The sequence below is a fragment of the Pseudopipra pipra genome, chromosome 7 (assembly GCF_036250125.1).
Source record: "Pseudopipra pipra isolate bDixPip1 chromosome 7, bDixPip1.hap1, whole genome shotgun sequence".
In the NCBI taxonomy this organism is placed as follows: Eukaryota; Metazoa; Chordata; class Aves; order Passeriformes; family Pipridae; genus Pseudopipra; species Pseudopipra pipra.
The window spans coordinates 25,231,442-25,375,303 of NC_087555.1; the positions used below are offsets into that span (position 1 = coordinate 25,231,442).

The window sequence follows — 143,862 nt, forward strand, 5'->3', positions numbered from 1 at the left end:
ATGGATTTAAACTGGTTTCTGAATTAAGGTTTTGTCATTAAAAAAAAAAAAAGCCATTGTCATAATAAGCAAGAAATGCAGAGGCACTGTCTCATGAAGTCTCACACAAAGGTGTTGACAGGTTCTCTGCCCACAGTTTCTAAAGGCTCTGGGAAAGAAAATTGTTTTTATTTTAAGTTCTGAATGAACAGAAATAGTACTGAAGCAGAAATGGAAACAATAAATGACATTTAAGTTGGAAAATCTGGCCTAGCTCTCTCAAGTTATCACCTTCGACATTTTTCTGTGGCTTTAGTTTGCAGTAGTGAGTGCTACACTACTCTCTATGTGTATAAACTTGAGACAACAATCTTCATCTGGCAAAGTAATGGCTGTGTGAAATTGTCCTGGAACACAAGTAGGTTTAGATGCCATCTTTCAATTAAAATAGAATCATAGAATCAGCTGGGTTGGAAGGGACTTCCGAGATCATCAAGTCCAACTCTTGATCCACTACCGCTGTGGTTGGTAGACCATGGCACTAAGTGCCACATCTAGTCTTATCTTAAAAACCTCCAGGGATGAAGAATCCACCACTTCCCTGGGCAGCCCATTCCAATGGCTGATTACCCTCTCTGTAAAGAAATTCTTTCTAATATCCAACCTGGCACAGCTTAAGACCACACCCTCTTGTCTTGCTGATAGTTGCCTGGGAGAAGAGACCAACCCCCACCTGGCTACAACCTCCTTTTAGGGAGTTGTAGAGAGTGAGGAGGTCTCCCCTGAGCCTCCTCTTCTCCAAGCTGAACAACCCCAGCTCCCTCAGCCTCTCCTCATAGCACTTGTGCTCGAGTCCCTTCACCAGCCTTGCTGCTCTTCTCTGGACCTGCTCCAGGACCTCAATATCCTTCCTGAACTGACGGGCCCAGAACTGGACACAGCACTCCAGGTGTGGCCTCACCAGCACTGAGTCCAGGGGAAGAATCACTTCCCTGGACCTGTTGGCCACACTGTTCCTGATACAGGCCAGGATGCCATTGGCTGCTTTGTCCACCTGGGCACACTGCTGGCTCATGCTCATCTTCCTGTCAATCCAAACTCCCAGGTCCCTCTCTGCCTGGCTGAATAGGTAAAAGAGGTATAGTCTCCATCTTAAACAAAGACGAGGTTGTTAAATATCTAAATTTTCTGCAGAGCACTGGATTGGTCGGTGCTGTACTGGGTGCTGTGTGCACACTGTGTGCTAAGCTCTCACAAAGAACTAAGGTGAGTGTGCAGAAAAAGCCAAGGAAAGAATTTCTTCTCCACTTGTCCAAGCCCTGGTGTGTGGTACCAACGGAAGCTTTGGGGCCGAGTATTAGGATATGAATAACAGTGCTGAGGTGGCTTCCTCTATTCCAGGAAGCAGAACTTTGTCCTGTCGTGTAAAGGAATAGAGTTTCACAAAAGGTATTTGCCCAGTAGATCTATCAAAGCACAACCAAAGCCCTGCTGGGATGAAAGCAGTGGCAGTATAACTGAGTCCAGGCTCACTGAAAGGGGACAAGGGCAGGCCAGGAGCAACAACTCTGAAAAGCAGTTGAGACACAGCTGAAGAGTCATATCATACAGACTAAGGTAGCAGGAATTCAGGGGAAGTTATGCATATAAAGCCCTCTGTGCAGTCATGGTTGGTTTTCTGACAAATGCCCCATCACTGCAGTGTATTCTGCAGTGGAGACACACAAAACACCTCCCTCCACTGTCACCACTACTCCTCAACTGGAACAGCCATCATGTGTGGCCATGCTGAGTCCAAATTCTTGTGCAAATCCAAAAATATGTAAAAGAGCTTCCACCACAGCACAAAGTTAGGTACAAATATAACTAAGTAGTCATCATAAGGTTCCTGTGAGACAAGCTAGCAAATTGATTATTCTAGTTTTCCAAGAGACAGGGCTGAGGTGAAGGCACTTACCAGGCACCCATAATAAGTTGGTGCATACACAGCAGTGTGCCCAGGTGGCCAAAAAGGCAAACAGCATCCTGGCCAGTGGCATCAGAAATAGTGCGGCCAGCAGGACTAGGGAAGTGATCGTCCCCCTGTACCTGGCACTGGTGAGGCCATGCCCCAAATTCTGTGTTCAGTTTTGGGTCCCTCACTACAAGAAAGGCATCTGGAATGTGTCCAGAGAAGGGCAACAAGGCTGGTGAAGAGCACAAGTGTGGCACAAGTCCTATGAGGAGCAACTGAGGGAGCTGGGGTTGTTTAGTTTGGAGAAAAAGAGAGGTAGGGGAGACCTTATCACTCTACCTGAGAAGAGTTTGTAACCAGGTGAGGGTTGGTCTCTTCTCCCAGGTAGAATGAGAGGAAGTGGCCTCAAGTTGAGCCATAGGAGCTTTCGATTGGATATTGGGAAAATATATTTCTTCATTGAAATGGTGGTCAGGCAATGGAAGAGGCTGCCTAGGGAAATGGTGGAATCGCTATACCTGGAAGTGTTTGAAACGTGTGTGGATGTGGCATTTGGGGATATGGTTTAGTGGTGAACACGGTGGTGCTAGGTTAACGGTTGAACTCAATTATCCTAAGGGTCTTTTCCAACCCTAATAATTCTATGATTAAAGGATGGAATCTTCTGAAACTTCAGCTTGCCTTTTAAAATCAGGGCTTCGATTAATTTCCAGATACCCTTCCCTTTCTCTTTAAATACAAATGTTGATTGCTGCAGGATGAAATGGACAGCAAACTCCTACGGTCACGTAAGATGAATCACTTGCAATGCTTCCCAGACTTTCCCACCCTGCCTGCCCCCTGCGAGACAGGCGGCGGTGGGGACCCGGAGGGGGCAGGCAGGGTGGGCGAAATCTGACCAAAATCTGCCCCCATCCCTTCTCCCTTTACGGCAGCACTATCCCTTTAAAAGGCGGCCGGGCAGGGAGGACGGGCAGGCGGGAGGTGGCGGTGACGGTTGGGCCATCGCCTGCCCGCCGGGTTTTCCCCCCCTTCCTGGCGGTCCGTCGTTCGCAGCCGCCCGTTAAAAAGAGAAGGCAAAATGGCCGAGCTGGGCAGCAAGGGGGTCACGGCCGGGAAAATCGCCAGCAACGTCCAGAAGAAGCTGACCCGGGCGCAGGAGAAGGTTGGGAATAAGGGGGGCATCCCCGGGATGCGGGGTTGGGGGGATGCGGGTACCGGGTATGACACCCCTCCCCGAAGCAGGGATGCGTCTCGCAGTGGGTGCTGGCGGGGGACTGGCAGCTGCTTTCCCTGCCTGCGGAATTAGGGCCCCTTTGCATCCCGAGAATGGAGAATATCCCTATTGCGAGCGGTAAGGGTTTACCGTCCGCCTGCAGAAACATGGCATCGGATTCAGCCGGGAGCGGGGAGGGAGGACGGAGCGCCGCACGCTTGTGTTGGATCTGTAGATGCTTATTGTTTCAGCAAGGAGGAGACCTTCTTTTTATGGTATTTAGGTTGTGCTTTATGCAGCATTTTCACGAGCAGTTCTGTATTATACCATAGCACTAAATGCGTAACCTCAAAAGATGGTGAGGAAAAGGAGGTGGACACTGCTGCTTATCTTCTAACAGCAAAGCATAATAGTCGCTACTTAATGTGCTGACCTTGAGGTCCTGATTTTGGAATGGCGGTAAAGCCAAAGCCATACAGCTTTTAAAGATTGTGCCGATGTCTGTTGAGAGAGGGGAGATTTTTGAATCCCAAGGGCCCTTTCGCTGCTCTCCACCCAGCCCTGTGCCAGCAAAAGGTGCCAGGAATATGCAATGGATACTTTTCGTGTTCATTTCTCTGGCATGCTGCATCTGATGCCAGATGTCTGCTCTCTGTAGGGATTATCGGGCATTTTACGCAGGGACATTGATCAGCTGCTTCTATCGCAGGCACGCTCGTCTTGTTTTTCAGTGGTTTGCTGTGAGATGACATTGACTGAATAAGGACTGGTGCATCTTTGAGGGAGGGAGGGAGAACAAATCTGCCCACTGCTGCTCTTGTTCCCCGGGGAGTTATCTTTAGCAGCTAGATTAAATCTAGGAGGTTTGGGATTAGATGCAGTGCTGGCCTGAGCCTTGTACCAGTCTCTGACACTTCAAAAACGCTGCTGGGTCAGAATGGCAGTCCAAACCAGTTGGGCCTAATGTAGCACATGCTGTATCCACTAGTTTTAGCTCACTTACCAAGACTAGGAGCATTATTTGAACTTGCCTGACTGCTTGGAAAACACCCCAAGTGACTAGCAGATCCCGTATGGAACTGCAGCACCAAGTTCCTGGCTTCACTCTGTACATAAGAGTCATCGTGGCCACATCTGTGGTTTTTTTCACCTTACTGTGGTTCCAGAGGGGACAGAACAGGGACTCTGTCTCCTGATACCTGGTCCTGAACTCATTGCAGATGCTAACTTCATTCTGTGTTAGCCACCAGATGGCAACCATATTTGTAATTAATATTAAGGTAGGTGGTAAAGGCTGAGCTCCTTGGCCTTCTGATGAAGTTATTGTACTTACTGGTGCAGCTTGGAGCCAAGTGTGGCCTGCCGAGCCCTTCCCTTCTTATCTGAAGGGACACAGGTCCTTTTCCTAGGGATAATTTTCCACAAATTTCTCTTAACTGGCAATCTAGCATACTTCCTCACTTTCCTCACTAACGCCCTGGTGGTGACTGGAGCTGTGAGAATGAGGACAACAGTAATAATCGAGTGTTTAGCTGTGTATGGCAAATGATTTCCAGGATCTGAAAATGGTTTCTTATCTCTTTACACAGAAGAAAGCACAGCTTATTTTCCCTTAAGGAGAAAAGGAAAAACCCATAACACTTGCTTAATAAGCTAACACAAATTCTAGGCCCTTCAGCTGTTGTTATCCTAATGCAAACAGAACAACTTTGCTCTCTGGGCTCTCAGAAAAGAAAAAGATGGTATTGCTTGCTTCATCTTCTGACTTGCCCCCTCATACTGCTACAGTATCATCTGTAACAATTCTTCCTTAGTGAAGTGTTGGAATTTTACACATGTCTCTGAGGGACAGACTTTGACTGAGGCAAATACATAAATGTTAACTTTCAGGTGGTGAGGAAGGATACAGCTGAATATGATGTGACATGGAATTTATCAGTGGTTATGACACCGTACTGGTATTACTCTTGTGGTATTTAGTTATTAACTGTGGTACTGTGTTTAGCAGGAAGGGTAAACCAAGTGTCAAGGGATAAGGACCAGGTGTTAAATAATAAGAAAGAAGGTAAGCAGAAGTGTGCAGAGGTAGATCTGGGTACACAACTTAAAAATGTATTAATTTTTTGGGAAGGGATGCTGACTGGGTTGAACTTTTCCTTTTTGAGACTTAAACAAGCTGACATTGTTCCTTTTACATATCTTATTTTTATTTGAATCTAGGATAAAAGTTCTTCCCTTTCGAATGATATCTCCCTCTCAACTTGAGCCCTGAGGCTTTGACCTCAGCAGTTTCCTTCATGGTGAATTTAAGCCTAGTGTTAAGCAAAGAATGATGTCTTTTTGTTCAATGCAGAATTCATGCTGAAACACTGTACAGATCCTTTTTTCCCTTCTGAGATGGCTATTATGTAAACTATGTAAGATATTCCTTCAGAAGTGCTGTTTGTTTTGAGCCTTTCAGCAAAACTATTGGCTATTTTTGGAAGACACTTTAGCAATTCCACAGGAAATAATGGGGCAGATTGGTTGACTGTGCTGTTTGCAAGTGGTTTGGGCATTTAACCTTTGTCTCTACTCAGAGGTAGTCTCAAGTACAATACTGGGCAATAATTTGTCCATTAGCCAGTGAAATGTATCAAATAAGTTGATGCCACTGTCCCCAGAGGAACCCACCTGCAGAAAGGAGTCACTTAACCATTGCTAACTCCTATATCACCTTTAGCAACTAATTAGGGTAAATTAGGATATTTAGGCTGGAAGTCATCTTCTATTCTATTAGCTGAAGGATTTTCTGAGATGTTGAGCTCTGGACCTTCTGTAATTCTAAACTTCTTAAAATGGAGTAAAATTTTAATGCCTCCACTGTCACGGTGTCTTAGAGGGAGCCTTGTGTTTGCAAGCTATTTTAAACTTTGCTAGTGAGGCTTATTCTTTATGTCTGTGATCCATCATCGTGGTTAAAGTTTGTGTTTCTGCTTTGTGACCAATTTCTATCTTACACTTTTCAAATTTTTAAAAATCTCCCTGATTTCCACATTTCTCATTTTCCTCTGTGAATGTCCCATTTCTGGATGTGTTAGTCTGCACATGCTTTGGACAAATTCAAACAGAATTTTGGTGACTTCACGCAATCCTAGTGTGAGGGTAACTCCTCTGCGGGGTTCCAGGAGGACCTCGGAGAGCAAATGAATTGGGGTTTAGTAACTTGGCTGGTGGTGAGGGTCCTACTCACAGGATCAAGTTCTTTCCTTCAGCACGTAAGGCAGAGATTCAGACTGGAAAGATGGTGTTGGCTGTATGTAAAGTTGACATTGGAAAGAAAGTTGTGTGGGTTTTTTTTAATTTGTGTTTTGTTTTGTTTTTGTTTTGTTTTGGGAGGTTTTTTGATTGTTTGTTTGGTTTTTTGTTTTGGTGGCTTTTTGTTTGTTTGGTTGGGTTTTTTTGCCTTAGAGGTTTTTTGTGTGGAAAGGAGTATAAAGGGATGAACTTATTTTTATTTAGATTGAGCATGGGAAATTCCTATCTTATAGTAGTGGTGGTCTCTCACTTTTTGTTATATAGCTGGGCAAAATGAGGAGTCTGTGTTCTGTGGCATGAATAGACTGTCATATTTTGTCATGGTTTTACTCTGATGTACCAAAAAGGCCCCCTTTTCTTCTCTCCATCCCTAACCAAAGGAGAAGGCTTTGTTTTCCAGGACCTGGCAAAGTTTAGTTTGGACATCCAAACTCCCTTGTGTTAGGGTATCACATTTAGGTTGTAGACTCTACCACTGAATTGCTGTGTTGCCATGAGATGTCACTTCTGCTTTCTGTTCTTGGTTTACTTTATCCTACTGATATTTACCCACATCTGTGTTTCAAGCTCTCCTGGTTAAACCATCTGCCTGAGCAAAGTTCTGCTCTCCTTTGGGCTGCACAGTCCAAGGAGGCTGTGCTGTGCAGTCCTAGTCTCACGGATTGTGGTTTGGGTGGAATGGGGTTTGCAGAAGGCATGATTTGCATTTTGAGTTTGCCCTGATAAGACTTTTTTTCTCCTTCCAAGACAAGTTCCAATAGGTGGAGAATGGCAGGAGAGAATACCTGGAATGAAATCTCAGCCCTGTGGAAGGAGGTGGGAGTCTATACCAATGAGAAACACCCAAGAACCTTAAACCAGATTTAAATACAGCTGTCTTCAGGATTCAGCTATCAGAGGCTGCCTGATCTGTAGAAACTGCAGATAGGGAGAGAGGATTTTATATAAAAATGGTAGATGCAGAAAGCTCTATTATTGAGAAATATCATATCTACCTACTTGGGAGAAGTTCCTTACTGGTTTTCCTTCAGGATCCTTCCATCTCTTCAAAGGTTCTATGTTTTTTGTTTGTCTTTGCCACCAAACCATTCTACCCTATGCAATCGGACTTGCTGTGGCAGTGAAGTACAAATAGCCTGAAGAGCTACAAGAATTGTTCTCTTACTGATCTGGCATGAAACTTTTTGTGTTTTTCCTGAGGTACTCCCCAGATGACAAGAAAAGGGCTTTTTACTTTATTTCTCTTAGCTTGCTTTCTCAAGAATGCAGGGCTTAGGTGGTGGGTGGAGTCTTAAAGGTACTTTGTGCCTAAGGGTTGCTGGAAAATGGGCACTGGATAGAGGAGGGAGATCTGAACTAATGCCCCTAATGTACAGATGATTCCAGTATGAGCTCAGACTGTATTACTGGTATCAGATAATCTGCATGGGGCAGGGAGGAGGTGAAATAGGAAACCAGGCTCCACATGTTTCCTTGCCCATGGAATGGTTTGATTGGCAGGGTGCTTACAGTGCCCTGCTGAAGGTGCCCCTCTGTCTGGCTGTTGTTAACAAATTTCTTTTAAGAAGCAGAATTTCATGGATGGATGAATTTTCTGTTTGGAAAAGGCCCAGCCTTATTCCTCATCACTTTATGTTCCCTGTAAGTTCCAGTCTTGCGGCCAATCCTCTTCAATGCAGTTCCTGTGAGATCAGGTTTATAAAGTGGGATCTGGAAGATCTCAGTGAGGCTCTAGGCTGTGTAGAGTTAGTGTTACAGACCTCATCTCTCAGGGGGTGACATCAAACTTGTCTGGCCTCTCCATCCTGCATGTTGACTGTTAGGCAAGGTTTGTTTCTAGGCAGAAATATTTTCTTTTTTTCCCCCCAACATCAGGGTTGCTCTTGGTGTGTGACTTGCAGATGACATGGCTGGCCAAGCCATTGAGGAAAGCTGAGCGCAGCCAGAGATGTTCAGCATCTAGCTGGACTGGGGTCTTTGGGAATAATGCAGATTTTACTTTATTCATGGTTCTTTGGACAGAGAGACAAGACTCTGTTGCTTGGCATCAAATCTGTAATAAAGCTCTGGCTCTAGAAACTTCTGGAGTGACAAGAAGGTATCTTAGGTTAACAGGTATTAAAGTGGCTATTTTTTCCGCTGTCGTGATGGTGACCAGACACCTGAGCTGCCCACTCTGTGAGTTCTGCAACTTTGCAAGGATCATCTTACAGTCCTGGCTGTCTACCTGTACCTAGAGGGATCAGTCTGTCTTCCCAGAAATTCTGTACTGACAACTTAACATGACCATGCCCAAGCAGAACAGAGAGATCTGTCATCTTGAACTGGCCACAGCTCAGGTCCCTAAGTGGGCTGGCCAGCTCAGAGTGTGCAGACCAGCTGCTTCTCATGTGGGATAGGACTGTATTAACGTTGACTGTGGATTCTCTACCCCAGAGCAATGAGATGGGAACAAATATTAAAATATGGATAAAGCATACTTGGTACACTCTCTGAGGTAGAATAGTGCATCCAGGTCCGTTCTGACATCAGGCTGTGTTTTAGCCTTCTCTTGAGGGCCTGTATATTTGATTTTTTCCAATACCTGCAATATTAAATGCACGAGTGCCAGCAAACCTGTACTATTCTGGCATTCATACTACTGAGCTAAAAGGGAACATCTCTCACGGGAAAGGGTTGAGAGAGAGAGTGAAGTAATTTCCGTTGTCTTACTAGTTAAAGTCAATTTTAAATGTGGTATTAGTTGACTACTTAATACTGTCTGAATGGGAGTGAGGAACTTCTGCAGATATGCCTGAACTATTGGCAGTGGTGCAAGGGATGAATAAATCTTGTCAGGTGTCTCTTCAGCAGGGGCATCCAAATGACTGATGGACCTCAGACAGTTCAGGTTTCCCTTGGAACATGTTTGTCTTTGCTAGCCTCTGAAGCTGTTTGATCTTCACAAAGCTGGCAAGTACTGCAGGGTAGGTTCTGCCCCACATTCCCGGAGAAAAATTGAAAATGTATTTATTAGCAGCAAATAGGATTGATGAGTATTTTTTGTGTTTTGGCTTACATTGTCATTATGCCAACTTGCTTGCATAGTTTTGTTTCTTAGCTGCTACTCAGAAAATACCTCTCTTTTAGATTTGTAGTTCTGTGGTCTGAAGGAACAGCCCTGGCACTTGGGAATAGAAACTCTTCAACCTGCTTAAGTTTTACAGTTGTTTTATTAATTTTTTCCCTTTGTCTCTCCTTTTTTTCTGAGTTTCTCCTTTATTATGTTGAGAGCTTGCATTGAGGAAGGATTTGCCAGAGCAGGGAGTTATATTTTGTGGAAAACTGGAAACCCAGAACTTCTGACATTCACAGACCTAGACAGAGGTCTCACAGAATCACTGTGAAGCAGTTTATGAAATGAGGAATAGATACTGTGTTTGCTCAGACCTCTGCAAATACAGATGTATAACATAGATTTTTCAACTACTTAGGCTGTGCTGGAGCAAACTTTACTCAGACCTGTGGCTGGCAGGTTAAAGTTTTTGCAAGTTGATGTTTCCAGAGAAGTGCAGTTAGGAGAGTCATGAGTCAGGAAAGCCAGACAGTGTCGCCTTTCTTTTTGTCCCTTTCTTTACAAGAAAGGAGAAGTCTGGGTGGCAGTGTGTTCTTAATATAGGCTGCCAGGAAGGATGGAGAGTGCAAACTTTACCAATAAGGAGGAAAGAAGTGCTTAACAACAACTAATCCCTCTGTGAAAACCATGGGCTGCATTTAATCTCTTGATGATACGCAGAAATCGAATTCTGAAGTACTGGCCTCTCTGCAAGGAATTGACGTGCAAATTCAGAAAGCTGGTAACCTGTTCTGAAATGATTTATTTTTTTGGTAACTCTTCACTGATCATATTTGGTTTGCTTATTTTAAGTATGTTTAGAACTTTTTGTTAAACTTGCTTTAAGAGCCACACCAGTTTCTCAGTTGTTTTCAAAGTTAGCTCTTTAGGAGAGAGATTAGAGGTTGATACAGCTGAAGTACAAACATTTTTCACTGGGCAATTGCTAATACTCTGCTTTGAAACTGTATTAGAGGGAGCTGAAGGCTTGTTTGCCATCAGGGATGGAAAGGGAACTTCAATGGTACAGAAACTACACTGTTTGAAAACACAGCTAGAAGTGTTTACGCTTTTTTTTTTTTTCCTTTGTACTACTTGGCTTGATTGCACATTTTATCAGGCCAGAAACAATAGTCTGTGACTTAACCAACTCAGAGCTGAGTTTGATAGTATTTGTGGAGTGAAGTAGCAATTCTATCTTATTGGATTTATTTGGAATGGTGCCAGTGACTGATAAACTTGCTGAATAAGGTATAAAGACTGGCATTTGAAGAAAATGTAGATCTTTGCATCTTTTTCACTTAACAGATATGCCAGTTCTGTAATTCTCTAGTACCCCTGTAGGTAAAGTTAACTATTCCTGAATGTTATAACTTTTAAAGTCTTTTGATCCTACCAGCTCCATGAGTCTGAGCGTGGAAGGACCAGTCCTATTTCCATTCCTATTTCTTCAGTACTTATGGGGGGAAAATGGGCAATACCTTGAGAGGAAAAAACAGTATATTTAAAAAAAAAATTGGGGAATTCCTTTCCTGGAATTTGAATGTTCAGCTCATTAATTTTGAATTTTCTGTATTCCAGAAGACTTAAAAGGATTTTCAGATATTTTTGCAGAAGTTTGATAAGGATTGCTTTATAGGTAAAGGTGGAGGGCTATTTTTGAACAGTAAAATTTTTATGAAAATAAGCTGAAGAAATTGGAAAAATAGATTGTCTTTGTTTGGAGAGGAAAAACAGCTGTATGTACAGGGCTGGGAGGGGAGGGTTTGAAGTCTGACTGTGGTGGGAGTCGGAGACAGTTGGGGTGACGTGACCAGTTGATCACAGAGCCCTGCAGTGATATGCTGCACTCAGTTGCTCATGGTCTGGGACTTGTCTGTGAATGGGTATTGGAGTCAGTTATCAGAACTAGAATTCTTTTGCCAAGCTGCAGGCTTTTGCTCTCCTTATTCCCTGACCCTTGGTGACCATAATAATTCAGAGAGGAAGTGTGTGTTATCAGGGCTGGATGCCCTCTTGATGAGACAGTGGGTATGGTAGGTTAAAAAAGCTGTTGCTGTGCTGGATGAAGGTGATTGACTTGGTGGTGGGGTGTTCTTAGCTGGAATGTCTTCTAACCTGGCAGTCCCAAGTCTCCATTTGAGGCCTTAATTTTTGAGGATGCTCTTTGGGGAGCACTTTGCGGTGATTTTCCTCTCCAAAAACAGCATGGCCCAGATTCTTAGCAAGAGCTTTGGCAAAGAAGCTGATGGACTTAACACCCATTCACAGCAGGAGAACGCAGTGTATCAAGTGCAGTTCTCCAATTTGCTGTTACCCATCCTTCAGCTCTGCTGAAGTAAAAGCAGCCCTCTTGGGTGGAAAGGAAAAAGACCTGTTCAAAAGCCCCTTGGGAAGAACCAAGAACTGATCATCTATGTTAATCCATATGTTTCCACTTTGATGGGACAAACCATACTCTCTAACCCAACCTGTGGGCTGTGGAGTGCACTGTTCCTAAATCTCTCTCCCAGGTCTGATCCCTTGCAGCTATTGCCCTCCAGCTCAGGGAGTCTCAATGTCTGCTCCAATGGTCTGTGTCTTCCCTTCACCCCATCGTGCATGTTACGTGTTCCGTATCTGTCCTGCATTTGAGAAACTCCCATCCTTGTTCAGCAAGGTGGTTGTGAACCCATACAGGAGCTTTCCTAGCCTCTAAAGGCTCTGCATCCAGCCTGTCTCTTCTGGAATGCCTCTTCTAGCATTGCTTTGCCTTATAAGAGCTCCTCTGCCCCTCTCCCCCCTAGCACACACCTGCTCCTTTATCTCTTTCTCCAGCTCACACATGGCCTCAAATGCCTTTTATGTTTTTTCCTGGTTTGGTTGTTCCATTTCTCATTAGGGCCTGCATAAAAATAAAAATACTTCTTGCAAAAGTATCAGCATATAAAATGAGTGTTGCAGAGGAGGAGGCAGAGGAATTGAGAAGGGGGATCTGTGCAAACAGCACTATTTATACTATCTATTCCTCTTGCTAGTGTTACTGTTGGCTATAGATAGAGTTTAATTAAGCTGTGTTAAATGCCTACCCAAGTAATAGACATTGATGTTGCTGAAATCCTGTTGCCTGGAATGTCACACTGATGCCAAATGATTTAAGTGATGCCATTTGGCTTTATTAACTACAGAGCTATGATGTAGCTACTATGTAGCTCCACAGTTGTGCCTGCATTTTTTGATCTCTTATTTGGTATCTTCTTAAAGCTGGGCAGACAGAAGGTAGGGTGGAAATTTACCTGCTTTCTTGGAGACTGACATTTCCTCCTTCTTTATTTACAGAATATTGATAGATACATATTCTCTCCAGTTTCTGGTTGGCTGAATAGTGGGAACTCAAGAATTCAGTGGTTTTAGCTGTCTGCTTTGAATAAGAGCAAACTAAGTAGAAAAAAATTGCACGTAAAGTTATGAATTAGGCATACAACTGCATATGGCTTGGTTGCACTAGCACATCTAACAGCTGTCAGTTCAGTGGTCTGTCTCTTGGGCATTTATGTGGTAGAGTGGTAGACATGTGCAGCCTGTGAACCCCAGACTTGACAAACCAAGGCTGAATGGTCAGGATGACCCTAATACTGGTGAAGCTGAGAGTTTTCAGCACCTCTGGAACTGGGCCATCTGCTTAAGGTGTCAAGGTTGAAGCATTAGAAGTCTGAAGCCAGTTTAAGCTCTTAAGATTCTTAATCTCACACACTTCTCAAGGTAGGTGCCTGTTTCTGGTGCTGAGTTTGTTCTGGTGGAAGAAGTCACCACTTCTGAATGGTTATCTCGCTGCCTTGTCTTCTACTCTGCACACCTGCTGCTGAAACACTTTGTGTGAGTCTCCATCCACTTGCCTGCAGAGAAAATCTTGTCTTTGCCAGACTAAAGTTTGAACCGACCCAGTTACTCCTGCTGGGCCAGCAGTTTCACGTCACTCTTAAACCACATCACCACGGATATGTGTCATCTCCAGCTGCAACTTTTCTCTTCCTTTCCTTATGCTGCTGCCCTATTAATATCCCTCTATTTGTGCTATTTTTATTTCAGGTTTTTTTATATTCTTTTTATATTCTGATTTTTATATTCTTTGCATAGGTACATTTGATAGTGGGTTCTGGATGGGGGACTAGAGTGGCAGCAAAAAGTACGGAGACAGGGGAGAGACTAGCAATCCAGGTTGCTCAAGAGAGGATCTGCCCTGAGGTAAGGGTGAAGTGGAAATAAGCCCAAACTATGGCTGAATCGATGACCATGGGGCAGTGGGGTGATGCCTCTGCTGGGGCACTGGCCTCTGTCCCAGCTCTGCTTGATGAGTCCTACACCTTGCGTCCGACTTCTTAATTTTACATTCTCTTTCCTTTATATTCTGACTCTCTGAAACCCCTGACTGAAGAATATGAAACAGAAGAGGAAAAAATTGAAAGTGAAGTTTAAATTACATTTACCAGGATTTGCTTGGGTGATGAAAAAGCAGGACATTTTCATGTTCTTAAAGATAAATGGGAGGATGAATAGTAAAGGGTGGAAGTGGGAGATATCTCTGCTTTCTTTTTAACTGTTAAAATCTATCAAGCAAAGGAAAAGATAAATAAATAAACGCCAGTATTTTTTCCTAATAAGCTGTTATATAGCAAGGCAAGCTCATGTATTTTTAGTAAGGGGGGGGGGAAAGTCCACTTAATAACACAGTAAGTTAGACCTGAAGGAAGATGATGTATCAGTCAGATGTTTGGGGATGGGTGAGGAGGTGGGAACATATATGTATTTAAGGAAGAAAAAAGCAGGAAATAATTCTCGTTTCAGTTTCTTTTATAGTGTTGGTTATAGCGGAGAACCAACCCTTGAATTAAGGCTAGAGTACAAGCTTAGTGCTTGGACTGTACCTACAGGGCTGGCATTATGCAAAATGACCTAAAGAAATCAGAGAGAGAGGGGGAGATAGGAGTAACATAACAAGATAAATCAACTAATGTAGCAGGAGCCTTTAAAAAGAACCTGTTTTTGAAGGTGGTTGGATGGCCTAGGGGTAGGCAGACACTGAGCTGCATTACAAGTGTGTGAGCGTCCAAGCATCGTGTCAGTGAGAAGGGGAATTGCTTTTCTCTGCTGTCTGTCACAGCACCACTCCTGCTGTATCATCACTTAATTTAGACTTGAGTGATGATAAAAGCTAAACTGCAAAAACTGTGGGTGGAGAGGGAGGGAGAAACAACCTAAAATGTTGAAGATAGTCAAGGGACTAAAATCTTTATGTAAAAAAATCCTGGAATGGCAGGATTTGGGGCAGTGCTGGATGCGCACCAGGGGCCCCAGCCACTCCACAGTCTGGAGACAAGTGCCTTCTGTGGGAGAGCAGATGTTTGGTTTGAGCCTCTGGTTTTGTAGGTAAGGGAACCTTTCATCTTAACTGATTGGCCATCTGCAAAAGCCGTGAGAGATAATGCTTGCAAAACATCCGGAGAACCGGGGATTTATTTGTGTCTTTTTGTAAACATACCTTGAGGAAAATAGTTCTTGCATCCTGGAGATGTACTCTGTGTTTTCCCAAACTGCCAGTATGGCTGTTTTTTTGTGAAAAGCAATACTTTTAAAGGCTGATATTAGAAATATAGAAGGTACATTAATTTTCTCTTGCAATACAGATTTTTCAGCTAGATCTTTGCTCCTACTCAGATTTCAGTTTATACCAAACAACTGATATTTGCCTATTTCCATGGCTGGCTTTTTGTTGCAGTGCTGTTGGGCCAGTCTCCTACTTCTACTGGCTTTTTTGTTGTTGTGAGAGCAGTTTCAAAGAGGTCTGTGCTACGTCAGTAATTTCTGAAAGTCACTTGAGGGATTTTTATCTAAGAAGCCACATCCTTAATGTTAATGTCCTGTCTCAAGGGTAAAGCTCTCCCATCACCTCCATTTTGTTTTGTTTTGGTTTTAATCTAAGTGGCAGCAAAACTCAGTTGTTACCATAAAATGAAAAAAACTTAGTCTCTACCCTTGACTGCCAGAGTCCTGACTGAATTCCCTGAATCTCAGAGCTCCTTGGGCTGGCAGGGATGGGTGACAAACCTGTCCCCCCTTCCAGCTCGTTCATGCACATGGTGAGCTGACTGTGACTTATTGTGTAAAGGGGAGTAAGGGCTGAGGCTACTGCTGCACATATTAATGAAATCTAACTGGCTGTTCTCCTGGGACAAAAAAGAAAGCAAAATGATGTTACACTCTTTACCACCTTAATTTCAAGGTGTTTTACAGGTGCTAACAACAGCTTTCCTTTTCTGCTGGTTCATGGTGCACCAGTTTGGCTTCTCCTGCATTGGGTGCCAAAGCCTCCTTTTCACTTCCTGCTCCAAGGTCAGTGCTACCAGGGAGTTGGAAAAGCAGTCTGTTGTGATGGTGAAGAGTCTGAGTGGCTTTTCCTTCAGTATCTCAATGACTTGACAACTGCAGTACAGTATGAATGCCAATGACCTGGACAAGTTACTGAGAAAGGAAGGGAAAATAATGCTGCCAGCTCTTAAGGTGATTTTCTTTCACATAGGGAGAAATGATTCATCCAAAGTCACTCTTAACTTAGATGAGAAGATGTCCAGGGTGATTGGGGAAGGGGAGGGAACACTTTGATTTAGGACTGCAGTAAGTTGCTGCCTAGCCAGGTATTCTTGGTATGCCAGGAAACTCAGCAAAAGGGCCTTTTCTGCAGTGCTCATGTCCTGTTCTGGGGAGCCCTCTCCATGACTGGATTATTTGGAGGCTCTGGAGCATAATGTTCCAATTACATTACCTGCAGGGTCACTGTGCCCTCTAACGCAACCTGCAGCCAGAGAGTGGATTTGCCCTGTCATAGTTATGTGCTTAAAGAGCATTATTGTGATTATCCAGGAGGGTGGATTAAAGGGAATTGATGGATACTTGGAGGAAGGGAGAGGTGCTCAGGAGGTGAATTTGAGCTGGCAGACTTGTTGTGGAGAGCAGTGCAGTCTGCTTGTGAAAAAGTCAACCTAAGAAACAGTTCTGCGGAACTGTCCTTCCTTGAAGAGCTTGAGGAGGCAGATAGTGAGGTGCTTGTGTGGGAAGCTGGGTTATTAAAACTGTCACTAATGAGTTGTGATGATGCTTGAGGTACTCAGGAAAGTATTCTGGAATAAAATATGGAAAAAATAAAAGATTGTTCTGTCCCTCCAGATTTTGGCATCTAAATTGGAATTGCTCTAACACCTCTGTGTTTTCTAGCTCCAGCCCTCTCCTGTGGTGTAAGGGGAAAAGAATCCTACATGTTGGGACTCTAGGATCTCATATGGGAGGCAACTGGATGTTGCACAGCAGTCGGATGTCTGACATCCATGAGTGGGCAGGGTTGGTGAGGAGCTGCCCCTCTTGGTGGTAGACAGAGTGGCAGAAGGGAGTAAAGGAGTGACCTGGCCATCAGAAACCATTTGATATTCTGTGGCTGAGAGCAGCAGTGTGCTGGGAGTTGCACAGGCTGCTTGAGGAAGGAAATGGAAATGGTCTCCTGGTCACAAGAGAAGATCTGATCGTGTAAAAGGAACAGATGTGTTTTAGGGAGCTGAACGGAGACAGGATCCAACTGCATGTAGGGGTAATGAAGAATTGGAAGGAATGAGGGCTGGAGTGGGGCTTCCAGAGGAGGAAATGAAACTTTCTATAGGGGAAGTGACGCTAGGGCCAGCTCTCCTCTAAAAAAGTGCTACTTTAGAAGGATAGGAAAGAAGGAGGTGGCCAAAGAAATCCCTAAAGCATGATGGTCTGCCTTGTCTTTCTGGAGCAGGTGTTTGTGGGGACCGAGTCGTGCCCTTGAACAGGTTCTTAAGGCTATTGCTGGCCTTGGCAGGGGCTGAATGTGCAGTGTTCACAGCGTCTGTCCTCACAGCCCTGCAGACACAGATACTGTGTGTCCCTGGTCAGCGAAGTAAGGGTTACACAAGTTGGTTTCCTGGGTGAGTTAAAGTTTCACCATCGTGAATGGGACTGTGAATGAAAACCAGGATGGGACAGTGGAGTGGCAGTGATTCCTTGGAAATAAAGCCCCTCTTGAGGGCCTGCAGTACCTGCCTGCCAACCTCCAGTGATGGGCAGCGGGAAGCAGAGGGACAGCTGACAGCTCTGCTGAGGGAGGAACGCTGCAGCACATTCTTCAAGCCCAGGGATGGCATGGGTCCAAAGCCAGTCATGCTGTAGATATGGAAGGGTATCAAAAGCATTGATGGATATTTTTAGCCAGAATGAGTAGGGGAAGGGGTTGAAGGAACCAGAAAACAATTAGCTATTCTTGCATCTTAAGTCTCCTGAAGCTGAGGAACCAGGTGTCATCTTTAAGGGTTGTCTCATTCTTTGTTTTGTGGAGTGGAGAACAGAAAGTAAAGCTCATTGACTCATTTTTTTTCCTTATCAGATAAAACAAATACTTGTTTTTGGAGGTGAGTTTGTCATGTTTGGAATCTGCTGCCTTCAGCTGTTCCTCCTTGAGCTGTTAGTGGATCTGTGGCACTAAGACAGTCTTTATAATGTACACATCAGCTCCCTTGCACATGGAAAATCAAAAGACTTGGCTGATGTCCTTTTTTTTTTAAAAAAAAAATGCTTGGAGTTGGGGAGAAAGCTGGTTCAAGCAGAGTGCATTGTTCAGTTGCTCTGTTAGTGTAGGGTTGCTTATCAGAGCTGGGCAGTGAGTATTTATCCAAGTCCTTCCTGTTTCTTTCTTGACCTGCCCTCCCCCATCCCCAAGATCTTTTCTGTGGTAAATTTACTGGGAAAGATGCAGAAAGGGGAAAGCTGGGGTCTGAAAGATGTGCAGACTCTTGTGCCATGCTTAAGCACTCACCTGTAAGGAGTCTCTGGATGATGAAGATTAAAAAATGGAGAAGAGGGTGTGTCAAGAGAACAAATTCTTCCTTCATTTCTTCCTTCTGCTGCTGCCACCTTCCTTAGTTTTCTGACTATAATAACCTTCTGATGATATTTTTATTCATAGAATATTGTCCCCAGTAATAATGGTAGCTCTTCTACTCTAACCCATGTGCATGTACCAACCTGGATAGATTATTAATGTGTTACCCCGAAGCTGTGGCCAGGATAAGCAGGATTGTTAACAAGTGGTTGGAAACTTGATGAAAATGTATGAAAACAGAATCTATTTTCATGGTGACAGGCTGAGAGATGAAAATTCATGTATAGTTCTTTCTTCTGCCTTTGCTGTCTGGCTCTACAGCTTCCTTACTACAATCCAATGATCTGCTTTCTGTTTGTTGCTGTCATTCTTTCTGGTGTTCCTTCTAGGTGTCAGTCACGCTTGGATTGATTTTTTCCAGTTTTGTAAAGAAAAAAAAAGGGTGCAAGTTGGGATATTCTCTGCTAAAAGTCAGCTGTGACTGCTCTGGGAGAGTCTTGCAGGGGGGACAATAGGAGGAGATGATGATGTGGGCTCAGTCAGTCAGTTCCTCTGTCCTTGTGCTTTGTCCTTTAGGCATGCTGCACTGATGCAACTCATTTCTTTGGGCTTCAGAATTAGTTCTAGCCAGTAACACGTGGGCGGCAGGGAAAAAAAAGAGGGTTAGGGTAACTGTTGTTTATTTACCTGTGTTAGTATATCTTGGGACTAATATCTATGCATCCTGGATGCATAGATAGTCCTGTCTCGCTCAAGCAGTAAATCTCGCTTTGACCATCTGGGAATGTTTTGGGTTTTTTTTGGTGTGGCTGAGATTCAGCCTATGCAAAGCTGACTCAAGGTTGCAAAAGTTTTTCATCTTGCCTTCACCATTACCCAGTGCTTGAAACCTGGAAGGTTGAGAGCCAGGAACATAATGTCTCTGTCTCCTTCAACTACTGCTACCAGCTACCAGCTGGGCTTGCCTACCTGCCAGAAATCTTATCTTGCATATGTATGCTGCTAACACAATGGTCCCAACAATGGTAAGGAATAATGTTCAGGAGTTGTGAAATCATACACTTGATTTTTTTTTATCATGCCTCCTCTATGTGAGAATACTAGCCCCATTCGACAGAAAGGAAAGGTAAAGATATGGAAAGGCATCATGATTTGTACAAAATTTAACAGTGCATCTGTGAGAGGCAATTTTTCAGTGGAGCTTTTCCTGTTTTGAAAGGAAGTGTGACAGTTTCTCCATTCCTTCTGTAATAAAGGTTGATGTTTAGTATTGACCTACGTATAATTTAGGATTGCTTTGTACCACTGTTGCAGACTCCTTGTACAGCCATGGGCAAGTTGTTCTCTAGAGGTCTCATTCTGACATCTTCAAATAATGAGGAGGAAGTGGTTCTGTGTTTGGGTGAAAAAAATCTTTGGGTACATGCATATGTGTGTGAAGCCTTTGCACACAGCCTGCTCTCCTCCTGACAGTGCTGTTGTACTGTGGGTAAGACTGCCCTGCTGTCTGTAGCAGAAATGTATTAGGCTTGTGTTGTCTGTGGTAGTGAAGATTGGCAGAAACAGAGACTGCCTGCTTTCAGCAAGCATCTTTGGTTTATTTATGTCCCTGCTCTGAAGTCAGAGATGAGAAAGAAAGTGTTTTGTGCTTGCAGTGCATGGGGCAGTACCAGTGCTGTCGTGTGATGCACTTGTTTCTTTTGATACTGAGGAAGGTTCTGTGTTTGTTTCAGAGGAAGATGTCCAAGAATTTCATGCTCATCCGCAGGTGCATGTTGAAAAATAGCTGCAGCTGGATACTGTTCCTTCACAAGAAACTGGTTATCTACTGGTGATGGGCTCTGATTCTGCATGTATTTCTGTCCTATCAGCTGCAAAGCTCCTAATGTCTAGATAGCATCAGCTGTGCATCCTTAAAGTTCCTACTTCAAATCACATCTTCCTTTCAATCCCACATGGTAATCCCCAGCCATCACTGTACTTGGCAGAAAGCCAAGTACTTAAGGCCTGGATACCCTCCTCAGCTACCAAGAAGGGCTTTCCCCAGTGAGATCCAGGGGAAGCCCTAGAAGCTTGGTCATGTGGATGTGCCTGCAGCTCCTTTTTGTTGTCAGAAAAGGACGACTTTGTTGCTTTGACTGTGTTTTTCTGCTCTTGGAAAACCTGAAACTATCACATCAGACAACTCACTTTTCAGATTTTTCTGTCCTCTAATTATAGACCTGAAACACAGGCAACCCTTCCTCTTCCAAGCTAAGACTTCTTTCTCAGGATTTGTGGTATTGCACAGTAATGTCTATTTAGTTGTTGTTCTAGATCCTTCTTTCTCTTTTTTCCTTTCTCTTCCCATCATCTTTAACCTTTGCCTGTGGCAGCTGTGCAACCAGAATCCAGATAGAGCTGCCTCTTTGATCCTAGACTGCATTTAATAATAGGGCTGTGGTTGTTACTGGGGAAATAACATATCAAAGTGTGTTGGCTCTTTTCTCATACAAAAGTTTAATTAATGATTTAGGCAATATACAATAGTACCTATGCTCTGAAATAGTTGTATGTAATTAAGGATCCTGGATACTCAGGGGTGCGTTTCCTTCTCAATAATACCTGTTACTCTTGGTACTTACTACACCTAAATGAACAGCATGTAGTAGATATGACAAGTTCATGTTACCTGTGAAACCTTGATTCTGAGTTTTGCCTTCCCAGTTTTCTTGTTTCTTGTGAGCGTTTGATGAGTTCTGGTGCACAATCCAACTAGTTTTGGCTGCCCCAGAGTTGGATGTTGTTTCTGTGGTACAGCTAGATGGAAACTGGACACACAGAAGTGCTTTGGAGCTTTGCCATTACAGATTTATTTCCATAATATTGGGTCATACTCTATGTCAATTAGAACAGGAAATTCACACTTTTTTTTTCTTACGGCTTGAATCTTGGTGAGGACTTGAAGCATTATGGAAAGTGTGTGTATAAACTGAGGTTTGGAAATGATTCTTGGTGAGCAAAGCCAAAGTTTTCGGTAAATATAAACTAGCTCCTAAAACACTTTGAATTTGAATAGGTTTGTCTGAAAATGTAGCTGACTTATCTTCATCTTCCTTGTATAATTAAGAGTTAAAAAAAATTTGAAATGCCGAGATCAGAATTCACCAGCTTATCTTTAGAAAGAAAAAGGCTTGGCAGTGATTGTCCTTCTTTAGGAATGGGTGGGAAATTTTTAGTTCTGTTGAAATACAAGTTTGGCAAGACAGGTTGATTAAGTTGTCTACAGAAGATGGATTCCAGTGCCTGAAGGTACTTAGGATGGTACACTTCTTAAGAGCCAGGTCCCTTTGGTATGCAGCCCCCCTCAGTGCAAGTCAGAGGTGCACAGAAGGTTGGAACAGCCCAGCTTATTCTTTCCTGCCCCATCCTGTTTCCTAGCGCTGCTGGAATCGATCCCTGTTGATTCTGGCACAGCCTGTGCCGAAGGCCACCAGGGGACAAAGGCTCCTTTTGTTGGGAGCTGCAGCCCTGAGCATGGACGTGCTTCGAAGCACTTGCCTCTTCCTGGTGCATCACGCAGGGATTTCACTGCCTCCTGGGATGCACGGGTGTTGGCTTGGGGTCACCACACTGGCTAGAGGGTGTTTCCTATTGTCATATTCTGGGAGAGGGAGAAGGGAAAAGGTGTGAGTGAAATGGTGGTTGAGGTTTGCACAAGAGGAAGCTAAATATAGGGTGAATGTGACCCTTTATGGCCAGGTGCAGATAACAAACAGTGAATAGACAGGGACAAACAGACTTTGTTCCCTGTTCTTTTCTGTCTTCACTCTTAAAGATACTTTATGCAACTAATCTCAGTTGCATGTTTGTTTGTTTTGGGTTTTTGTTTTGTTTTGTTTCCTTAAAACCTGTCTTTGTTCAGGCAATTCTAACATTTAATACTTTTGAAGCTCTGCAGGCTGCACATCACTGAAACTAAAGTGTTGCTGGGGAGAGGTGTTGAAGGAGCAGGTTGAGACTGGGGGCATGAGCTGGGGAACACCCACCTGGTACAAGAAGTTCTCCTTTCTCAGGTTTTTTGTTTCTGTCCGTGGGAGCACTCCAGTTCCTGTCCAGGCTTGGCTGTGGTGACAGAGCTGTTTTAAAGAGAGAGAAGTGAAACCTGTGGCAGGATAGGATCCAACAGGGAGATTTTACTCTGTCCCCATGGCTGGTGGGGAAGAGAGGCCTTTGAGCACCTCTCTTGCCAATGAGAACTCAAAAACTCATGTTTAATATTTGAAACACTGTATCCCCTGCCCAGCAGGTATCTGCAGCATGATCCAGTGTGGTGGGGAGTGGAGCAGCTGCTGCAACAACTAATGACAGCAGCCTCAATGCCTACCTCCTTCTTGCAGGTGATAGTAGAAGTATTTGGGTGTTGGCACTTGCCTCATGGAAATGAAGGCACAGAGGAGTGTGCACATGCCACATGCTACCAGTGTGGGTAGCAGCAGCCATGGAACACTTGCTAGTTGCTGTCATGATTCATTTTTTTATTAAAATCATGCCGAACCAAAATTAGTACGTGGGAGCTGCCCAGGAGGCTGATGTGACTGTACTAGAAAGACATCTGTGTGGGTTAGCACGTGGTGTGTGACGCCTGCAGTACTGAGGAAGGAGGTTCATGGCTGGATTAGGAGGTACTGGATGTATAACATGGGATGTGCCATGTTTGGGCAGCTGTACTGGCAGGCCTGGCATGGCTCTGTGTTAAAGATCAAGAAAGGGATGTTACTAAATTCCCCTTACTTCTATCTGGGAATTGCAGAAAACAGAGAAACCTTTATAATGTATTTGGAAAGAACTCTCATCACTATGGTTCTCTTGTTTTGTACTCCACTCACTTCAGGTTTAAGTCTTTATTCATAACTGGAGTAGACTGTGTTGTGTTAGTCTAATGAAGTGCTTTTTTGTCAGACACACTGGATACTGGCTCCTGTTAGAGGGTCTAGACCTGGCAGACTGTGAGTTGTGTCTAAGGTAAAGGGGGTTTTTCCAACCCCTTAGCTGAGTGGTACATGAATGTGTCAGTGGGATTGAAGGAGGTTCCCTTAGAACCATGATGAGGAATGTACCTCAGGAAAAAAAGTCTTATCCATGTTCTAGATGAACTAGAGCAGGGCTTCAAGCCTTTTCTTGAGTCATGCGGCCTTAATTTTCTTTTCCAGGGGGTTTGGCCTTCTCTGTAAATGCCAAATATACAGCTTGCTTTCCGTGATTGTTCTTCATTGGCCTTGAAGTCTGCAGACCACATGCTGACAATCACGCGACATTCTTTTATGTTTATTACCAGATCTGTAATTTCAACCCTGTATCTTCTGGCCTTGCTGTGTGTTTAATTCCCTGTGCTGTTTACAGTTTGTGATTCTAAGCAAACAGTAATGCACAGGCAGGCCCCTATAGTCCTTCCACATGTGCTTGGATTGTCCTCAGCTTGCTTCACTGAGCAGAGTTTTCAATTTTCCCCTTTTGAAAGGTAGTTTTAATGCAAAAGCTGAAGGCTGAGTGTATGGCACTGATTCTGTCTCTTTGCCCCCCTACTCCAAGCATGGATCTTCAGATCACTCTCTGCGCACAAAACTTTTCTTCCAGTTCACGTAGGTTGGCTTGTAGATACAAGTTCTCCTGCCTTCACCTGCTCCTCTTCCCACTCTGGAAGCAGTAGCTTACTTTGCTTTAGTTAATGTTACAGGCTTCAAACGTTACCAGGCTGCAGCAGCACTTGATGGCTTCTGTGGCACATATGGTGTCTGGTTACTCATTGTGAAGGGATCCTCAGGCAGCCTTTCTTTCCACTGCTGATTCCACTGCCATTTTTCCCCCCAAGATACTTCTCCCCTTCTTTCCCCTAAATTTTTCCCTAAAATTTCAGTTAAAAAGGAATGAGAGAACACTGGAAGTGTCAGGTTTGCTTGTCCTCTTGCTGGCAGGAGGTTTTTGAATGTAGAGCTGGACATGGCTGAAGCTCTTGGCAGCAATATCACTGGAGAATAGCCTGATCCCTGGACAAAGGTGCCTCAGGGACCAGGGTAAAGGCAGGCATGGAACAGGATGTGAAAGTGGCACATGTCAGCCCTAAGAATGATGAATAGGAGAACAGCTTTGCTCTTGGCCTCCTTCTCAAACTCTGCCATTTGGTATGGCCTCTTTTGTCCAGGCATAAAGCTCATGGTGCTGTGTGTCACTCAAGTGAGCTTGATTTTTTTTTTTTTTTTTTTTTTGTGTGACACATTTCTATGTACAGGTTAATTATGGAGGGTCTGTATCCTCATGGAAAAAAGTACTTTTTGGAGTCTGCAAATGGAAAAAAGTTGAACCAAAATTTAGCGTGACTGTTGTGGAGTGAGCTCAGACCTTTATTTTGTTCCTAACATGATGATCTGCATCTGGAATCCTCTTGGCCCAGTCCTGCACTGATGTAGCAGATTTGTTTGTGGCAGTGGTCTAAAAACTCAGTGGGATTTTTCTCTCCATTCTGAAGAAGTTAGATGAATGCTGGCAGTGTACCTTTCACATGTCCTTTGTATTCTTGGAGGTACTTATTCTAATAAAACCTGATGACCCCCACCGATGCCATGCTGAACTACTAGAAGCAGAATATGTTGGTGAGAGCTTAACATTGTGCCCATCCAAACATGGGCAAAACAAAATTACCTGCTCAGATCTGGTTGCCTAAGTGGTGAGATGGCTTTGCACCAAATGCCTCCCTTGTCTCTGCTCAGAAGGATGCTTTTTGGTTATTGCCAAACTGCCACATGGTGAGGTTGCTTGGCTGATGCCTGTGTGTTCCTGGCTGTCTCTGTTCGTCTTACCTCCTGACTGACAGTTGCTTTCAGGGGTAATCAGAGAAGGAGTAACTTCTACAGCAACTCCCATGTGTCAACTGTGGCTGCTTTCTGATGCTTCCTACAGTGCCAGATCATCTGTTGTGGTTTCTGCCTTATTTCATGTATTCAATTAGTGCCCTTCCTGTTCCCCTTAAGCATAGATCTGGACTCTGCTCTGCAGGGTTCATTCTCTGGGAATTTAGTTTTCTGAATAGATGAACAAACCCTTCAATCAGTCTAGTCATTGAAATCTTACTTTCCTTCTTTTGCTGGTTCTGCTTCTTCCCTGACTTAATCAGCACCAGGAAGAGAAGCAGGATGGGGAACTACCAGGATAAGGGGGACTGTGTCAGAACAAACGTCAGTTTCAAGTTACCAGTGGAGCAAATCCACTGCAAGGTGCTGGGCAAGTGGAAAAGACCTCTGCTGTATTTCATGTTTGGGATAAAGAATGGCAAAATGACTTGCACATAATTATCTGGAATAAAAATGCTTTAAATGTTAACCTTATAGTAAAGATTCAAACATGGTATACCCTGTTCCAGAGACAGAAGCTTTTCAAAAAGCTGTTTGGGAGACTGATCATTGCACACAAAGTTGTACATGACTGTCTGGAGACAGTTAACGTTTAAATGAGGGAGGTTTTAGAATACATAACTTGCCCTGTTAGTTGTAACAAGGCATTTAAATGCATCCTGTGGGATAGAAGCACAAAAGCTTATCTGGTCCTTTCTTGTTATTTGGCTTTCATGTTAAATTTTGTGCAGCAGAGTGAGTTGGATGGAGTGCTGGCATTTAAGTGTTCCTACACTGGCAAATCTGCCTTGGAGGGCCAGCCTTACTGGTTAGTGGACATGGTTCTAATGCATCAAGTATGAGATAGAAAGTATATTAAGCTAGGTTTGGTCTTGTCCCCATGTACACAGCCAGGTCTTCGTGTTTTCCCTGCAGTGCCATCATATCTTGCAGCAGCATGCATAGCCAGCTGTGGACAGAAAAGGAATCTGGCCGCATTCCTTTTAGGGCTAACTTGCTGCAAGGCTGGGGCATCAGTGTCCATATTGCTTCAGAGCAAATCCAGGACTAGAGATGTATTAGGAGGTTCTTTGGTCCAACTTCTTAAGTAGATTATGTACTTGAATCCTTCCTAGTCATCCAGTGTAGTGCAAGGTGTCTATTGCATGTCAACTCTTGGTACTGCAAAGGGAATCTAGAAAAAGTTTGTGAAATACTATAAAGATGTCCTGATGGAGTTTGTGCAGAGCATGTTAAGTGATAGAGGGGATTTCACAAAGCTATGCAGATGGTGGTGACATAACCAAGGGTGGACAACAGTGAATACACATGAGATCTGCTGAACAGCAGTGATGTGGTTAAAGAGTCTTGCTGTGATCCAGAGACCGAGAGTTGTAACTGGACTTGCTGCCTTCTGGTAACCCTTTGCAAATAAACTCTTGGAAAAGAGGAGATAAAAGTAACTAGATGCAGTTCTGGCCTTCCTTTTGTGACTGCTGCTAGCTATAGAATAAGTGGTTTTTAGCCACAGAAGGTCAGCAAGGCCTTCAGGCTCCAGACAGACATTATGATTTTAATGTTACTATAACAAGATCAGCACCAAATGACTCACAGAACGAGTCAGGTGGTCTTTAATCTTCTGTATCTGGGTTGATATGAAGACATTTTCATTATCGTGACAAATGATGTGGCTGAAAACTGACAAAATAAGGTCTTCACTGAGAAGTGTTTTCTGTAGAAACTCTCAACTTTAATAAAACAAAATATTGAAAGAGTGTGTTGTTGTTGTTTTGCTTGGGGTTTTTTTTGTTTGTTTGTTTTTGGGTTTTTTTTCAAAAAGCTGAAAACATCCACAGAGAATCCATGAGAAGGATTTTGTCGAACTTTTTGGTGGGAGAGGAAGCGATGCTTTCTCCTTAGGTCTGTGGTGAACCCAGAGATAGTCCTGAACTTCCTGACCAAGGTGACAATGAACATCACAGCTCAAGCTACAGGTTATCTGAAATTTTCTTCTGGAGTGCAAGTTCCTTTCTGATTCCTGGGCTGCTTTCACTTGTGTACTTACAGATTGCAAGCTGCTAATGATTGCTCCAGCATGAAGACTTAGTGTTCACAGCATTAATAAATAGGTGAATCTTCATAATATATAAACTATGCTAAATAAACTTTGTGTAACAACCCAGATATTCCCCTTTCTCTTAACTGCTCCTGGGATCGTGGCTGGCCTTTATGCCACAAGACCAAAGGGCGCAACAGAGTTTGCCCACATGTAGGAGTGAACTAGGATTCAGAATAGAATACCTTTCTTTTGTCTCCATTTTAAGCTTCCTGTAAACAACACAATTGACACAGCCAAAGGAATAATATCAGAGACACCCTACAAATATCAGTTTATATGGTATCTTGAAATTGTTCTGGAGTTTTCTTTATGTTGAAGTAAAGCTAATCCCATTTTTTTTTAAATGAGAAACATTAACCTATGTAAATACCAGGTGGCTTTAGCTTATCTGTACTGAGATGAGATGGGAAGGGGCATTGTATTTTAAAAGTGGGGATCTGAGGCTGATAATGAAAATACGACTGGAGTTAATAATTTCTGGCAAGGTAACTTATCCTTCTTGTAACTTTACACTTCTCCCCTCTTGCTTATTATCTGAGTGCAATAAGTTTATGGTTCTGCATTGTAACAGCTCAAGAGGTTTAAAAAGGACTTTGATTTACACAACTTTTGTAGGAGGGAGCAGACACGCCCAGACTCTGATCCCTGAATTTCCAAGAGGCCCCTTGAGGCCCTTTTGAAAGTATGCCTAGGGCAAAGTCAGCTGTGCAGGAAAGGTGAGAACTGTATGCTTGACTCTTCCTGCAGGAGCTGAGACCACTTAGAACGGTGGCACTGCTTCTGTGCACCAGTTGTATAATAAAGGAGTGTGAGGATGGTGAACAGAAGATCACAGAGCAAGAGGGAAGCTGGGACAGAGTAGCAGGGTGGTATCACTTGAGCACGTGGATGTCTTCGCAACCCTTATGATTCTGACTGATATTAGTATCCTTTTAATGATGACAGAAAAGGATTGAAGAAATGATGACGATATCTGTAGACATGCAGATGCTTTCTAGTGGATACTGGATAAACAGGAAGATGACAAGTAATGTGGTGGGCAAGGGGTGCTCAGGTGCTGGTGACTGTAATTCCAGTGACATACATGCCTAGGGACCAGGGTGTGTGATATAACTCCCCTCCTTTAGGTACTGCCCAGCTTTGCTCCATGAAGAAAGCCACAAATCATGTCTTCTTTCTGGTTATTCTGCTTTTTCTATAGGGACTGTCTCTGCTCCGCTTTAAAAGGTGCATATTGGAAATTTAGGGCCTGTAGTGTATAACACAACATCCCCTTCTTTACACCCTTTCATATCTGAGGTGCAAAGCGAAGTGAGTGGGCGGGGTTTTGTCCACAAGCACTGCCACAAAGCTGGAATTATTCAAGCAAAAGCAATGGGATTTACTCCCAGATCACTGAGTATCCACCTGTTTCCCAAATAATCTTACGTTCTCAGTGAGTCCTTTTGAGGGATGAGACTGCAGGTACAAGGCTGCCTGTACATCACCTGAGGGATGATGCAGGTGAGCTGAGCCTGTGCTCAGCTCAGTCCATTTGTGTGTGCTGTTCTGCAAACCAGAGGCAGGTGCATTGATTCATATATAAAATGTTCTTGTTTTCTATGAATGATGCAGATCCACTTGCAATTTCAAGCCTTTCCAAGCAAGGCTGTAATATCAAGTGGTGGCATGTGGAACTGGGCCTGCAGGTTGCTGACAGTTCCCGTGGTTATTAATGGCCACAGCAAGGGCTTGCAGATTCTGGGAATAGACTCTGTGTTTGCTTTAGGGGAGACAGCTGGCAATGGTGTTTGATACAGCAATATGTCTCAGCCTGACTTTTGATTGACAGTAACACAAACTTGTTCTCCTCCCAGCCATGGCTTAAACCTGGTGACATTTACAGCAGAGCTAACTTCTCCAGTCTAAGTTTAGATGGTGATTTGGTGTTTGTCTGCATGTGTGTGCTTAATAAGATAAAAAAACAGGAGAGGCCTTCTGCAAATAAAAATGGAACAGAAATTTTAAACCATGGCTGAACGTGAAAGAGGAAGGCGTTAAACCTTCATGGATTTTCATGGACTAGTTGCTCTAGAGCCTTGTTTGAGATACCAGAGTGCTGAAGGGTTATTACCTACTTTGGCACTTTGGATTTGCTCTCATGAAAGGTGTGGTAGTTTTTAATAACTATGGGGCTGTCAGTTTGACTTTGTATTTTTGGTTTTTTTGGGCAAGCTGAACTTAGTGTTGGCTGGTAGCCTTAGTCCCACCTGTGCACAGCTAATGACATGTTTTGTGGGTGTATGTCTATGAGCCATCTGGGAATAACATGTGGTCTTAGCTGACTGTTGATTTCATTTCTTGCTGTGCATCCCTGTTACTCTTTCAGAAGCTTCTCCTGTTAATGAATCCCTTGCAAGGGAAAAATCCTTCCCCCTCCCACAGTAGAATAGACCAAGAGAGCAGAGCCAGCAATGCGCTTCTCCGCCTTGCCTGGGGGATGAGAACTATCAGGGAAGCCTGTTCCATGTGATCCTCAAGCAAGTGGTGCTGAAGCATAGTAAGAGTCAGAGAGGAGCAGATCCTTGTCCAGTGATAGCTGAGCCAGAGGTGTCCTAAGCTTGTGCATAACTTTACACTGTTAAAAGGTGCTTGAGTGAGAGCACCTTTTGACCAATATCGCATAGAAGGCTATTTCAGATGAATGACCCAAAGGAGAATGGTTTTGTCTCCCATTACAGACCTTTGGTAAGCCTTCATTCTTTCAGGAACATAGCTTTCTCCTGATGCTGTCTTCTCCCAGGCCTGGTCTGGCAGCAGGTCATATAACCCAAATAAAAATAGTTTCTTCTTTGACTTGGCCCTGAGGGCTGGATGCTCTGTATCCTCCACTAGAGGCATGAAGGACTTGCACCAATGTTCCCCTGGCATTATGGTGAAAAATGTACAGTGAAAGCTGGAACTCAGCCGTTGGCAAACATCGTGAACAACTTACTGGCCACATGTTTCTGGAGAGTTTGCCTCTGACTGCAGACAGTGCAGACAGAGGTACTTTAGGCAGAAAGGTCTGGTGTCAAGTAGTGTCCAGAGAGGCCACCTGAGTAAACCAGGTGAACTGAGAACAACACCAGCATTTAGAAAAGTGATTTCAGCTGTCCTTCATAGGGCAGGAAAGCTCCTGTGTTTGGCTCCTTTTTAATCTAAAATGAAGGTCCAAATGTGCAGTTAGAGTAGAGGGACTTGATTCCATCAACCCCTTCAGAACTGCTCCATTGTGTCAGCAGTCCACATGTCTTTGTATCTACCTTACCTTGCTTCTGAGTTCCCTGTCAGATATGATTGGCTACCTATGATGGATGGGAAAAAATTTGCAGGAAAGGGTTTTTTTACCATCCCTTTTCCTCTCTGTTTCCACTTCCCTCACTCCCTGCTCTTCAAGTTTACAAAACTACACTTATGTAAGCAGTGCTAGCAGTGTTACCCACTGTCACCTGGTATTTGTCGAGTGAGCTGCATCTTTTGTCTGTAGAAGACTTTGAGATTTTCGGTTAAGTATGCTTTGCAACCCTTCTGTCCTTTCCTAAGCTGAACACATGGTCCAGACTCATTCTTTTTAGTGTGATAATGCATTAGTACTGCAGCAGTTCCAAAGGGTAAAACCCCAGGGTCGGGATCCCACTCTAATCAAATCTGGAAGAAGAGAGGCCTTTTGCCTGAGGTCATATACAGTGAGCAATGATGCAAAGCAGACCAGGCTTGCAGCTGTACTGGTGCTGTAATCAGAAATCCTGGTTGCCTGGATTTGGGATTTTCTGAGGCATAGTGTACCAGATGTGGGTGAGAGAGAGGAGTCTGTCCATCAGCAGTCCTGTGAATGGAAGGTGCAGAGTTCTACTGATTGATGAATCTTATTATTTCAGTAGCTACATATGGCATAGTACCAAAATCCCTAGACATTCCATATGACATCTATAAAGGTATGAGTGGTAGATTGGCACTGCCTTTCTTGGAGGAAAATAGAACTGGAAACACTTTTTCTTTCCACACTTCATCAGATTAAAGAGATGTTTTGAGCCATTTCTACCTGCCTAATGCTCTCCATGAAATACTTTGCAGCAGTTTTAAATTATAATTTTTGTATTGTTTTACGGACCTTTTTTAATGGTGATGAATGTATGGTGCACAGCAGGCATAAAAACAGTTGGAAGGTCTTTTAACAGACCCTCTCCAATCGATTTATAGTGATAAAGTTTCCTCAGAGTACCTTTTTCTTCTGCTATGGGAGTGGCAGCTCATGTCCACTTGTTCGTAATATATTCAGCATCTGTCGACACCCTTCCAGTGTGGAGCTGAGCATAGAGCCATCTTGTCCAAGGCTGGTAACTGAGCTCTGAGACTGCTGTCAAAAATAAAAGCTGCTGAGGTTGAATCAGATCTGGATATCTGAGAACTGGAAACCGTGTGAAGGACAGAAGTGACTGAGTTGCTAACTAAGAGCACTTCATGCTTTGCAGTGTACCCTCTTTAAGGATTTAGCAAACAATGCTGCTGCTTTAACAGATGAAGGAGCATTCTCTCTTTAAAACAAACAGGAAAAAAACCCCAAAGCACCCTGAGGTGTCTCTCCCACTCTGGCTTCATATGCCAAACTCACAGATACAGACACTCAGCAATCCCTACAATCCCTGTATGCTCAGCAATCCCTATGTTGTCTGGTGCACTGTGAGACAGGCTAGTGTACTTCAGTACAGCACCCTTTGCAGCCCTGTAGTAATGTCAGCTGAGCTGGGCTCTCTCAGCTGCCCTTTGCATCTTCTTCCACATAAGAAAAAGTCACTTGAGAAGTCTGCACAGCACTGTGTCGAGGACATAGTTGTGATCCTCTGGGAAGAGGGGGCAGCTGAACTTCTCGTGTCGTTGCCTACTGTGGGAACACAGTACGTGACTGGTAACGTGGGGATAGCATCCACTTTCACACTGCTGGTAAATCCATGCCTGATATAGGCAGGACAGTGAAGTGTGGAAGGGCCCTGTTCTCCACAATGGTGCAATCAAGCAATGTGTTGTTTGTACTGTACCTGATATAGCTGTGTTTGGTGTCCTTGTGCCTTTCACCTTGATTTGTGCTTTTGGGAGAAGACAGCAAGCATTCTGGATTTGACCTTTGCAGAGATGAAAACATTTGCTGCCAGGCCAACCATGTGGTGCTGGCTTAGTTTTTTCATGGTATCTTCCCTCTAAAGATCTCCAAGGTCCATCTTGCTGGTAGCTGATAGAGCAAACCTGCTTCATGGGGATGTGTTCACAGTAGTTGTTGTTGGAAGGAGGGGGCTTGTAACTGGCAACCTGTTCTTAGACTGAATAAGATCTTGGGACTGGTCGTATGACTTAAAAAAAAAAAAACCTGCTGATTTTTTCAGAAATGTGTTTTCATTATTGACCACTGGGAGGATATTTTTGTAGGGTCTTGTGTAAAAGAAGGCTTCTACACTGCCAGTTTTACAAGTCCTTACAAGCATATTTTGGACTTTTCCTAGGAGAGGTAATAAAAAATACTGTTATCGTCTGGTCACACTTCAATGTGTGTTACACTTCTAACTGTAGTATGAAGGAAGGAATGAAGTCTTTTTGTGGAGAGTATTTGTTCAGGGACAAAGCTATCTTCCATAGCTGTCATCTTCGGATTTTGGGAAGAATAGCTTTGGAAGGACCTTACAAGTTCCGTCCCCTGTGTGGAGTGGGATCAGTCTGGCTTAAATTACACTTGTGGTTCATGTCTTAGTCTTTCATTAGCAAAGGATCTTCATGCAATCTCTCCTAATTATTTAAATTCTTCACTGTTAGCATATTTTTGGGGGATATGAACAGAAAATTATATTTTTAGTTATTTGGGGGGTTCTTCCCTAGTGAAGCTGGGTTTTATGATATGGCTAAGCATGCAAACTCACTTTAGTTGAGAAACCTGGGAAAATCAAACTCAGTGTGTCTTGAGCTGAGTACTCAAGATGGTCATCTCATCTCGTCTCTTTTTTCCTCTCCCTCCCATTTGACAGCTGGAGATGCCAGAGATAAATTTGGTGACTCTGTGACATGCTGAACAAACACTCCTCTTTACAGCTGGATGGATGTGACATTGGACACGACTTTTCCAGGTCATTCAGGAAGTCTAACAAAATGCTGTATTGAATCCTCATTTCCCAACTCTTAGTTAAGTAACGGAGGCAATGTCCTGTCTCTGTGGGATCTATTGAACCTTGTTAGCAAGTAAGAAGCAAACAAGAACTACTCTGTCTGCATCAAGTATGACATTGCCCTTTCCCATCTTTCAGTGATCTGAGGGTCTTGGTGCTTGCTCAGCCACGGGAATAATTTCCTCAATTTAAAATGAAGCGTTAATATGTTTGGAGTTACTTCCTCTCCACCCCCATCTTCCTTTGTCCAATTGTTTCAAAGAAAGACTTAATTGTGTTAAGCTTGCATGAGGAAAGCCAGGCTGTCCCCAAAACCAGCCTAGAGTCAAGCGTGGAGGGCAGGAGGACGTGCCCCCTCCCTGGGAGGGTCGGAGGGGGAGCAGACTCTCACTGCTGCTCTTGCTTTTCTCCACAAATCTAAATGCAGAAACGAGATTACTCCATGAGCACAAATCTACTTCATTGGGCAAGTCACATTTCATCTGGGCACAGAAGAAATGAGGCTTAAAAAAGCTTATGAAACTTCCTTTGTTTGTACCTTATTAAGTTACGTGGCTTTGTGCTTTCCATCTGACTTGAGCACTATTTTCTTCTCCTCCTCTTCCGAGTATGTCTTCCATGCAATAATAGGCAGCAGCCTGAGATCAAAGATTTATTTGTTCTGTTTCTAGTTGACCCATTGGCACTTGCCAATTTATTGCAATTCAAAATTAGTCACAGTAGTTACTGGCTCTGTGCCCAATTGGCACTTGGAGATTATCCACAGGAGTTGGCAGATACAGCAAAAGTCAGAGGTGTTGCTGATGAGGGGTGGAGAGGTCAGGAGATGGAGTGATTTATGGGCACTGGGCCCATATCAGTAAGATGTGACTGCAGTCTATCTCTGATACAGTAGGGAGTAAGGTGTGGACCTGCAGTCCTGAAGTTCTCTGGCTGTGGGCTTAATGACTCCCCTATCATGAGGGCTGGACCACCCTAAATTCAGATGTTTCAGAGGCAGATTTAGCTTTGTTTGGGATCCACAAAATAAATACTTTTTTTTTTTTTTGTCTTCCTACACATCACTTGCATTCTCTAAACTGGTCTTTGCTCTGGGTGATCCATATGCCATGAAAAGTAGAGGTTTATTAGGTTATTAGTTCACATAATGAGTCTACATGGAGCCTGTTGAAAATATTTGGATTTTCAGGACTTTTTTTGTGTTGTGGCATTGATATTTCAGGAGGGAGTGAGGAAAGGTGCTGACTGAGAACTGTGGATTTATTAAGCAGCTGGTATATATTTCCTTATTAGAAAGCATAAATATGAAACTGTTACAGTTGCTTTTTTGAGCAAAGCAGAGCTGCATTTTAGTCTGATGCTTCTTGATGATGCACTGCCAGCAAGCGTTTGTCCTTAATGGTGATTGTTGCTCTATATCAGACACTTTGGTGGTCACAGGGCTGATCTCCAGATCTCCATTGTCCTCGTGCCCAGTGCTCAAAGCAAAGCACTGGAGGCCCTATGCTAATCATTGTGGGGGTTTGTCTTTCGGGAATGTTTCCTCCTGTAGACAGCCAGATAAGATGCTTCCTTTTGAGTCCTACAAAGCTGTGGTATTTAGGTAGTGCTCAAGCATCCTATGAATCTAATGGTCTTACCTCTGAAGAGAACCTGCAACTTGGTTGCAAACTTTTTGCAAATTCCAAAGCAACTTTTCCATTTTTCTGGGAAGAGCTGCTGTTTTTAAAGGCTATGTCATGCCTTTACTTCTCTGACCATTGCTAGAAAAATGCCACGTCTCTGGTATGAGGATTTCCATATTTCCCTTTCTCTTCTTCTCTGTTACTTCTCAAAGTATAGCAATCCAAGCTTACTGAAAGTAGTTCTGCCCACAACAACAGATTACAAAGACATCAGTGATATGAGAGGAAAGTGATAATTTCCTTATCTTTTAATAGCATCTTGCCTTCTAGGATCTTTAGCTGCTTTTGAAAAAAGCTTCAGTCAAACTCTGACTATCCTTGTTGATTTTATTCAAATGTGGGGAAAACTGAGTCTCCATGGTGGAATTTGGCTCTGGAGATGCTGCAGTAGCTGGCCTGTGCCTATTGGTCTTAGTTTATGAGAAATGCAGAGCATCTGCAGGTCTAGCTATAATTGTTAGAAGAGACCTGATTTCTGAGCAACACTGGAAATGATGTCTGATGCCTGAGGTCAAAAACACTGGCTGGGGAGACAGCCCCATCCTGTCATAGTGGAAACCATAGTGAAGCAAGACTGAAACATACAGCTAGAGCCCCCCTCTGAAATCCATTCCACAAGGTTTTTTGTGGGATTCATACAAAGTGTTCCCTCCTTGGGGAGGCTTGCACCATCTTGAAATGGTCCCTATCCTTATTCAGGGCCAGGACTTCTCAGGTCAAGGGCAGACCAAGGAGCCCAGCCATGGTTGCTGCTTAATCTTTTAAATGCCAGATCCATGCTGGCCGCCCGGTGTGGTTTGCCTCCAGACAGCAGCTGACAGATCACACCATCTCTGATCTGCCCTGAGATTTGGGAGCTGCAGTGGACTCCTGTCTCCTACCCTGGTAAATCTGCTCCATTAATAGCTATCAAAGAGCCTGAAGTTTCCATGCGAACTTTATCTGGCTTTGCAGTGAGCTGGAGGATTAAAAACTGTCGCAGGGGAGAGGAGGGAGCAGCCGTGGCTCACCCGGAATAGCCTGACCTATGACGGCACGTACCAGCCTGGGGAGGGGAGTTGTCCTGTGAGCTCACGGGTTATTAGCAGTGAGCACAGACATGTCTGCAATCAGCAGCACACCCAGGGCCATCTGCTCCATCCCTGGCTAGTTCAGTGAGTCCAGAGGGATTTGTTAGTTTGACTTGCCAGGACAGCTCTCTGATGGGAGAGCTGGGAGTAGGCTTGGGGGGATGCAGCACTGTGGCGCCATCATTTTATGCTGCTCAGATGACTTAGGGTTTGGCCTCTGGGCTGTTTGTGTGGGGCAGATCTAGTTTTGAGAGAGAGCATTATGAGAAGATAACCCCTGCCCTGCTGCAGCCTAGGGCTGTTGTGTCTCTGCTGTGTCATAGCAGGTAAAGGGATCAGGGGGCTGTATGGCTGGGACTCGCCTATAGGGCCAGGAGGTATAGGGTACAAGACTTCATCTACCAGATGGGGAATAGTGTAGGAAGCAAGAACAGTTTGGTTTTTTGTGTAGCCAGGGATTCACTTCTCACAGCCTCTCTGTTGTAACCGGTTTTGTTTTTCTTGACTTGTTCCTCTGCTGACATCACCGAATCCTCTCTTTTACCCTCCCCTTGTCAGTGTGGAATCATGCAGGGTTTCTTCTTGCCTACTCTCTCCTCATTCAAAGCTGCTCCTCGCTGAGCATCACTTTGTAGCAGGAGCTTTTTCCTTAGAGATAGGCTGTGAGTTAGAGCCCTTTCCAGTGCCCATCGTTTTGCAGGAATTGTGCAGAGCACCTCAGCACAGTGGAACAAGATCTTCCCAGCTGGTCAGATAACCCCAGATTCAGTGTGCATGTCCCCCCCGGGGGCAATGGAATTGCAGATTAACTCATTGGACACGTGGGAAGCTGCAATGAATAGTCTTTGAGTGCTGCTCTGTGTTTTACACCAGGAAGCTCTGAGACTGTTCTAAACCTTTGACCCTAGTGGCATACTCCAGATTCCTCCCAGTTAAATGGTCTCCTTTCCTCCTCTACAGGCCTGAAAGCATCACATCTCCTGATTAGCCAGGCAGATGCATTGCCCCATAAAAACCTCCTTTATATGCCCAGTAATTCTATTGATCTGCACATTGGGCACATCATTCTGCTTTGGAGTTTACAGCTTGCCTACTGTATTGTTATTGGTGGTGGGTGCTATTGGTATGCTGGCTCTTTGGATATCTAGAAAGTCACCCAGCAGGTGGGAAATCCCTGCTCCATACATCTGGTAGCCTGGGGGAGTAGAGCTGAACACAGGGCTTTTAAGCAACATTCTTTCTGGAAGAAGTTCCTCATACCACCTGATGGGAAAGACGGCCTCCTTCTCTCCTGCTGGCATGGGAGAGAAATGTGTAGCCTCAGCAGAAGTGTTGCTGTGGGACGTGCTCCCCTTTGCTGGATTGGATGAACACAGGAGACACCAGTGTCTGATGTACAGGACTCTGCCAGTTCAATCAACGTCGCTTCTTTCCTCTCCAGCAAACTCTTATGTGCCAAGGCTTTGAGAGGAATAAAGGAATATTTATGGTGTCTATGTCCTGCTGCATAGACAGGTTTACCAAGCACATTAGGTGCTTGTAGCTGCAGTGTTTGTTGCTGTCACTTAAGCTATGGAAAGTTGTGCTTATAATTCTGGAGGTTTTTAATTCAGCTCTTGGTCACAAAGAGGGCAATCTTCTTCTATCTGTCCTTTCCCCTACTTTTGCTGACACCAGAATACCTCAGCAATTCTTGGAGGCGCCAAGAAGCTGTTGAACAGAGAGAGAATGAAAAACAGTGATTCTCTCCTAAACATTTAATCCCATCCTAAATACAGGGATTTAGGAGGTGGGTGCTGAATGACTGCAATGATTTATCATGTCTAGCACTGAAGTCATTTATTGTGGAATGGGAATATTTGTTCTTATATGGAGGAGAGGGGAACTGAGATTAGCCAGGTAGATGTAACAGATGTCCTCCACCTCAACAGTATAAAAAGATGAGAGTGGGTCATTGGCACTTGGACTAGATGATTGTTGTAGGTCCCTTCAAACAGAAAATATTCTATTCTACATCCTGTTGCATAGTCCTTTTCAATTCTGCTTTGGGGACCAATCATGAAAGTCTGATCTCTGCCCTGCAGGGGAAAAATTCTCTTTATGTTTTCTGCGAAGATCCACAGGTAGCAAAGGCAGATGGAGGAAGCTGGTTTGAGTTGCTGTCATGTTACCTGGCAATTCCTCAGAGTGGCTCTTCTGGGGGCACTTAATAGTGGCCTACCTGTAGACCTGATGTCAGTGACAGGCATTTGCTTTTTTGATCTTAATCCCCTTCTTCCCAAAAGAAGCTGAACATGATGGCTGGGGTCTGTGAGTAAAGGACTGCTACTGGTGTGCTCAGCAGAGAAAGAGACTGCAGCTTTCCAGTGCTTTCTGTCTCTATGGCAGTCATGCCCTTTCCAGCAGGGCTATTTTGAGGTGCTCCCTCAGTACCCTTTCCCCCAAAACCTCCTGTGACTGAGGACTAGGTGGGCTTTTCTCTGGTTTTACTGGCCCTGCGAGACAAGGTGCCTTTTTTTTTTTGTTTGTTTGGTTTGGTTTGGTTGTTTTTTTTGCATGGTCATGTTTTATTTTTGATTAACAAAGGTGATGTAATTGATCTTAACCAGTTATAGTTTACATTCAGTATCCTTGCAGCTGGAGTTGCTTGGGGCATGACAAAGAGCTGCTGCCCTCTTCCACAGCTGGGGTTTGCCGAGCCTTTTTGCGATGGACCTACCTGCCTGCTCAGAATATGAAGTGCTTTTTTGTTCAAAGCTTGGGAGCGATCCACTTAACCCCCTGGAGAGGGGATTAAGAGAGAAGGGTGATAAGGGAAGGAGTCCGATAAGGATTTTTTTCAGGCTGTGGGGAGCTGTGCTTAGCAGGGAGGTGGTGAAAGGAGCAATACTGGCTGCTGACACTCTGATGTGACGCTTAAACTGAGTGTCACATAGATTCATGGTGTAAGGTCCCAGTTGCTCTCAGCAGCCAGCTCCTGTCAAGCATGTGCCTAGTGAGAAAGGTGGAAAGAAGTTGGGACTTCCACTGCTCTAGCCACCTTCTCTCTCTGAGGAGATCTCTATGCAGTTTTCTGTGTTTGAGGGCACTCCAGTTGTTCTGGGAGCAAAACCCCTCCCTGTCTGGACCAGAGACTAATGTTAAATCAGGATAAGTGTAACCGCACAAGACAAGGCATTTTAGGGATGTGGTTGGTTTATTGCTGGATCAGGAGATAAACAACTGGATTGCAGTTGTCTTGTCTGCAAAAAGCATTAGACCAGTGAAGCACAAGCCTCAGTCACGCTCTTCAGTACATACAGCAGAGTATAAGCGGTTTGAGTTCTTCCTCACTCATCTGTAAATCTGTTTTCAAACTATGACAATGTGGAAAAATGTTCCAGAAATTCTGAGTGCAACAATAAGGGGGACTTTTTAACTTTCCTTCTGTCAGCCTCAGGAGCAAAAACCTGCAATTGTTTCTTTGTCTCTGCTTTGCTGTGTCTGAGTTTGAAGTTCCATATCTTCTCTCTTCCTACAGGTCCTTCAGAAGCTTGGTAAAGCAGATGAAACAAAAGATGAGCAGTTTGAACAGTGTGTGCAGAACTTCAACAAACAGCTGGTAAGATAATTGGTGATATGTAATTGCACCCTGGGTTTCAGTATTAGCTTCCAGTCATCTGCTGCAATATGCAATTCAAGCCCATTAAATTAAATGATGACATAAGCCTACTGAAGTGACCCACAACTCATAGCTGTTCACTTATGAGAAATTACACAGTGACTTCCAGTGGAGTCAGTGAGAGTGTAAGCTGAAAAATAATACTTGTTCTAGACTCAAGTTTAGAAAAGAAATAGCTGAACCAGAACGCTTCCTTCAGTTAGCAATTGCTCTGTAATGTAATTTTTCCTGCTTGGTTGGAAGCAGAGATATAAGAGCAACACTGTGTCTCTGAAAGATGGATGGGATGGGAAACAGATTAGAAATAAAAAATTAAATGGAACAAGGCAGTTTCAGTTTCCTAAGTGAAGAGCAGAAGAGGCAAAGAAAGCCAATGGTGAAAAGGGAACATCCTTTCATGGCTAAGACCTAAATCTGACTTCCTCCCCATACTTGCACAATCACTGTGTCAGGCCTGAGTCATTAATCTTCCACGTGTCTGCCTCATCCCTATATTTTAGTGCACAGAAATATTTTAACAGTGTAGCAATTTCCCCCCACCCTCCTACTTCAACAGCAGTAGGTTTCTATCTTCAACTGGGTGTGTTTTGTTTTCGTTTTTATTAATTTTTTTTATCTAGAGCCTTCAGCCACCCAGAGGAGAGGAAAACACCAGTTACCTCGGGGGTTTGCACCCTGGTCCTTGCTGTTAGGGGAAGTATTGCTTCTGTTTCATGGCAGGAAATGTGTGCCACACCATAGCTCAGGTAGTGCTGAAAAAAATCTTTTATCTTCTTTGTGCCCTGACACATTTAGTACCTTTTTCTGGAGCTGTTAGTGGCAGCTGCATTGTGTCTGTTAAGACTCAACAGATGTGGTTATGTGTCACAAAACCAGCTGAGATTTGCCACAGCTGAATATAATGAAAATCCTTCAGTCTGACTTAACTTATGTCTAACCAGAGCTGACTGCAGATTCCTGGAGACTAATGCTCATTCTCTTGGCAGCAATAGTAGCTGTTGCTCCAGAAGTTCACGCAACATGTCTATAGCATGTCCAGCAATGATGTTCTGTTGTACACAGTGGAATACATTTTGGCTTCTTTCTGACAACATGAGATTACCAGATGTGACTTTTTCTTGTATCATTTTTAAGTATCAGCAATAAGGAAATAGCCTTTTTAAAGGAGAAGTACTAAACCCCTCAAATCTAAACTTTAAGATGTGACTGTCTGGGATGGTTTTTCAATTTCCAAAGCCATGAGTTCCAGTGGTGCACTAAGAAGCCTGTTAAAGAAGCATTCTCTTGTACCCCTTACATCTGAATTTCTTTTCCCATCTTGCAGGGGCAGACCATGAACTCAATTCCCCAAATAATTTATCAAAAAAGCTGAAGGCAATGCTCTTCATTTGCTGCTTGGGATCTGTTCATTTTGCTTTGGCCCTCAGCTTCCTTATTACTAAAATAAATGCAAACTATACCTTTTTTTACGGGGCAATCCATAAATGTGAGTTAGCTTTTAGGATTGTTAGGATATGCAGGGCTGAGGAGTTGTTATCATGCTAAGCAGATAGCTTAGCTAGGGAAAAAAATTCAGCTAAGTGTGCATAGATACATACCTGTTTTTATTTTTATTTGTATAAGAGGTCTGTGTAGTATAGTTATCCATGAGATTTCTATGGCCTTTCATTAAAAAGTCTGCTCCAGTGTGAAATGTAAGTCTGGAGGAAAGCCAATCTTTTGCTGCACGCTGGTGACAGAACATCTCTGCTCTCCTGTGGAATTGGCTGGGGTGTGACCAGGCAGTGGCCTTGTTCACTGGTTGATTAGAGGCTCCTCTGGCTCTAATGACTGTATTGAGCCGCTTTGACACATGTTCCTTGTGTGGTCTGTCAATGAATGGAGCACAGGTCTAAAAATCACTTATGCATTTTCAACCAAGGCGTCTTGTGTTCTCTTAAATAGTAGTTGAGTGGACGTAAGGGAGAGCATTGCACTTGCCTGCTCTCTGTCCATCAGGTTCATATAAGGGTACCACTGTGAGGTTTCTGAATGGTAGGAGCTTTTTAGCTCAGACAGATGGATTGGCTTTGTGCTAAATGAGCTGGACATAACCATGCAGCTGCAGGGCTTGCCTGCATCTCTTGAAGGCTTGACAAGAAGCAGAACAGCCTCTCATATTACTCCCTCATGGTGATTATCTTTGGCAATTAACCATGCCAGAAGTCCATCTGAAGGCTCCCCCCTCCTTCCCTTTCCCAGTGTCACCTGTGTTCAGGCATCAGCACAAGGATCTGTCCTGGATATTATTCTCACAGATCTGGGAGCAAAAGGCGTATTGTAAAGGTGCTACACAGCCCCTGCCTGAGGCGTGCCAGGCTTTGGCTTCTTTTGCCCTGCATTGAAATATTCACTGGAGACACAGAAAGTGCGAGGCTGGTGGCAGCCCTTACACCTGGCACTGTGGTGTGTTTCTGCATGATGGAGCAGCTGTGTTTTGATACCCTTCATGAACTGTCACTGGAGGCCTTTCCCAGCCTTAGTGATTCTATAGTTTATGCAGAATTGTGGCAATACTTGACAGCTCACTATAGGCTACTTGAAGAAAGCAGGTGCTGCATACATGGAGAAAAAGCAGTGGTCTTAAAGTTTCCCCGAAGTTTTGTGGGAAAGCATTAATGCTTAAATTAATAAAAATAAGCCTTTGTAGAGAGGAAGTTACTTTACTGGTGGACAAGAAATAAATCAATGGAAATGCCAAAGAGGGAACTGGACAGGAACCACAGGTGCCCAGGGGCGCTGGGAAAAACTCTGAATATGGGTTTCTCTTCAGAAATCATTCTGCTTGCAGATCTCGTGGGCTGTAAAGTCTGTTCACTCTCAACTGGTAGGCTTAGTACTTTTAAGAGGCTTATGTAACCCCACAGCCACAGAGATCAGCTGTAAGTCTGACTTTAAACATCAGCAAGAGGTGACTGAGAAAGACCACCACAGTTATAGAATGCAACATCACACACTGGCTGACTGTACACTGTGGCAAGACAAATGGTGTTGAGGATGCCTGGAGAACACAGAAGGCTAGTTGTGCATTGCTGCAATTGCATGTTCCAGTTTTCAGGTCTTGACTTGTAGATTTTTCAGATGATCTATCTAAAAATCTTGATTTGACATTTAAATGTGATACTGGTTTTCCAGTATCCACAGGATACTTCTGTCCCCGTGGCTTTGGCACTGAGTATTGAGACTGAAAGAGTTCGGAGTTTGGCTTGTGTCATTTGCTGTGGCAAATGACTTGTGGCAGGACTTGGGCAAGTATGGACACAATTTTAGAGGTGGCTTCTGTTTTCAGATGCTGTAGTTTTGAATGTTACAGCTCTAGACATTGCAGTGCCTGAGTGTGTAGTGGGCAAGTTCTGCAGAGGATCTTCCCTGCTGATTAGTTTCTGATAACCTCCAAGTTGCGTGCTCAAATTTAGTCATTCTAAAAAATGATACAGCTACAGGATGATAATGTATCCATTGGAGGGACTTTGCATATTTTCTTCTGTGCCACTTTTTCTTATGTTCTGACATATCTTGCCAGTTCCAGTCTATGATTTCCAGCATGAACCAATTCTAGACAGATGGCACTGCTTTCCTCAAGACTTTCCTGCTTCCTGCATTGGGAACAAGCAAACACATGTTACAGCTTGATTAAACTGCTGCTGTTGAGCTTGGCCTCCTTGATGTCCCTCTGTGTGTGTGCTCTTCGATTACTCTGGCATCTCTTTCTGATTGCATTATTAGGAAAGTCTTGATGTGCCCAGGTTTCCACATTCACCTTAAGTCAGCAAACAGCTCAACATTTATTTGCTCTGTGTTTTAAGAACTTCTAGGACTTTTGCAGCAAATGTGATCATAATTCCTCTCCTCTTGTACTCCGTTTGTGTTGGTTCCCACTGCTTCTCCAGACTAGGAGACTTTAGTTTGTAAAACTGGCCAGCTCTTTCTCATCCCTCATTTCCTTTGTTGATGGCAGTAAACCATCCAATGAACTCGTCCAGAACTTTCGAGGCATGGAAAACAAATTGGGCCATGCTGTTGGAAGCAGATGGATTTCCCCACAAAGCTGTGCTATCACTGCCACTTTAACAGCTGGGCAGATTTAGCCTCTGCTTGGAAAGTGCAGCTGCACTGAGAGCACAAAGGATAACAGCATAAGCTCAGTTGAGACAAGAGGTGCCTGAGTGGTGGGGAGGGCTGATGGGAAACATCTGCTCTTGGAGACAGTAGCTCTTAGGCAGCTGTTGGAGATGTCCTGTGAGCTTCCCATCTCTGGACTTGTCTTCAGCTGTCAAAATTCATTATGCTGGGGGCCCTTCCAATGGGACATGAACTGGGAAAGAGGAGGAAAAGACTGCAGGCTGTGAGGTGAGGTGGTCGCTTTTCTGCATTCTTGTTTTTACAGATAATTTGGGGGGATGGTGAAGATCCAGTGAGATCCCACAGGTTAAGAGAAACCCTTTTATAACAGAGATCTATGTCTCTCAAACTCTTTTCTGTACTTCTTGCATAGTCCATAGGTTGCCTGCACAGGTGTCCTCAATGTTTACTCCTTCCCTTGCTGACATGCTCTGTGGTGGTATTAGTCAACTTCTCAAGCCTTGCTTTTGTCTTAATTTCTGTCTATAATGTTACTGTCTGGGTTTGGGAGTACTTCTTTGCCCCACTGTTGATGACATATGGCAAGGTAGAGGGGAGGTGAGCCTGACTATGCTTGTCCTAGTGCAGGACAGCAGTTGTATAAGGACTTCATGTATGTGTGCGTGCCTGAATCAACTTGATGTAAAAGTCTCTGTGACCCTTTCTAATCTGAGTTCTTGTGCTACACTCAGCTGTGTCATCTGAAGGCTCAAACTGGTAAAATTCAGCCTAGCTTCTGGTTTTAATTCTTTGTTTTCTAGTGAGTGAGATCTGCTGCTGGCAGGCCACTTCCACAGTAAAGCTAAAGATGATTAACTGTATTTGCAAGTCCTGCTGCACAGAACAATTCAGACACGATGTTTGGGTTGGTCACACGTCCCTTGTAACCACTTTGCACACAGGGGTTTTGTTTTTCAGTGTGGCAGGAAAAAGTAGTGAGCTAAACTGCTTCAAAACCAGTACAGATTAAATCAATTGCATCTGCCTTCTGTATCCTACAGACTCCCTTCAGTTCCATTTGTTGCATGGGCCCACTAGCCCTTGGCACATAAACTAGTTGTTGCCCTCAGAACACTTTCTAGTTCTCTGTATGAAACCAAGACACTAAAGCTGGATCTGCTGGGAAGAGTAAATCACAGATTTGCCCACATGAGGTTACTCAGTACATTGTTGTATTGTTGGCCAAACATGCCTGCAGGTCTCTGGTTGTGGGCTTGCCAAGTCAGAGGACTGTGTGGTCTTCCTGTTAACATTTGTGTTTCATGTGGTCATGGGACTGGGGTATAGCCCATCTGCAAGATCAGTTTTCTTTAGTTAGAAATCCTTGACTCCTCTTTCTTATGCTGTCTTTATATGAGAGAATAACTGATGATCTTCCCCTTATGTTCACAGTCCGAAGGCACAAGGCTGCAGAAGGACCTCCGAACTTACTTGGCCTCCGTGAAAGGTAAGGTCTGCATAAGCAGAGGATTGTTTCCCCTCTAGTGCTTACCTACACAGTGAGGTTTCTGCAGCCACCCCCTTCCTGGTGTTCCTCAGGTGTGAGTTGTAGGAAAGGTCAGCCTTGTCTGGTGATGGATTTTTCTGAATCCTTCAGGACCAGCTAGGATGGAATGGGGTTGTGCCAAACTTGGTGCTGTCTTAGTAGATAGACTTTATTATGTTCTGCTGGGGGAGGACGAGCACAAAGGGTTTGATGCAACTGCATCCTTCATTCCTTTCTCCCTCTGGTTACCTTCTATGTCTGTGTTATCAAGGGTCAGACATTTAGTAAGTCTCTTGTGTCTCCATTCCTTAGGGTGAGGGTTAAACTGTGAGGAATGTATACTTTTCTTCTTTTTCTGAACAGTTCCCTCTTCTTTCCTAGCTATGCACGAGGCCTCCAAGAAGCTGACAGAGTGTTTGCAGGAAGTTTATGAGCCAGATTGGCCTGGAAGAGATGACACAAATAAAATAGCAGAGGTAAGACTTGTACAGGATATGGGGATGTCCAAACTTGCTCTGTCAGTAGAGATGAGTTTTGAAAGCCATGTCTGTGCACCATATTTCTTCAGGCATGTGATTTTGCAGAAGAACTGGAGACAAACTCAGCATTGGGAAGAAAGGAAGGCTGAAAGAATATGGCCTGTATTTTTGTCTGTGTAGGACACTGTCCCCAGATGCTTTTATGCTACACAGAGTGGTATGCTTATGCCCAAAAGCTGTTTGTTCTGCTAAAAGTGGCTAAACAGGGACAGAGGATGATAAAAGAGTCAATAGGGTTAACTGGATGTATTGCTTATGCTCTATGCAAGAGAAAGAAGAAGATAAATCTGTGGCCAAAGCATGGTGTAGCCATTGTGTAGCTGCAACAACCACTCAGTCATGGCAGTACCACCAGCTGCCTTATTTCAGTTGCTTCCTTGTTTGGTTGAGCCATGTGTCACCCCAACCTGCTGTTCTTCTCATCCCTTGGTGAGGTGATGCTCATCCAACTTGCCCAGGTGTGTTTTGTGGAGCTTAGGGCACAACCTGACATTTGACAGCTTGGATCCCCCTTGGCATGTGCATGTGGTGGGTCCAGCTGGAGGCAGGCACCCTCTGCTATTTTACTCAGCTGTTCTGCTGAGCAGCAGCTGTGGCAGTTCAGCTCTGTGGACCCATTTGCCATGAAGCTGCAGGATTGGGCTTATTTGCAGCTGTCTGTGGCATCAGAGCAGTGGTGAAGGAATAGACAAGAGAGCAGGAGAAGGATTCTTTCCTTCACCTTCTTTTCCCTGCAGAAGGTCTCACCTGAAATAACATCTGCATCTTGCCCAGGAAATAATGACTTCAAAGCAGATAAATCAAACAAAACCTGAACATTTCCAGGTCAATTCTTACATTAGCATGGAAACTTTGCATTAGGAAGTACTCTTGCAGTAAATAATGGAGTTGCATTTCAGCTGGTTTGGTTTCACATTCTCTGTTGGCCTTGTTTCTTCCTGAGCTGCTGTGGTGCCTCCTGGAAGACTGACCCTTCAGAAAATTTGAGCCAGAGAGGTCAAAGGGAGCAGGAGTCCTGAGAACTCAGTGTAGTTACTCTTTGAGTCTGCAGGAATATTTCCAACCCTCCACCTCCCTCTTTAATGCCTTGTTTATATTCCTCTTGTGAAAAGACAGGTGAGAGAGAAGTGTTATTCCTGCCAAATAAAAACCATAAAGTGGTAGTTTTTCCTGAATGTTTTCGCCAAACCCCATTGTTCAAGTGAAAAAACAGGAGAGAGGGGTCATTTTCACCTAATTCAAAGTGTTGATAGCAAATTACTGTGCCTGAGATCAGGTCAAGGGTAAAATGTGCGCAGTTCAGGCTACAAGTCTTGGCTGTGACCTCTGTTGGGCTGTGGATGCAGGTGGTGTGAGGGCTGAAGACTGCTAGAATAGCTTTCTGTTATTGTTCATGATCCTCCAGAAAGCTGTTTTGTAATGAAAAGCAGAAAATGGTGCCTTGAGGTGTCAGGTGTCCCATTTTTGTGGCTGCAGGGAGAAGGAGGTACAGCCAGTCTGACATTCATCTTCCCTTCCATTGTAAGGACTTGATCTAACATTGCAGGAGGAAAGACAGGTCTTCAAAGGCACTTTGTTCCTGGAGAGGTCACCTGAATTAGCAACATCAGGCTTTGTACATTTCTGCCAAGATCTCTGTTTTCAACTAACTTCTTTGTTCCTTAGTTTTTCAAAGAAATTGCTATTTCTTAAGAGCTCTGGGGAACTGAGATGGTTGACTGTAGCATTCACAGAGAAAAAACAGAAATGTGGAGCCTTGTGTTCTTAATAGTTAGCTCATTACTTTTGTTTTTCAGAACAATGATCTCCTATGGACAGATTTCCATCAGAAGCTGGTGGATCAAGCACTTCTGACCATGGATACGTACCTTGGCCAATTTCCAGATATTAAAGTAAGAGTCTTTTTAAATCTTTTCATCTAGAGATTAACAGCAGATAAAACCTCAAAAGATCAATTTCTTGCATCCCCGTCTTCTTTAGGAAGGATGTGTGTGCTATGCTGCTCCAAGGTTTTCTTTGAGAGCAGCCAAGATGCTTGCAGCTCTGGATTATGTGAAAATGTTTTGTTCTACTTTTGGGCTTAAAATGAGAGTGAAGAATCCAGGGGAAAGATGCTGAAGAGAAAACATAAGTGTGAAACAGGAGGATCCATCAAATTCCTTATTGCATCAGAATGCAGGGGGGCAGTGTCAGCAATAGCTCAGAAATTCTCAATCTCTCTTTTTAGTCCTTTTGTCTTTTAACTTCCTTGTAAGCACAAAAACATTGAGGAAGAAGTTGGTGGCAAATGTACTTTACAAGTAGAGACTGGTGTGGAAGGCAGATTTCTGTGAGTCCTTGAAGTCCTGCTGTGTGTATAAACAGCTTTTTTCAGGGAAAGGGGAATGCTGGATATCTTTTTGGGAGAGATCGTATCCAAGGACCTGGGTTTGAATGAAGTCCTGTGACCTTCCCTTCCCCCACAGTTCTCTCCTCTCCATTCGTTTTCAGGATTGTGCAGGAAATGTCTTCGCCATATGGAAGCACTAGTAATGATATCACCATATGGAAGTATCAGCTTGGATACTTTCCAGTGAAAACAACCCTTTCTCCACCACATGTCTCCTAAAACTTTTGTCAATATTTGTTGCTTCAGGAGGATCGTGCTGTATCAAAGGGGGGCAGGTCACAGGCTTGTAAAATGAGCCCTGAACAGCAGTGTCCTTGTCTCCTGGGACTCCTTGTTTTTGCTTCATTTTTCCAGCCTCTTCTGACCCTGGAAGTCTGAAGTGGGGAAGGGCGAAGAGGCTTGCTGCTGCTTTCCACCCACTGCAGGCTGTAGAGCTGATCACTCCATGTAGGGTGATGCCATGTGCCTCAGTTAGCACTGCAGAGCCTTGTGCGCTGCTTCCTAAGCAGGAGGGTTTATTTGGGGCTTGCTGTAGGCTCAGACTTTGGCACTGTTTTGGTCCAAATCACATTTTACCAGCCTCATTGGCTGTGCACTGGGTCACCTCATAGTGTCATGTTTCCCATGTTGAGTATCTTCATCATTTCTTAAATCTGATGGGGTCCTGCTGAGCTTTTACAGGGGGATTTTAAGAGGAGCACAAGACTTTGGACCATCCAAATTCCACCAAAACTCAAGGTGTTAGGTACTGAATTCCCATGGATACTTTATGACTTCTGAATGGGCCACAAAAGTATTTATTACTAATATTCTTTCTCAGTCTTCAGATGATGCTCTAGAAGAGGAAAAATTTATATTGTTGCCTAAAAGCAACTTTATGCACAATTTGAGTAATGTTTTAGAGAGAGCACTACTTACCTCTGCTTCCCTTCCTGAAACGAGTGAGAACTTGGTTTTATGTTGGTTCTTACAATAAAATATGGATATATTTCACAAGAGTTGGCTACTTCTTTCAAATGGACTTCCAGTGGTATGGATTTAAAAAAGTCAGTATGTTTTTATTGGTCATTCACCTGGATGCATCATGTTCCTTACTCCAGAGCACTGAGAAGTGTTGAGATCAAGTATATTTTCTTCAACTGGTAGAAACTCCTAGAAATGCAGTTGTTGAAGGTTTCTACGCTTGTACAGATGTGTAGTTTGGCTTCACAGAAGGAATTAGAGTTCTTGAGGTTGGCAGAAACAAACACCCAGTCTTATGTAGTTTACACAATATTTGAGTTGCTTTTTGTTGTTGTGGTAATAGTTTTCTGGTTTTTGTTTTCCACAAAATAAAATTTTCTGTTTTTCCTGGAATTCTGACATTATTGTGATAACAAAAGATGATTTTTGGAGAGAAGATGATTTTATTTTAGTTATGTGAAGGCCTGTTTTCTATTATTTCAAAATATGTGATGAGTTAGATCATGCATGTGTTATTTTTTGTTAAATGCTAACTTATTCTGAATTCGTCTTCACTTGAGGGGTTGGAAAAATTCCCTTGAATTTTTTGGACTTGCAAAGGGATGCACAGCAGCAATGTGAAAACATAGTATTCCTTTAGCAAGGGATTTTGTATGTTAAAGAGAATAATTTGTCCAATGTTGGTTGTTCACCCCTGAACAAAGCCTATCTATTTTCTCTAACTTGGCAAAAGGGAATACAAAAAGTACTTTATCCTTTTTTTGCAGGTCACTGTCTGTACCTCTTAGAGTAGGATTCTTGCATAATCTTTAATATTTCTGAGTGAGTTTTTCGTTGATTTTGCAGAATGTGCAATAAGAATATAAGTCTCTGCAGTGAGCCCAGGGAAGATAAACTGTCACCCAAGTTCTGAATAGCTGTGGAGTTGGCAATTTTCTGTCTTGCACTGAAACTGGTGTCCTACTAGGTTTAAAATGAAATCAGTAAAGGAGGGTGTGGTTTGGCTTTGTTTTTCTTTCTCCTTTTTTCTTTCTTTTTTTTTTTTTTTTAAGGAGGCTCAAATTAAGATGGATTTGTTGCAAAGTAGTAAACTCTGTTGGAGTTCAGCTATTACATGCATTTAGTGGTGGGTACCTTCAGTTGTCCTAGAGCCATACAAGGAATTCCTGTAGCCTTCCAGGACTGGGCTAAATCACTATTACTGCCATCACAGGCAATGGTGTGGACAGTGGTTACTCCAGGAGGGCTCACACACACTGTATTTGTACTTTGCAGCATTTACATGTGCTCTACTGGAAACATGAGGGTGGGTGTTAGAAGATCAGAAGCTGCAAAAACAGGGAGGAGTGACCTTGTTTGAGAGATGGGTGACATTGAATCAAACTGCCTGGTGGGGTAGCAGAAAAACTTGGAAGTGGCTGTTTGTTTTGTCAGAGGTGGGGAAAACTCCAGCTATCTCTACCAATCTGACCTGGGGCAAAAATCATACCTCAAATCCCCGATTGGGCCGTGTGTTTTATCTGGTGCGTTCACAAGATACATTAACTGGCATCTCAGAGATTGTCATTCTGCTGGAGCCCCCTGCAATAAATACCCTGTCTCCTGGCTGGCAACATGATGTCTGGGAGATGTCTTATAGTGCCCTCAGCTGTGGGGTGGCTCAGCTTCTTCGTGATTCCTCTCGGATTTAGCTGAACATTTAGAAATCAGTTTGGGTGTGTGTGTGGCTGAGATCCTGCAGATCTGCTGTGACTCACACAGAGCTACACTAGCGTTTGCTGGAAGTTCATAGGAGCATGTGTGGGAGACGTGCGAACTGGTCCCAGCTGGTCTGGCAGAGAGATCAGCCCTGAGTGCAGTTTTGCAGCTTATCTGCGGGAGCCTGGGGAGATGAAACCCTACCTCCCTGCCAAGCGCATAGAGAGGGGGATTCTGCTTTTGCGAGTAAATCCAAAAGCTGATTCCTCATTCTGCACTTTCTATGTCCCTGGGTGATGTGGTTAATTAGAAGCCTCCTGGCTCTTTGCCATGCCTTTTCACTCTGTTCTCCAGCCTGTCTCTAGACTGCGGATCACAGACGCTTGTCCAGACTCTCTGAGCTGCTGGGGGTTAGGGTCAGGCTGGGAAGACCTGTGCTCCAACCCAGATAGTCTGGGGTGTTTGCAGATAGTGTGGGAGGCAAGGGTCTGAGGGGATGGATAATTCCTGAAACAGGGCAGCCCAGTGGACCAGAGCCTTAAAATAGTGCATCTCTGCTGGAGGAGAGAGCCTGAGGCACCTCAGATGATGAAGGGTAAAGGCAGAGGTCTGCCTTTCTATCCTGGATTTGCAACCATGGATTTGTCAGGACTCCATTCCTGAGTCTGAGTCTGGTACACAGTCTCACAACAAACCCTTGTGTTTGTTACAGCTTTGGTGTGTCTTGCCTATTGGTTATACAGTGCTGCAGGTTTTCCCTCACATTGCCCTTGCTCAGTAGTGACTGACAGCAGACCACTGCCCGTGGCTGCAGTCACTTCTGTCTGCAACTCCTGTCACAAGGTCCAAAGGGCTGTCCTAGGCATATCCTGAGCATATGGATGAATGCTTTTGCTGTGCTCCCAATGAAAATGCCTTCTTTTGTTGAACTTATACTTGTAAGCTTCCACACAAACTAGTGAACTGGTTAGAGACTGGCTGCAGCCCCCAGGAAGCCCTGAAAATGATGAAGCAGTGGGGCTTAGGAAACAATGGAGCTACAGTTCTGAAAACATTAATGTCAGCCAGAGGTGGGGCCTGTTGGTTGGATCCCTTTCCCTTCCCTGGCTTTGTCTGCTTGTCTCCTGAGGAGCTCCCTCTAGAGTGGTGGTTGTCACAGGTGGCTCCCATGGCCACTTCTCTGGGCAGCCTGTATGGAGGATCCAGTAAGTGTCTTTGTGTGGGCAGAGCATGGGGTGCTCTGAAAATTGGGTGAAGAGGAGGGTTGTTTTCCTGAGAGGTTTTGCAATTTTGGCTGCTGGAGAAGATTGGCATGACTCTTTTCTCCTTCTTTTTTAGTCTCGTATAGCAAAGCGAGGAAGGAAGCTTGTGGATTATGACAGTGCCAGACACCACTTTGAAGCCCTGCAAACTGCAAAGAAGAAGGATGAAACCAAAATCGCAAAGGTAAAGCAAACAGGAGGATATGCAGCCATCATTTTGCGTTTGCTTACTGAGCAGCTTTTAAGTGCACCTGTACCTCTTCACTGTGTTTTCATGGAATCAATTACATTGGAAAGGACCTTTAAGATCACTGCGGTGTTGTGAACTGGTGAGGTTTTGCTAGGTATTTCCTTCTCATTTGTTCAGTTCTCCTAGAAGACAGGATAGCCTCTGCTGGGTTGGTTCAGACCCACCATCATCAGTCTGCATCTCTTGGTGGCTAAATGCATGTGCTTACTCCCATGCTACAGGACCAGTAACCTCTGGCTCAGAAGCCTATGCATCTCTTGGGGAAGCAAAACCTTGCAATGCCCCTGAAAAATTTTCCAGTTTGCCTGCTTCTTGGGACTCTCTCCCCATCTTAGAGTAGTGTTTGAGTGTTGCTTGAGGTGGATTGTGTTTGTGAAGTCCTCTGATATCCTAGGACAGAGACCCTTAGGAGTGTGAATTTCAAGTTTGTTGATGGAAGTGCACTCTATGCACAGTTGTTGAATGTGTTATGTTGTCTGTTGGTCACAATTACTGGATAATAAATATGGCTGTCACATTTCTTTCATGCCTGTGAATAGCTTGATCCAGGGTTTACTGCAGAGCATGCCCAACACTCGAGTGAAGGATTTTATTTTTAATGAAATTTAAAAGTTTACTTTTTTTTTTAATGAAGCTGAAAAAAAATCGTAGTGCTAACTTTGTTCTAGAGTAGGTACATGGTTTGAATACTACCCAGAAAATGAGCTGTGGATTACTCCTGTACCCCAAGTTATTTGAATCCATGTGCTTCACTCCACAGGACAGTTTTTGACACAACAGAATAGTCCAGTGCTGGGGAGACATCTTTAATTCTCTTCAGTGTGGGCCATGGCACATTGGGACTCTTCAGGGTAGAAGCAGTGCAGGAAAGATTTGTATCTTTTACAGGCTAACAAGAGTTGTCATCCTTTGCTTAGAGTTATTTCTGGTAGGGGGAATATGGGCTTACGTGAGAGATGCTGGTGTTTTTCCTACATGGAAGAAATTAAGATGCATCTCTCCCCTGAGTGAAAGATGTGCATCTAATGGCCACAGTACTTTTATTGTTAAGATGCAGTTCTTCAGTCATCTACACACCCAGTGCATGCACTGTGATTAACTTTGACAGACAAAAGGGGAGAGAGGTTGATGGCCCAGGTGTCTTTGTATCATTTTTGTGGCAAAGCAAGTCTTCGTTCTGTATGCAAGGCATGAGACCCAGCTGGTTGTGCCTTCAGTTCAAAGCACTAATTCACTGCGTTTGTGAGTAAGACCAGAATTTCCATGGGGTGTGTTATTTTTATTGGTGCATGCCTGTGAGATCTTTGCTGCAGTGGAAATGGTTTTTGTAGGAATTGATCCACTCAGGTTGGTACCTGGTGCTCTGCACTAGAGGCTGGCTGCCTTCATCATTGCTGCACTTGCTGTTGCCCCCAAAGCTCACCTAAGTTGACATAAAAAGTATGAAAAAAAGTGCAGTTTGAAGAGTGAAGTTCTTGAGATTCAGGAGTTGGTGCTCTGTTCCTGATTCATCCTGTGCAAGAGTCTCTTAGTACTTGATTGGACTCTTCTTGTGAGCCAAAGTGTGCACTGGATCAGATCAGATCTCTGTGCTTTAGGCCATAAGCTCATGCACAGGATAATATGTGACACGTTGCACTGTCCTGATCCTGCAAAGATGGGAGCACTAACTCCCAGAGAGTTATGTATGTATGGTCTTCCCAAGTGAGCAGTTTTCACAGTCCAGCCTGTGGTCTGACATTTGCAGTCGTGCAGCTCTGTCGGGCTGTGGGCAACAGCCAGGGCTCAGCATGCACTTGGCTGGTGTAGGTAGTTCACCTCTCTGTTCCTGTGCCTGCAGTTTTGCTTGTGTGACCTCTGAAGTAGGGTTGTTCCATTGTAAATTTCTTTGGAATATGATGACAGGCCCCTAGGAAAGAGAAATCGTGTTTCTGACACAGCATACAAGTGGGAACTGACTTGATTGAGGTTTCATGGTATAGTAACAGAAATAGCAATACGATACTTTTGGGCACTATATGGTCTCTCTTTTCTAATATATGGATGTTCTTTTCCCACCCAGGACCCCTGCCTCTTATTGCTAAACTTACATCCTGCCATTAAAATAAGGCACTATGGACTTTCAGCTGTTGCATGCAAATAATAATGATGGTTAATTAATCCTGACCTCTCTTTAAGGAGCTCCAACTTCACAGCCATGCCTTGGAGTAGGGTTGTCTGTGTGCTAGGTCACTAACAACTGTATTTGTTGCTCTTACAGCTGCCTGGCTGGTCTTCAGTATCCAGCCCACACGGGAGCATTAATTACTGCTAAACTTGGCATGCTTCAAAGGATTCATAACTGATCGGTCCCAGGATGTTTGTTTTTTTATCTCGCTTTGGTGATACTGGTTTGGCCCAGCCTCTAAATACACTCTCTGTTGTGATTTTAATTTTTTTATCCTAAAAGATATATGTTTGTGTCTCTCTTGTTCTCTGTTTATTTTTGTTCTTTTTTTCACTCAAACATGCTCCCTCCCCCCAGCCTGTTTCGCTGCTTGAGAAAGCTGCGCCTCAGTGGTGTCAAGGGAAGCTACAAGCTCACCTCGTTGCACAAACTAATCTGCTCCGAAATCAGGTGACTGCTGATCTACCTGGCTCTAACCCTGCATGCGCTATTTTGGGCTCTAGATTGTACCATGCAAGTAATCTCCAGGCAACGTTCACTTTAGTCTCCTCTGTTACGTGTCCTTGGTGCTCCTGAGCCACATGGACACATGGAAGTTGCTGACCAGTGAATGAATCTGTGCCTGCCTGATTGATTTCTAGTCAGGTGTGTTAATACTGGACTACCGTTTCCTCCCCCTAAAATGAAATGTGGAGGAAGAAAGGCTATGGAATAATGCTGAGACAGAGGATGATGCAGTACAGTTCATCCAATTATTGCTTTCTTTTTCCTCTAAGAGAAGCAATCAATTTTTATTGTTGCTGTTTCAAAAAAAGAAAAAGAGGAAACACCGGAAAATTGACTTATGCAGTCATGTTGTTCAATAAAGCTGGAAAGAAATAACATTACAATTTCTGTGGCTGCTGAGTTAGATTGCAGCATTCTCCTGTGGTAAAGTCCAGGTTTCCCAAATGGGCACTGTCCTGGCTCTTGTGGTTTAAAAGAGCCATTTCCAGATCCAGGGTTTCAAAATCTGTAGAAGAGGTGGGCCCAGATCAGGCAAGTTGCACCCTATGTGATGTATTTGAACAGTTCTAGGTTGAGGTCATCGTCACATCATCTGTCAGAATTTAAGTTACAGTGTTTTGAGGGACATGAGAGCAGCTCAGAGGAACTGCAGCAAATAAAATTTCAATCGTACTTGCATAGAAATGTGACTTCCTGATGAAATCTTCCTCAGTGTTTCCCTTGGAACACTTTCAGGGATAAGAGGGAGTTGACAGAAGTCAGTGAGTAGAGGCTTTCAATGAGCAAGGGATAGTAAATCATTACCCAGAGTGGGAGAGTGCCAGTTACCTGCTCACAAGTTCCTGGTGAGCTCATCTGTTCTCATTTGAATGTTCCTATGTCTTCACATTCCTTGTCAGTGAATTAATTCAGTGTAGAAACACTGAATTGTTCTCACCTTAACAAGCACCTGGGTTTTTCACAGTCAGTTTATGACTGCAGATCAGGGAAAAAACTAGATTACCATGTCAGTAAAGCCTGGAGGAAGAAGAGCTGTTAACAACCCTGCTTAAGATGTAGAACAAAGGGAGGAAATATGTATTCATTCTTGATTGAAGGGAGGAGAGATGGCAAGCTGCCAGGGGCTTTTCCTGTGCCTCTGCTGGCCCAGCTGGGATCTGTCTGCACAGTTGTGGTTCTTGATTGGTCTGTTTGACTGGTGGTATTTCTGGAGGACTAGAAAGCAGGTATGGGAAGTTTCTCAAGCCACAAATAAATATATAAATAAAACAGCTCTTGGGCATTTTTTGTCTTCTCAGACTGGCTGGAGTCAGTGAGAGTAATGCCACTACTCACAGATTGCCCAGTACCTACAAGTGCCCCCTCATCCATGCACTCGGATCTTGGACAGGGTACCAAGAGTCATCTGAAAATTTCACTGTACGTGACTTTGTCCTAAAGCATATGCAAGGGACTGTGTAATCTTTCCACCCACTGTGGTGTGGGGGTGTTAATCTCCTAATACACAGCTTTAATATTTTCAGTGACCACAGATACTCTCAAATCAATTTAAGTCCTCGAAGTTTTTTCCGCTTTCATTCTTGAGCTAAGTAATACTATTGCCCACCTTAATTTTTTGTTTCTACTTGTGTGAGTATTCAGGGTTGTTTTTTTTTTCTTTTTTTATTTTAATTTTTATTTTTATTGGAAACTAACAAAAAACCCCCAAACAAAACCCAAAAGCAAACCAAACAAAAAACCACAAAAAACCTCCTCAATAAAGGTTAGCTTGTATTCTGAACCGGTAGGTTTTTCCAGCTTGCCTTCCCAAACATGAGCAGGCAGTCTTTACATTTGCGTGACTTCAAGACTGAAGGTGTTAATGACAGCCCTAAATCTCATTAAGCTCTTGATAAAACTGGGAGGGCTGATGATGCTCCATTTATTGAGAAGCTTCAGAATGTTAAGACTAAAAAAAAGTCTTTCCTTTTACCAGCAGCTGTGTTGCTGTCTCTTCTTGCCCGATAATTTTACAACCTCCATGCTAAAATGGGGTCAGTGAGATCTGTTATTTCTACTATGAAGCAAAGTTCCTCCCTCCAGTGTGCATACCACTGGCTCTTTAGGACTTTAGCAGATACTAACAAAAACAACAGTGGGGTTTTTTTGTGAAGTCTCCTGAGGGAGTTGCTATTGCATGCTCCCACTTACAAATTTTAGTGACTGTGCTTTTTGAAACAAAGGGGAAAATGGCTTAGAACAGCAAATTCTTGCCTTTTGACTAAGCTCCATTGACATGCTGAATCTAAAAAGCAACGTCCTTGGTGCTGCAATGATAACAGAAAAATATCTCTGTCTGTAGGAGAAAGTCAGTAAGTTGAGTCCTGGGCTGTGCTGCCGTTCTGAGAGCTGAGTCTGGCTGAGATTTGTGGGGCTAGGGAGGCTCCCAGCTCTCCTCCTTAATCCTGCCTCATGGATATCTAAACTATTTACTGAGCAGTGCTTAATTACCACAGTTCAGAGCATAGTCTCTGAAGAGGAGTGGTCACCAGATGGTCTGAAAGCACCAGGCTGGACATAGCCAGACACTCATGAGAGCTGACATGCATGGTAATAAGAGAAACTGTGGAATAATTCCTCCCCCACCCTCCATCACAACTGAACTGGTGGTGCTTGGCACTCTGAGCCTTGGCTAGGCGGAAGGTCAGGAAAGCATTTGTGTTGTCCAGCTTCTGCTCAAACCTTCCCCCTTCAGGCAGGGAGAGGAGAGAAAGATTTTCTGAGATTGTATTTTGTGGACCTGGGCATTATCTCGTTCTGGCCTCAGTTTTCCATCAGGTTGGCAAGGGTGGCAGCTGAAACAGAAAATGCACGGCTATGGTAGCAATGGGCTCTGCTCTGAAACCTGTGTCTGCCTTTCCCCACCTTACTGCATGAGCCGGCTTGTCCTCTAGCAGACCTTGTGACCAGGTTGTCTCTGTCTTCGGCTCTAGCTGGAAGCAGTGAGGGCTGTCAAGTGCCAGGACTCCTGCTTCCAAGCAAAGTAAATCCCACTGGTGAGAAAATCCCTGGACTAACAAAGGACTGAAGAATTAATTCAGTGCTAGACCTGGGAATAGGAGCAGTAGCTGAGCCACAGGCACTGGATGGATCCCTGATTCCTACAACTACTCTAGAGTGAACGTTGCCTGTTGCTGATTTTGCCTTTGCCTTGGGATGTCACAATATTCACACATTGCTTTCTAGGTTCTTTGACCTTATAAACAGGTAAACGAGAGAGGGAAAGAATGTTATTACTATTCACCATATCTGTAAAACTAACAGCATTCAATGGTACCTCATCTCCCAGCTACCACATCTCCTGGGTTGATTCTGGTTCCATTGTAGTTTGGAAATTAGAATAAAGTAAAGCCAAAGGGATGGACTGGGTTTTTTATTTCCTTTAAAATGGTTACATTAGAAGTATTCATTCATAGAGGTATTTTAAGGCAGAATGAGTCTTTGTGATCATTGTTTCTGATTCAGCGTAAACTGTGTCTCTGTTTAAAAGGGTTTTTGGTGGTTTTGTGCAAACTCTTGAAATGTTAAGTTTTTCAGTGAGTGTAGCAGCGAAACAGGGGTTTCTGGGTGGAAGCATCATGACCCCTTCTCCCCCTGTCTGTTCCTCACAAAGTGTACTTAACTTTTGAATACTTACCAGTTGAGTCTTTCTCTGGAGTAAACTTTCTCCTGTGATCTTGAGTACAAAGCCTTAGCCTTTCCTTGGGCAGCAATGAACAACCCGCTTACAGTTGGAGCTAGATGGAAAGTAGGAGCTTCTGTGGCTTGCTCATAAGTCAGGAGAGAAACAGAGTGTAAGAATCCTACTCAATTCTGTGAGGAACAGGATTCTGAACTGCAAAATATTTTTAAGCCCTTTTGCCCATCAGTCCTATTGTTGTGTGTATGCATCACTAAGGAGCAGTAAGCTGGATTTCTTTAATTAAGCTGGCACAAAGAAGATAAAACTTGATTTCTAGAAGGGGTAGAAATCTGACTGCAGGCTCGTAGGGAGATCCAGTTCCTGTGGCTTGTGAACTCTTTGCAGAGGCCTGTGGTGTTGTGACATTCCTGCTGCTGTTGCATGTATAGGCACTCGTGCTGACCTTACTGATAAAGATGTGTTGTCAAGTTGCTCATGCAGGGATTTTTCCATCCTGTAACCCACTGCACAGGGTTATGGGAGAATGCTGTGCTGTTGTAGATTACAGAATAAAAACAGAATAAAATTTTATTTAGAAAACTTTGAGTTTTAAGTCAGGGCACTGAAAAGAGGAAGAAATTACCTGGGACAAATGTAGGAAGGGGAATGGGCTTGTTGCTGGTGTCTGCTGTCAGGAACAACCAGGATCATCCTTTTTGTCACTGAAACCTGACAGAATTCATCCATCAGTGTTGGGATCTGTCAGTGTCTAGGTGCAATGAACAGGTCAAATTTAGACTCTCAGCTGGAAGAAAGAGGTCCTGTACGAGGGATACAGCTTTTGGTGTTGGTGGCTGACAGCCAGCCAGGGGTTGTGCTTGTGTGAGACCACTGAAACCAAGATGTACTGCTCAAGCCCTGCAGCCTGGCCTCCTGCTGGCACAACTCATGCTTTGCATACTCTTCCTTGCTTCTCCAATCAGCTTTGTGGGAGAGCTGTATCAGCCAAGGATGCAGACCTCCTCCCTTCCTCGGAAGAGACGGGGCAGCATGAAGAGTCCACACGTGGAAAGATTCTTCTCTAATGTCATTTGGAATGGATTTCAACTCTTTCTGGGACCTGGCAAGGAACAGAGGCCCTATTACCTTCCTCTATATCCAAGCTCAAGGCTGAACTGCTTGACCAACTCCATTCAGTTTTTGAAGCTAGGGAAATTTATAGAACTTATAGAACTTAAAACACATTAGTTGTTGTTTGAATTACTTTCTGAGTATACAAATGGGGAAAGCCATTGAGAGAAAGCCTGAGAATAACACATTCATGATGAAGGGGCATCAGGTCACCTATGATGCAACCCTGGTTCCTGGGAGACTCACTTGGGATGCTGATTACCTCATGCCAGAATTTTGCCTGGTCTCCCAAAGAAGTCAAAAGAGTCACAGTTGTCTCAGCCTTGCAGGATACTTGTCTGTACTGGAGCTGACAATCTCCTATCTCTGTTATTAAGGCTGAAGAAGAGTTAGTAAAGGCTCAGAAGGTGTTTGAAGAGATGAATGTTGATCTGCAGGAGGAACTGCCTTCACTATGGAATAGGTGAGTGCTGGAAGTTTTCCCGAGGGCTGGTTGGAAGGAAGTGAATAGCCAAGCTCTTGGTCTGGACGGGGTGTGTGCTCTTCTTTTCTGGATCATCTCAGTCTGTCCTAGGATTTTCCCCCCAGCCAGATTCACCCTGTGCTTTTTGGGCTTTGCTTCATGATTTTCTTGAAAAATACAGTTTTACCACAGGGAGAAACTGTGTTTCTCTGTTTGTCCAGTTAATCCTTTTGCCCTACCAACTCTGCCCAACTTTACTGGAACACTTGAGAGACCGTGGATTTGCCATACCAGTGGCTGTGGTGATGAAAAGGGAGGTGAAAGAAAAAGACTGACATTTAGCTTGAAGGGTAGCAGAGGCTGATTTATGGGGAGGGCACAGTGGAAAGCAGTCAAAATCTTCCTAGAAGTGTCCCAGTTTCTTATTTTTGAATGCAGCAGTCATGTCTGGGTTGGCAGTGCTGGTCTGTGGGGAATGGAGAGTGGGTGGCAGCAGGGTGGGAAAGTGAAGTGCTGATGTCTGCCTTCTGTCCAGCCCGGAGTAGGTGTCCTTGCTCAAAGCAGCCTGCAGGCCTGACTGAGGAAGGAGCTGGGAGGGATACAGGCATCTGGGTGTTTCTGTGTGCAGAACCATGATGCTGCTGGCCTTGGTGACCATCTCGCTCCTGCTGTTGTTCCTTCAGCTGAGTGCTGGTAGAGCACTCTCTGTTGGCTGCTGGCAGGCTGGCTAGAGGCAAGTGGGTGACAGGCAGCTGATGAGATTTTAAGGTGCCACAGGTTGTTCACAGGCTCCTGCTGTCCAGCTGATCCTTCTGCTTCCCTATTGCTTTCTGTGTCTATCCTATGCTTTCGTACTCTTCCTGCCTCTGAAGCAAACAGTTCATGCTTTTTTGCTTCCCCTGTTGCTGAGGGACTTCAGAGGGAATTGATATCTATCATCCTGCTAATTCCCCCAGCTCTCCCAACACTCTGTCTGCATCACAGCCTCCATCCTTTTTCCATCTTCCTATTCAGGCACCTTTTTTCCCCCTTCTTTCATATTTTTATTTTCTTTCCTCCCTGCCCTGCACCTCCTTCTCCCTTTAGCCAGCACAAATTCAGATCATATCCCTGGTCTCCTTCTCCCCTTGGATATATTTGCCCCGTACCTAGCCTTTGTTCCATCACCCCCTTCACACTCCCCTGCCACCCTTCTCTTTCCACATATACCAGACCTGACAGAGTTCAGTTTAAATGGGAATGGTGGGTGAAACGTAGCAGAAGGGGCAGAATTGAAAAGTATAGGGAGAGCATTGTGTCCATTAAGTTCTTCTGTCTTGTTTTTCATTTGGCAGTCGTGTTGGTTTCTATGTCAACACATTCCAGAGTATAGCAGGCCTAGAAGAGAACTTCCATAAAGAAATGAGCAAGGTAAGGCAACTAACAGCTTATCCTACTTATCTTGTCTTCGCTGCTAGTAAAAAACAACAACCACCTCCACCACCACCAAAAAAAGAACCCAAAAAAACCAAAACAAAAAAAACAACCAAAAAACTGTCAGGAAAAAACAGCCCTGAATCAGAGAAAAATATAAACACATAGTTTTTTTCTTTGGACAAAGGCTGTCTGACATAGTAATGTAAAGAGATGGAGTACAGGGAAGAGACTGCAGGGCCATGCAGCAGTGGGGAGTTCGTGTCACTTGACAGCGCTCGTTTGCAGATCCACAGTGGAAAAGGGAAGCCATTCTCAGATCTCTCTCTTGCTACATTTTTTCGTTCGTCTCCATTATGGATCTGTAACCTATAACCTGGGCACATTCAGCATGGTATCTATTTCCTCCTCCTCTGCTACCTGGTAGCAGGTTGCTGTGTACCCTCATCCAGCCTAGCTGTGGGGTTGAAAGCAGCAGGAAATCTGCCAGTCTGCAAGTTGGCTAAAGACTGAGACCTGCCTCACTCCAGTCCCTCAAGAAGGCACTTCCCTGCAGTACCTCTCTGCTTTGGTTTCTTTCCTGCCCTGTGACCCAGAAGAAGCCATTTGAATACTTAGCATGGCCCTTATATGGGCTACTAATTTGTCATGAGTTGGGAATCACAGCAGTAAGCAGTGTTGTAAGCTGGTGGTGGCAAGCTGGATCCTGGTGCTCTGTGCCAGTACCCAGAGGAGACCTCCGAACCAGTCTGTGGGAAAGTCTTCCATTGCCAGTATAATTTACAAATATGTTCTTGTTCTTTCAATTAAAAGCTAGAGAAGTCTCCTGAATTCCTTAGGTCTGTATGCTGCTTCCAGGAGTTGCACGCCCTCTGTAAATGTTGCACTAATCTTGAGGAGGGACTGAGAGCCCAGCTGGAAAACCCTTATATTCCCTCCACTCCCCAATGTCATCCTGACAACAAGGCAGCTGCTAAGCAACAGGAAACATTATAGTCCTTCAATTCCCAAGTCAGGGGCCTTCTGACTTGGTGTAATGCATCAATTTTGAGCCCTGCTGACATTTTATGGGGTCTTTTCCAATTAATAGCCTGCTCTTCTTCACTGAGGGATGAACTAACTGTTAAGAATAGGGAGGGTTGTTATAATTATCAGTTTGTTACTGTTAACTTACATTCAACAAAACATGGGAAAGGTGCTTGTTAGACAGGAATGCTCTTCTTGTATGATGTCAAGATTTTTCTTTCTTGAGGAATTTTGTACGAGACCAGAGCTTTTGCTTTGTTCCATAAAAACCATCTGTTTCTTGTTACTGCTACAACATCCAATTAACTGCTGTTGTTGCCTGCAAAATGCCTCCGACACTGATTACATGGGATCCCTCCTCCTACCAGTGTTAAATCTGGTGTCTCATCTTATTTATGGATTGGCTGTTTCAGAGTAGGAGTGTCTGAAGTGACTGTTGCAGCCTTTGGTGCCAGGGAGCATTTAACCCCTAATTTCTGCAAAGATATCTAGGTGCTGCCTAAACCTAGATGGCCCAGGCAGACTGTGAAGTTAAAGCTTGTTGACTGGAAGTCTAGTTGCCTTTGACTCCACAGCTGAAATGGCCATAGATTTGATAAGCAGGTCTGAGGAACAGCTTTTGGATACAAATCCAGAGTGAAGCTTCAGTTCTAGCACACAGACCCTTAGATAAACACTCACCCTGCTTCTGCAGTGGCACCAGGCAGCACACCGGCAGGGCCAAGTCACAGAGAAGCTAAAAGGGTGATCTGTAAGGAAGACAGAGCATTCCCATGAGGAACATGGGAATGTTCAATAGCATTTCATACCCCACAGAGAAGTGGAAACAGATTTAGGGCTGTTCTGTCTTGGGATAGCTGAATATGTGTGCATATCTGGGCACAAGCCTGTGTTTCGTCAGTCTGTGCAGGCCAGCCCAGACTCTCTTCTGGCACTCCTGCTCTTTTCTCATTCTTTTTCTTTCTTTTGTTTTTGTATTTTGCAGTTGAACCAAAATCTTCATGATGTCCTGCTGGGTCTAGACAAGCAGTACTCAGGCAATGCCTTCCCTGTTAAAGCACAGCCCAGGTCAGTAACTGTGGGTAGTGTGTTTCCCTCAGCAGGGGAGGAGGGACAGGGATGTCTCTGCCTAGTGATGTCGAAACCTCCATGCTTTCAGTTGGAAGTGGTTTGATTACCTGCCAGTGCCCTCCTGAGACTTCCTAGAACATGTCCAAGATTGCACTTGGCGCTGGCTGACACAATACAATACCTCTTACCTTTCTAGGTTAGCATCTGGAGGCCTAAACTTTCACTAGGTGCTGATATGTAGGCAACTGATTCTCAGCTCTGCTTTTTTAAAGTCTAATTCCGTGCACTGACATGTGCTACTGAGCTGTTCTTCCTTCTGGGTCCAGTTGCCCAGCACCTGTCCTGTTCTTTCTCTCAAAAGCTTCCACTATGTACCTACAGCTTGAGCACCAAGAGCCTATTTAATTCCCCAGCCTCCTCTTTGGCCCTCCAAACTTGGAATCACCATTTTGCCAAAGCCTTATGCCCGTCCTATATACCCAGATGAAGTGGATTTCCTTTTCTGTGTGTTGAGGAAGGAGTTGCAGCATCACTAATATGAGGCCTCCTGACCTCAGAGAACTTTCAATCTGCATGTATGCAAGGAGTGAGTGTCCTTTGGGCTTTTAGTTTTGTTTCCTCAGCTGGGTTTTATCCTGTATGGTTAAGTGCAAGTCTGCACATTCTCTAGCACTGAGAAGGGAGGGAGAGGTTGGGCTCTGGATTAGGCTGACTGGCTCTCATCCAAGTGTGTGAGTGATGAAATAGTGTTAGGCTCTGGCTTCCAGCTGCTGCTAATCCCACGTGCTGGGCAATCAGGAGCACAGCCCAAGTCCTCAATTGGTGTATTGATGGAGGGAGGAGGTGAAGTCAGCATGAAGTAAGGGCAAGCTGTGGTCTGAGTGCATTGATTCAGAAGGGGTAGATCAGCTGTTGAGACCTCTGTGCTCCCTTGTCGCTCCTCCCAGTTTAACCTTCTGTTGCAGTCATGCAGAGCTGACTTGTGTGCCTTCTTCCTCCAGTGTGTGTGGTGTTTGCCAGCTCTAAAGATCAAGGAAGTTTGAGTTGAATTTGGCCCCTGAATTTTGGATTGCTGACACCAGATTTCAGAGATGCTAGTAGAAGTACTGCTTGTGAAAATGATGTTTTCTTCCCAAGTTAGCATGTTGATCACCCCAACTCAACCAGACTGAAACCCTGTGTGGAGGCTGTGGTGCCCATCGTCTTGCTACTGTGGGCTGCATTGTCTCTGTTAGTAACATCCTCCAGGGTCCTTGGAGGAGGATGAGATAACAGGACAGATAAAGGCTATAGCCATTGCTTTGCCCAGCTCCGTCCTCCTCCTTTCTTTCTTCCTTGACAAACTAATTGCAGGCTGCAATGACAGTCTGGCCCAGAGATGCTCATTGCTGTTGTGCATGAAGTTTCTGGCCCGAAAGAGCTTTCAATGAACAAATTACCTGTTCTCACAATTCCTGCCCCCACAGACTGCTGCCTTCATCTGGGACTGTAATGGATATCTCAGCTGCAGTTCTGTGCTCTTTGTCTGGCTGAGACCACATGGCCCTAAAAGCCAAAAGTGAGAGCACGCGCAGAGGTCTCTGTGTGGGGAGCAATCTGAGTGCTGCAGCTTCATCTTGCTGTATCTTGGCTGAGATGCCAGACCTGCCCCAGAGCAACTCTCTTCCTCCTGAGTGCAGTGGAGCAGGGTGTTGTAGGAGGATGTAGCAAAGGTTTGCCAAGGTAGTAAATATGTTTTGCAGTGACCAGGAAATGCTGTGAGGCACTTCTGTCTCTGCTGCGCATCTGGCCTCTCATTGTGGCACAAGGCTGGAGTGAAAGTGTGTGGGAGGAAATAGCTTATTGTGGTCTGCAGTAGGAGCAGATGCTTCCCTAACCCTTTTCTACTGGGAAAAGGATTGGAGATTGATACAATGGCAGGAAATGAATGAGGAGGTGTGAGAAGAGAGGCAATTATCTGTACATGTCATTATGACATTTGTGTGAGGCCTTACAGAAATACTACTGTTGATGAATCTGATGCTGGCAGTGTAGCACAGTAGCACAGAGCAGCTGGTGTATTTCTGGGAACCTCAGGCACGGGTTTGGGTTTTGCTTCTGAAAGAGTTTGAACATTCAGGGCTCAGATGCCTAGAAGAGCTAGGAGATCAGTAGCATTATCCTAGTATGATTGGACAAACTGGAAAAAGACATGGTAGGAAAGCTGATGATTAAGTTCCTTGTACAAGACTGTGCAGATCTCATAAGTAAAGGAGAATGGGGAGCTTGTTTCTTTTGCAGCAATATTCACAGTGGAAAGTGAGCAGCTGTGAAAAAAAGGACTTTTACAGGACTCTGGTGGTCTATACAATTTCCTTTTTCTTCTCCATGTGCACCATGGCCCCATGTTCCAAAGTGCAGGAAAAATTCTAGTTTGCTTACATGTATATAGATCTTTCACAGGCATAAAAACCCTTCTCCCACTTTCTCCAAACCAGGCCATAGCTTTCTAGGAATGAAGAGAAGTGTGTGTTTGTGTGTGTGTGAGAGAGAGAGGAGATCCTGTTATCTTAATTACAATGAGTTTTGTGGCACCACATAAATGGGTGTATGGAAGCTTCCTGGTTTAACTGTGCCATCCTGTAACTGAAGTGATTTGCGTGCCATCCTCAACAGAAAGAAAACTAAACTGTTCGCCAGGCTGAGGAAAAAGATGAGCAGGTACCGGTATGGAGAGCAGCATTTCGATACGTGTTTGATTTAGTTCCTAAAACTGGAGAGGCTGTTGCTGGACTCTAACAGCCTGGCACGTGTTAACCCTGTGGTGGGAGAGGGATTCTTTGCATGATATGATGTGTTCATGGCCTGCTGGGTCCTGCTGAGATCTCTGTGTCTGGATAATCCCATTAACTGCTTGTGTGCCTGATTTGAATCCTTGCTTCTTTTCCTATCTAAGAAGGCAGTGTGAAAACTCAGGCATTGTCTGTCCAGTTGGTTTTATGTGATGGAAAATGCAGTGCTGTGTTTTCCATGGGATATATGATCAATTTTAGGTTTTTAACACTTCTAGCTTTAACTATTGGGTTTGCCCATTTGAACAAGTCTGAAATGCTGTATTCTCATTTCCTTCCTGGCCAGGGAGGACCAGTAAACAGGTCTTTCACACTCAGAAGTCCTGTCCTATCTACCTGTTGCATTTGGAAGGATGATGAGGTGGGAGAAGGACACTTCCAGCTTTGCTCCTTACTTGCTCTGTTCTTGAGGATCCTCACTGTCTTGCTCTATCCATTTAAAATTTTGTGCAGAGCTGAAGGAAAAGGAAGTCTGTTGTCTTGTATAAAGACTAATGTCTGCATCATGCCTTTCAAGACAGTGATGGCATTGATTAACTGGATTGCTACAATGCCTAGAGTTACCATAAGTTGAGGACTGACAAAAACATGCTCTGGAGCAAAGTGGGAATTGCTGCATAATTCCTCTAATTTTCATTTATTTTTATTCATTGTGTTGGTACTCCCTCCATGGGGGTCCTATAGGAAGAACAAAAATGGAATTATCAAGATGGTATCTTGCAAGCAATAAAAGCAAGTGCTGGTGGATTGGTATCCTTGCTTTTCTGATTCTGGCTTCCTGCTGCCTAGGGCAAGTCATGCCCTTCTCTTTGTCTCTGCCATGCATCCTTTGTGAAGTGGGAGGTTGGAGAGTGGAGAATGGTAATTGAACAGGGAAGCTGATTCTTGATACTTACGTCTCAAATGAAAAGTAGTGAAGCAATGTCTTGTGTTGTTACTATTCTGAGGTTTTCTACTATAGGAAAAGGAGGATGAGGATTCACTGGAGTACTTTTCTGGATGTCTGTCTCTGTCCTTTGTTGGACTGGTGTTGTACCTGTACCAGGCAGGAAGTCTAATACTTCCAGTCACTGAGAACGGATGGATGCTACAGCAGAAGGAGAGCTAATAAATCTCACCTCGATGAGCTCTAGCCACAACGTCCTCCTGCTCTGCCTTGATAAAATCCAACTGGCCCAGCAGTTAAGGTGCCTGACCTGGGCTGTGCTGGGGATTTCTGCTTTTAGAGCAGCTGCTGGAGTCACAGAGAAATGTGCAATCCCTGGTGCAGGGAAGAAGGGCCTGGGGCTTGGTCAGTCTTTTATCTGCAGAAAGAATGTACATTTGTGTCATCACAGGTTTGGGTATGTAGGCGCTCTATTTTTTTTTTTTTTAATAATTCTTCAGTATGCTTTGGTGGTAAAAAATGAATTACTTTTGGCTAAAAGGCCCTGTGTGAGCCTTAGGTGAGATGCCAGCCTTTTTTTCTTTTTAATCTGAGAACTTGGCAGGAGGTAACTGGTCTGTTTTTACCATATTGGAAAGTAGATTTCATCCTCTAATGTATGCTTGTTACAAATGCATGGGAATCCCCTCTGCAGATGTTACTCTGCTCTTCCAGAACAAATGAAGCAGCCCCATGAAGGGTCTGGGAGCTAAGCAGCACTAAAACAGGCTGGGGGATTTTTACTTTCCTTTCAGCTGGAGTAACTGCATTTACCCTGTTCCTAGCTCTCTATTTGCAGAAGAAAGTTGACACCTCCTTCCCTTTCTCACCTGATATTCCTGGATTTGGCATCACTTTCCAATTGCTCATGGGAAGGAAAAAGACAGAGCAATGACCTTGTCGTTTTGGCTTGCTTTTACTGTGTTACTCGTGTTTGGTCAGTGGGTACAGTACCCACACTCTTGCTTTTTCCTGTGTTTCTTGGAGCAAGCAGTTAGTTGGAGACAGGAGTTTGCTCTGTGTGGATTGTGTGTGCTCCCTGAGGACATGTGAAGGACAGGATCCTGGTGACTGTCTCTCTTGATGCTGGTTGCACTGGCTAAATTCATGCAACAAGTGCAGGAATGAAGGTACCACTCGAGGGGCTGAAAAAGGCTCAGCCAAAATTAGCACTGGCATTTTCCTAGGGGGATTGGCCAGCACATCAAACAAGCTGTAAATAGTAGTGACTTAATGAAGTCTTTAGTGTGAGGCCCTCACAGCCCAGTTTCTTCCCCTCATCCTACAAGGGCTGACTCACATGGGAGCCTTTTACCAATATATCTCCAAATTAAGTAATTGCCAGGCACCAGAAATAAGACACTACAAAGCTGTTTCATGGCCTTTAGAAAATAAGCCTAAACTTCTTTCTCGTTGGGGGAAATGGCCTTTTTAAATCCCTAGAAGGAAAAGCTTACCCTTGTCTTGGTAGGCCAGCTGATAGCCAGTAGTCCCAGTATTCCCAGTGTAGTCTGGGCATTTGAGAAGTCTTGTCAGTCTAGGTGTAGATCACTCTGTCCCCCATCTTCTCCAAAGTGCTTTCAGCTCTGGGGAAGGTAACGTGGTTCTCCCCTGTGGCCCCCCCCCCCATCATCAGAGGACGTTTTTTGTCATTTCCTGCTGTTTCCTGGTTGCTCCCATTTAGATCAGGACTTCCTTACCTTCACCCTCCAACCAGTACTATTTTGAATCTGTAGCACAACCTTGTAAATTTTGCAGAATCTCTCACACAACCCACTGTATTGAAATGATTTCTGGGAACCTTTGAGGAAGGACACTGTAGGCATTTCCAGTCAGACTGAAGAGCTGCAAGGGTTGGCGTACATGTTCTTTAGTCTCTCGTCTTCTCTTTTTCCTTTTCATTTCCCTCTTTTTCCCTTGGTGTGTGTGCCCCTGGTTGAGAGCTGCTGGCAGAGAACGTCATTGGGTTTGTTGCATCATGTTGGTGTGCTGCTGGCATCAGTGTCATCAGAAGTGTCCGACCTGCATGTGGACCTGAGAACAAGTGCTTTGTGGGGAAATGTGCGTGTGGGATGTGGATATGGGGAGAAAGTGGGGGGAATGGGTGAGGGCGAAGTGAATGGGGAGCTTGAAAGCTGGAATGCTGACCAGGGTGAGATGCTTGCTTGGAAGGGGAGGTTTGTTGAAATGCCTTGCTATCCCTTCTTCCTTTTGCTATCCCCCACTTGTAAACAAATGTTTAGGAATGAGGCCATCATGCATGTTAGCCAGTGACCACCATAACGTTGGTGTCCCAAGTGTGAGTGGATGCACATGTCTGAAGCTCTGGGCCCTCTTGGGACAGAGCAAAGAAATAAATGACTTGATGTCCCTTCAGAATCTGGTCTGCATTGCTCTAGTTCTGGCCCTATGCCAGGATTTATTGTATCAAGTTATAGGAAAGGATATGTTTTTTTCAGCCTCTCCCAAGGCCTTCAACTTCACAGAAGTATGACTTTATAAGTGGAGGCAAATATATCCTGCAGATGAGGTTGCACAGCCTTTTTGCAATATGCTGTGATATTCTGTTTTCAGCTGTGTATAGTTTTGCCAAACTGTAACCACTTCTGCTGAAATATCCCACACCAGTGTTTGTACTTCTGTATGACTTGAGATATATTGATTAGTTGATTTTGTGGGAGCTGAATTTTAGCCAAGATGATTCAGCTGTTCCTGAGAATTTGGTTGTTACCTTCATCCCTGTTGAAATTCTCTGGTAACCAACATTTTACCAAATTTTTATAATTCTGTACTTTAAAGCACTGACTTGACACTCAACCAAGGCACCCCTCTAGGGAAGGGCGTGTGCCTCTTGTCATTCCTTTGAAAAATCTGCCCAAATCTGTCCAAGCTATGAACCAACAAATGCCATTGGTGTAGCTTCTTGCAGCTTAATTCCCTGAAGAATCCCTCTGTGTGTCAGAAACAGTCCTGGAATAAAGACCAACTGGTGAGACTTTTCATAATAGTGAAATATCTATTACCAGCTGGAACCTCACTGTTTCTTTGCTGTCTGGAATGATCTGTGAAACCTCTGTCTAGTTTGCCTCTCTTCTGGCTTAGCCAGTTTGTACCACATAGAAGTAAATGTTACTATGGTTACAGCCTTATTCAGGTATTACGAATCTATTAGTCATAACCCATGCAAGTGTCAGTAGACCACCACACAGAAAAATTCTAATCTGTAGAACTTAAATAAAAAGCAAAGAACTCCTTTCCCCATCTGCTTCCCCAGTGTTAAAGACTATGACTTAATATCAGGCACGTAGGTTAGAATCTAGCAAAATCAGTATGCCTGGTGGTTTTGTTTTTAGTTTTGTTGTGTGTGAGGCAAGTATATCTATTCTGTAGTAATTTAGTGAGTAGCTAAAGTGAGTGCTGCAAAGTAATGCTGCTGCAGTGTGTTGCACTGCAAGTGACTCAGCAAAGATGCTTCTCAGAAGCTTGTTGAGGCTTCAAATATCTTCATCATGTGTCTGGACAGTGAAGCAAAGAGATAATGGAGGCCACTGATCTGGTCTGGTTAGCAAAACTCCTCTTAGGCCTGGCTCAGACTTTTCTCTCTTTCTCTCTCCCTATCTCTCCCTTTCTCTCTCCACTTCCTTCAGTGACAGCACCCCAGCGAAAGCAAATAAAAGCCCCTCGCCTCCACCAGATGGATCTCCCATCACCAGCCCTGAGACCAAGACTGTCAACCATGAGCTGGAACCATCCACTTTGGAAGCACCTGGGGCAAGCATCCCAAAGTCACCATCTCAGGTAGTGTCCCCATGACATTGACCATGTCTCCACAGTATGACCGCTGATGGCACAAGCTCTGTGAGTCAAAGACATCCAGCAGTTGCTTTTTTGGACCTCATCCTGCTACTGAGAACACAGAATGTGACATGATGGTTGTTCTCTTTCACTGGTTCCTGAGAAAGTTCCTGAGAATTCGAGTTGCTTCTGGGTCATCTCTGTATCATATAGGGAAGAACTGAGTATCTCTGAATGGCTTTACAGGGTGAAGGCCAGTAATATGTTTTGCTGTCTGATATGATGGCCAAGAAGATCCAGGGAGGATGGAGTTGTAGCTAGGCAAGGAAGTTTGTTCTTTACATTTGCATTAACCTGTGGAATTCAGTGGTCCAATTTCTTCTCAAGAACTTCTGTAGATGAAGAAGGTTAAAATAAAAAAATTTATTATTAATAAGGAGAACATCTGTACTTTGGATGTTTTACTTTACTACCAAGATAACATATTATGCTAAAAATAAAGGGGTTATATTCTTATGCTATGAAGAAATTACTTGAGTTCCAGGAAGAAGACTGTCCATTATATGGAGTCTGATGCCTTCTATATGGCCTTTGTTAGGTCTTTCCATACACAGGAGATAGCCAGCAGCATGTTCAAAATAGTAGATGTAGCTACTCAGCATATCATATGATATGTTTGACTTTGGGATTTAAGGAAAATAAAACATTTATTTCCTCTTCCTGTCCCTCTGTTGCTGAGTGGGGGAAAAGCTTAGTAGGGAAAAGTAGTAACTAGAACAAATTTATGTCTGGTCCCAATCTTTGTATCTCAGTAAGTGGGACACTAGGGTGTAGTCTTCCAGGAAGAACTAAAGCTGAGAGAGGTTCTGGCCAAACTGGTATGGGAAAACGTTTTGCCTCTGAAAAGAGACGGGTGCAACCCATAACTTCTTTGCTGTTGCCATATGTAGCAGCATTATTCCAAATCCAGGCCTGTGGGGTAGGCTGTCTCCTGTTTCTGGAGAACCTCTCAGAATATTTTTCTCTCTACTGCATTTTTGACTTTTATGATTATGCAGGGACAGGAAGGGGATGTTTTTGCATAGGCAAAAGCTTCCAGCCCTGTGAGATGTGTGGATGCCTGGCAGTGTCTTTTCAGGACTTCTCCAGGGTCTCTGCACAGCCTAGACTGGCTTCACCATGACCAAGGCTAGGACCTTGGAGTAGACTGTGTGTATGGGGGAGAGAAGATAGTATTTCCACAATTGCCTTTCTGTTGTGGGTTTGGTTCTGATTTTTTTTCCCCCAGAGATTTACAGAACTTGGCTAAAATTTTAAACAAGAAATTGTACAGATTTATTAAGCTGTTCACAGCAGACTTCACTCACCCTGTCTGTGGACTTGTCTTAATGAATTTGGCTTCTTCCCTTTCCTTTAAATAGCACAGATAACCTTTGTTTTTGCCAGCCTGCAAGTGCTTTCTTATTCACTTGCTGCCTGCCTGCCTGCCCACAGGAATGGGGCTAGAAGCACCCCTTGCCAAGCAAGCAGAATATTCCAGTGCAGCCCTGCAACCTTGGATGGGCCTCAGGATGAGACTGAAATGGTATTTGCAGCTAATGCTGCCACCACCTGGCAGCTCGTTCCCAGTCTATATTTAATTCATCCCCCCAGGAATCACTACAGTGAAAAGCAAGAGCTCCACTCTATAATCACACTACCTGATAAGAGATGGAGCTGGCTCCGGAGGGAGGGAAGACAAGGGCAGGAGTTTCACACTGAGAACCAAGCCTAGTGTCTGTATGGATAAAGTCTAGAAAGTGTGTGTCAGTTTGCCAGCCAGCTGGGAAACACAAGTGTCTGCTCAACTTTAATACTGACGTCTTCACAGGTCTTATTACTTTTGACCTCTGGGTAAGTGATTTGTTCAACAGTCCTCCAAGGGAGGCTGGGGGGCCTCACCCTCTGTGGGAGGATGGACCAAAATGCAAAAAGCAAGAACAGTTCTCTGGCCTCTTCATGTCTGAAATACTAAAGCAAACGATAAGCAAAGGCTGTGGAAAGAAAGATGACAAAACAGGAGTGACCAAATAAATGCTATCTAAATTTTGAACTGTTCCCTATACCAGAAAAAAACACCAAACCTCTTTTACTGTCCTTTAATTATTGAGAACAGTTTATTTCTGTCTTTTGGAAGAAATGAATGCTGTCAGCTCTCTGTGTAGTGATTTGATGATGACACAGGACTTCAGGGAGTCCGTGAAACTTCAAAGGTCAGACTTCTGCTCTCAGTTACACCACTGAAATGCTGTAATGAGACTTTTGAAATCAGTGCAACTATGTTGAATTTCGACAGGTAAAAGCTCTGGGGGATCCAAATCAGCAGAAAAATTTTAGTGGATTTGCTTTATTCTAGACAACAAAGTTTTTAGTCAGTGATTAATTTGTAGGTATAACCCAACATCAGTCATCTTGTCTTTGAAATGTGATTTTAGACTGCTATTGGAGGTAATGCTGGACAGTGTGGAAGTGGTCATCTCCAAAACACTAATGCATCGGAAGGAAGGAGACTAACTGTATTAGAGAAATAAATAGCAGAAAAGTTGTGCTATTTTTTACTTTAGAGTTAGTAATTGGAGCCTTTCATTTCTGCAGAGGGTGTCTAGGTTCTGAGAATAGCTTTTCTCTGAAATTTCTGATCTCATCTTGCAAGCAGGGGGTTTTCAGGAAGGGATTGTTCTCAGGGAGTATGGACACACCACCTTATGCAAACAGTGAAAAGTTGAAAGAAGACATTATTTTCATTATTTCCCCTAGTTAGCTATACAGGGGAAAATTGTGTGTTTTCATACACACTCACTCTCTCTAAAGTAGGTTAACCCTGTAGAAGACCAGGCACATCCTTAGGAATCTAAATAAATCCTTGTAGAGCTCAGTTATAAGTTGGAAGAATGTGAACACAGGACTAGGAGTCAAGGATTTCTGTGTTTCAGATCTGGGCTTGATACTGATAGACTGGGTACACATTGACAGGTCTCTGAGTCTTGCTGCCTTGGGATCCTAGGTATGATGAGAAGATCAAGTAGCTGTAAAACTGTATTGTAAATGGAAAGCATTGTCAGTGCTAAGCATTGCTTTGGTGCTGGGAACTTGTATGGCTGCTTTATTTCAACACAGTAGAAGCTCCTCAAAGTCTGATTTGACCTAGAAATGATCATTAAGCTTTGAGCACAGGAGAAGGTAAAAAGGATGTGGATGGGTTGATCTAGGGAGGGTCTACCACAGCTTCCACAGGGTTGTGAATGCAGTGTCAGGCTGAGTCTTTAGGATGATGGTGGCTATTGGGTATTAGAGTTACCAGGTCAGATGGTTTTATGCATTCCCTGGGTCTCCATTTGGAAAACATGACTTCATTAGTGTCAATGCTCACTGGTGAAACTGAGAGCAGAGTTGGGTTCACAGCAGTTGTGGCTTCTTGGAAGTTTGAGTTGTTCTTGTCTAAAGCTAAGATGCCATCAAGAGCTCCTTCAGACCTTTCTTACAGCACACTGATAACCAGTGCACCTGGGAGCCGGTACTGGGCAGATCAGTCTGTCCTCATGGTCACCTGCCCATAGTAGGGCAGATTGAGCCTGTTCTCTCATTCCCTTAGGTATGGTAAGTACAGAAAAGGGAGGCAGCGCTGGCCTGTTCTGTTGGATCATGTTCTCAGTAATTGATCTGATCCCTTCCCAGTGGTTCTTTTGAAGGTTGCACATGCTTTAATTATGTATGCATGTCCTGTCAATGCATATTAATTGTGTTACGCTTCTCCTCTGCAGAGGGAAACTTGCCCATGGCTGAAGTGTAACTAATGATGCCAAACCTTCTCTGGAGGCGTGTGGTTGTTTATTTTGTTTTGTTTCAATACAGCCCTTCACCCCCTACTCCCTCCCTCTTCAGATGGAGTTGATTGGACCCTGCTCTAAGCCAGTGATTGTGGTTTCCCTCACCTTCAGTTTTTGTGACTAACCTGGTTCCTGTCTTTGGTTTTTTTGGGTGTCGCCGTCTGTGCTGTGGCCGTGTGCTCACTTGCATGCAGTTGAGGAAAGGGCCTCCGGTGCCTCCGCCTCCAAAAGTCACCCCCTCCAAGGAGATCAAGCAGGAGAACATCATCAGTCTGTTTGATGACAATTTTGTCCCTGAGATAAGTGTGACAACCCCTTCGCAGGTTAGCTGCTATGCCCTGCCTAATTTTTGTCTGCCTCTGAACTTTTCCTTTCAACCTTTCTTCTCTTTGGAGGTGTTAAGTCATGAAACCTGGTCAGGTAAAGGAGGAAAGGAAGCTCAGCATTGGACCTTGGAAGGCAGTAGGTTAGATAGGAGGCTACCTTAAAGGGGAGGGTGGCTAGAAGGAAGCCTTGAGTAACACTGTCCTTGAGAGCTTTCATTCATAGAAGAAACAGGAGAAATGCAGCTGGTCAAGATGCCAGAAAGTAATCACTGCATTTGTTCAGCAGCAATGCACATGGATTACAGCTGTCTTCATATCCAATGATATGCTCTCTCCAGACTCACTGATCCCAAGTATGGATGAAGCATGTTTTTTCTGCTCATGTATGGCCCTAACTGCTGACCCAGGTATCTCTACCAGTTTTGGGAGAAGGCAGTTTTGTGCTGTCTATGCCTTTACACATGGGTTTTGTGGCTTAAAGCCCACCCCTGCCTAGGAAAGACCAACAGAAATTGCATGAAGTTCCCTTTGCAAAGAATAGAGGCCTGCAGTTAGATGGGCCTGCTGTTAAGTTATGACTGCTTACACAGTCTGTCAGTATTTCTTGTCAGGTGGCACCTGAAAAGAAGCCCTGAAAAAGGAAAAACATTTTTAAATTATATATTTTCCTCTTCATTTTCACTTTTATTTACATCACTGCCAGAGAGGATGCCCAGGTAGGGAGTTCTGTGTTGGATCTAGGCGAATGGCAGTCCTTATGTATATAAGAGCCTGACCAGATTTCTGGCTGTATCATGAAATACCTGCATATACTTTATATATTTATATATATATGTATACGTGTGTATATATTTTTCTCCCTAAATGCTTGTTAAAGCACAAATAATGTCTCTATTAGTGCTCATCTGTGACTCAGCCCTTAACTTATCTTTACATCATGCTGCTCCATTGCCTCTGGTTTGCCACCTTCCACCCATCTGCTGAGGAGCAGAGATGAAGTGGGGAGGGAACGAAGTCCATGTCAGATTTTGCATTGCAGAGCAGAGAGATGATTTGACATCAGTGTTGGAAGGCGGGGACCACAGGCAGCTGAGCAACACTCTATCATTTTCTGTGCTTCCTTCTCCTGTATTGTAGTGGACAGCTCTGTCTGCTCCATGGTTTGTATCATGTATTTCCACGTGAATGCCAGCCCCTTAGTCAGACTTGCTCTTCTGCACCTGATCAGTGCTCTGACCCAGGGTGGCATTTGCTGTGACTTTCAATTAGATGGTAGTTCCGAGGGAGGACTCTGATTGCCAAAACAATCTTCACTGAAGTACCCATCAGCTCCTACCACTCAGTGTGTTGCCCAGGGCTGTTCCTGTCAGATGTCTTAGTTCCAATGAGAGAAGTCTTAGTTTCAATGAGCTATGTCTTCCACAATGTCTTGTGGAAGATCTGGATAAAGGCAAAGGGTGCTAGCCTTTGCATTTAAATCTTGAATGGCAGGTAAGGCTATTCCATGACTGCAGCCTTTGATGTATCACTACCAAATGAAACTAAAGATTGGGTTTGGAACTGCTCTGATGGGTAGCTTGGATGTGCTGGAAGAGCATAGTAGATTGCCAGTTGGTTTTTGCATACTGGTTAGGGTTTATTATTGGGAGATGAGACAGCTTGATTCCTTGTCCTCATCCTTGTGGATGCCAAAAAGACACATTCATAAGGGAGAGAAACATCTCTAAGAGAATTGGAGTAAGAGAAACTAGAGGACGTGAAAATTATGGTGGTGTTGGTAGTATTCAGGGAACTTCTCTTAAATAGTGTGTCTTGCTACTTTCCAGAAGTTTTTCTGTTATGGGGCTATGATATAACTGTGGAGACCAACCTGCCACATTTGTTGAAAAGGTCACTGAAACAGTAAGGCCAGTCTCCTGGGAGATCAGAGGAAACAGGGGCAAATCTTCCTGACTTCCTGGAGAGAGCAGCTTCCTCTGAAGCAGAGTAGAAAGGAGTGTCTTGTAGTGGTTAGATTAAATCTAAAACATGAAAGTGATAGTCAAGTTTTGAATACTAATGACTCGTGTCCTCTGTAGTGACTGTTTTATTAATGGCAATCAGCAAATGTGCCATCGCTGTCCTTAGGTAGAGCATTAATCACTCAAAGGGAGTTATGCTGCTGAAATTGTAGAGAGTAGCAAAGCTTCTGAAATTTATGGTTTTTCAGAAGACTTGTGTGTGTATATTTCTCGGTTGCCCAGAAATGGAAACCATTGAAAATGGCATTTTTGAACTTGGAAGGAATTCAAATCTCTTACTGGAGTGAGCTGCCGTATTTTGTGTTTCTGTCTCAGAAGGCAGGAGGAAATTAGGAGCTTTGGTAGTTAGCTCTGAGATTTCCCAGACTTGCCTTCCAGCAGTCTGAGTGGTTTTGTTCCTGGATTTTTGTTCCTGAGATAGATTGTATAGATGGCAGCTCTTTTGTATGTATTTGAGGGAGTCAGTCTTGGTCTGTCAGTACAAAGGCAGTTGGATGAGCTGTGAGGAATAGATATAAATAGAAGAACAGCCTTTCTGACTTGGCAGTGGCAGTGATCCTTTTGACCACAGCAGGTTAGGTGCTTACACTATGTCAGTTCATTTGGCCAGGTGAGATGATGAATGAGTCCTGTGGAAAAGGCTCAGATTTGGTTTACAGTGGCACCCTGTGCTACCTGCTTGTGTTTGTAGGATGCAGACAGTCAGGAGTCACATCAGATGTTTGCACTGCCACCATGTCTTCTGCGCTTGCAGCTTTAGCTCTGGGATATCACATGCCCTCCCTGTACTGTGCACGCGCGTGTATGTCTAATGCTCGTACTGCTTTTCTTCCTCACTGCTGCCAAGTTTGATGCCCCTGGGCCCTTCCAGGAGGGAGCCAGCCTGTTGGATCTGGATTTTGATCCCATTAAACCAGATGCCACTGTGGGGAAGACCCCCACACCTGCCTCCCAGGTTGGTTCATATCACCATTCCTTCTCCCTTTGTAACTGACTTGTTGCCATGTGTGTTGTGACTTGCAGTCACCTGAATGATAATGTGGACCCGAGCTGTGGGTGGCTGGGCATTATGTGTGGGAGCCCAGGCCTGGGCACTAGAGGTGGGCACCTTGGTCTTCTCTGCTGGATGTGCAAGTCCAGTGAGAATCAGATGGCTACTAGCCTGGCCACAGTCTGGCACTAGGTGTTTGTGGGATGCTTGTGATTTGCTCTTATGATCTCATTCAACTTAATGTATGTCCCTCCTTAGTTTAGCATCCTCTGTCTGCTATATGGATTTAAACTGTAACTCCATGGATGAGAATTCAGCCTGAGTTCTGTGTTCCTGTTATAAATTGCTCTCTAAGGGATTTTTAATAGACACTTTGATAATCTGCAGTGACTTAAGGTGAATAAAGCTGTAGATGGGATATTCAAGTGATGTGAAGCCCTTCTTTTTCTGTGTGTAACATAGCCTGTGTTCTTAGTTAAGAAGTAGCTTCCTCCTTGGCCACAGTGGTGCACAGTGTGGTATCAAAAAGCCCTAATTCTGGCCTGATCTGTAACTGGTCCTGTCCACCATCAGAGGCAGGTGGACTGCACTTCATTTTATGTCTAGATGGCTGGAGGCTTTGAAATGCATCCTGAATTTGGTTGTTGTCCTCACTGAGATTTTACATTTAATATGTATGGACTACTTATTTTTTGTGGATGCCATTAAAATTTGTAATAAACATAATTGGAATGTTTACCGTATTTCTCATGTCAAGTAGGTCTGTATGGCACAGACTTTTGTAGGAATAAGACCTCTCTTATTAAAGAGATCAAACATTAGGCATTTGATTCTCCTGAATTAAAATACTGTATCTGCAAGATAGTAGTTATCATCATAACTTGATATATGCCAATATGGCAAGCTACCCCTTTTTGGAACTTTAAGTGGGCAGATGGGCATTTTGTGTCTACTTGCCTTACAGAACTTGCTTTACAGAACAAGCTGCAAGATAAATTTACAGGATAAGCTTTTTTTTAGATTTATTTACTAGAATTTTTTTTCTGAATCACCAGTTATAGCTTAGATAATTGGTTATACTGACATAGGATATGAGTATAAATTAGACTTAAAATGGAATTATTTGTTACGCTTTCAGCAAGCAACAAATATTACACTAAATTGGTTTTCCAAAACTGCTCAGCAATGGAATATTTGGTGTTCTAATGTAATTATTATTAGCTTCAGAAGTCAGTAAAAGAAAGAGTCTGAAACTGATAATTTCTAATGGTAACCAAAGTATAAAACCGAGTGAAAACCACCTAGTTATCAAGGCAGTCAGATTTATTTCCCATAGGGTGAGCAGTATGGCAAAGAGGTTAAGATATTTCACTACTGATCCAAAGACACCATAAAATGTTAAGGGATTGGAAGGGACCTTAAAGGTCATCTAGTGCCAATGTCATGTGCCATGGGCAGAGACGCTTTGCACCTGACACTGACACTTTGCACCGGCTCAAGGCCTTATCCAGCCTGGCCTTGAAAGCTGCCGGGGTTGGGGCACCAGTTGATGTCTTGTTCTGAAATCATGCTAACTCTGTTGGGCGTAGGTACATAGGGAAACATTTAACCCTAATGAACCACAAACTCATGAGTTTGGTTTGGGTTTTTTTGTTTATTTGGTTGGGTTTTTTTTCTGACTATGTGGTCTGCCACTGATGACTGAATGTGGCTTGACTGTCTCCCTTTATACCAGAGGTAGAAAAACCCCTTACTCGAGTGCCTTGGTGCTTAGATTTGAATATGCAGTGGGGAGGGGTGTATAAATGCAAGTAGTAACAAATATTTCAAAACATGCAGAGATAAGTGCTGTTGAATGTGTATGTCTGCTTCAGTCTGATCAGCGTCTGTAATGTTTGTACTCACTGAAATAATCACGTATAAACATGTTTTATTTTTGTTGCTCTTTGACATGCTTAGTCTTTACCTTGGGATTTATGGGAGGTAAGAAATTCATATGGCTTTCATCTCTCATCATGTACTGTTCACATGCCAATGCCATCTCTGTTTGCATACCTGTCTCCTTTCCCTCACCACTCTTCCTTTCTGCACACCCCGAATCAAAGTTGCTATATGTGCTGCTGAATGCACTTATGCGCCATCTGTGAAGCCCCAGGGGCAACCATGGGACATGTTTGAAAGTCAAGTCTGGCACTCTAAAACTTATGACTCTACCCGTGCGCAAACCCATCCTTTTTCTTGCTAACTCACTCATCTTTCTCTTGGCATAATGCTGTGACTTTCACCTCATACTTAACACCACTGCGGCATCATGCTCACTCTCTACAACGCAGTATTTCCTAAATTCTGTACATCCTGTTGATCTTGTGTCCAATGCATAAATATCTCACTGCTCTTCATCATTACTGCCTGTACCACTGGGTATGTACACATCTGGAATTATCTGTGGTGTTTCCTGTTCATCGACCGTCATTGTCAGAAAGGCTGATGTGAATTAGCTCCCCCTGTGTCTACACCGAAAGTTAGGTGCAGGCCCAAGACTCACCTGGTGTCTGCCTCAACCTCAATTTGAAGCTTACTGATAAGGGAGACTCTATACATGCTCTGCGTCTGAACCAAAACCAGACCCTCATTCATGCCCTCGATATCCATCTGGTCTGGGAAGGTCTCAGATTGCTGCACATTAGCGCTTTGTGAGATATTTCAAGCATAACTACTTTTTAGTCCCTCTGGACCAACAGCCAGCAGTATGGACAGAAAACACTCGATCTGGGCATTCAAGCCTGCTGCTTGAGCTGGCTGTATCCAGTGTGTGAGCTCACAGCCTTGGCTTATGCTGGGGAATTGAGTCCTACCAACCCTTCCATTCCCCAGGGCCAGATCACCACCTAGAGTGAGTACTTGGGAGGACATGACTTAGTCATGGCTGAGAACCTGGCCTAAGGACTCCCTTAGCTGGTACTCTCCTTCACATGAGCTTGGGTGATGTTGAAGAAGAGGTTTCCCTTGTGTGTTTTATCAGCCATCAGTGTTTAACACCTGTCATTCTCCTGTATGTGCATTGTCAGTCTGCCTTTGTAAGAGAGGAAAGGCTGGTTTAGCAAGGAATCTTATTCCTTTGAAGTGGATAGGCAGGGGTGAGGTATGACTGTTTCTGATTGAGCTGTACATACAGTCTTGGGTGTAAAAAGTGTTTTGGGCCATTACTCCCTTCCTGGAAACTGATTTCACCCAAAGGACAGTTTACTCAACCAGGGAATGCTACTAGTCAAGATATTCTCACCATACCAATTCTCACCTTGGCATACCATACATGGTCAAAAAGCAGAGCTCTCTATAGCTGGGGAATCCTCCTCTTCAAGCTTTCTGAAGTGTTTTTGCTGTTGATGAATCGTAGAATCATAGAATGAGCTCGGTTGGAAGGGACCTCTGAGATCATCAAGTCCAACCCTTGATCCACTACCACCATGGTTACTAGACCATGGCACTGAGTGCCACATCCAGTCTCATCTTACAAACCTTCAGGGATGAAGAATCCACCACTTCCCTGGGCAGCCCATTCCAATGCCTGATTACCCTCTCTGTAAAGAATTTCTTCCTAATATCCAACCTAAACCTCCCCTGGCAGAGCTTAAGACCATACCCTCCTGTCTTAATGATAGTTGCCTGGGAGAAGAGACCAACCCCCACCTGGCTACAACCTCCTTTTAGGGAGTTGTAGAGAGTGAGGAGGTCTCCCCTGAGCCTCCTCCAGGCTGAACAACCCCAGCTCCCTCAGCCTCTCCTCATAGCACTTGTGCTTGAGTCCCTTCGCCAGCCTAGTTGCTCTTCTCTGACCTGCTCCAGCACCTCAATATCCTTCCTGAACTGAGGGGCCCAGAACTGGACACAGCACTCCAGGTGTGGCCTCACCAGCACTGAGTCCAGGGGAAGAATCACTTCCCTGGTCCTATTGGCCACACTGTTCCTGATCCAGGCTCGGATACCATCGGTCTTCTTGGCCACCTGGGCACACTGCTGGCTCATGTTCAGCTTCCTGTCAATCCAAACTCCCAGGTCCCTTTCTGTCTGGCTGCTCTCCAGCCACTCTGTCCCCAGCCTGTAGCACTGCACGGGGTTGTTGTGGCCAAAGTGCAGGACCCAGCACTTGGCCTTGTTGAACCTCATCCCGTTGGAATCAGCCCAACTCTCCAGCTTGTCCAGGTCCCTCTGCAGAGCCCTCCTGCCTTCCAGCTGATCGACACTCCCCCCCCACAGCTTAGTGTCATCTGCAAATTTGCTAATGAGAGAGTTGTTGTATGGTTACGTAGTCCCATAGACCAAGAGGTTAACAACTGCATAGAAACGTGAATGCAGCAGAGCTTCCTTAGTTCTGCAGACTGGAAAACTTGCATTTGGTGTGTATGATGCTGCTGTTGGAATAAGCCAAGCTTTCAAACCTGGTAACAGCAGTGAGCAATTCTTCTTCTCCCTATGGTATCTTTCCACAACTGTAAATGCTTTTATAGGCCTTGGGATGCCCCACAGGTATATAAAATAGAAAAATTAGTAGCTGACATGTTGAAATGCAGGGGATTAATTTAGGTTCAGTTTCTCTGATTATTAAATACTGTTTTTGCAAATTAGCTGCTTTTAAGAAAAAACCCCTCATACTGAGCTCCTTTTCACTTGTCCACATAAAAAACATGCTTGGCCAGATAGAGTTGGCCTGGCATCAGTCCCAATTCCAGTTTCACTGAATCCAAATAAAAAGCAACCTGGGAGTGAATCCAATTACGCAGGAGAAGCCTTTGTATCATTTCATATGCATATATTTGCCTTAGCACTACCAAAGCTGCAGAGGGAATCCTCTGTTGGATGGGAACAGCTCTGCTCTTTGTCATGTGTTCTGGCAGTATAGGCCTGTGGACATGGTGATGGGGAGACATGAGGAAGGATGTGATAGGAGAGGAAAGCATGTATTAGATGACACCACTGGAGCAGCTAAAGGTATAGTAATAGATTTTTATCAAATCAAGGAGATATTTCTTTGTTGTTGCTGCTATTAGAATACTACTTGGAGCACTGTGCCAATGCATGGCTAGTAGCCAGATGGGTGTATATTTAAGGGTTACCATGGTCATTGCTTTACACTGGGCTTTTTTAAGGTTGGGACTATGAGAATTGCAACATTAAGGAATCTGGACAATGTCTTGTTTTGATATTATTGTATTCAGGGGTACATGTGTCATGTTTTAACTGCAGCTGAAAACTAAGCACCATTTCCCTGACAGCCTACTTCCCTCTCCTTGATGGGATGGGGTAGAGAATTGGAAGGGTAAAAGTAAGAAAACTTGTAGGTTGAGATGAGAACAGCTTGATTCAAATAAAATAATAATAATCAATTATCATGGAAAGGAAAATAACAATAAGAGAGAAATAGAACTAAAGAAAAACAAATGATGCAAATGAAGAACAATTGCTCATCACCGCTGATGCCCAGCCCATTTCTGAGCAATGGCCCTTGGTTGGCCAGCTTTACCCCTAGTTTACAAGGTGATATGGAATATCCCTTCAGCCAGTTTGGGTCAGCTGTCCTGGCTTTGTCTCCTCCCACCTTCTTGTGCCCCGCAGGCTCCTCACTGTCAGGGCATCATGAGAAGCTGAAAAGTCCTTGACATAGTGTAGGCAGTGGTCAGCAATAACTAAAATGTCAGTGGGTTATCAACTCTACTCTCAACCTAATTCAAAACATGGCCCTGTACCAGCTATTAGGAAGAAAATAACCTGTATCCCAGCTGAAGCAGGACAACACGTTTATCAAATGTATGAGGCATGTAGGTATACTAAAGCTGGTTATTCCCATGTATTAAAAATGGCAAATCTTGGGAGTCTTCCCAGATGCTGCCTGGCCCATCTCCCAGTGGGATGATCTACAGCATTGATGCTACCAGATGCAACATACTTCCTGCATTGCTGCAATTTCTGGGAGGGGCAAATGAATATCTTTAGTTTTGTGCTAAAACAGAGTTAATGTCATGTTGATGCTGGGTCCAGACTAAGTTCCAAATCTGAACACATTACTACCATGCTCTTCTGTTTCTGGGAGGTGGCAAGTGCTTAAATATTCTGTAATTGTATCCTTGGAAGTAGCTTATTGAGAGATCCTTGTACTTTGGCATGCAAGAGAACTTGTATTCACGTACAAGTGGGCAATCTAGATGTAATGGTAGATACTGTCTAAAGTAGGTCTGCAGTTTAAATCGTGAAAAGAAAGAGATGCACGAAATTTCTGGAGTTTCACTGATTTCCTGCTGTGAGCCTGGAGTGAGGGAATTTAGGCAATTCAGGCTATGTGGTGATTTCTGTGGGTTGCAGAGAAAGAGGGAGGAAGAAACATAGCCAGAGCCTGCAGTGTCTCGCCTGTTTGCAGCAGGTGGCAGCAGGCAGCAGCAGAGCACTTGGGCAGGCTGGCTGCACGTTGCTGCTCACACATGTAGCTGGAATGAGAATAACGTCCCACCGGGATAACTTTTGTATTGCAGCCTGCAGAAGCAGCCCGTGCAGGAGCTGAAGCAGCTGGATCAGAAGCAGCAGCTGGAGCTGAAGCATCTAAAACTGAAGCTGACTCAGGATCGGTAAATACCTCAAGGGACAGCAGTCCCTTTTCTCCATCACATCCCTTTGTTATACAGAAGATGTGGGAGACTGGGTTGGGAAAAGAGCTGCATAGCTTGGAAAAGCACATCCCTGCCCCCTGAGGAGTTACAATGCTCTTGTTCAGAGGCTTAGTTGTTGCATTTTATCTGTCCAGTGCTTAGGGAGAAGTTCTGCTGGAAGGTTCACTAAAAGAATTGTCCCTTCACCCATCCTGTGAAGCCAGTCCACAGCCCATGCTGTCCTAGGCTTGTGTTGTCTGCTGGATTCCCCCTTGCTTGCCATTTACTTTACCTGCCCTGTCCTCTGGGCTCTGCCTATGTCCCTTGAATATCCAGGCTTCCTCTTTTTTTTGGTGACACTGCCATGTTTTTAGGGGACTGGAGTAGGTCCCAGCTCATGGCAGCTTGGTTCTTATAGGCTGTTGCATGTGAGTTGTCTGTTCCACGAGGGCTCTGTAAGAATGCATTGTGACCACAGCAAATGGGAAATGCTGGGCATTATGGTCCCAGAAAAACTATAAATCATCTCTGCCTTTCTGCAGTCTTAGGCAGAGGAAGACAGCAGTCACCAGTCCTGCTTTCTCACTACTGCCTCTGCTGTCCTTTGGGGTCTTTTTGTCACTGTCTGGTGTGCGGGGAAAACCCACTGAAGCCATGGGATGGTTGGGATGTGGATCCTGCAGGATGGACTTGGAGCTTCAGTTTTGGATTCTCTTTTCTCAATGGCTTTTTTTCCTTCCTTGGCTGCCACTGCCTACCAGACCTCTCTGCCTGCTGTTGTTGTGGAAACTTTCCCTGCAACTGTCAATGGCGCTGTGGAAGCAGGTGCTTCATCTGAAAGAGCTGACATGCCTCCAGGATTTCTGTTCAAGGTGAGTATGTGGCGGTGGGGCATTGAGTTCCTGGTGATTATCTTTTCTTTCCTGTAATGAATTAGTTGCTTTCACTCAGCATGTCCATGGGCTGTGCAGAAAGGAAGTTGAAGGAGAGATACACCTTCCTCAGTGCAGATTCAGGCAGTTCCAATTGTTTCAAAGGACTGGTAAGAGCATCAGCATCTAAAGGTATTACTGTGCTGTATAGAAAAACCCCTTCTCTCTGCTGCAGTTGTTTTAGTCTTGGTGGTGTTGTAGTGTCAGTCACAGACTCTGGATAGTGAATAAAAAGTTGTGCTCCCAGCTGAAAAATTAAGCTTTAGTGCAAGTGGTAATCAGAGAAGAGTTGGAAACACCAGAAGAAACAGAGGACTGTGTTTGGAGAAATGAGAAAGCCAGGATGAACAGAGAAAAATAAAGGAGTAGGAAGGGAAGTTGGGTGGATGTTCTTGAATACACAGAAGATCACTTGCAGCTTTTTTTCATAGGTGTGGAGGAAGGAGTGATTCTGGATGAGGATAGGCCACAAATGTAATGTGCATAATGCAATATGGCAGGAAGACAGCATAGGTGCATCATGCCCTGAAAAGTGAGAAATGACAGCCTTCTGCTATAGAAATGCTTTTTTCTGCTTTAGTCATGTCCATTGTTTTTTTTTCTGGGATTCTACTAAAATCAGAAGAATGGCAAAAGCCGATGAACAATAGGAGGCTCATAACATTTAGGCTGGTTACAGGTAGTATTATGGGCTGTAGTGCTCAAAGTGGAGAGCTGTGGTTTGAAGTAGAAAAGCTGTAACACAGATGTTGAAAGGCATTATGCTGAATACCAAAGAGAAAACATGGATATCATCATCCAAACTAATAGTCTTTCCTACATTTCTTCTCCCTGCTTGCTGTGACAGAGGTGGGAAGCTATGATCTCTAATAGTCTTGCAGTCCAGCTGCAGAAAGAATACAGGGCACCATTCAAGTGGACACAGCCTTTCTACCCTGTGAGATTTTTGTGCCCACACCATGAGAATTCAACCCTCCTAAAGGACAGGGAGGTGCTGATACGTAACAAGTTGCATAAGACTCACCAGGATGCTGTTGTGGCCAAGGAGAGCTGCATGCCAGGCTGTATGAACAAACCTCTAGTCATTAAATTAAGGGAAGCAGTTATTCCCCTGGATGTGACATTTGTGATCAAAGCTTATCCTACATTAAGCATAAGGTTGGATCAGATGGCCTCGAAATGTGCTTTCCAACCTGAATCATCCGGTGAATCAATGAAGAGGAAAGCCTTGTCACCTGTTACGGAGCTGGGTGAGAGAAGGTTGGGCTCACCCACTTCTCCTCTCCCTGTAGGTCCAGGCCATGCACGATTACACCGCCACCGACAGTGATGAGCTGCAGCTGAAGGCCGGGGATGTGGTGCTTGTGATTCCATTTGAGAACCCTGAGGAGCAGGTGAGTGGGGAAGATGGGGTGTGAGCCTGGCCCATGTGGAGCCAATGGGGTTTCTAGAGCTGCTTCTTTATTCACTAACAGTCGGCTGGCTGGATGCAGAGCCATTAGTTTGTGGCTGGGAGCTGGCAAGAGAACCGGTTGTCCTTGAGCTTGAGATTGGCTTCCTGCAACAAAGGGGAGGACTCTGCTTGTTATTGGAAAGTAGAGACATTATCCTATGTAAAGCATATGGAGTAGCAGTGGGTTCCTGTCCCTGTCAGAACATTTGAGCCAATACTATGGCTCTCTTGATCAGGGAGCCCAACAGAGCCCATATTTTGCCTCCTCACTGCCCCTTAAATTGATGCACATTCCCTGTGATCACTAAAGTGCAGACTGTAGCATTGAAAGGAGTGATCCACACTTTATGATGATGTTTTCTCCTGTTTTGAGAAATGTTGGAGCTCCAAGAAAGCAGCTGGCCGTGGATGATGGCTTATACTTCACCATAGCAATGGCTATTTCCAAATGACTGTGTTTGGTCAGGAGATGGCAGCAGAATCAAAGGCTGGTGCAGGTCTCTCAGCTCTGGAGAACAGTCTTGCTGCCCATCTTCAACCTGAATTTAATTGGCCATGTTTTTCTTTGAGTTATTTCTGGAAGCTTTGACTAAGTCCTCCTCACTTGCTGTGTTTGAGGGGCACCCAGCTGATAATCTGCAGCAGCTTTACTACTTCCACTGAGAGAGATGGTGATTTTATAAAAATCATGCTCACATCTCCAGATTTTTGTTTGGAAAAGAAACAAATTCTCCAAACTGATTCAGCAGTCATCAGCTCTTTGGGTTTGGTCAAGTCCAGACAAGGTCTGGATTCCACAAGGGATAAAGGGAAGGTGAGGTAGTTCACTACCTCAGAAGATGTGGATCCTCTGTTGGCTTTGTGAATTATGGAGGCAGATCATGCTGATACCTGTGAAATGGAGCTATAATCTGCCAACAGTTCCCACAGAGCTAGGGGGGAAGGGCTCTTTGGGGAACACACAGTGATTCCTTCTGGAAACAAGACTCTTCACTGAGTGGAACTGCCCTGCAAAAGCATTTCTGAGCATTTCTTTCTCAGAAAGCTTTCTGGACGGGGAAAAGCCTGACAGCTTCCCTAGTTTCTGTGGTAGGAGTTGGCGTTTGTGTAGCAGTTTTTCAACGCCCTGTGTTTGCACTCTAGCTGGATGTGGGTGCAACAGCCATGAACTCGAGACTCTCCAAGCTGCAGAGGGTGAGCTCTGAGTGTTGCTAACATAACACTGTAGCTGCACTGAAGCCCCTTAACCCTTCTACAGTGCATCCTGTGCTACAGCTAACCTCAACCATCCCCAGCCAGAAAATGCTGGTTGTTAACATGTGCATGAACTATGCACGTGAGTGGAGGAAGCTTAGGATGACAGACTGTGGTTCATGTCCCCATCTTGCAGCTTAGGTATCAGTTTGTGGATATGTCATCCAAACCTGGATTCATCTCTCTTGATAGAAGAAAGGGTTGAGGGCAGCAGTGCTTCTAAGCTGGCACTTAAGTGGCATGGTTTAAAATTGTCAGGGCTCAGTCTGGGTCCTTGTGTCTAATCCCTACAGCTGAGGAGACCCTTGGTAGCAGGATGAGGTGGGAGTGCTGCATGCTGTATGGCACAGACGCTATGTGCAAATGGATGAGCTTTTGTGCTTGGCGTGCTGTGAGCTGGAAGCTGCCTTCCAGACACTTGGGCCCAATGTCTTCTGCCTAGTTGTTTGTATTCCTGATTTATGGCATGTCAATCCTCCCACAGCCCCTGCAGCTGGCTGCTGCAGATGGGCTCCCATCTCCTGCCATTCTCATGACATCTCCTGAATGTTCAAATCTAAGGCAGCAGCAAGGGCTAAGTGAGCTTGCAGACAGCCAGAGCTATGCAGCTCTTTTACCTCATGCTGCACCCTTAACCCATAGGCTACCCCACTGCAAATGGCTCACATGAGAGGGTACATTTGCATGCTGAAGGGGTGCTTCCATGGTGGCAGTTCCAAGGCATGTGGAGAATAGGGTGGTTGCACACCTGAGCTGCAAGCAGTGCAGCCTTCCTACCTTGAATATCTTGTCTTCCTCACGTGCCTAGGATGGAGCAGAAATCTCAGTGCTAGACAGCCTGCGGGCAGAAGGTGAAAAGTCTGGTTCTCCTCATGAGTGGATTCTGCCAAGCAGGACTCCATTTGCCTCAGTGAAAATCCATCTGTGTTTATAGATGTATAGGTTGGTGGCTAGGGAAGACCCTTCAGAGAGACCTTGAGTGTGCAGCCAAAGTTTGAGAGTTTTGCTGACCTCACTCTGCATCAAGCCCAACAGACTCCTGAGTTTTGGGAAGATGAATTGAACTTCTCAGCTCCCAATTCTCATAGATCAGAATTTCAGCATAGCAAACAAGACTTATTTTGCCTGTACCAGCTTTAAAATGCCAGTCATCAGGTGCTCTGACTGGAGCAGGGGATGAGCATCTCCAGGGACTCATTCATCCTTTCCAGATACCTGTGCCCAAGATGAATGGGTTGAATTACACTCTGGATGTGTCTGTCACTTTTATGACTATGGAAAATGCTGGACCCCTCATGTTTAGATGGTGAAAGGTGAGATAGGTGATTCCCATCCTGTAGCTCTAGGGTCTCTTTTGGCAGAATTTCTCCTGCTTCAGTGGGTGTAAATTACAACATATTTCTGTTACACTTCATTCTTTACAGTTTCACAGTGTCTGCACAGTCTGGGTCAAATTGGAGCACTGGTGGGATGGAACATTCTCTCCATTTAAAAGGGAACAAATGCATTTTTTCCTTCTTCCCCATACTCCTCCTGGATTGTCTCCAAGCCAAATACAAGCATGGCTTTGATAATGCCTTGACACCTCCTTGGCCTGCACTCTGTAACAAAAATCCCTGCTCACATCTATCCCTTAGCACCTGATTTCTGTCTTCTCCTCCAGGATGAAGGATGGCTGATGGGTGTGAAGGAGTCTGACTGGATCCAGCATAAGGAACTTGACCAATGCCGAGGGGTTTTCCCAGAGAATTTCACAGAACGGGTGCAGTGAAAGCTCAAGCCCACCAGCTGCATTTCTGCTGGAAGAAAGCAAGTTTTCTGATAGATAATTGAAAAAGAACAACAGAAGGAAAAGAAGAGAGAATTTTAAAGGATCAGAAGCCTGAAAAAAGTCAGCTTAAAGGGTGTGTTCTTCTCAAAGGGCAAGGTTTCAGAAGTAAATTGAAATTCAAAGTGTTATTGAAATATACACATATTAATAATAATAAGGCAATTCAGATACCCTCTTTCCCCTTTGGTTTAAACAGCATTTGAATTCAAAGGACTGATGCAGAAGCAACTCAGTGTGGTTCTCTAAATACTGCATTGACTGAATTGGTGAGATGTCAGCCTGATCCCTGGAAAGGCAGTATTTGTCTAACAGCTTGAGAGTAGAAGGTGCATTTGCTCTTGGCTGGGTTAATCTGTTTTGTCTTGAAGGTGACTTGCATGGCAACCATAAAAATTCAGCCTTCCCTACATGTTCAACCTACAGTAGGCCAGACTTTCTGTTATGCTGTTGAAAAAAATAGTGTATAGTGTTCACCAATACAATGTATGTGTGTGCGTGTATTTTATTTTCTTCCTTTAAAACAATGTTACACAAACTGTGATTTTCGTACATGTAAAGATAGAAGAAACCACATGGAAAGGGCATGAAGAAGGTGAAATGTGTGAAGCTGTGCTCAGTCCAAAGTTCTTTCAAATGCAGACACTTAAATTCTCACAGTAGTGTTAGCCTGTGAAATCCTAAGGGGAATGGACAAATTCAAGAAGAGAAGCAAGGAAAAACAAACATGCTATTTGGATGTCTTTGAAATTTAGGAGAGGGAATCCTCTGGCCCTCCCCCCCAACCCTATAGGTGATTTCAGAAAAGCTTAGATTCATGTAGATGGAAGATAGCTCTAAAATCTACTGGTTAGAAAAATTGCTTTTAAAAAAAGAGATAAGGGAAGAATTAATTTTTTTCCTGTAAGAATATCTCAGAAAAAACACCGAGTTAAAAACAACTTGCTTTCTGTGTTTTTCATTGGCATTGTTTTTTGTGGAATTGTATTACTTATTTTCCTTTGAAGAGTTCTGTAAGTGAAATATCATTAGATCAGCTTTCTCCAGTGCTGTGCTGATGATCAAGTTAACCTCTATAAAGACTGGACTCTTGAAATGCTCGTTTAAAATGGCTGCGTGACTTCAGGATGTTTTAATGCATTAGAAAGGAAGGCACGAATTTCAAAGTGTCAGTGTCAAGGAGACACTCTGCAGTCTAATACTGATGCTGAGTCCTTTCCTCTACCTTTCCTTTGCTTCTGTTTGTTTTTGAGTTTTGTTTTTTGAGTTTAGACAAGCAGATGACAAGGCTATTTCTAAGTGCATATTACACTTGTTAAAATAAGCCGGTCTGACTCTCCAAGACTCTAAAGTCCCACAAAGGTACTTTAAACTTTACTTGAATACTGATGCAGCTGGCAAGCAAGTCAGGCTATTTTAATTTTTTATGGCTTCCCCTCTTGCCCCATGATTGTTTTGCCCTGAGGGATTTTTAACAGTGAGGTTACCTCCTGCTGCAAAGGGACAGGATTACTCTGAAATTATCTTCTGAACTGTTAGGAGTTGGCTTTTGTCAAAGCTGCACAAAATGCTGACAAAGACTACTAAAAAGCCCACCTTTTCCAATCTGTTTGGATTACTCATAGAACAACAGAAAAAACATTGTAGGACAAAAATTGTGTTTTTTAAAAACAATTAGTTCAGAGGGACTGATCTGATTTTGATTAGGAAATATATTCTTATAAATGCATGAATTGTTGGAGTTCCTCCTGCTTTCAGTTTGAAAGATGATCCATGCTAGCTATTTACAGCAATTAATAGATATCAAACTGTTCTACATACCCAAATCCCGTCTCCTTTTTTCTTTTTTTTTTTTTTTTTTACTAAATGTGCAGGAATTCATTTTACATCACTGTTAGAAAGCCCAATCATATTTAGGAGTAACTGCTCACAATACAGAAGGACTGGACTCCACAAGTTGTAGTATGGTGAGCTGTTACTTTAGAATACTGCCCTGTTTGATATATATATTTTTTTTCATCAGGATTGTCTTTATTATTACTCTTTTTTTTTCCAAAATATCTATTTTTATGCATTGTGACTCCCATTACTCCTTTGAAGATTATTCATATAAAATATACATTTAAATATTCATAGAAATATATATATATTAAAAAGCGGGTTGATCCAATTAACATAATGCTGTCAGCTTAAAATGTTTATTTTTATGCAAAACCTGTGGATAATAGCTTTCGATTTTTTAAAAGAAAGACAAGATTCTAAGTACCAGAGCTGTGATTTTTGTCTTGTAGTAAGTGTTCTAGACCATTTAGAAAGCTGTGCTGATACCTAATTTATTGTGGGTTTTTTTAGCTGTTGTTGTTGTCCTCTGCTGTGTTTAAACCAGATGACTGTCCCAACAAAGATCCTTGTAAGGCCTTTTCATTTTACTGAGCTTGCAAAGTAACTATCCAGTACTGTATTGTCCCTGCAGAAGTGGTAGCACTCTGCGAAAAAGGGATGTTGTTTTCAGGTCACGAGTGATGCTCCAATATTGCCAGTGGGGAGGGTGTTGTGCCTCTCTCCATTTGCTTCCCCCAACCCAAAAACCCCAAGCCCCAAACTCCCTTGTTTAGAGCAGGTTAGGGTGGGTTACCTGGATCTTGCATTTCTCACAGATAAGTGGTGTCAGCACATCTTAGTCAGATTCTGAAAATGCAGGATCAGACCCACAGTTTATAAATTGCCTTATGTGAGAGTAGGATGGCATAACACTAAGCTTGTAGATGGCAATGTTTTTTGGAAACAGGAGATCTATCTCCTGGGTCATGTTCAGCCTCCTGTAAACAGCCATGACTCCTCCCATTGTCAGTATTTTTACATCTCCTAAATACCTTGGTTCTGGTTGGTATTACCTGATGAAATGAATTTCCCATCTTCTTTGGCTTAGGTCTGATTCAAATAGAAAGAGGGACAAGTAAACTCCCAAGTAGGCTGTGCCCACAGTGGTTTTTCAGTTTGCGGGCTGAACTGAAAAATCTGAGGAAAAAAGTTGTAAGGGTGGCCTGAGACAATTTTTTTCCCCCATTTTCTCAGTGGAATGAAAAAGGGAAAAATTAAAACAAACAAACAAATCCTTTCATGCCAAAATGAAACATTCATTTCTAAGGTTGCGTGTTGTGTCTTGGGCTGTAACAAATTGCTTTGAAGCAAAAATGTGAAACCTGTTCTGAAAATGCTGAAAGAAAATGTTTTAATGTTAGTAGTCTTTATACCTTTGCCTTTCTTCTTAATCTGGTGACTGATTACAGTTAATCCTAAACTGTATTTTTTGCGAATACATTATCCACTGAAGAGAACCCAAAGAAGCCTATTGCCCAGTTCTGCTCCACTGACAGGCACACTGGATACATTTCAGGGAATACCTGGTATCTGGCCCAGCAAAGCTGCTGTTTCCCCATTTAATAATCTTCCACTTGATTGTTTTACTGGGTGAACAATAAAAGCATCTCTCATCCCGTGCCATTGACTGGTTTTGTAGCCTGGCTTAGAAAAACATTCTTGCTCTGGTCTTAGTTTGGTCACAGATTTATGACTGTAGATTTATGAAACTACTCCAGTTTGAGCCTAATCCTGTTCTGCAGTGGGAATTATCATTTGCCCCAACTGATAAGAAAGAAATAAGGCATTGCTTTTTCTCCCTTTTTCTGTCTTAGCAGTGTCAGTAGTATATCTTTATTAGACAGAATTAAGGAAGGTCCCAGGATAAAGATGAATGTGGTGTTCCAGGTGAGACTCCTGCATATACTGCTGTTTTCCATGGGCATTCCTCAGCTGTCTGTTTTTATCACCTTTGTGTTTCTTGGCTGTGAAGGTGATGCAGTAAAAGGGGTTGTGCAGGTTCATTCCAGCTGCTCAGAGCTGGTGTTGCTTTGTATGATTTGTTTGCCACAGTCCTTGAAGCTTTGTTCACAATTGCAGAACCCTTTCCTGCCCCACTATCCAAAGACTGTGGCCAAGGCAGACACTCCCAAGTCAAAGGGGAGCTGAAGCAGGAGTGAAGGCTCCATATTCTGCCTGGAATTGGGATGTCAGCTCAATTGAGTTTTGCAGCAGTCTCGGAGGCAAAAGGCCCAAGGCTAAGGAAATGCTGGGAGAGGATGGAGAGATGATCCATTATCTTTTTCATTTTGGATTGATGTGCTGACTGCCTCACCTCTTAGTTCCAGGAAAGTCCAGAAACTCTTTATTTAGGGCTAAGAACAAAATACAAATAGAGATGTGCATGGTCAATATGATAACAATTGCCTTTCACCTGCCAAGGGCACTGAGTTTAGAGTTTCCTCTTTCCTGCTTTGTGTTAGACAAACTGAATGCTCTGCTAGTGTTGAAAATGTATTGGGTGCTGTGCAGTCAGTGCCCCAAAACAGGGAATGTTCTTTGGTGGAGGATGCAGAGGTGTCTCTCAGCCGTTTCTAGGAAGACCTACAGATCTTCCACAGACAAGCCTGTGTACATCTAACACAGTAGCCTCTGATTTCAGTAGCCTGTGTGTTTTTATCATCTGGCCCCACTCTCCAGCTCCTCCCACTTCCCAGCCTCTCCCATGCTCTTTGAGGATGATGGCAGCATAGGGCATGTCCCATCAGCAAAAAGTGCAAAGCTAGAAGATGCACAAATGTGTCCGTCAGCAAACCCTAGCCCTAATGCAGCTTTATAGTGCTGATATCAGGAAAACAAGCAACAGCTTTTTGTCTCTGGGCTGCCAAAAGGGAAGCTATTCCTTGCCACCCGGGTACTGGTGCAGACACCTCTCTGCATGCATGCTGTGGTTCAGACATTTCTGCATAGCAGACTCCTGATGGAAAGGGTCCCTGTGGTCCCCAGAGGTGGATTGTACCACCAGTCTTCATGAAGCATCAGGTCTGTAGCTGATGCATGAGGTCTGAGAATTAGAAGGTCCTTTTGGAAATTTTGCTTATGAAACTAAATGGACAAGCTACAGCTGTGAAGACTGGTCTGTATGAGCTTGTACTTTGATGTGTCCTATGGCTACAATTCCTTCACCTGTTTTTGCAGCATATTCTGCTAATCCTGACCCTAGTCTGCGTTTCATGTAGAAGGTCCCTACTTGAAACTTGCCAGATGCAGTCCTGGGCTTATTGCTTCTCTTTAACTGAATTAAATGGGAACTACTTTGGCAATGTATTAGCAATCTCTTTTCCTTCTGTTTATTCAGTATCTGAGTTTAATCACAATGACCTGAGAAATGTTTGGGGGTTGAGTGGTTTTTTTTATTATTTTAATTTTTGTTTTGTTTAAACAAAGCTGAACAATTCCCATTGTATTCAGAGCTGTGATGCCCAGTTCCAGTGACAAGTGCTAGATGAATTTGTCCCATCTTGTTTCCTGGCGATGTTCAGAAATATAATTTGTGTCATCCTAAGTCCTGCGTCCGTTTCTCTCTCTCTTATTTTTCCCTACTTTTATGTTAAGAAGCCGAAACAATTCAGGAATTTTTCTCCTCAAAGAGGTGAGTAGCTTCAAAGAGGTTTGGTGTCCAGGCACCTTTAACACTGGGAGTTCTTACAAACACATGGGATGGAGAGGGCAATGCTAGTCCTTCCCTGAATGACTACTACAGTAGAATAAACTCTTCTAATAGCCATCTTTGTTCCAGTTGATTGTGAGGACCAGACACCAAACAAATGCATTGTAGAGAAGGATTTGAGATCTTTGCTTTTTAATAGCTACTAACCCCTAAATAATGTAACCTTCATGCTCTAAGGCAAGTCTGTTGTGACACCACAAGGGCACTCTACCCCATCTGGCCAAACTTCTTCCAGTTCCCTCTGGCCTGTTGCCACACCTGGTCTCTCTTCCCAGGCTGGCTTTGGGATCTGCTCTCTAATGGAGTAGAAAGGGGGTGTTGGTGCCCTTTCACTACAGTGGTCTGGGACTTAAGAGGGACAGGATTAGAGGGGTTCACAGTTCATAGCTGGCTGTTTGGATGCCTCATTCTAGACGGGCTTAGCATAGCTGCACATGGGACGTTGTGTGTAAATAGCAAGTTCTGGCCAAAGGCTAGACTAGGATCTGATGGAAATTGGTGCCAGTTAGCATTTTGATGAATGGACTGCCAGAGTCCACTTCAGTATGCAGGTGCTCAAGCCTCAGAGCCAGCACGGGGAGCTGACCAGGCTGTGCTCACATCATTCCTTCACTTAGTGCCTTTTATCCTCTCACCTCTATATCACTGGAATTGACCTGAATCAAATCTTGTGGCAGAGGAGAAGAGGCAGGCTGTGCCACTGAAACTGTCACTGCAGTCGCAGTTGGCGACTTGGGCTCTGCCTTAGCGTGGCATGATGACTCCTAGAAGGCTGAGCCGGGCCAGCTCTGCTACAGCTGGAAGCTCTCAGGGCAAGAGCGAGACCGGGAGGCATGGAGGCTCTGTGCATGCCTTCTGTTTGCCCTTCCTCATGCAGTTTCATTCCCATCACCCAGAAATACAAAGGAAACGGGAAGGGAGAAGATGGCTGGCCAAGGGGAAGCAGTGAACAGTTCATTGTCAGCCACCTCTGCTCAGCTGCATAATTCATTCCCAGTGATGTTTTCTCGCTCCAAACAAGCAGCACTTGGTCTCACTGGCTGTGTGCAGGCTGTGGCCACATAAACCCTGGCAGCACATCTGGAACAGCATTAGGTTCATGGTTCCCCGGGTCCAACCTTGAAAGCCCTCACCACATTGAGGGAAGAACAGGAACACAGCTGGAGAAGGAAGCTTCTAAGATGGAGAATATACATGTGGCACCAGGTGAGGCCAGGGTGCTTGGGATCAGGCAAGGGGGAAGCCAGGGCATTACGTGCTGTAGAGGACTGGTGGTGACTGGAGTCAGTCGCTCCATGACATCCCCACATGAAGGGAGTGGTTGGGTAGCAGGGCTGTCCTTCAGTGGCAGCCTGTGCCACCTGGGAAGACACTGTGGTGGGGAGTTTGAGCCCAAGTGGAGCTAGGAGTCGTTCTGCAACCCTGGGGAGGAGATGCGAGTTTGGGGCAGCTCTTGGCAATTTCTCCAGTTTGCTGGGTGGGTGAAGCCGATGCCCTGAGCAGAGCAGGATTGCTGCTTCAGCAGGTGGAGGAGCCTCTGCTGCCCGTCTGCTATGCGGCCCAATCCACAGAGCCATTAATAATGGTGCTGGAACAGGAATTCAGCAAATGCCCATGATTAATTAGCTCATCACAAGCAGTTAATGGCCAGCCTGCTCCCCTTGGCCCTGTGGTGCAGGTAATGGAGTAGGCATCACTTCTCACCGTGCAAGGCGCAGCCCCCTGCCAGGAGCAATGGGCAGAATCTGTGAGCTGTTCTGATGTACTGCTTGTAGGTATTTGGTGAGATCGCTTTTTCTGGGGAATAGATGGGGGAATAGATCTGTAAGGGGACTTATTAGTTATCGGAGTCAGGTAGCCAACTCTCTGGCAGGGGCCCAATCTAATATCAGCTTTCCTTTTCCTAACAGTGGTGGTAACTCACTTCTTGTCTGCATTTTGAAATGCTCCCTTTTACTGAGGCTGACTTCTCCATATGTACTCTGCTTGTCTCAGCACTTACTCATGAATTAATATATAGAAATTTAGGTACCATCTATGCTGCATCAGGCATGGGGGGATGACAGAGCCATGGAGTAAGGAGGACATGCAAGCAAGGCTGCTTTTTGAAATCCAAGTGAAGAGGAAGCAATCCACTCCAGAGGTGACCCTGCCAGGGAAGGGGTTGAGCTCCACCAAGTGCAGGTCATCACCTCTGTCCCAGCTGCTTTGCGATAAGGTAGGAGAAAGTAAAGCTCTAGCAGGAGTGCAACATATTAAAATTAAATTGCACAAGTTCACATTGTTTGAGCAGTGTGACACAGCCCAAAGTATGAAATTAATGTGATAGTACTAGGACTGCTGCTGTGCTAGTAAGAAGTGCAAGCCTGTTGTTCTGTATCCCAAAGGGGATCCTGTTCCCCTTTAGGGCACATTTGTTACTGTCACAATGTTCGCTACTGTAGCAGAAGTCAAGCATATTCAGTAACTCCTGTGCCACACACTGTAATTCAGAGACCCCTAAGAGCCTCCTGGAGTGACTTCCCCTCTCTAATGTCCAGGATTGCCTCTGTACATCTCTGTTAAAGGCTTCCAGGAGAGACATGACTATTGATTTTGCACAAAGTGCTGTATTTGCTGTGGAAGGTGATGTTGTGGTTAGGTGTGAGCTGGCCACATGGAGGCACTCGAGACATCTGTGAGCGCCTTACCTCAGTACAAAACATCCCAAATGTCTGAAAAACACCTTCCATATGCCAGACTTCTGCCTGGCCCCTCTGAGGAAATCTGAGGAAAGCTCAAACTGAGAGCATCCGTGCTGGGAACAGGGTGTGTTAGTGGCTGGGCCATGGCTTTGCACTTGATGATCACATTAACCAGAGATACTTTCAGCCCTCTAAGAACTTTCCCTATAATGCACACCAGAGGGTGGCTTTGCTCCTCTGTGACAAGTGACCACCTTCCTAAATCCTCAGCAAGTTTCACCTGGAGCCATTATGTGAAGTGTCATGTTTGTCCTCTGCCTCCTAAGTCCTCTTTCCTGTGGGAGGCACAGGAAGGCCATGGGTCCTGCCCCACAGAGGTGGTGATGTACCAGATCAGGGGTACAGGCATTTGATTTGCTTTGCTCTACTCTATCTGGCAACTCCCAGCATTGCTCACTGTGTCTCAGGCATTCTGCTGTGTCTGAGGAATTGTTGCTCTTTCCCGTATGATACAGATGTTTTTGCAGGACTGTAAATTACTCCCATCCAGTAACTCTTTTATGAAGCACTTTTTCTCCATATGGTGAAGAAAAATGCCATTGAAGTTGGTAATTAAATGTTTACTGTTAAGTACTTTATATATTACATACTATAGATCATTCCATCCGTTAAACAATCCATTTAACTTCCTTCAACAGCATTATTGTCTATTATTAGGTTAATCAGCATTCACATCCTGTAACTCTGCATTTCTATCTAATTAGCCTTTCTTTCTTACTTCATATTTCTATTTAATTAAGCTGAGCATCAAAGCTGAATTCCCTGTGCTCAGCACTAGCAGAGGACTTGATCCTTTCAGTGCTTGGGAGGTGGAGTGGCACTGAGTTTTAAGCAGTTTCCTTAGATATCTGCTAAGGTTTTCTTCCTGGAGTCAGTCCCCTCTTAACTCCTGAGAAATTTTTTGTCCACATAAGAAGCTGTAGGTTTGTCACCTTCTCGATTATCTCAGGTTATGGAAGAGCTCCCCTATGTGTGATGGCTGCAGCTGGTGTAAGTGTGCTGCAATGATTGCGTGGAGCATCCAGCCACCACACATGGTATGTGTTGGATAGGGAGCTCCTTTACTTCATGACTGGAATGGCAGGGAGTTTGTGTTGTAAGGATCACCAACTGGGAATAGCTGATATCTTACCTGACCAGGGCACAAAAGTACATGCTGGTGCTCTTCCACTTGCTCCCAGGCTCTAGCTGTGAGTGACGGCTGGTGGGACAGGACACAGCACCTGTCTGTGCATGGGGGCTGTCAATGTGCACCAGTTTTATGTGTAATTCTCCAGGCCCCACTTGATAAACCTTTGCAGAGTTGCTCTGAGTTTGATCTCTGGAGGGATGCACTTGTAAGTGGTGTGCCAGTGAGCTGGTGGCTCTGACCCATGGAATGGGGTGGGTTATGAGGTGGCCCTGATACTGTGCACTGAAGTGCGTGAGGCTGGTCTGGGTCTGAGCGCTGCTCTGACACTGTAGCTCATATTATGCTTGCTGAAAACGTGCTCTTTTGGCATAAACAATTGCTCTGTTCTTTCAATTCCTGAGCCCTAGGGTCTGCTACAGGAGGCTGTCAATTATAATCTCTCCCCATCAATGTTTTTGGGGATACCCAAGGTGCCCAATGTGACAGCATCACTGAAAAATGGATTAAATAGCAGACAGGGAACACCTTGCTTGTCACCACTTAGCAACCAAGCTGCAATGGCTTTGAGGAATTGTCTGGGCCCTTCCAGAGTCCCTGAACAGCTCTTTTTGCTAGTACCAGTCCAGAGCAATCAGCAAATTGAGTTCTTTTTATTAACTTTAAAAGAAGACATTAGCCTCAGCTAGGAGAATAAAACCAATTTATGAGGCAATTAGCTCTGCAAAAACATTTCAGTCTCCCCAGAGCAGCCATCTGAGGAGCATCTTATTCCAGCTGCACAGTTTCTTCCGGCCTTGGGTTTAGAGCACACTCCATTTATCATAAATAATAATAACGTATAAACAAATAGTTTCCTGATGAGTGTGTGACAGCCAGGAAGGTCTTCTCTGCCTGAAACTAGACTATATTGTTGGTTTCCTCCTTTCAGGTGCCATTCTTGTGACCTGTTACTGGACTGTGATTCATTTTGATGCTCAAGCTCTTTATAAGCAGTATATGCTGGAAATTTGGGGGAAAAAAAGAGGGGTTTCTCCTCTGCCATTATTGTCCTAATACAATAAATTTTGTGTGAATAAGGTGGTGCAGGAAGGAATGTGGATTTGAGTTGACACAAAAGTTTGATTTGCTACTTGTGGGTTAGCCTGCAACTTCCAAATTTACCTTAAAAGCAAATTGAGATAAAAACTTAAAATTGAGTTTCAATGAGCTAATGCACAATATTGTTCTACCAATCACAGAACTCCTATTTTCTGTATTTTCCTGTTTCAGCTTTTCCATTTTTATTATACACAGTGAAAGTGAAAACTAGATAACAAAACCACTAGAACATAACGTTTTTACTACGAATATTCTACAAAACTTTACAATTCTGTTAATTCAACATCTTTTTTGATGTAAGGTGATGCGGCTGGAGGAGTGCTGACCAGCTTTGTTTGCCTTATAAACAGAGCACTCCTCAGAAGAGCCCTGGGCTTGCACCATTTTTATCTCCAACAGCAGGAGGGAATCCTGTGGATCTTAGTGTGTGTTAGGAAACTCAAGAGGAAAGAAAGTGCAATTGCTGCGATAGTATTAAAAATATCCAGAAAAAGAAAGTGCTAAACTCCAAGCTTTTCAATATGAATCAGTATGCCCAAAAGACAGTTTTCCCTGGAGACTTTTCAGGTGTGTACTGTCTGTACCTCTGTTTCCCTCAGATCCTTGTTTCTGAATCTCAAGAAGGATGTACCCAGCCCTGAAATGCAATAGTCCTCATATTTAATAGGCTAAAGAGCATGAAAGGACAGGGGAAGACTGATGAAAGGCAATGTTCAGAGTCACAACCAGTGACACCTTTAGATTAAAGATCTTACAGGACCCCTACCTCAGGCATGCTGGCTGCAAGCCCGGGAGAGGTGAGCTGCTTGGAAGAAGGCTGTGTGAGGAACCCAGCTCACTCCAGACTTTTGCAGCAACTTCTTATACATTTACCAGTTGTGGATTTGCCTCATGCTCCACACTGCAGATTAAGTGTGGGATTTACAGCCACTCAGAAGTGCTCCTATCAGTAGCTTGACCAGCCCAAATCTATTAGAGGCTTTGAAGGAATTTTTTCTTCTTTATTTTTTAAAATCCTCTCCTGCTCCACTTATTTCTCCATCGTAGAGTTAAAAGTCTGGTTAGCATCTACTTTGGAATAGTTCTGCCTTTAAATTTTGATGACTCTGAGTCCATCCAAGGCTTTTAAAAAGCTTTTAATTCTAAGCTTTGGGGATTTTACACAGCTGTTTAAAGCTGTAATGACTTTTCTTCATTCCCACTTGAACTTTCTACTGTTCTGGTGCTCTTTAACTCCTATAAGGCCTCATTTAGGTTCTGTCAAAGTACTTGCACCAGGAGATGAATGGTTCTTCCTATGCCCCCCTTTTTATTAATGTGTAGGTTTATAAATTATACTGCCACTGAAGGGATTAAGCATAGCCTGAAGTAGACACAACCTCCTAAGGTGTTAGCTGTCATGGCTGCATCATTCTGTATAGAGCCTGTAGCGACTGAACTGCATCCTCCCTGTGTGTGTAGTAGACCACACATGTATAGCACTGAAGTCATTCCTACCTCTGCCCTCCCCAGGCCTGTGCTCTTTATTGTTTATCCAAGCAGTTTTCACATCTTAGTCTGTATGACCAGGGATATGGATGCTTCAACAAGCCATTGTTGGCCTTAAAGGAAGGACTGGGCTCAGCCTAGTTTTTGAAACTGAGGGGTTGGTTTTGTGGTCAGGGCTGGTGCCAACCATCACACTTGCTTGAGCAGAAAGATCTCGAGCTGCAGAAAACAAAATTGGGTTCTCCATGGCTAAAGGTGAAGCGACTTTTTGGCACAACAATAGCGAAGAGAGCAATGTTTCAGCAGCAATTCTCTGCAGGACAGGTAGCCAGGGCAAGTCTTTGAGACGGCACTGCTGCTGACACCCACGGAATATCACACAGCAACAGCACTCCTAAAGCACCTCTACTTCACCTGTCTTCAGGTGTGAGATAGTCACTAGGCAGTTGCTTGAGTGGAGAAAAAGGGAAAAATAAGGAAAGAAAACAGGAGTAAAGAGTGAATAAATACATTGTGTTGTAGTTGGAAACTGTTATCTGTTATCTGTGTTATTACATGCATCAGCTTTGATAGGCTGCTTAGTCATCTTATGGCCAAATACTCCTGTGATGATGTACAAAAGCTGTCCCACTTTGATATTCACTCATACAAATGTAGGCACTGCTGTAGTGGAAGCAGCTGTCAGCTGGATAATTACATGGAGGCTGCTGGTTTTCTGTGTTGATTATGAAAGAATTCAGACATTCCAGTGGGAGACTACAGTGTCATGTTGGGGCTGGATTTTCTAAGGAGTCGAGGTGCTGTAAGATTCAGATAAATGCTTGTGGGGACTGACTGAGAAGCGTCTGTGCCTAAATCTTACTCAAATCATGGGTGTTTTGGTGTCAGAACTGCCAAGATTCTTCTGAGAAGTCCCATTTTTAAGAATAAACATTAGTAACATACTCATGTCATGGAGAGCTGGCAATTACAAAAATACCCAATGCCAAAGTAGAGTAAACAAGATAAATATATAATTTTATGTCCTTTCCATTGATAAAGGATTGCCTCTGAAATACTAGAGATCATCTCTAAGGAAGAGTAGATGGGTCAGGAAAGGAAGTTCAGCTGAAACAGGCTTCAAGAGAGCTGGCTTTGGTCTTTGTCCTGCCCCAGACTTGCTGCATAATCACAGGAGGTTATGGAGTCCTAGGCTCTTAAGAACACAGCAACTGAGGCTGGATTAGAGGTCTCTCACCCCATGTCCTCCTTAGTCCCTGAGCAGGTTTTGATGGTCACTGTATCCAATTTTCATCAGAAACTACTAGCATATTTGTCTCCTTTAGATGTTCAGATAAAATAAGATTTTCTGTCACATCTTTTCCATTGCCCTCATCTGCAGGCAGAAGCCCAGCCCATACCTGAGCAGGCAGCAATCTGAGGAGCTGTTTTGCATGTGAAAAACAGTGCCCTGAAAGGCCACATACCTGCATAAGAGCCCTGTGTAGGAAGTGGCCCCGTGGTGTGTTTCACCAGGGCATTCAGGGGTTGTGTCTCAAAGTGGATGTGGCATTCCCTGTGCTGGCACCTTCTGTTGTGAGTACCTGTTGTGGGCTGAGAGTGATGGTTGTTCTCTCTCTGCTCATTGGTGTTGGGCATAGTCAGGGGCTTCCTGTGGGATGAGATGGGCTGCTTCTCCTCTCCAGAAGTAATATTATTCATGTTTCTCAGCAGGAAACCTGTCACAAAAGCCTGGTATTATGCTAGGCTAGCATAATATGTCTCCTAGGCGTTGATTTTCCTTTTGGAATGGTCTGGAACGAACACATCTCTTGTAAAAGCCATTGCAGAAATAATATAGTCTTTCAGTGTTACCAAAGACAGCACCGTGCGACTTTGCCTCTTCAGATTCAAGGTTACAGGGCAGCAGACCACTTTCAGCTGTCAGACATGGAGAACAAACAGTGCCCTCCTCTTCTGGCTTCTTTCAGACTTAATTCTTCCTTATGACATTCAGGTCTTGTTCTCTTGCTACAACCAAAGTCATGGCTGGCTCCTGAGCTGGGCTTTGACAGGGGTGAGTCTTTGCTTGCAAACCATTCCTTTACAGCTCTTGTAGGACTTGTCGCTACGGCATTTTGGGCTTTTGATATGACCCTGCTGCTGCCACCATGCAGCGGTTGCCTTCCTTTAGCAGAAACATCTCAAGCAGACCTCAGCTCTGCAATGTCTCAGCCTGGCTCTGCATCTGGGGGGAAAAAAGTTGGAGCAGGAGGGAGACTGTGGAGCCCCAGCAAGAGGCAAGCTCCTTGCATGCAGCCTCATGCTGTGGCTGGAAACTGTCTTGCAAGTGTCACTGGTCCACGGGATGGGATGGAGGAAAGCTAACAGGCCTCATCTCAGCTGGGGAAAAGAGTTTTGTAATTAGGATAAAGCCCTACATCTGCCAGAGTTGTAATTTCTTTCCTACTTTTTTACTACGGGGAAGTGAGTTGTGTTGCCCACTCCTCAGAGGATAAAAGTTCTGTTGTCTGAGGCTGGATTGCACCCAGTGGTGTGGTCCAGCCGTCGGATGGAGAAGGGCAGAGCATAATGACAGCTGGGCAGGCTTTTCATCAGAAAATAGAAGGCAAGGCCAACTTTTCTGATGAGAAGCTGGGGAGTCTGTTGCAGTCATTAGCACAGACTTTAAAAGAACCAGCAGTGCCCTGTGTTTTCAAGTCTAGTCAGTAGCACTTAATAGCCCTGGATCTCTGCAAAACTCCCTCAGCCTGTTTGCAGTCACTCCCAGCAGTGAGACTGGTAGATTTATATGATTTTACAGGGTTACAAAAGACTTGCTTTGAAGCACAGCACCGTTTCCCCTTAATGGACTCTGTGACAAAGCAAATTTTGGTGGTGTAAAAGTGCCTGGGCTGCTGGACCAAAGTACTCCATTTGCAACACCCCGTGGTGAGTGAAAGCCACAGGATTGGTTATAACCATGCTGAAAGGTTGTGAAAGCACTGATCACACCAGGCACTTATAAAAGCCAGATTTATAGCACTGACCTGTGCATTATAAAGAATATCATTATTTTTGCTCCTAAATTCAGCCTAATGTTAAAGAGTCAGTGTGGTGAGTGTTGCACAGGATGTTGCAGACAGGGTATCTCCATGAACCCTTCATGGAACCGGTGTGTTACTGACACACTTGTGCAAGGGCTTATTTCTTCCTTCCAGGTGGCTCAGCTCCTGTGAGGAGGTAAAACAGTCCCTGTGAAGTGGCCAGGTCCCCTGGGAGCAGCATGACCTCTCAGCTGTGGGGAAGTTGCAGGAGGCAGGTTGTGAGTAGGGAAAAATGCTTGACAGGTGGCCCTGGTAAAAGAGGAATAGCACACTGTGGAAAGAGAGAAGAAATCTTACAGTCAGAGTTGAGGCAGCCACAGTTTGCAGGTAAACACCCAGGTACAGGCCTTTATGTCACAGTGCCAAGCAAAGTCTCTGTCCCTTAAACACTTGGTATTGCATCTGTTATGTTTGAACTGCAGAATTTCTCCCATTGATGAAGGTTGGGAGGCTCAGCAATGGGTGTGTCACAGAGAATCTGGATTGATGAACCGGTGTTACAGCTGACACCTGACAGGCTTTTATCTACAGATCACAGATATGGGTGCCATGCCTGGTTAACATATTACTTGGACTTTAGGAATAAGATACATCTATTCCGCTTTGGTAGCTTATTACAGAAGGTGCCTACAGCTGAGCTGGCTGTCCAGTGCCCAGGAGGGGAGAAGAAGAGCACCTATAGGTTACAGTACATTTTATCTGGTGGTAGATGCCAGATGTAGACCAGACAAAGCTGTCCCTGTCGACCAAAGGGGAATCAAACCAGCTAGTTGAGGTACAGACAACATTGGCAAGTGGGCCTGGGTTAGTGTGGGGAGCTGAGTTGTACCACGTGTGGACAGGAATGGTTTGAGTTTTCTCGGGAGCCTGAAGGGGGATTGAAATTTCCTATGCTCAGATGACACCTCCACACTCTCTTAAGTGCATGCATTGCCACAGAGCAGGAAAACAGTCGTGCTACTTTTGTGGACAAATGACCAAAGCAGAAGTTAGACAGACATCTGGATCGACATCATGTCTATCCAGATATAAGCCAATTTAGACCCATTCTCCGTTCAGCCCTGTGGGCATCATTGAAGAAAAGTGGCTTCTAATACTCCAGTTTACAGTCCAGCCACCTGATATAAGACCAACACTTGCTGATATTGAGATGAAAACTCATTTTAAGACCCACATGAGTGATCAGCCATACACCAGTACCCTCAGAAGGCAGAGGATCAGCCTGGATGCTGGATTTGTGTCATTGGGATGACTTTGAATGGGTGTGATATGAATAGAGGGGTATCATCCATGCTCAGGTCTCTGAAACAACCCAGTCTACAGATGCAGATGTCTGAGAGCCTGCAAACTGTGAGTAGCCAGGCTGGGAGCATTGAGTACACCCACACTGCTACAAGGACACAGGGTCTAGAGTCTCATTCCTGGGGTCCCACACAATCTATGGCTTCTGGGATGTAACCCAAAAGTGATGCAGAGAGGAAAGGATCTTGTTGAAACCAGAAGCAGTTTGAGAGCTTGCTTCATGGCTACGGGAGCTGCTACCTGAACCAGTCAACACAAAGATCCTGTTGCCTTATGCAGCTAAACTTCTTGCTCTGCCTTGCTGGTGTGCACATCCACAGGAGCAGCTCAGGGTGGCAGTGCTGCCCCATGGTTTGCAGCGTTCTGTGCACTGATTTAATTTCCTTGCTGACACACAGGGAGTTGTATTCCCAGAAGGAGCATCTAGGGTTTCATAGGAAAAAGCCCACAGATGCAAACTGCAGAAATCTGTGTCCTGCCATGCTGGGTTTAATTAAGGGCACACTGAAAAAGTCACTGTTTGGTAACACCTCTCTCTTCAGTCATGCTGTGTTGGAATTTAAGTGACTTTATGGCAAGACTGAGTTTGGGTTCACATCTGGCAATATTAAATCACTGCCCTGAAGGAAAAGAAGGTTATTTCAAATTTCTCTGTTTTTTTGAATTTCAAGTCACTAGATGTGCCAAGCACACATTTCTGCTACAAGTGGTAGCAATGAAAAATGTGCAACCTCTGTAGGAAGCATCAGAAAGGAACAATATAAAATGCCACGCCATTGATCGTTAGCACTGTCTAGTCCCAAAGGAAAGTGTAGCCTTTGAATGACAGCACTTTGTCTGGACATCATCTGGCCGAGAGGTAGCAGTGGCACACGTGTCTGAAACACCTTGTGGTGTGCTAGTTGCTGTTTAATTTGTGCTCTCAGCACTGACCTGTCTCCTGGGGATGATTGACAGAGTTTTATGTGTTTGAGAAACTTCAAGCAACTGATATATGGATGTAAAATCTCCCTACTAAATATATTTCATTTATTTTCCTATGCAATTTGTCATCCGTGAAATCTATTTATTTCATATAATCTACCTACCTAATTAGATAAAGTTATATAAATAGATATTAATACAAAGGAATATTACATTTTTTCCTAGGTATGTCTACTTTATCCACCCAAAAATCATTGTTCAGCTTGATTTTAAGAATTTCCATTATTTTTCCTGGATATCCATTTTAGTCTGACTTAAGGTACCTAAGCTGTATTCTTTTCCCTGACAACACATCTGCTGTGTGAATGCTCTGCACTTTTTATGTGAAACCTGTGGCCCATGTGCTTAAAAGCAAGAATATTTGTCCAGAGGCTCCCAGGCAGAAATAAGGCAACCCTCATGATGTATAAAGAGATATAGAAATACGTTTATGTATCTGGATATGAATCATAAATCCACCCCCAACACCCTGCAATTTACAGTGGTTTCCTGTCAGCCTAGTGGTGGAGAATTTCAGGAGCCCTGGTAGGAAGGTGTCCTGTCACAGGCATCCTGCTGTGTGACACGGCGTATAAGTGAATGCATATGTATGTTGTGTGCCTCTTCTCTGCAATGCATCACTCAGGATTATCCCAGCCTTAGAGGTAACATCCCAACCTGGTGCAGTGACAGATTTAAGGCCTGAAATATCCTTGAAGCTTTGTTGATTTGGGAAGCAAGTGTCTCCACTTGTTCTAGACAGCATCAGGGCTTGCCTTGACCTTTGGCAATGCCCAAGACAGCTAACTGGCTTTTGAATTATGACTTCTGCTCCTCATCCAGCTGGAGGTTTCCCTCACCATGTTTCCCTCCTTTGCCCTTGCTGTGCTTTAGTTCTGCTCCCTGTATAGTGAAATAATAACCCTGAGCCATACAGGGATTAGTTGTGCTTATAAAACAGTGTGTCAACAGTGCTTGGGCAGAGCAGGTCATGGTGGTGGATGACCATCTCCACTTGTTTCCAGATCTGTTTTCTGTATCTCTTTGGCTATGTGGAATCAAACCTGGTGTTGCCCAAAGGGAAAGAGCTCCATCAGAAAACAGATTTGCTTTCTGGTCCTACGCTCACTTCCCCTAGCCATAAACCATATTTTGCCAAGGCTATGGAGACTCTTTGGCTTGAACTAGAAAAAGGCAAAGCGAAAGAATAAGGAGAAGTAGCAATGTGTAAAATGGAGTCAAACACAGTTTCCCAGGATTTGCAAACTCCACAAAATCCAGGTAGAGTATTTTATTCCTCAGAGCAGGGACAGCAGTTGCTTTTTAGGAGGATGAGATATTCTGTTGACTGTCTGCAGCACAAGTCTCTGCTGTTGTGCCTCTCCTGCTGCTGCTAGAAAGGGAGCACAAAGGCTCCTGCTTAGTAGATATGGCCAAGAATTTCTCAGAAGCATCAGATGTCAAATCAACATTTTCAATCTCTTCTCTCTGCCTGTGTTGCTTTTCCTTCATGTTTCTTTCACTGTTTTTCTCCTTCTAAATCCTCCCCCTCCTTCTCCCAGATCAAACCCTTTCTCTCATGGCAAACATCACTACTACAGCAGGCAAGATGAAATATGCCTCAGTCTACCTCAATCCCAGTGCAGACAGAAACCCAAGAGAGAAGGGCAAAGAACAGCAAATAAGGAGGTTTGCAGAATGCCAATGCAGCAATGACAGCGAGAAATACAAGACAGAGCAGTTAACCACACAAGGAAATAAATGCTCCTGTGGGAAAAATCATACACTAATGCCTATTAGCTTAATAGCCCTGTGGTTTAGACAGAGGGCTGATAGACAGGGTGTCTGTGCTCTGCGTGCTGCTGTCACCTGGGAGGCTGGATGCTTGCTCTGCCCTTGGTCATCTTTACTTTCAGCTTTGCCACTTTCCAGTATAAAACGGGATCCAGTTTCTCCCGGGGCTGTCAGACACTGGCAGAGGCCAGCAACACCTGAGGGAACCCACATTACTGGATGAAGGACTTTACCAGATGTGTGCACTCACTTGTGCAAGGGGCAGATCTCTCCCTACGTGTGGTTCCTCCTCTCCCATCTCACTCTCTGTTCAGAAGCTGGAGGTGAGTGAAGGTCTCTAGCACTTCTCTTCAGAAAGAGATTACATGCACTGTGTCCAGTCCAAACCCAAAGTGTTCTGCAGGTGTTTTATTGGTTGTTGGGACTTTGGGGACTGAACCTCTGAGCAAAAACGTCAAAGCAAAAAAGGAATGAAAGCAAATGGTAGAGCCAGTCCAATGGAGAGCAGGAGATAATCAGCAGCACCAGTTTACCAGGAAGGTTTATGAGGGAAGGAGAGCAAAGATTCCCTTGGAGAAAAGATAAAGAGGCAGATTATTATATACTTTACTTCATGGTCCTTCCTGAAAAAGAGCTGAGGGCATTGTTTTCTGCTTTAATATATTGTGTTAAACATTAAAGGGATGAAGGCAAGGAGCCTGAGAAGCGATGAGTTAATCTGAAAAGAAAGATTTTTTTGGCTGGGGAGTAGAGGAACTTTATTGGTTATTATTAGACTTTTCAGCTCACAATAGACAAGTCAATATATTTTCTTTTGACTGCTGCTGTTTCCTCCTTCAATTGCTAAATCCCCTCTGCCCAAAAATATCCTCCTTTGAACAAAGTCTGCTTGTACTTAGCAAATGGCCTAAGAACACTGAGCATTGAGTCAGTGGGGCACATAACTCAGTCTGAGAATTGCAGAGGCTAGATTTGAGGAGGTACTGGGTTAATAAGAAGTAAAACCTCTCTCTAGCTCTTAACACTAGGATTTGGGGCAAGAATGTATCAGGTCCCAGCACCCTTGGGAAGGACGAGACCTTAGGGAGGATAAATAAGGGGATGAAATTCTGTGTTATGGGTTATGAATGTTCTGGACAAGAAATTTTAAGGAAGAGTAGTTGAATGGAGGTCCTACTACTAGTGACTCAAAGTATGAGACCTTTCTCACTTTTTAGCCTTCTAAGACTGCCAGGAGTTAACACAAAAGAAACTGTTGGACAGTGAGTAGATGGTGATGGATAAGCACCCCAGGAGAAAGAGAGGTCTTTAATGACGAGGGTGTTGCCAAACTGCAAAAGGCTTCATCAAGCCTAATATTACTATTAGTTGTTGTTAACTACTGCTTCTTACACTGCTTAAGAAGGAGGGACAAGGTTCCCTATACCTGCAAACTTCTACAAGCATGGAGATGAATTTTGAGTAGACATTTATAAAAAAGAGTGAAATTTTATACTTTTCCTCTTATGACCATGTCATGTCAGATTTACTGCAATGGCTGGCAAGAAGCTTATTAGGAAATAATACTGCTACCTCCGAGCTGGGATATTAATTTTTAATTGATTACTTCTTTCTGATGATGATGAAAGTGGAATATCAAAGATGGGTGAATAACGTCGTATGTGCCCTGGCTGTTCTGGAAGCACACACTAAGCCCCACGCTGTTCCCAAGGCTTTCCTTTCCCAGCTGGCCCAAGTAAGATGCATTGGCCTTCTCCTGCACCCACCAGGTTGTGAACATCTCCCAGTCTCTAATGCATTTATTATCACCGTATCATCATAGGTGACAGATGAGGAAGGGAGGGCAGGGGGAAGGGTTAAACCCTTTGGTTCTAGCACAAATGAATCACTGAAAGATGGTTTATGATGTTGATGAAAACGAATAGAAATCTCTGGCAGAGGAAGAAAGCAGAATTTGCATCACTCCATCATCTGAAGGGGACAACCAAAGTGTGGCACAGGACACCCAGAATAGCTAGACTTGTCTTGGAAGGGGGCTGCTATTTGCAGCTACCACCAGAGAGGCATGACCATGAGTCCCTGGCTCCTGCCACTGCTGCTGTGCTGGCAGTCCAGTGCCTTTCACTTCTGTATGTGACTAAGATCCAGCTCTGCCATTTGAGTCTCTTCAGGCTTTCCCACAAGGTGGGTACCCAAGGCTCCAACCAGCCCCCCAAAAAATGCTCCCCAAGGACTTTTCTTGGAAACAGAGCTGCTCTTTCCCCCAGGCTGTGCTCTCTGCCTGCAAAATATGTTATTCAGTGCAAAGCAAAGCATCTGAGATTAACTCTGTTGATTAGAGTGTGGTGCCAATTAACACCAAGGTTGGACGTTCCATCCCTGTATGGGCCATTTACTTAAGAGTTGGACTCTATGATCCTTGTGGGTCCTTTCCAAAACAGTATATTCTGTGATCTGTTGCCTACACATGGTAAGACTGAAAAGCCAACATCTGAGGACAAAATATAAAAGGAAAAAAATTGCTCCAGTTGTTGCTGCTGGCTGGGAGCAGCGTGTAATCAGAACGCCTGAGAACCAGCCAGAGAAACACCAACCCTCAGGGCCTCTCCACGTAATGTCTCTGGCAAACCACACTTGCCAAAAATGGCCAAATGCCTTGCTTTTTAATATTCCACCCGAGGAAATGGCCCTTCTATGCCCCCACCCCCTCAAGCTGAAACAATTTGGCCATTAATGTGAATCAGGAATGCTATTTTCCCAGAGTGAGCCATGTTTCTCCTTAGAAACTTCATGAAACAGTCAGGAAGCAACAAACTTGGGCTTTCAAAAAGCAGGTACAATCAGAGCTTCTGGTACTGGGGGGATGTTCATGTGTAAATAACACGCACACATGTTATTTACAAACAAACTAGGGCTTGTTTACCCAATGGACTTAATTCCTGATTTCGGTGTGTTTGGCTTTGTAAACTTGACAAATATTTTTAAGGTAACAGCAAATTTTTTCACAAAAAAGCTTTCAATCCTCCTTAGTCTGAATCTATTCTCTCAGCTGCATAATTGTTCACTTCAGCGTAGCCTGAGGAACATGGTCCTCAGCCTACTCTGTAAAACGCAGGAGGAAAGAGTCTACTGCAGCTGACAGATAGGGACTGATGTTTTGTGAGTGTGTGTGTGTGCACCTATGTACACTTCAGCCTCAGAAAACACAGATCTGCCATCTGTTTGATGAAAGAAGTTTGAAGCTTTGAAGCTTAAATAGCAAATCAAGCAACAATGGGAAGTGTAAAACAATTTCCCCCCCCTTTTTTCTCTTTTGGCCTTTTTGATTCATAAAGAAATTCTCCAGTCAGTCCTAGTGCATTTGTAGAAGCTTAGTTGGCAAGGAAACCACAAGTTAAAAGTAATGCAGTGAGTTACTGTCTGAAGCTTGTTTCTATTCATAATGATTCTTTGAAATATCCTGGGTTGTATGAATACAGTGTGTAAGGAATCACAAAGCCAGATTTGCTCCCTTATTGCAGATATGCTTTTAAGGGTCACAAGTGGAGGGGAAAGTTTGAGGAAAGTGTGCTTTCAGTCTCTCCTTCCATGGGGCTCACAGAGAGCACTAACCAAGGTTGTGGCTCCTTGTCTGTTATGCAAAGCAAGTACTAGTGCCTCTTAAACTCTATGCAGTCACAGACTTCAGTTTCAAAATATTCCCGATGGGGCTTGTGACAGCACAGGCAAAAGGGCACAGCTCGGGGATGCAGGACAGTCTTCTCTGAAGGGTCCACCACATTTGGTTTCACCAGAAAAGGGACTATCTGAGAAGAGGAGGCAACTTGTTGCTTTCAGTTTTCAAGAAACAGAGAGATGGAAAAGGCTTCCCAGTTCCCATCAGTCTTACTTCCTTGTCTGACTACTTGGTGCTCATTGAGGGACTTAAACAACAATGTGGAACACCTGACCCCAGTGGGAGCTGGATTTGACTGCTCTGACTTAGTTGAGTTAGAATTTATCTCCTAGAAACTGTCTGAGGGCATCATCCATTACTGTCATGTTTGGGTTTGGATCGATGAGTACCATCTCTGCCCACAGGGACAAAGCTGTCACTGGTCAGTCTGGACTGGAAAAAAGAGAAGAAATCTGTAATTTCAGAGAAAAAATATCTACTGACTGGAAACTAAGTGTGCTAAGCTTTTCAAAAAGTAGCCCCTTTTTAACAATTCTTCTTTCTCTGAAGGATCAAAAGCAATTCAAGAACACAGAAAGAGGGAAAATAGAACTGGGACTTGCAAGCAAAAAGATTCTATTGTGTAACAGGACTGAACCCATCTCCTGGTTTATATTTTCCTGCTCATCTTGGGGCAAAATTCAATCCTGAGGTTTGCCTTCTCCTCTGCACTGAACACAGTGATTGTGTTCATCCTGTTCAGATTCCAGACTCAATTTTCCTTTTTCAAAGACTTGTCCTGTTATTCTCCATCTATCCATTCTTACAGTTAGAAAATGTGCATTTGGGGGGCCGACTTGATTTGCTCTTTTCCCTGGGAATAATAGATGCCATGCTGTTTAGAAAAATGAAAAGAAAAAACCCCTTTCCACGCACCAAAGAGTGTGGGGACAAAACTATATTAAAAATCTCCATCCTAAATACTGTAATCTAGATCTGACGAAGAGGGTCTTGGGCTTATTTTCTTCTTCTGGCTCAACCCTCCTTTAGCCTGTCTCTGCAGGGAGTATGACCAACATTGTCTCAGGCTGTGTGCTTTCTCCAATATTAATAGGCAACATTCGTGGAAGTTCTGACTCTTTTTGTTAATATTCTAACAAAATAGATTTTCCAAACAACCACAACTCTTTTGTCCCCTTCAGTCCTGCCTGATGCCTCATTGTAGGTGTCTGTGAAAGGCAAACAGACATCTGTGGCATCTAAAGAGGAGCTCTGACAATTTTACAGAGCCCCCCACTGCCTGTCTCCATAATCTGACTATAAAATTGGATTTTTGGTATCTCTTTAACACTCCAAAAAGTAAACTCCTTTCATAACATGTATCGTTTTCCAAGGTAATTTGAAGAGAATACCTTTGACTTTCAAATTGCCCTTTGGCAGCTTTGAAACCACTGTTGTTTTGTGAAAGCTCTTGGCATTTATAACTGCTTTGTAAGGAAGGGGAGGAATAATAAAAAAACCCCTCCCAATCCTGGCTACTTCATGTTCCTTCTGATCTGTCCATCCCTTTTCAAGTGAACGGGAACATGCCGACAAATGCATTCTGAAGAAAATCTCATTTCAACCCTAAATGGTGCTTCACAATTTCCAATTCACGCTGTTGCCATTTTTGCAGGAATTGATGGCTGCCATTGTTATCAGAGCTGACAGGCCTCGGGTAGGTTGCACAATCAGCGCAACCTGCCCGAGCCTTTCATTATTCCCAAGTGGCAGGTTCTCATGATATCTCTCTTTCATAGGCACTGCTCATTTTTATTTTTCATTTGACGTGGCTCCTCCACTTGCTCACTGCTGGAGTGCCGAGATAAAATGGCTCCTCTGAAGTTAAAGGAACAAAGCCTCGACACATGCAGAAAGTGGTTGGCAGCTTCTGCCCTTCCAGTGTGCTCCAGATCAGAAGCTGCTCTGTTTGTTGAAATTAGCAGTTGGGTAATTTCCCAGCATGTGAGTCCATTCTGCTCAGCCCTGGCGTTCAGGCAGAGCTTTGCAGACATGCAAATGTCCTCTAAAAGCAAATCCAAATCAAAGGTTTGGGGAGCTTTTGTGTTTACAAAAATAAGGAGGACAGTGTTTCTGTTGAGCTTCCCTTTTTCTAAAAGTCTTCCTCTCTGTATTTCATCTGGAAGGACCTGGCAGGTTGCTGAAACACCCCCCAAATGACCAAACTGGTCAAACAGGATAAGTGAAGGAAGGCTGACCAGCTCCCCAGGAACACGAAGGAGTTGAATGGAAGATGAAGCAGCTAAGGGGTGTCCCCCTGCATAAGCACAATTCAGGCAACCTGAAAGCATGATATCTCCTTCCCATCCACATTTTCTGATCTATAAAACTCTAGCTAGAGGCTCTGAACCATGAGTTCCTTGTATGACACAGACAGCACTAAAAGGTGAAAAAAAGGAAGGCTTTTTGACTAAACCTTCATACACCTATTTTTTTCAGGATTTTACTGTATAAGGTTTGCATAATGTCTGCATAATAATGATGATTCCTGGTATATCTGATAAGAGATCATCTGTTGTTATCCCAAAGGCTTTCTGTTTGACCCTACTGGATTCCTGTAGGATTCTTCTCTTGCCTTTGCCTTCAACCCTAGCTGTGCTTTCAGCTTGATTTTTTTTTCTTTCTGTTTTTTAGCCTGGAATTTAACTTTGAACCTGTCCTTCATGAAGGTAACCTCTCTATGAGGAAACTGCTGTGGTTGCTGGCTGTGTCTATCCTGCTCCCTGCAGTGGGTTTCTCCCAGACACTAGACTTGGGGTCAGCTTTCTGAAGGTATGGTGACATCTACACCATCAACTGGTGCATGGGACCAGCTGTATAAATGTAGTTCTGCAGCTGTTATATGCTTGTACTTACACAATTTAGATGCAATGTGAGGAGGGGGGATCTCTGCTTCTGCACCAGACCTGGCTTCTCTAGATTTGGCTAAGTTTAACCCAGACTCTGCTAAGTGTTGTAGGTTGAAATCCTGAAGAAGTTACATTTCTCTGTAGGAGAATGCCCAGTGAGAGATGTGGGTAGGTGCAGAGTCAGTGAACACCATAGGCATAGGGATTCAAGGGAAAGCAGGACACAAACCCGCAAAAACTACAGGACCAGAGCAAGCAAAAGTAACATCTCCCCCATCTTCTGGCCTTGCATCATTAAGGCAGCCAAAAACAGGGGCTTTCATGGTGGGAGCCTTCTTTCCTGTTTCTGGTGCTTAGGATCATTGTCATAAGGGAAGATTGATTGCTATAGAAATAAAGGAGGAAAAATCAGCCTTGCAGGTAAATTAAAAAAAATATTATGAACAAATAAATTCGTGATCAGATATTGACAACTAAATAACTCTACAGCCCCTAGTAGTGTAATTGCCATAAATACTCGAGATAAGATTGGCAGACAGGGATAGTATCTTTTCTTATTAGATCAAGAGCCATACTTAGAAAAAAATTAAAAATCGAAGGAAGTGGTGGGGACAACAGCCTTTCTTTGGGCCTGAAACAGAAGCAGCAAACTTCCAAGTAAATAAATGTTAAGGACAATTGTCCTACTTTGATTTAATTACACGAATCAGTGAAACAATTGGAGAGAAAAGGGTTTCTAAAGTCTCAGAAGCATGTGAGAACATTCAGGTTTGATTTCCCAATGTAAGCTTTTATGATGACACTGAGTCAGGTATTCAATCCCTTCCTTCCCCTTGCTGTTCCTGGTCTTATTACCTTTGCTGCACAGACAGTCACTGTTTGTGCAAAGGTGCTGGAACAGGGTCAGAGGACTGAGTGAATTAAAAAATAATTCATGAAAAAATTATAAGTTTTTTTCTTTTAGGTCACAGGGCAGCTGCAGAGGTAGAAGGATAGGACAGTTGCTGCTAAAAATTTCAACTCATGCCGCTACTGCTTCCAGAACTACTGCTATGAATAGCTGATGTGTTTTTGGCTCAGCTGGACCTGGCATCACTAGAAATTAGCAGAAAGTGGGAAAGGGTTGGCTGAGCACTGTCAACCCACAGAGGACATGTAGTGTTGTATCAAGGGCATGCTGTCCAATGGCTGTTTGTTATCTACGCTGGAACCTTAGATGTGCCACAGAAAGAGCCTGAGGACAGGAAGACTTTTAATGGTAGATGATAGAGAAATAGATATATTTGGTATGTGTGGGTAGGGTTTAGGATAGATTGTTACTATTTGCTTTGTTACAGCTGAAGAATAATGGTCCTCTAAGTAACTGGGAGAGACTTAATTTCCATAAATGATTTTGATATCACTGGAGACCAGATGTGCTATGAGGATAACAGATTCTTACCATATTTGGTAAATCAAATAAACCAGATCTTGCTCTTCTGATAAAACTCAGAAGGAAGAAACACGTCGCTGATGAAGCAAGACATTGGATATGTTTCTTTCTTAAGCACAGATAAAAGATTCAGTGTGGATCATACTATTTCTCAGCTGACAGGAAGGCATGTGGATACCAGCAACAAACACAGACTAAGAGCCTATAAACAAGCCAGGTGAACAGACAGCAGTACACCTGTATCCCCTGCCTGTTTCTCATCTACGGAGATTCTTGCTTGTAAACTTCCAAAGGACATGCTGGAGTCTCATAACCTGACAAAAACTGGTAGAGGATGCTGGTTCCAGACTCCAGCTACCCAGGGCACTCCACTCACATCCATGTTCCCTACAGTTCCTGCTGGGAGGTAGCATAAGTGATGAATTTCACACTGTTCACCATCACAGAACAAAGTGACAGATTCTTATTTGATGCATAAATTATCCTCTTTCATTATGTTGGATGTTTAAACACACTATTTGAAGATGTAGTCTTCTAAGATATAAGAGGTTTCACTATTTTTAATGTGACAGAGGAGCTTGTTTAGAGGATAAATCTCTTATTTAGAGGATAAATCCCCTGCAGTGCACATTTGCCTGGAAACGAGAGAAAGTATTTTTTAATGTTCAGTTATCTGAAAGCCCCCAAAGGCTATGAATACACATCCAGTATGTGATTCAAGTCCATGATCATGAGTAAAACACAGTGGCCAGAAATCTGTTGCTCTCATGGACCTTTCACAGCAGCTGCAGCAGTCACGTGGCTGTTTTTCACTTGGTAAGTTTTGGGGGAAGGACAACCTCTGTGCTTTGTGCTTTTGTCCTTCCCCAAAGTAAAGCCCTGACCCATTTTTTATCTTTAATTCATTTTGTTGTGCTGCTGAGATGAAGGAAGACTTTCATGTCAGAGATTAGCTCTTCCTGTCTTGCTGAAGCCTTCTGCTATACGGGAAACATTATTCAGATAAGTGACCAAAAGCTGATTCAATGGCAGGAGTTTATCAGCTGTTAGAGGTAAGGACTCAAACAAGCTGGTGCCATGTATTCCTCCTCCTGCACTGCTGATCCTTGCTTCATTCCTGGGGATTTGCTGTCATTACTGCTTGTTTTTGCTGCTTCCTCTTACTGTTAATATGACTGATGGACCATATATGAAGCCTATTATCTCTTCCTGTGGTTTAAGCAACATAATGTCTAGGTTGAAATCACCATTGTGTAATTTTTTGAAGGAGCGTAATTTATATTGGGTTAGAGGCAGACTGTACCATGCCCTGTTGTCTGCCTTCTCCCTGATCCTGAACCAAAATGATTCCTGGTTTGCCATCAAACACCAGAGTTTTAATGGCACCTGTTGAAAGGAGAATTTTTATGGGATGAAGCAGGTGCAAGGTGACATCACAGGCATTCTCAGCACATGTTGTCCCCATGAGTCTGATTTTTTTTCCAAAGTAACCTGGAATACATTTAGATCATTTCCAACAGGATTCTGTGATTACCCTTATAGCTCTCTGGGATTTTGCCTTTGTCATCTCCAAGTACTGGAAGCTGCTATTACTGATCATAGCTACAAAAGAAATCCTGCCTGTCAAGTGCAGATCCAAGTTTGGAGAAGGTACATTTGAAATATTTTGGCCTTGAGCCCAGCCCTTAAAGCCATATCCCTTTGACCTTGTAGTCAGTCATGGTGATGAAGGTGCTGCACTTCACTTTGTGTGAAATCCAAGAGGTAGAGTGTTAGCTCATGTGAGTCTGTCCCATATCCTGCCTGATTTGGTATTTTTGGGAATGTCAGAATGGGAAATGACTTTTTAGCTTCCTTCAGGCACTTTTACACAAACCCAGGAGGTGTTTTTGGAAGATGTTAAATAGCACAATTTAGCAGTGCTACTGTGTCAGTAGATTAAAAATATTAGCCCTTTGTAGTTACTGTCTTCAAAGTGACAATAAATGAGCCAGATTGTAGCATCTATAAGTCATTTGCATTTTGTGTTATTTTTGTACAATTATGTGTTTGAGAGTGGTTTTTTCCTCTTTTCTTTTTTTTTTTTTTTTTCCCCCACCTTTCCAAAGCTCCCTTAATTACTTTCAGTTCAGGTTGACTTACCATCTTATTCTGGGTAATGAAAGTCAGATGGGAAATAGTGAAACTTAGTCTAAAGTCAATCAGTCTGTTAAGTTGAATACAAAATGCACTTATGGTTCATTCACTCCTGGTAGGGAAAAAGAGATGCAGATGATTCCCACTGAACACCAAGAGAAGAAATGGAAAAAAAAAAATCATTAAAGCAAATATCAACACTGCAGATAGGAGAGAGAATGAACACAATGTGTGCTCTGTCTCTGAAGTGCTGCTGTGTTACAAAAGCCTGGGAAATAGTTCTCATGAATTTCAGAAGTTTTTATCTTTTCTTTTTTTCCTGCCTCCCTTCCCAAAAGCTCCATCAGGCCAGATTATGCATGATGGAGTGACACAAAGAAATGCTACTTTTTTCACAGTTTGCATATTCCTGTGTGTGAGACTAAAGTGAAATTCCCATGACTTAACCTTTCTAGAGCTGGAAATGGCTTTGTGGAGGGGATGCAGCTCCATCCCCTCTAGTTCACAGGCTGGTGCAGAGCTGAGAGAGGCTGTGATGTTTTGGGCTGTTGAAAATGACCTGTGTGCTCTTGTGCTTTCAAGTTCTCTTCCCTACCCAGAGAGCTATAATTGATCAATAGAGGTCTTGGGCAGAGGTTGGCAGCTGCAGCTGGGCCTCGGCAGCTTGTGGGGTTGTTCTCACCATCAGCATGTGCCTGCTTTTGGCAGATGGGTTTCTTGGTTATTCCTGTCTCCCAGCTCCCTCTGAAGCAGTGTGGGCAGGCAGGACTGCAGACTCTGCCTGCTTGTTCAACCCAGATCAGGTCAAAAACTGTCTGTGTCCTTCCTCAAGGTGAGACTCAGAAGAGACTGATTCTAGTGTATTGTGCCTTTCCATCTGTGCTTCACTTTCCCTGGCTATAAGGTGATAAAAAGGTTTCCAAATTCCTCCAAGCAGGTAGTTCTGGACCAGCTGCATGCAATGTGCCACAATGAGGTTAACTGGGCACTGGCTTTTCTAATCTCCTTGACTCCTTAGTGGGAAAGATCTGTCTGAGCAGAGAAATCCTTATTTTCAGTTCACAGCCTGCACATTAAAGCTCCAGCAAAATTTCCAAGGTAGGGTGACATATGTAAAGTATTGTAACTGCTGATTTCTCTCTGGCTTGCAGGTGTTGGGTTTGTTTTCAGCTCATTGCCATTAATTGGAATGAATTTTAATGACTTCACATGGCTCAGAATTGAGGCAGTTATAACTAATTCTATGTGTATATGCCAGATATATGTGTATGAGAAATCTCATGATCAAAGAATTATTTCCCTGTAGGAACAAAAGCTGACAGTGCCAGCAGCTACTTAGCACCAGCCTGAATTACTCTGAGGCTGCAAAACCAGCTACAGTTACTCCTAATTCCTGAGACTAGAGGCAAGGTCCCTCACGATGATGTGCCTCAGTTCCTCCTCTCTGCACGGATATCAGTGCTAGGAGTCACCTTTCAAAAACGTTTTTAAGATCGCTTAACAAACAGTGCAGTGTGACCAAACATGGCCACAGAATCATAAAATCATTTAGGTTGGAAGTCCAATCATTAACATAGCACTACCAAGTCCACCACTAAACCTTGTCCCTAAGTGCCACATGTAGGCAAAGTCACTCCAGGAAAGGGATGGCAGCTTAGCTCTCTATGACCACAATTTAGTGGCATCTGTGAGAGACAGAGCATGGGAGAAAACTACTCATCTCAACTTCTCTCACGAAGAGGAGTACCATTTACAGTCCTGATCAGAGTATCCTTTCCTGATATGACAAGATAGGGGTGGGAAGGTGGCCTTGTGGTGATTTTTCAGGCTTCTCCTGCCCTTTCCTAGTGTTTGATTTTTCCTTTTCAGATGCATGGCTTTGTGCTAATGAAGATTAAAATGTCTGTCTGTCCTTTGTGCAGGCATAGAACAAGTCAGTTGGTGTCAGTATGGCTCTGGCTTTCCTCAGGCACTTGTGCAGGCAGCTCATGGTTTCACAGGGAAGAAGATGGGTGGCTGGTTGAAATGACCCATATGTCTCAGTAGGCAGGTGTGTGAGAGGCTCCTGAAGGCTACACTGCACACATATTCTTCTTTTAGGAGCTCAAATTTAAACATCCCTTCTAATAAGGATGAGACACTTACATTTGCATAAGTGTCAGCCTTAATGGACTTTAAAATGGATAAAACAGCATAGGGATCACTCCTGTACAATTGGAGAGGTTGATGAGATGGCCTGTGAGGAGCAGTGCATGTCTTCCTAGTGTGGAGGGTAATGCCTGTGGTTGTCCCCAGCACCTGCACAGGTGCTGTTGGGAAGCTTAACGAACTGTGCTCCATAAGAGATGACAGAAGAGCCCTAAGCTACACAGGCTGACGTAAGAAACAGCATCCAGTATGCATATTAAAAGAGATACTATGAAATATGGAGCTCAGACAATTTTCCAAATTAAAGCAACTCATTGTGTTACTGGGAGGCAGTTGTGCACTAGTGACTGTCCCTCTGTTCACATGGTTTTACTCTGCAGCTGGTGCATCATGGTGTAACCTTTTTTTCCTGGAGATAAGCCATGCTGTATTATCTGGGATGTTACCAAGGCCTAAGGAGGAGGAGAATTAGTGTTGCTTAGCTGCTGTGTAATAGTGTACTGATCAGCAACATGATGTTCTGCTCCAGCCTGATTTTGAGCCTGAACTTTGAGTGTGGTTTGGTTTGAGTGTCCCTTGGGTGGGCTCAGATCTTGCTGTATTTTAGTAAAGGTTGGGGAGGACTTTCTAAGAAGTATCTGTTTTCTCGCTGCCCTGACTTTGTGCTGTCTTTTTCCAAACTGGAGGACATGAGAGCCTGCAGGAGAGCCACAGTGACTGACATAATGAACCAAGACAGGTTTCTGCAGGAACACTGTAGCTGAACGCATTGTTGCTCCTTTGGCAATCCAGTATAAGAGTTTGTCTGAGAAGATGAGAAAGTGAGTATCCACTGATGGCCAAGAGAAGAGGGTCTTAATTCAGCTACAAAACTCTTTGTAACTATTTATGTCCAATTCCAAGTGACAGCATTCTAGGATAGATTCTCTATCAGTCTTAGAAGCATGAGATGTTTACCTAGTTTATCTTAGGAAAAGGATCCCACAGAGCTGCCACAATCCCTCTAACTGGACACTGACAGAAACCTGACATTTTCTGCCCAGGGCTGCTCCTGCTTTGACCTACCGCAACCTTTCTTTGGGGATCTCAGCAGGACTGAGATCTGGCTAATTCTGGCTCACCACTGAGCTAAAGCAGAGATGTGGTTGCTAAAAGGCTCCGGTAAATCAGAGGGTGGCCAGGGATCTTGGATCCAATCCAACTGTCAGTGTAGACACACAGCAAATAATATGTTGACCAAACTTGTCTATGTCCCTTTACAAAGATCAGATCCTGGTTCCTGCCTCACAACTACTAACACTGCTCTGACAGGAGTGACTGATGCCTTTAGATCCAAGAGTCACAGTTCAGCTCATGTGCATGACCCAGCCAATGGACTGTAACATGGTTTTTCAGAAAACTATTTCATTGCAGTCTGGATTCAGTTTCAGACTCTTGCATGGAAATGCTAGTGCCTCAGAAAGGTTATTTTGTAGTTGCCTTTATTTCTGTCAAAGTAGCTCTATCTTTTTTCATTGAATCTGCTCTGTAACAGTAATGATTATAAATCGTATTTGATATAACTTTCCAACATCTTAAAACGCTGTTTATCTGGCCCTTGGTTTAGCAAGGGATGATCCCACAACACCCCTTATCCCTTCTCTTGGTGTCAGCAGTAGTCCCATTAGGGCTGGAATCTGAAAGGTTGATTGACAAAACCATAATTATTGAAAGTTTCACCTCCCTGGTGTGAGCTGGGGACATCCTACACCAGGGATGAGAAGTGAGTCCTCAGGAAAGAAAGCTGGATGGCAGGAAGACGGTAATGGATCAAGGGTTGGACTTGATGATCTCAAAGGTCCCTTCCAACCCAGCTGATTCTATGATTCTATGGTGTGGGTTAGGATGTATGGATTAGGAGCCCAGCCACCATGCTTTTTCAGATAGGCTTCCGAAGCCTCAACAATAATTGGTACACTTGACTTTCTGGTCTTGAAATGAAAATGTCCTTGTAACCTCTCCTTCTTCAGTGACAAGGAGTAACATGGTGTGATGCTACCCTGGGATTTGTGCCCAGCTACTAAAGGTAACGCCTTAAGCTCTGCAGCCTTTCCATGTGGAATGGAAAGGCTACAGAGTGAGGCTTGGAGGCTGCTGGTGGTAGGGGAGATGCTGTCTTCCTGCTGTGAAACTTTGGTTAGAAGTGGAAACACACGTGTCTTTTTAAAAAGAGAGTCTGTAGGGTGGGGAAAAAAAGGAGCAAAAGGACTCTCTATTATTTTTCTTTTTTTTTTTCTTTTTCCTAAGAAGAGAAAAACAGCTGTCTCAGCCCAGTGAGGTACATTTGAAATAGTTTTGAAAGGCACTGTGGGGAGCTGGACTTCTCTTTAACCATTTTCTTCAGCTAAATAAGAAAAAGTAACAAAACATGAAACAAAAGTGAGGAAGTCCAGAGGTCTCTCAGAAAGTTTGCTGGTGAAAGAGAAGTTTTCCCTGTGACTGAGCAGGTAACTGCTGTCCAGGACAACCTTTCAAGCATCTGAGCAAAGAGATAAGCATGTGTGTATCTGTGCATGTGTGAATCCTTCAGACAGCTTTGAGTGAGGAAAAAAGCCTCACTGAAAGTGGCAGGAGGCAGTTTAGGAGTTAGAGTCATCAAATGCTCTCCCTTCTTTCTTTGAACAATCACACCAGGCTGCATACTTCCCTCACAGATTAGAATGAAAATCATGGCTTTTCTAGTGAAGCCCACATGTGTACATGCATATTTTCATATATAGGTACACAGTGATTTTACATATATAAATGCAATCATATATGTATACATGTATGTATAAGAAATATTAGACCATTTTTTAGAAGTTTCTCTTTGATCATATATTTCCCTCTGTTTCTTTTTGCTCTTTTTTATACTTTTGTTGCCCACTTTCACATTTCCCATCTTTTCCCCAAAACAGAACCTCTGTGGCCAGGTCCTGTCTTTCTGCACTCATAGCCAGAAGTAAAGAAATACAGGGCTTTCTATGTGTGAAAGATTTTCTCTTTTCCCAGATAACTGAAAATAAATAGTGATTAGATTAAAACAAACAACCATGTGCTCCTGTACCCCACTACCAAGACTGGACCTGAGAAATGGAGGAGATTGCTGGTGTGGGACTGTAGTAATCATAGCTTGGCATGATGGAGCACCCTTCAGGCAGAGAAAATAGACCCCCAGCTTGCTTTGTGTTTTATTGTTCTGATCCTGTGGAGCTGTGTTGATTTACCACAGCAGAAAAGGCTGTGTTTTTAGACATGTGTTAGCAAAATCAATTCCCCCACTCCAGAGTGCAGACTGGTGGAGCTGCGCACAGCAGGGGCTCCATGCCCCTGGCAGCAGGTGAATGCTCAGGACAGCAAGAGAGGGATGTAGGAGGCAAACACATGTAGGTGACATGACTCAGGAGGTAACCAGGCAAGTAGGAGACCTCTGCAGTGATTTATGGTGATGACCATTTCCCTGCTCCCTTGCCCACCTGATGAACATCAAGAGCTGCCTTCTGCATGGCCATTTCAGCCTGCCCTGACAGACTTCTTGTTGATAACATTATGACCTTGTGGACGACCTTTGGAGCTTAATGTTGTAACAAGGATTCCTTGCTAATTAACATGAAGGGTCCCTAGCTCCTGTCTCATGAAGGAATGGCAGGAAAGGCATCAGAAACCAAAGTCATCGGAGGAAGCTGGGAGTGGGAAATCTGAATAAATAAGAAATTCTGCGAGCAATGGAGTGACTGAAATGTTCTCAGTCATCTCTTTCCACCTTTTCTTGTAACACTGCAGTCTGGGCAGACTTTCAGATATCTCCTTCCACACAATAGTGTGCTATGGGTCAAGGAAGCGTTAACAAATATGGAGAGAGAGTTTTCCTGAGATGGGACCAGTGGAGTTTGCAAGTTAGCTGAAAGCACAGTGCAAATGCATCACTTAGCGAATGTATAAATAATTCCATACATTATTCTATAGCACATCAAAACACAGAGCCAGCCTCACACACTTCAGCAATTTTTGCTTCTGAGTGTTTTAAATGGGCTTGAAACCCTCTCAGATGCTTTTCTTTATAGGTGAATGGCTGTCCAATGTACCAAAAGCAAAAATGTAATTAAACTTTAAGCTCTTAAAATGCCAAGTACCACTGGGATAACACATGGGTAAAACACAGTAATTGTTTATATTTACTCTACATCTAGTTACCATTTCTTTTCAGGTGCCTGCCAGAAATGCAAGCTTGGGAAAGGCAAAAAATGTAAGAATCAGTTTGTCTTTGTAAAGTCAGAACTTCAAAGTCTTCATTGACTTTCAATGTAGTGTGATCTCATTACCTGCATGCTGAGAAGAGTACCCTACAAATTTCAAAGCCCTCCCCTTTCTCTAAAGCCCTGGTAGCACTGCATCCCATCTCAGAGGATCTGAGCATGCTGTGTGTCAGGCCTTGAGGCTTCACTTCTAAAACAGAAGAATGAGTATCTGCTCTCTTTCTCTCAAGTCCTTTCCCCATGTTCCTGGGGCTGTGACCACTTAGAGACATTGGAAACTCCCAATGTCCTGGACATCAGACTAACATCTGTGTGCTGTATTGTTCCTTACAGGAAAAAAGGCAGAGGAAAGGGTGCCTAAATTGCCATACCAAGGAATTTTGTTGCTGCCAGGTCATATGTCAAATCATATTAAAGCTGTTATAATCAAGTGTGAAGCCCGATGTCTCAAGTGTGATGATATAGATGCATATGCAGCATCTAAATAATCCTACTAAAAGTTAAGTGATTTATTGACTTTATGAACAGACTTCAAAAAAAACTCTGCTCTGGTTGAGAAGAAATGTTTATTACATTTCCAATTCTGATTTTAATATGTTAACTATAAAAAATGTGTGGGAGAGAAAAGCAAATATGAACTAAAGCCCACCTTTCTTGAACACTGCAGGTAGTTCATAGGAGAAGGTATGAACTTTGCTTGTCGAAGGGGTTACTGTGTATGTAACTGGCAGGGGCTGTGTAGGGACTCCGAGGTTACTAAACGCTTCAGGGAATTTTTCTGTTTACAGTTTTTCCTATTGCAAAATGGACTTTTCCACTACTAATAAACCATGGTTTCCAAGTAAAGGTGTGATACACAGGGCGCCTTTTTAACTTGCCCCCAGCTTGCTTTTGAGCAGATGTGAGTGTCCAATTTTCATACTAATGGGTGTGTTGAGCTTATAAAATATTGAAAAGAAAACTGTGATAAAACATCTTAGTAGCAATTGTGAACCTGTGTTTTTCCAGACTGCTCCAGTTTACTGATGGTTCAGGTGGTTTCCACGAGTTCCCAAAAGATCTACCTTTGCAGAGCAGGTTCTGCTATTGCTCAGATATTTTGCATTAAGCACATTATAGACTGCTACAGATTGTATCTTTCCCTTTTATGAGGCACTGAAAAGGTTGTATACCAATCCACTCTAAAGATCAAACTTGCAGTGTATTGCTGTAAACAAGATCTCTGGAGTGATCAAAAAATTGGAAAAAGCTTTTGGAAAGTTTCTGAACTTCTGTGGAGGTTTGATTAATTCTCAAGATGAAAGATTTCCTTCTGTATCTAGACAATCCCTCCCCTTGACATTCATTCTAGTTCATCTCAAAGAACTGATCACGTGGGTAAGGCAACTAAAGCAAAAATAATCCTTTTACCCCAACCCCCTCTTTTTAAAATAGCATGTGATAAAACCTTGCGGTAAAGACCAGTGTCATCAGCACTATAATGATAATAAGAGATTAAGTCCAAACAGTTATGTGTGTTTTGGTTTTTTTCGTTTGTTTGTTTAGCTTTTTGTTTGTTTTTGTTGCTGGTGCTTTATTTTTTTGTTTGTTTGTGTTTTTTTTTTTGTTGTTGTTTTTTTTTTTACTTTCTCCATTTTGCAGACTCCAGAGCTCATATGGCCAATTTAGCCACCCACACTGCAGAACCTACATCAGCCTTTCTGTTTGGACTGCCTTGGTGGTGAGGGGGAGAGAGGTGCTTCCAAGGGTACTGTTTATGCTTCAGGGAGTGCTGCCGGTGGGAGGGATTAAACCAGCCCTGTTCCCTCAGCAGCTTCTGTAGGAAATATAAATTATAAGACCCCAAGGTTCCCAGCTTTGCGTTCTATGGACCTTAGTTTAAATTTGGTAGCAGTTTACCATTAGACACATACTGCAGAGGCTGGAGAATGTGTATCAGTAATGTCTTTGGATGATCATAACACTCTTGTGGCAATTAGTCTTTCTAGGCGTGATCTCAGGCTATCCATGGGGAATGGGAAGCCAATTGCTTTAGAATCCTTAGTTAAATACTGTGGCACAGCCTTTTATTTCCACCTTACCATACAGATGAAAGGCCCATGTGCAAGAACAGACTTATTCCTTTTGTGAGCACTCTGCTGCAGGGTAGCCTAAAAGTCAATTGAAAACCAACCTGCAAAAAAGTGGTCAGACAAGCCAGAGAGAACTCTTTCCTTTTAGCACCAGGTAGTCTGTAGGCTTCCCATCCAATGCTGTTTGTTATTAACAGCCAAGCAGCAAGGCTGAAGCATCTCTGCTCTCTCTCCAGGCTGGGAGGTGTTAATGGATGGGTGTGAGGTGAAAGGTGAGCAATCTGAACACATCCACTAGGCTCCTTCCTGCCAGCTGCTCTGAGTCAAGTAAAGTGACATAATCATAGAGAAGGCAAACCGAGCAGATCTGAGGAGCTGTGTATCAGCTGTATGCATCCCCTCTTGTAGGGACCTGTAAGGGCTGTGGGGTTTGGACTTTTTAGGTGGAGAAGGCACCTGTTTGAGTCAGAGGTCACCACCAGTTTTTCCTTAGGAACAAAATTCCTGCCATTCTGTCCCAAAAGTAAGTGGGAAAAATGCCTCATATTTTAATGACTGTTTTGACTTTTTCTGTAGGGTTATGGATGAAGCAAAAGTGGAACCTCCTGTCAAAAGCCAGAACCAACCATGAAATAAGGTGTGAATAACACAGCACACTCCCTTGGTTTCCTAAAGGATCACATCTCCTGGGGTTTGCTGAATTTCTTTTTTTTGCACCCATTTCTTTGTTTCTGTCAGCTCTCCTTTGTTTTTCTACTGAAAGTTACTTCCCCTGTCACTTTTCAAGTCAAATTTCTTAAACCTTCTTTTTTCCTTGCCTCATATTGGCTCAATCAGGCCTCTTGTATTGAAATTCTCCACTAAAACTATTCTTGTCCCATTCCATGAATACCTGCCTGCTCCTCCTCCAATCTCTCACAACCTGTCTTCTTTAGCTTTGGTTCAGTCTGTTGGAAATCCTTTTTCAGCTTCCCCATGTCCTGCTCAATCTCATACCCTTCCATATAGCTTTCTTCACCTCACAGGTGATGACTCCTCCTTATTTCTCTTTAATTTTAGGATTTCTCTCCTGCACTTCTTTTGGTTTCTGTCCCATTCTGAGTTTACCTCTCCTATATCACTCCATTGCAGGGAGATTTTGCAGGCTTTTTATTGATCAGCTTAGTCCTGTCTTCTCAACTTCTCTGTAACTGCAGCTAATTATATTCTATGTGTAATGTGGGTTGGGTTTTCTCTTACAATGCCTTTAAACCATCAGAGGCTCCATAAAGGTATACAGCATCATTCTGTATTGTGGCTTTACAATATAATCATGTTACCCAGCAGAAAGGCTGCAAAAATCTAAGATTACACATCTTCCTGCTAGGTGGTGAATTGTGATTAGTGAACCCCCTGGAAAAATTGGGTTGTTCCATTTAGTTCTGCTCTCAATTCATCAGCCTGAGAGTTAATCGCTTGCCTGCAGCATGGCAGACTGAAATAGCACCATTTGTTCTAGCAAGTGGGCAGAGAGGCCATGGCTAACCTGCTGAGCTCCTCTCTGCCAACTGGCTGCTGTTTGGAGATGTGGCCTGAAGTGAAGATCTGCTTGTTTGTGCTTTGAATTTAATTATATTTGTTGACCTTCTGACACTTTCTGTTGTGCATCAGATCTAAACCTGGGAGCAAAGTGCTATTTTGGTCCTCAGGAAAAAAGGGCTGCTTGGGTCCTACCTGTGTCTTTGTATGTCTGGGAGTAATGATAAGTGCCTTATTTTCATGAGATCACAGAATTAGCTCAAAAGGGGCACTAAAAGCTTATAGAAATATGTCTTAAACTATATAGAATAGGATTTGGCTCTTAATTAGTTCTTGATGAGGTTTCTATAATGCAAGGCAACACAGACAGATGTTTCAGGATTGTTATCATCATAGTTTATTTCATGAGGTGAAAAGGAGAGTATCTAACTGTCTCTATTTCTCCAGAACCCTAGATACATTGCTTTGTAGCCTTTTATTAAAAAAGCTAGTATGGTTACTCACCTAGCTTCTAAGAATCATCCTGGGTACATCAGCAACACATCAAACGACAAAAGTTAAAAGACGGTATCTGGACACCCAACTTCCCAGTAGCTTTTGTGCTTTTTATCACAGTCCAAAGGTTTTAATCAGGCCTGAAATCCTGAGATATGCCTCTCTCTATCTCTGTGGCTTGCTTACTATAAGATCTGAGTGAAGTGACAATAGAATAGTGCTATGGCATGCTGTTAAAAATTCAGTATAATCCTTTTAATTTAATATGGAACTTCTATTGGGGTAAATGGAAAAAGGTTCAGATTCTTGATCTGCACAACATTTATGCCTTCTTCTTTATAGCCTGAAAATAGTGTCTCTGTTCTGCTTTCCATCACAGATGAATTGGGACCACTTCAAACTGTCTGTTGCTCTATATTTTAAAACTGTTACTAGTATGGAATTATGTTATAATGCATCCCATTTCAGTGAACTATGTTTGAGGGACAGATAAAGAACTCATGACTGTCAGTTGGAAAAATACTAATTTACATATGTGAATAAATACATGAATAAATATATGTAGGTACATTTATAAAGGCACATACATAGAAAATCAGAATTCCCATGTTCCATTCCTAATGGTACTGCTCTAAAGGACACTGCTTCTGCCACATGGTTAAAAGCAGAGTGGTTATTTCTGCAGTTTTTCCCTATCTCCCTGCTTTTTTTTTGGTCATATTTCCTGATTGGTCTACCTTGTTCGAGTTTGTTTCCTGTTAACAGTCAGTTTCCTTTTCTGTTAGCACAGCCCCTCTAAGTTTTCCAATAGTGCAGCATGAAATAACAAAAGAATAGCTATTTTCAGTTGGGATTTGATTTCTTACAATATTGTGGATGGAACGGTAATTAAACAACACTGGTTCAGAAAACTGAGCACTTAGTACTCAGACAATGAGTCCATGCAGTGTCTGAACACTCCACAGCATTAAGGTATTTATCTTCAAGACAACTTCTTCCAGGAGGTGAGAGAGCAATACCTGTTTTTACTGATGATGAATGGATGCACCGAATTATTAATTGACTTCCTAATTGACTCTTTCTTCCATGGAAGAAAGAGTCACAAGTCAAACTTAGGTCTCTTAGCTGCAGAACTTTTAACCATAAGATCAAATTCCTTTCAATAACTCATGTGTTTTATATTCACATTTAGCATACCCTCTGCCTTCTATCTGATGCTGCCATCTGATACTGCTGGCAAAAATATTGGGGTGTTATATTTTAATAACTGTAAGTAGGAGGAATCTCAATTTCTAAAGGTTCTACCTATTTAGGAGTTTTGGTGTTTGGCATTACAGAAATAGGAATCAGCTACTTTTAGCCAATTACTTTTCCCCACAAATGCAAATTATATCTTTCATGCTCAAGGCTTTAGATTCACATTTGCTGTTAATTTTTTCAAGTGGAATATGTTTAGAGGATGAAAATAGGATGAGAAAATATTGATAAGATGGTTGGGAGGCTACTTGTTTAAACAATTTTTTGATAAGGTATGAATACTCCGAGTAGCTAAAAGAGGTTTGGGAAAACATATTAAAATTTATGGTGACCTTAATGATAATAAAAAATTATAGAAGTGCTGATAATGTAGATTAATTTTTAATGGATGCATGAGGAACCATCATGTATGTCTCTGTATATAATGAACTAGTGCTTTATAGGAACTAGTTAGTCTAAGTTCTAAAAGGGCACGTGTGAGAAGTGGTTCTTTGCAGTTTTCATTAGTATGAGATTTCTTTAATAACAACAGTTAGCCTGCTAGTCTAAGTCTGCGAATATGAAAAGATGAACAAGGTACTTGCAGGCTTTTTCCTTATCAGACTATGATTTTTAAAGTATTATTTATTATTTAAATATCAAGATGGCTCTGATCATTTTGTGGCTGGGACTTTCTGCAAGGAACTGGCAGAATCAAACCTAACCAAAGTAAAAAGTGTTGAGTTCTGCCTAATGTCATGTAATATGACTGCTACTGCTCTATTTTACTCTCTCCTCAACCCTTCCCTCATCCAAGCTCAGTCATTGAGCATATTGGATGCTTCTTCTTCAAAAATCCTAGCTAGAGTCAGATAATGAGTTAATCTGTTTTATGGGAGAAAGGCACAAAGAAACTAAACAGTTTACCAGAGATCTAAAAAGCAAAGTAGAGAAGTGAACAGCTCTGCTACAAATCTCAATCCCCGAGCAGGTTACAAAACATGGATATTTGGATATTGTTTTTACACTGTTTCAAATTTTGAGTTATTCCATTCACTGAACACCACGGTCTCTGGGACCCCGTGCCCTTCATTAGTCTAAGCTGCAATTTATCACTGTCTTACTAGAAAACAAACCCAAACTCTGTGGTGAACCAACAGGCTGGAACACTTCCTTTTTCACTTGATTTCTCTTTTGTATTACAAATTACAAGCCTTTACAGCTGATGCTGAGCTTTCTGACGCTGGTTTTCTGGAAGGACATGTCTACTTTCTCCCACTTGTCAGTGCATGAGCAAGGTGCACTTGGTCTCAAGCCAAGAGGATCAGGTGCAGGTGACAGCAGTGCCAGACCTACCATGTTGTCACTGAACAGCTGATCTGCAGTGCAGGACTGTGAGTCTCAAGCTCAGTACAATTGCAAACCATCCTGCTGGTTGGTTATGGACACATTTAGCTGTGTCAGTGGAAGAAGCTTTCAAATGGGTCCATGACCATGGATAGTGACTTGGAGGAGAGACAGTAGTGCATGAAGAGGCTGTAACACAATCTCAGACTGTAAAGGTAATGACGCTCATGAGGCAAGGTTCCCTTTGCAAAACCAGTTGTTCACTAGATGGAGTACACCTGCTTGCCACTACTCTTGGAGGACACTCCATATGGGAGAGGGGTAAATGAGAACTGGAATAAGGTTTCTCTAGCAATGGCATGAGTTTCTAGTCATTTTAAAATAAAACAGGACAAGTTGGTGCCACCACATGGGTATGGTAGTGCTCTACAATACCATCATATCTCTGTTTTCTTCCTAAAATATTAACTATTGTGTATCAGCAGAGATTTCTACGAATGTTGTATGTCTGCAAAACTCTGCTGTCATGCTGCACTGAGATTTGTGTCTAAATAGACCTTAATTTCATGCCAAAGGGGCACTGTGACTACCTGCTCTTCTGTCCTGTTGTGTAACTGGTAAGGATATTATTCTTTTTTGGAAGCTGTAGCTCAGGTGCAATTATTAGTTCAGGCAGCAACTGCTGTGAATGAAAGCTGGTGGACAGCACAAGGATGCAGTTTAAGTGAAGAAGACACCAGGAAAACAACAGACAGGTGAGCTGTGGTAGTGGTTCTGTGTTAAGCACTTTTGTATTCATGACAACCTACTCGTTTGCAAGGAGCACAGAAAATCAATCAAAATCAAAAGCAAACAAAGAAATGATAAATTAATCAATAAAGCCACGGGCTAATCAAATGGCACCCTCCTCAATTACTCTAATAGAAAAGGAACAATTGCTGGGTTTGGCTCCTGATTTAGAATGACAGTATTTGAAAACAAGCACTGATTCAGACATTAGTTAATTAAGTCAAGTGAGCTGTATGGAATAGGATTCCACTCTGCAGTTTTTTTCAGTTAATGAGATAAATGGATTCAATTTCCCAATTTCATACACCTTCACCAAAGACCGTAAAAAGCCATGTAAGCCATGAGTTTATACACAGCTGTATATTGTAAAGGTAGTACTAGGACTACAGGTCACAGAAGAGCTCTGCTCCACTGCAAAACTTTACGCATTTACACTATGTAATCCCTGTCATACAATCAAACTTCAGCTTCAAAACCTACTTTTCTTTTTCTTTACTTTTCTTTCTCTACTTTTCTTGTTCTAGAAATCCTCTCCTCCATCTACTAGACATAATTTCCTAGTTTCCAGATTAACTATGTCTAAACTACCTTGTATTTAGTTCTTTTGAAACCTGAGTGTCTGTGGTTGTGTTATCTTCACTTGTGCATAGTTGGGGATGCAATGGTGGGAATTTGTATCACAGAGAGAATCCACCTTGTCTGTCAAAGAGCAGGCTTTAGTCACTTCCTGGTCTAAATCTTTCTGAATTTACATGTGATACTCAGAACAAATACGACTTTTTTCATCTGCCGTAGTATATTCCCTTGTACACTGTTCAACTATTAGCACAAAAGTAGTGAGAATACTTCTATTTCAACTGATTGAAGTTGGGAAAAGGGATTGTAAGAGGATTTGTGGGTTTAGCCTTGGGCTGGTAGAATAATTTAGGGAAGGATTTTTTACTTAGATACATGGGTGATCGTGCAATTACTTTGGCCTTCAGCCTCTCTGAGAGGGCAAAGCAATGGATTTTATTCCTCCAGACAAAGTCCCTGAGGCCTGTAGGACTGCCTGTCAGGCCTGGGCTTGTATATTCCGCGGGCGTAGGTCAATGCAGAGATGCTATTTGGGTACTGCAATAAACTGTGCTTTGATGTCCTTTGCACTCTGGGGATATTTTCAATTAGGCAATGGGTGCTTTTACAAAGGGAGTCATCACCAGTGACGCTGTACCAGACTAATTGTCTTCCCTTAAAGAATCTAAGACTGGAAACCAGCAGCAACATTTGCCTTCCATCTTGTCCAGAAACTCTGTTCCCACAGAGTTTTCCATGAGTTTTTTAGTTTTAATTTTTTTTTTTTTTGTGAGAGTGAACATTGAGTCAAGATAATGAGCTTCATGCATTCAAATCAGTGCCTGAGTGTTAATTAGGTCACTTTTACTTGGAATGATTTATTGACTTATATTCAGTATTAGCAGTCTTAAGTTTTTGTCCACAGAGATTCAGTGAAAATCACCTTCATCAATCTTCAAGACATTGATAATCTTAATTTTTTTCTCTATCCTAGGTTTTCAGAGCAGATTAATAAATAATCTACTCTGAGGGTCTGATTGGGTAGTTTTTTAAGATGCCTCAAAAGAGAAAATAAGCCTTGATTTTTAGATTTTCAAAGCAGATTAACAAAGATTAGCTTTTGGAGACTGATTAACTACTTTGAGCTGAACTGGAGGGCTTTCATTGACTCTAGTAGTCACTGGACAATATAAATATATTGTACATAGAGAAAATGGCCCAGTTACTTATGTAGGAAAAGAGCTTATGAAAGTCTGCAATGCCAGAATCAAATATCTGAGATCTTTCACAGTGTGATGGATAGCTTATAGAAAGAGAGTTCAAACTGAAAACTTTTATTCCCTTACTCTCCCTTTTCTGGGTTTCAGGTTTTTTTTCAGAAGTCTTGGCGCAGGGGGCAGGTAAACCAAGTATTAGTAACCTTCAGATTTGTGTGTATCTGAACATCAAGTGTGCCTAGTGAGACTCTGATGTTGGTCTCTGGAGTAGCCTGCAGGCCAGATACTTGCTTGTACTGACTGGGATGATTTCTTAAAAATCTGGTAAATTGCAACCTCATGCCCTTTTCAATATGCGGACAAGAAACTGTCATGACTTGGAGCAAACAAAAGGAAGTCATCTTCACAAAATGTATCCTTAGGCTGTGGAGTTTCTTGCTGCAGATGCTAGAAGTTTACGTGTATGTAAAACATAAGTGGAAAAATTCATAGAAAAAAAATCCTTTGATGGGTATCCCCTTTGGTTTGGGAAAACCTTCAACAGGATTTCCAGTAGGCTGGAAAAATGCTTGAAGTATCATTGAATGCTTGCCATGTTCTAATATGTTTCCTAAAATAGCTGGCATTGATCAGCATTAGATCAGCTAATCCCCTGTCATGTTGTCCTTGGCTTATGTGACCATGCTTCCTGTGTCTACAGAGGCATGTTTGTTCATCTTCTGCCTGCATCAATTTTTTTAGGAGTTTGAATTATCACCCAATTTGGCAGTGGGATAGAAATCTCAAATATAGCCAGGTTCTATGTATTTTGTAAAAACAAGAGACCTGAAAGAAGTTAAAAAGAATTTTGCTTTGTTGTCAGTGCATGATCACAACTTTTGCTAGACAGCAGAATCTACATAAGAGTGCACTGTTATTACTGTCAAGACTTGGGGAAAAGCTTCAGAGCTCACAATCTATTAGACATCAGAAAATCCAGCCAGAGACAAAGCCAACCAAAAAATTAATTTCAATTACTTTTTATCTAATTTTTTTCCTGCGGAAGCAAACCTGCAGAAATTTCCCTGAAAGAAAATTGACATCTTTTTCTTTGGACCTGATTCTACATGGCAGAAATGGACTCATGAGAGAAGCGAGGTCCCCTCTCCTCCTCATGAATTCAAAGATCACTAAGCATTACTAGCAATAATCAAAGATTGATCTCTGCAGAATCTCCATGCCACAATTGTTACATAGTTCGGTTCTTTAGGTCTACAGGAAAGGCTTGCAGAGAACAATCAAGCCCTGAAGTCCTTGCATTGGAATACCTGAATCCATAGGAAAAAAATAAAAGCTTGTTCCAGCTGGTGAGTTAGGACTAACAAACACAGGCAAGGCCAGGTTGTGCATCCTTTGCTTCTTCTTAGTCACCAGGTTGCTTTACAGTCCAGCTGAGTGCAATGGAATCAGTCACTGCTTAGTCAGGAGGGACAGAAGCAGCCCTGTAACAAATTTGCTATAAGGAGGCAAACTAGCTGCAGTCCTGGGACCTAAGCACAGGCTTGATGGTGTTCCATGTCCTCAACAAACCAAGCTGGGAGGACATTCCTGTGCCAACAGCTCTTCCTGGAACTGGTGCTGCTACATTACCACTGCACTCTATGTGAGCAGGGCTTAAAGGCAACATAGGATTTCCCAGGTGGGAACAGTTACTTGACAATGTGTATATATTTTCTTGTTTAAAAATATAATAAAATCCACCTGTGCCAGCCCTCCTTTATCTCCCTTCACTTTCTAGTCCCATGGTTTCCATTATAATAAGAACAAAAAGGCATCTAAAAGTAATAAAAGATTTTTTTTCTCTACTAGTGAGCTTTCATTTCCAGCACGTTGTTGCTCCCGATAACTGACCGTGCCTTCTTATTTATTCATGAGAGTGATTCTAGCCTACAGATCCACACAGCTGATAGCGAGCAGCTCACTCTGGAGACATGACTGGACAAGAGCAACTAATTGGTACAAAGGGTTGGGAACATTTGCAGTGAAAACTCTTCTCTGGGGAGGTTAGAAATGGTGAAAGATGTCATCTGCTCAGAATCTCTGTATAACTGCATGCAGATTGGCATTTAGTTAATAAGGAAGAGAGCTCAGCTCTTTCAACACCAGTATAGATTAGCACCAACTAGTTATCATAAATTGACACTGAATTTGAGCCGAAAGAACTACATGTAGTTAGTTATTATGCAGAAGTGAATGTTACTGAACACAACTGAAATGCTAATGACTGCATGGAGGAAAGAAGTGCCTGGGGGAAAGTATTGCATAGGCTCACTTGACCTTCGATGGTCATCACTGATGTGCTGTGGAAGGATACTGGGCTGGACACTTGTTTAAACCCAGAATGACTGTTCTTAGTTTCTCATACAACATAATAGCTAATAACTTTGACTAGAAAAATCTATTTTCCTTTCATACACTTGTGTAGTAAAGGAGGGGGGGAATGAGATGGATTGGAAAATGTGTACAAAAAAATTCACCAAAATATGGAAGGGTTTTGGCACTGATCTTGAACTGGAGATGGAGTCGTTTGATTTTGTTGATGTACTTCTAGTTTTTGGCCTTTAAAAAAAGTTTCTAATAAAAATCAAATCCCCAAAAGAGAGCAGCAATTTCTCAGAGGTGGAAAATAACATCAAAGTAGAAATGATTTTTAGAGCTGGCATTTCTGGGATGTTTAATGATAAGTCAAACTTCCCAGAACAGAGAAAAGCTGAGCTAATACACAAAAGTCAGAGATTTTTCTCTTGACTACTACATCTAATACTATCAACAAGCCTGCATATTGCTTACAAAGAGCAGGTGGGGAAGCATAAGTTAATGACCATATATACAAGCTTGGGAATTTCTCCCCTGCAAAAACGCAGATACTCCAGATAAAAGTTTTTGATTATATATATACTTATGAATACCTAGTAAGTGAAGGTCAAATTCATTGGACAGCATCCTTGCAAAGCCTCTCCTATTTATTGCATATGTTTACTTCACTGCTGTAGGAAGAAACCTTGTTCCCTCCTTCCCAATTTGGTGCTATTCAAGCATCTGAGGGAAAATGGATGCAAAATTTGGTGGTGCAGTCAGGAAGAAGAAATCTGAATTAAGAGATGTAAGATCATCTGGAAGAGGTCTGGCTTGCTGCTGGATAGCAGGAGAGGACTCGCAGTTGGACCTGGTACTGCTCATAATATGTGGATCAACAGGGAGTCCCATTAAGCACTTAGGTTCATTGACAGATTTTGGAGGAAAATGGTTAAAATCTTCCTGAACTCTTTATTGCTGCGTTCAGCAGAAGTGAGCAGCCAGTGGAGTTTAGGCCCCCAGTAGACTTTAAATAAGGTGTAGAATGAGAAGAAACACAGTCAGAAAGGAACTTGCAAGCATGATCTGGAGGAGGTGCATAAGGACTGCTCTGAACATATTTTAATGCAGGGTGTGAACTGGTCCTTGTATCTGTCAGAGGAGTCTGTGCAGGCTCACAGTACCTCTACACAGAGAAAAGCCCAGAGCAAAAAGAATATTGTGTAGATCTTTGGTTTTAATCCAAGGATTAGCAGAGACTTACCTTCTGGACCTGTCTCAGGAAACCTGTTCCCAGTCCTCACAGGTACATTTTGCTTGCTAAAAAAAGAAAATCTTTTAAAAGAGAAACCTATTCATTAAAATGAGAATATGAAAATGCCAGTTGTACATGTTAACTTTAAACAGAGATTTGAGGGAGGTAACCATTATTTTTGCTCTTGCCTTTAACAGTGGTTTTAAGATTTCCTGTCAGTATTGGGATATAACATATATTGAATTTAGCAACTGCTTCTGGTTTGTGTGGAGGACATACTGCTGGGTTAAGAATCTCATTAGCAATATTTGTTGAATTCATATTTATTCCCAGAATCAATACTTGTAACATACTAATTAAATCATCTGTTTCGGACAGCCCCACGCTGTACCAGAAGGAGTCTGTTCCCATCATGACACACGCAATACAGCATTTAGTTCCCATTATTATTAATGAACACCGCAGGCTTAATTCCCAATGTGAGTCTCTGAGCAGGCATGCACAGCCTCATCCGTCTGCTGAATGCTTTAAGTAGTGCTTTTTCCAGCACTCAGGGTGCATTAACCCTCCTGCCACCTTTGCTTTAGGGTTCTGAATGGACTTCAACAGCAACTCCAAAACCACTGAAGAGCTCTTCATTATTTTGGTGAACTTTGAAGGAGGGCCCAGGAGCCTTTACAAGGAACCCCCAAAGGGATAACTTGGAAATGGTGGACCTATGGAACTGCATGAAAGAGTGAGAGCATTCAGACTTCCCCACGTTCCTGGAGGCTGAGTCATTTTAAGAGGAAAGTAGCGCTTCTGGCTATTGGTTGTCTTGCCCTTATGTTAAAATAATAATGATTTTAATTATTCCCTGTTCTCAGTATTCTTTATTGTATCATGAAACATTTTATGACTTTAATTTCTTTAATTGTGTGAGGAAATTCCTGCCCTGGAATTTGGCTGCTGAACTCAGTCTTTCCACAAGGGCTTCTCACTGCTGGAAGATGATGTGCACTGGTGTCTGTAAGTCCCAGCTTTCAGCCACAGTTCCCTTTCACGACATGGATTTCTGCAGCACTTCTGCCAAATGCTGACCAGCAATCGCAAGGAACAGGTTCAACTTTTAGAGGTTATTAATTTGTCAGCTCCAATTGCTCCCTTGCTGAAATCCAGGAAGTGGAGTCAAGCCTGTGCTATAATTGGCAGAGGTTGGGTGGGTGTAGAAATAGCTGTTGACTTGGTACTTTCTTCTCCCACTGCAATTGCTTGCTTTCTTTTGCCTTTGTCAAAGTATGTGTGTGTGTGAGAATAATTTCTTTATGGAATTTTGCATTTCACAGCTGAAAGTTACTGCAGCAGGGATGAGCGGCCTCTTGCTCCAGTGCATCTGGTGGCTTCAAGGTTTCACTCATTATTGCAGCAATAATGTCATGGCTAGACCTTATTTGACAGTGGGACAATTTAGGTTAGGGACAAAGTGCACGTGGTTGGCATTGTGCTCATTAGTTCCTCTTCTCCATCACTCTTTGTTTCTCTCACATGCTCAAACAGCCTCTTTGGGGCTTCCCTCACTCTGGGACTTTCTCAAAGTGGCTGAGGCTCTGTATATCTGGCAGGTACGTTCCTTAGAGCTCAGGAGAAACCATGTATTGCTGTGGGTGCTTAGGCCAGGCAGCAAGTCTGAGCTGTGCAGATGTGGAAGTGGGTGTCCAGAGAGCCAAGGAATGGCACTTCCGTGGCCACAATATGTCTGAGAAGTACTGACTGGGATAACAGTGGTGCTGCACACGTGGGAGATGGGGACATGGTGGGGCTGACTAGAGGAGGAGGAGGTGTGTGACTTGCAGAGTCTGTGAAATAGTGAGTTTTCACTTAGACTAAGCATGGTGCAGGCAAGATTTCTCCAGTGTTATCACAGGCATGCAGTTTCTGCTCTCCAGTTGGCCCAATTTAAATCAAGACTAATTTTAGAGAACTTAGTATGGGCTGTCCTGATGTAACAATTGCAAAATCCATGACTTTTGAATGATGGGCCAATGAGGAAACTTCAAAGTCAGCAATTTTCATTCTGTCTTTGTGCTGATTGCTAGAAAATCTGGAAAAACAGAAACTCGGCTAGAAGGGATACAAATACTGGGGGGTTTGTTTGTTTTGGCTTGTGAAGTGCCTTTGTACGGGTGGGGGGGTGCTTGTGTGTTTGTGCACTGTAGTTGCTGTGTGTGCAGTGCTGAACAGAATCAGTCTCAAAACCCATTGTGTGTTAAATGCCAAATCTACTGTTCTCTGAGGAGTTTGATCACTGCCTTTGATTAACCAGCACGACTGTCTGTCATGAGGCCAGCAAAGGAGCTATGGGCATGTGGTCATATTCTCTACTGGAATTGCTGGGATTTCTATGAAGTTCATCCTGAAGATCTCATTTCACTCTGAAGAAGGCATAGGAGGGAATGAATGGATTTTTGGCACTTTTTCACCTTGCTTTCACTGGTTGCTTTTTCTCATTCTATCCCTCCTCCTTCTCTTCCTTCACATAATTCTTAATATGAAAAAAATCTCCAAAACCAGCCCTGTCTGATGCAATTTGAGGCAAGGCTCGCACATTTTATTAAGCACTGCAAAACACTTAGCGGCATGAGGGTTTTCATGTGTAATCAGATACAGCAATTGGCTTGATTGCAATTGCTTCTGGGTCTGTTGCTCACAAGCACCTGATTAGATTTAACAGTGCTGCCAATTCTGGAGGAACCTTCAGCCTCATGACACGAACGGGCCTGGGGGAAATCGTGTTCCTCGTCCCTAGTGCCACCACCTGGAGAAGGGAGAGATGGAATGGGCAAATGAGTTAGCAAGGACATGCCCTCTAGAGAAGCTGTTGTTGAGTGGGAAAACCAGATGAATTTCCAGGTCCTCTGCCTGCCTCATTTAACACTGGGAGGTGCTTTCTTGTTCTTCCTTCAGTTTCCCAGTGGTATCAGACAACTTTAGCCAGACACCTCCTCCTTGACCGCAGAGCTCTATGGACTGTTGTGTAGTGTTTCTGCTCTGCTGTCACACCCACATCCTGGAGAGATGTAGGAGCATTGCCAGGCAGGGAGGGACCCGAATCCTGGCTCTCTCCCTTCATGTGGATGGGTAGCAGGCAGCAGTGCTCACCTGAATGGAGAAGTGAGCAGAGATGGCAGCATGGTGGCATCAGACAGCAGGCAAGGATGATAAAGCTGAGCCCTTCATAGCATCTCAATCATTCTGGGCCTTAGCATCCTGGTCCCATTGTCCCACCTGTAGATACTGTAGGTACTATCTTTACAGCCTTATGTCTAGGGCTGTTCTGTCTACAGTCCTAAAATACAGGGGATATTTCACATCTCTTCCTCTGCCTCCCCCAAGTATGTCTCCAGTTGATCTCAGCAGATTTGGAGCTCTTCAGCTGAAGTGAGAGAGGTGAGCACTTGAGAGGGTGTTGTGTTGTTTTCAGATGTGGTGGAGTCAGGTAGTACTGCAGCTGTACTGTGGAAGTGCCCAGAAATGGGGCTGTGGCAGGTGTGTGCCTCCAAACCTCCCAGGCCATTCTGGGGACTTCTGAGACACAAGGGCAGTGGTGGATGCAGTAATTTCAACTAGAGACTGGAAAAGGTTTTTTAAAAGGTGTTTTTCAGCTGTGAGGAAAATCTAATTTTTGTTGAATGCTTTTGCTCTGGAAAATCCCAATTCTGAACTATCAGACTGATGAATAGTGACATCTTTGATCTAAACAAATGCTGATGTTCTTGGCATTTTTGAAATGTCAGTGCAAAGCTAAAATCCTCTTATTTGACTCTTCTCCACTAAAAAAAAATAGATCATCAAGTTGAAACAAAGTTTTCCTGTGAAAAATATCACCTGTAATTAAAAGAAAAAAGCAAACTCTTTTCTTTCATGAAGGAAGAACTTTATCAAAAGAATTCAACTCACTGTAGTGTGGTAAATTCAGTATTCTTCACATCAGCCACCACCCCAAGTGTTGTTTGAGGGAGCACAACTTCAACATCAGACTTTTTCTTGCCCTTGTGGAGATATTTTAAGAAGACCAGATTTATACATGTGAAATGCTCTGAAAATCACCCACCTTCTGGCTGTTTCCAGTTTGATGTTCAGAAATGCCCTGTGGCTCTGGAAACTCTTGATGATTTCCAGCCACTCAGTCCCACTCTGGGAACTCATACCTGCCCCTGCCAGTGAAACTGATGA

At 43.6% G+C, this 143,862-nt stretch overlaps 1 protein-coding gene across 21 annotated transcripts; it reads left to right on the forward strand.

Annotated features, from left to right (window-relative positions):
- The first annotated feature begins 2,913 nt into the window (after positions 1-2,913).
- BIN1 (bridging integrator 1) lies at positions 2,914-96,506 on the forward strand. Of its 21 annotated transcripts, none has more exons than XM_064661292.1 (20): positions 2,931-3,098; positions 39,894-39,974; positions 45,588-45,642; positions 46,063-46,157; positions 48,017-48,112; positions 52,609-52,716; positions 55,307-55,399; positions 60,626-60,711; positions 62,046-62,121; positions 64,136-64,218; positions 66,877-66,927; positions 71,625-71,775; positions 75,833-75,961; positions 78,833-78,940; positions 80,936-80,959; positions 85,501-85,593; positions 86,376-86,486; positions 87,839-87,940; positions 89,143-89,193; positions 90,917-91,254. In XM_064661292.1, exons 1-20 carry the CDS (start codon positions 3,015-3,017, stop codon positions 91,022-91,024), a joined length of 1,785 nt encoding a protein of 594 aa, XP_064517362.1. In that variant the 5' UTR covers positions 2,931-3,014; the 3' UTR covers positions 91,025-91,254. The 21 variants fall into 21 exon arrangements, with proteins under 21 accessions (XP_064517373.1, XP_064517383.1, XP_064517379.1 ...); XM_064661293.1 differs by having other exon boundaries at positions 66,877-66,921; XM_064661294.1 differs by lacking the exon at positions 80,936-80,959.
- The last annotated feature ends 47,356 nt before the right edge of the window (positions 96,507-143,862 follow it).

Coding starts and splice junctions, on each gene's coding strand:
- BIN1 (XM_064661292.1), top strand. CDS start 3,015: ATGGCCGAGCTGGGCAGCAAGGGGGTCACGGCCGGGAAAATCGCCAGC. Junction 52,717..55,306: donor ATGAAACCAAAATCGCAAAG/GTAAAGCAAACA, acceptor CCCTCCCCCCAG/CCTGTTTCGCTGCTTGAGAA. Junction 62,122..64,135: donor TCCATAAAGAAATGAGCAAG/GTAAGGCAACTA, acceptor TGTATTTTGCAG/TTGAACCAAAATCTTCATGA.